This window comes from Rousettus aegyptiacus, unplaced genomic scaffold (genome assembly GCF_014176215.1).
Source record: "Rousettus aegyptiacus isolate mRouAeg1 unplaced genomic scaffold, mRouAeg1.p scaffold_m13_p_13, whole genome shotgun sequence".
NCBI classification, from domain to species: domain Eukaryota; kingdom Metazoa; phylum Chordata; class Mammalia; order Chiroptera; family Pteropodidae; genus Rousettus; species Rousettus aegyptiacus.
In genome coordinates, this window is record NW_023416288.1 from 30,379,119 (window position 1) to 30,523,297 (window position 144,179).

A 144,179-nucleotide genomic window follows, 5' to 3' on the forward strand; every position below is an offset into this window, starting at 1 on the left:
TGTGAAGGTGCGTTGGATATGATCTTAAAGTAATGGGATCTTGAAAGACAACAGGTCGAAATAAACTCTTTTGGATAGCCAGTAATAACAGACAGGGCATTTTTTATTCTTGCTTTTTATTTTCCTTTGCTTTGCTCTGGTTGTTTTCCTATAATTCCTATCTCTGTTCATGACACCACTGCTCTCCTCAGAGGAGCCCAAAAGCAGAGGAGTCATCTTGACTCTTCCTTCTGCTACTGTACTTAATATTTGTCTTTAAGGAGAATCAATAGTTTTTTAAACGTAAATGTGTTTAAAAGGAAATCTTCAGATTATTTATTAAAATGGAAAACCACTATCGGTTACTATAAAATAAATATATTTTTTAAAATTCAGTGACTATAAAGCAATATCATTTTAAAGCAATATCAAATTATAGCAGAAATCCATTCCCTTTTTGTTAAAAAGGCCAATTAACAGATATCATTTAAGACACAGATTAGTATCGATTTAAGACTTTTTCATCACATTAATTAGTGGGATTAAAAGATAATTACTTTTCCTTGTGTGGCTTACTTATGATTTAAAGCTGCATTCTTACCATCAAAATGTCATCTGTAGATGCATCCCACACTTTGAGAAGTGCTAGACTAAGGGATAATATCCAAACTCGACAGCCTGGTATGACCTAACTTCTGAATGCTTTTCAGTATCATTTCCTGCCATCCCACAAGCCACACATCCTGATTCTATGTGGCCCCTTTATTTCCCCATGATGTCTTTTAGGATAACTCTTATACCTCCCTCAAGAGGTTTCAGATGTCAAGTCTCGAGGGACTTCCCAGGTACACTTCTCCTTAGCACTGAAAATGATTCCTCTTTCACTAAATTCTAGTCAGGCTCTTCTGAGTCCTCTTCTCTACTAGGCTTCAGTGTTGACCAATAAAGTCATCAGTAAACACTAATACAGTTTCTAGAGGCTCCAGGATGCATCCGTAGGATGACCTTAACCCCCTTAAAATACCTGCTTGAGAAAACTCAAGGCTGCCAAAAGAATTTACCGTTTATTCTAGCCGACACCTGAAGATAAGGCCCGCCTCCCAGTTTCCTTGACAGGGGAGGAGCCTTTGATAAGCACCGGTCAGTAAACCCAGATGGATTTCACATGGACCAAATGCCCCTTTCCTGCTTTTTGTAATTTTTTTTTTAACTTCCTTGAAGAAATGGATTGTAGCCTCTCTGACTCCATTTCCTACTCCCTCATTCTCCCTTTAAAAGACCCAGTTACCTTTGTACAAATCACAGTTGAGTTCAATTCACACGGGATTCTTTTCCCTATTGCAAATTATTACTGATGAAAATGTATTTTCAACACTAGTGTTGACTAGTGTCTGCCTTTGTTCATCTTCAACAGCACTTCATATCTGCTCCTAATTCACCGCGCTGTAACTATTTAACTCTTATTTGCTATTCGGTTCTTATTTCTGTACTCCAAGTTTCTAGATCAATACCTATACAGTGTCTCCCATATTAGAAATAACAAATGTTTTTTACTCACGTTAATAAAATGAAATGATTAAACACTATCTTGTTATATTTTTGCATTAGGTGTGTATTATGTATAAAAAACTGAACTATATTTTTTCACATAGATATCTATCCACCGCTGAGGTGGTAAATTGCACACACAGAAAGAGGAAACTAAGTTATCTGACTACTGTGAACAGGGCCACGTAGAGAGGATCTAATTATAAATAATAAGAGGAAAATCACCCATTGCATTAAATTTTAGAGCTAAAAATATTTTAAAATCTTTATCAGCTTATTTTCTTTCTTGTTTAACATTGTCAGTATCATTTTTTAATTCCAGTGTTTCCTTTAACCTTGCATGTTCCTCTTTTGGATGTCTACTTCCTTTTAAAATAACAATTCTCTACTAATTTTCATATCTTTTGTTTTATATTAGTATGAGCATTTCTGTAACGGCAGCATGGGGAATTTATATGCAAGTTATGGGAGATGTTGGCTTTTATAGCTCAAAATTTGTTTTATTTGATTCTAATTTATAGGTGAAAAATGCTACTTTACGTGGAGGCCTGTTTTATTCCATAAAACTAACTGAACCATAACCCCAAAGTGCAGTGAGACACTCACAGCGTGACCACATTATTTCAGAGAGCTGGAGAGGTGCTGGTCCGTTGATCTCAGACTTCACGAACCACAATGCAGCTCCAACTGGTTTCCTGCAGTAGCTTCGAGCTTCTGTCAAACAGCCACTGCAGGACCCTGAAAAACACAAGGTAGGGAGATGGCACCTAGCCACATTTTTTAATAATGTTAGCTCTTTTACTTAAGTTTATTTTGTTACTTTTATTAAAGGGGTTGCTGTCACACTGTACGTTTTTCTTATGTAAAGGTAACATACAATAATTGTTAGGATAGCATACTATGGAAGATGCAGAACTAAAGGTAAGGCCTATGTGGGTGTCCTTACTTTGCCAAGAACTGCAAATGCCTCTTCCTGTATATAATTGTGCTAACATTAAACGATAAATGTAGAATTCTTAGTGTGGGTTGGACCTTTGGGATATCAAGTCCCTTTTTAGTTTTCAATAGCTACCTGTATCGGCATCACCCAGGTTGCCTAAAACCTTGTTGTTTCAGTCTCTGCTCTGCCTCCTCTCCGAGTCAACCCTAATGCAACCAGGCAATATCCAGTCATTAAACAGAGCCTAGAACTAACCACACATTCCTGGGCCCAAATCCAGAGTGTCTGTGCAGTGCCCCATGCATTCAGATACTGAGCAATGTGCAGCCACTCTCCCACCCAACAATTCTGTTTTCTAGTCCTCCTTGTTGTTGGATGCCTGTCCACTCCCGAGACTGCAGCTGGTGTCCTAAGCTGAATCACCAATGGTTTAACAGAAGCCCTGCCTTCTGCCTAGTACCTGGCCTGGCACCTCACACCCTGTCCCTAGACACTGACTGGTGCTCTGTTTCCAACTGAATGAGCTCTATCCTTCCCTAGCCTGGAGCTGAAACACTAGCACTGTCGGGAATTCCTATTGCCAGATCCTCCCTTTCCAGATTTCAATCCCTTATAAATCACTCAAGGCCCAGAAGCCCAGTCCTCATTCCCTCAGATATTGTGACTGGAAATGCTGGTCATTAACCCACCTTGGTCCCAGACCCCTTTTTTCTGCTTACTTCTTTTCCTAGACCTTAAGCCCGACACACCCCACAGTAGGTGTGGTGTGGGATGAGATAATCATTACATAAAGGAAATCTTGAAGGTATCTTTCTTTTTTTTATTTTTAATTTATTTTATTATTATTTTTAACATTTTATTTTTCCCCTCCCCACTTCTCCTTCTCTTCTGGTAACCACTAGTCCATTGTCCATGTCCATGAGTCTCTGTTTGTTTGTTTTGTTCATTTGTTGCTTTTAGGTTTATATCCCACATGTAAGTGATGATATCATATGATTTTCAACCTTTTCTGTCTGGCTTGTTTCGCTTAGTATGATTATTTCAAGGTCCATCCATGTTGTTGCAAACAGCAGTATTTCATTTCTTCTTATGGCTGAGTAATAATATTCCATTGTATATATGTACCACAGCTTCTTTAGCTAATCACCTATCGTAGGACACTTCGGTTGTTTCCATGTCCTGACCACTATGAATAATGCTGCTATGAACATCAGTGTACAAATATCTTTTGGGATATGAGTTTTCAATTTTTGGGGTAAATATCCAGCAGAGGGATTGCTGGATCATATAGTTGATCAATTCTTAGTTTGAAGGCCTCTTTTTTAATCGATGCAAATAATCACCACAATTAATATGCTTGGTGGTTTCTATTTTTTAATAATTATTTAAAAATAAAACTTTATCATTTTTTATTCTCGTGAGAAAGCTGTATAGTTTCCTTTGTTTTATTGTTCCAAAATTTGATAAGCCATAGGATTAAGTTACCCTTTTTAAGATGCTATGTTAGATATTAGAGAGCCCAGCTAGCTAGTGCTTGCATTAAGCAGTTAACTTTATTATGAGTTTGATTGTTTCTATAAAGCTTTCTGTGCTATCTATATTTTGTGCTACTTAGTTTCCATGGCAACATGTTTGTTCCCATGGAGAAACAAAGATGAACACCTAAACAGAGTTGAACTTGATATATAAAACTTCACTCAAAGGATAGTTTGCTCAGAGGCTATAAAGAGCAAACGAGACAGAAAAGCAGAAAATACATCTAGGTTTCAAGTTCCAGCTCAAAGCTAAGAAACTACTTCTGATTTCTTTTGACCTGATAAGTAACAAATCATTCTTGGTGTCTTAATAACAACTTTAAACAGAACATTCTTTCCCAAAAAGCAGTTTTCAAAACTTACTACCTAGGCAAAGGGTCTTTTTAATGGTGATTTGGTGGCTTGTTTTATTTTTAATAATCTGATTCTCACAGTTGCAATTTCTATTTAGATATTTTAAGAGTTATTGGAATTTTCATAAAACTATCTAAATTTAACTTGGTTTGAAGAAGAAAACCTATAAAGTAATGCGACTATGAGCGAATGAGCATTAGATTATTTTAAAATAAAAAGATTCTTTTTCTTATGTCCAGAATTTTCCTAGCCTAACTTTTACCAGTTTAGGCCATTTGAATAGAGCTTGCGAACTGCAAATGGATGGAATTTCAGCTGCTCTGGATGCATATGAAGGGAATTTGGTAGCCTTAGTTAAGGTTCACACTACAATGCCAAATTCCTAATACTATTACAGCAGGACTTCGGATAATACCAGTAAAAGAATTCGCACCCACTTGTGAGCTGCACCAAGTGGCATAAACTTCACTCGTAAAAGACAAAACAAAAATCATAGTGGCTCCAGTGGCTCTTTGCTCTTCAACCTCCCTCCCTCCTGCCTGCCTACTCCTCCCCGACCCCAATTTTGTAATCCAAACACTACTCTCCTTTCGTACCCCACTTCTTTGTCCGCTGTTCTCCAGCCTTCTTTGTGCTCTTTTTGCCCTTAAGCCTTGACCTCCTTCTCTCCATTCAGTTCTTCGTGTTCTTACTCTACATTTTCCTCACTTTTTTTTCTGGCTTCACTCTTGTTTTATACTCTCTTCCTTCTTCAACCTTTAGCATTTCTCGTACTATTCTTATTTCCATTGTCCTTCCCTGCCTTTATTTTCATTCTTGCCTCCTTTTCTTCCTCTCTTTACACCTCTTTGTCTCCTGGAAATTTGTGCATTTTGCCCTATCTTTAAAAAAAAAATTATGTGTTGTTTCTAGATGAATTCTGTTTCTCGGTCCTTCCATGTATTATTTTTCCTGATTGTTTGAATCTCATTCCCACTGACTTTGTGCAAAAAGATTATGATTGGAGCAATTTAAAATATTTCTTTAATATAATAAATGTGAGAAGAAAGATCAGCCTTAGAAAATAAAAATAACATCTTAAACTGTAGATTGCCTTTTTTAAAAAAAATCAGTCTCTTTGTCCCCTCCTGCGAGTTCACAGGGAGTAGAATTAATGAGATTTGTCATCTTCTGTATTTGTCTAGATCAGGCATTATTCATTCCAATCAAGTAGTGAAGAACAGGATTCTGAAATCGGCAAGTCCAATAGACTGAGTTCTTGCCATTTGAGATAAATTAAGTTTTGTACATTATGTGGTCAGCTGACAAACAGCAGGATAAATACGTGGCCCAGGATAAATACGTGGCCCAGGATTAACTGTAGTTTTTGATGCAACAGTTACAAGGAAACAGGATACAAAGGTTTCTCTCTTATTTTTGTATGGTGTTTGTGAAGGGGGGGGGGCATGTCCATCATTTTATATTGTTTATTCCATATGGCAGATAGAATAATGAAAATTTCTTGAATACAGAGCTTTTTTTTTTTTTTTTTTCCTGGTCCCCTGTCATCAAATAGACATACATTTTGAGTTACTTTTTTTCTCTTTTTATTTTTCTTTTTTTTTTTAGTTTAGGGAATTGAATGTTCATCTTGCTTTTACAGACATTCACATAATTTCCAAAAACATGCAATAATGGATTGCATGTAAAGATAAATGGTCCATTAAGGTTTAAATGCATTGGTTTGAAATACAAGCTATATATTCTAATTGCTGATTTATTCATGACCATATAGTTTTGCATATTATATGAGAGAGCTATATATAACTAAATACATTAGCATAGCGGCAGATTCTTTATTTATGCTTTGGCATACTTGAAATTAAACTTTAATGTAGATTACATTTATTAAGTGCCTAAAAGTCACATTTGTCCACTGATAAATTTTCAGTCTTTTAAATCCAAGAGAAAATACTGATGTCCCATAACATATACTAGTTTTATAGCACCCAAAGCCTTGGTCACTCATTTTCACTCATCATTTTGTTTTCCTCCGTTTTTCACCATTTTGTTTTTCTCCATTTATTGCTTTTGCATTTGACAGTTTTTATATTGCTTAAAGACCCTGGGATCTGAAAAAAGACCATGACTTGGAAACTAAACCACTATTATGTAAAATTTTTAGTACAAAGATATTTTCCCTATCTTCTCTTTACTTCTGATCTAATTATAGAGGCAACACACACAATCATGCAAGATGAGCATTGCACAATGCTGAGGGGTCGTTCTTGACCTATGAGTGCAGGCCCTGGATGGAGGTGGATTCCATTCATTTTGCAGTTCTTGCTGAAACTATGTCATGCTTTTTCTTATCAGATGAACAAAATTTTTACTTTGATAATGATGAATTATGTTTGCTTTATTCTCTAAAAATCCTGAAATGTAACATTTTAGTAAAGAGGAAACTTAGAGATCATCTGGTTCTTCTCTTTTATGTTACAGAGAAGGACGATGCTTCCAGAGAAACGATGTACACGCATACCTCATTTTATTGCGCTTTGCTTTGAGTGCTTCACAGACATTGCATTTTTACAAATTGAAGGTTTGTTGTCAGCCTCATGTCAAACGAGTTTATCGTTGCTATTTTTCCAACAGCGTTTGCTCATTTCATGTCTCTGTGTCATATTTTAGTAATTCTCACAATATTTCAAACTTTTCATTAGAATACTTTTATAGTGATCTAGGCTTTATAAACTGCCTCTTTTGGGAGCTCAGGATTGATTTCTTCTAGCCCTGTGTGGTAGAGAGTCAGTCACCGGCCGGCTAAGAAAGGCTCACAATTCATCTCAATTGGCTCCATGGGTCTTAGATTTGAGCAAACCACACTTAGATGCTACCACTGTAATTGTTTTGGGGCTCCATGAACCGCACCCATATAAGACAATGAACTTAATCAATAAATGTTGTGTATGTTCTGAATGCTCCACTGACCAGCCATTCCTCAGTCTCTCCCCCTCTCCTTGGGCCTCCCTATTCCCTGAGACACAATTATATTGAAATTAGGCCAATTAATAATGCTACAATGGCCTTTAAGTGTTCAAGTCAAAGAACGTCTCTCATTTTAGGTTAAAAGTGCTACCCCTGTGAACACAGGAATGATAAGAAAGCAAAACAGCCTTATTGCTGATATGAAGAAAGGTTTAGTGGTCTGGATATAGAAGCTCAAACCAGGCAGAACATTCCCTTAAGCCAAAACCTAATCCAGAGCAAAGCCCTAACTCTCTTCAATTCTATGAAGGCTGAAGGAGGAAGTTGCAGATGAAAAGTTTGTAGCTAGTAGAGGCTGGTTGATGAGGTTTAAGGAAAGAAGCCATCTCTGCAAACTGTAACATAAAAGTGCAAGGTGAAGCAACAAGTGCTGATGTAGAAGTTGCAGCAAGTTATCCAGAAGATCTAGCTAAGATAATTTATGAAGGTGGCTGTATTAAACAACACATTTTCTAAGTAAACAAAACAGTCTCATGCTAGAAGATGATGATGTCTAGGACTTTCATAGCTAAAGAGAAGTCGATGTCTGACTTCAAAGCTTCAAAGGACAGGCTGATTCTCTTGTTAGCAAATAAAGCAGCTGGCGATTTTAAGTTGAAGCCAATTCTCATTTACAATTCCAAAAATCTTAGGGTCCTTTAATTATAGTAAATCTTCCTTTCCTGTGCTCCATTAATGAAATTTAAAAAAAGCCTAGATGACAGCACTTTAGCTTACATGGTTTATTGAATATTTTAATCCCACTGTTGACACCTACTGCTCAGAAAAAAAGACCCCTTTCAAAATATTACTGCTTGTTGAAAATGTATCTGATCACTGGAGAGCTCTGACAGAACTGTAGAATGAGATTAATGTTGTTTTCATGCTGCTAACACAACATCCATTCTGCAGCCCATGGATCCAAGAGTAATTTTAACTTTCAAGTCTTATTATTTAAGAAATACATTTCATAAGGCTATAGCTGATATACATAGTGATTCCTCTAATGAATCTGGGCAAAGTAAATTAAAACCTTTTGGGAAGGATTCACCATTCTAGATGCCTTTAAGAACATTTTCAATTCGCAGGAAGAGGTCAAAATATCAACACTAACAGGAGTTTGGAAGAAGTTTATTCCAACCCTCATGGATGACTTTTGAGGATTTCAAGATTTTGGTGGAGGAAGTAATGGCAGATGTGGTGGAAAGAACAAGAAAACTAAAATTTGAAGCAGAGCCTAAAGATGTGACTGATTTGATGCAATCTCATGATAAAACTTTAACAGATGAGGAGTTGCTTCTTATGAATGAACAAAAGAAAGTGGTTTCTTGAGATAGAATCTACTCCTGGTGAAGCTGCTGTGAAGATTGTTGAAACAACTACAAAGGATTTAGAATATTACATAACCTTAGTTGAGAAAGCAACAGCAGATGTGAGAGGTCTGACTCCAATTTTGAAAGAAGTCCTACTGTGGGGAAATGCTATTAAAGAGCATCACAGGCTACAGAGAAATCATTCAGGAAGGGAAGAGTCAATCGGTATAACACCTTTCGCTGTTATCTTATTTTCAGAACCTGCCACAGCCACACTAACCTTCAGCAACAATCAGCCTGATCAGTGACCAGCCATCAAAACTGAGGGCAGACTCTCTGCCAGCAAAAATATTACAACTCGCTGAAGGCTCAGATGATGGTTTATCAATAAAGTATTTTTAAATTCAAATATATACATTTTAGACATGACTTTGCACACCTGATAGACTACAGTGTACTGTAAACATAATTTTCATACACGCTAGGAAAACAAAACCTTTGTATGACTTGCTTTATTGTGATATTCATTTTATTGAGGTGGTCTGGAACTGAACCCACAATATCATCAATATCCTGACCACAATTGTATCACCATACAGATCATCAAAGTCATAGTTAGAGTCAGGTCTCCTGATTTCTAGCCTCAGGAATATCATTTTGAAGACATTCATGACAACATAAAAAATACACATTTCTACCACATAAATTTCAGAGGTACAACTTTCTAGATTTTTAGCCTACCTTTACTCCTAGACAATTTTATATTGTAAACTGATAGAAAACTGAAGTACTTTCTGGCTAATTCTCCTTGTGCAGCTTGATATGTAATCCAGCAACATATAAAATGGGATTTTTTGAAAGAGAATCTCATCATCTTCATTGACTAACATGGTAGAGAATATTTAGAAAAGGAACTGTTGAATGTCACTGTTTCATCTATATACCACAGTATAATTTTGGAATATCAAAATTAAGTAATTAGAATGCAATTTCATAGGAATTAAGATGTTAACTTTCCCAAGAATGTATTGGGAAACCACCAGAATATTTATTTTCTATATGGAACTTTTCTTTATTAATATCAACCCACACTTTTCCTCATCTTCTTTTTTATTACTCAATAATAATGGGTGGTTTTTGCTATAGTATTTTATTTCTGTTCTCTTGTATCTAGGAAGCTTGTTAACTGCAAGTTTACCGAATTTGTCTTGTATTTGTTTCTCTTCTCCATGATCCTAGATGTGCATACATTTGAGGTTATAAGTGTGCTATATTTAAGTAGACAAGAATTAAACTAAAGAAACTTCATTAGAGAAGTCCTGATTAATTGGAAGCAAATACCCAAATTTAGTCTCTGTTGCAAAAAGGGTACATCATGAATCTAAATGTTAACAGAATTAATCATGAATTAAAAAAACTTTAAATGTAAATTACTATATAGCGATATCTAATAATATGTTTAAAATTGTTTACTCTTCTAGTAGACTAATGCATATTATTGAAAATAAGCAGGGAGGAAAAACGAGTACATACCATAATAAAAACATAATGCTTTTTTAAAAAATTCCATCTTTCCCCCTTTTTTTAGAAGTGAAAGAGGTATATGATGAATTTGATCATAAACTTTCATTTGAGAGAGCAATGCAAAAAGAGAAGAAAAACACATTAGTACTCCAAGAAGCCACAGCTTCTGGCAAATATTGCAAGAATGAGTTAGATCATTGACCTTTTTTTCTGGGGCCTTATGTCAACTTTGAGTGGAGTTTCCAATTGCACAATGAGCATCTGGACAGTTTTGACATCTTTATTACACTCTCTGAGTTCTTAAAATGCTACCATTTTATTTAAAGATAATTTCCTTCAAGATTAAAATGATTAACTGCCAAGAGTAATTAATCCCATGACTCAATACCAAACAATTATCTTGCCAGATCTGGTTTCCTAACTACTATTCATAATCAGAATACCTGTTATTTAATCAACATTAAGATTTGATTGATTGATGATAGTAACATTTACATTCATTTTTGTTGAGGCCTAATTCCGTTTTTGTATTCTGCTTTGTACCAAATTATTGTGGTTTAAATAGCCTGGTTAACATGGCTACTTTTAAACAAAATCATAAATTCTGATAAAAGCTGACTAAGGAATTCATAATCATAGCTCTTGGCCGCCACCTAAAGGTTTCTTTCTTGTTTTATTTTATATAACACCTACTGTACATCCCTTTTATAATAAAAGTGTTGTCTGTATCATCACATATTTCTATATAAGCATTTGGTAAAGAGATTTATTTCAGTATGTTTTTTCACTTTTGTATATTTACATTAGCAGCCTATATAATTATATTCACTTCCCAATTGATTCTGTATACAAAAGCAGTTTAAACTAGGTCCTCTAAGTGGTCTGAAAGCTTTCTATTCATTCCAGAAAAAGTGTGTCCTTATTACGTACCACTCCCACTTCTAGGCCCATCTTGGAAATACAAAAATGTTTAAGTCATGGTCTCTGGCTTCAAGAAGCATGCACCATTTACTAATGCGGCAAGAAACTGACTTCTCTCATCATAATATGTATTAGAATTATCATTAATTGGATGACTAGGAGTAAATCTGGAGAAGACTGAACAAAGAGAAATGTTTCCCTTTTCCAACTCTTCAAATTTCATAGAGAAAATTAATAACAGGTGTAATCTCTTTATTATGCTCGAGGGTAAATGAGATGGCAAAATTAATAATTCCCTGTTCCATATCTTATTCTCACCCCCTTTATTCTAATCGGAATAAACACTTGATTGAATCAAGCCAAATATTTCTAACCCCCTACTTGGATTCTGACAAAGTCATGTTTGGAGAATGAAATCAATGAATCTATGATTTCATAGCGTGAAGTTAGATATGGACCCTATGAACTTCTCATTTCAAAATCCATATAGATAGACCATCTATGAATCACCCAGAATTATTCTTAAACATGTAGACATGTGTTAGCACAAACACTTGCCAGTATAGATTCCATTTATTTAGCCCTTGATTTATTCATTGACTACTATTCACTATTCATTAAGTCAAAAAATATTTATTAGGCACTTACTTTGTGCCAAGCATTCACTTTGTCAGTGTTCAATAAAACAGACTAGTCTTTGCCTTCATGGGACTTATAAGGGAAACAGAAAAAGTAAAAAAATAAAACACATCATGATAACAAACTACAAAGAAACTTAACTCCTACTTTGAAGAGAAACAAAGCTACATTAGGTAAAGCGACCGAGAAAGGCCTCTTGAAGGAGGCAAAGTTAAAAACTGAAGAATAAGGACCCAGCTCTGCCAAGAATACAAAGAGGCAGAGGGCATTGTCTGCAAAGACAAAATACTAATGGAAAGCCAAGGGATCTAGAGTAGCTTAAGCAAAGGGGAGTTTCATGAGATGGAACTGGAGAAGTAAGAAAGAACCCAATTGTTCAGGGCTTTGAAAGCCAGGGTAAGAACTTCCGGTTTTATTTGCAATTAAATGGAAAGCCACCATAGCAGATTCATCACTTGAACTGGTGGCTGTATTGAGAAGGGATCGAAGCAGTCAAGAGAAGATGGAGACAGAAATCTAGTACAGAAATGCATATGGGAGAGCTCATGGTGACATGAACAAGGTGGTGGCAGGAGCTGCAAAGAGAAGTGAAAACGTTTCAGAGGAATTGTGAAGCTAGAGTCAGTGGGATTTGGTGGTAGGTCAGATGACCCCTTGGTTCTTCCATTCTTTCTCAGCTTATTAGCATTTGCTGATATAAATATAGCTTTAAAATGCTGATATGGTTTTCCATATTAGATTTAAATATTAGATTTTATGTCATACCTAAGCTTTTAAGAAAATATCTTAATAGAATGACTTATTTGTACATCAATAAACACACTATCTAGCATCTTCTGCAAATGAAACAATCTACAAAAAAAAATATGAATAATGGTAGTTAATTAAAAGCATCGAAGCTTATTTAAGTTTATCTCTTAGAAAGATTTTTTATATATAAAAAAAATTTCCTTAATCCCTTAAACAGAATATATTTTAAAGTAAGATAAACTTTTCAAAAACTCAGGTTCACCATGATGAAAAATAGGTGCTGCACCTCTGTAATATAGTGGTACCCCCAAAAACAGTGAGAAAAAGGGGTTTCCCTATTACAAAAAACTGAAAACTACTCTGCTTTGAAATAATTAAATTTTGTTGTTGTCCTTCAGTTGTTCCCAGTTCTCATTGTGCTAAACTGTAGCCATCCACTTCTGACCCATGCTGACATTATTTTTCCTTTCCTGTAAACTGGGAGCCCTGCTATCGGATGTTCATGCGAGTTAATAGTATGTAGGCTCCAAGTAAAGTATGAACTTTTGCATTCTGTTTTGATTACACGGAAGTTTCTTTTTACATGCTGTTTTCTCAAGAATATTTTAGGTCATTAAAGTTGCCTGGTCGGCAAAATCCAAGTCAGGGAGATGTCCCATGCTAGCATTTTATTTCCCACAGTTTTCATGATGCTCCTTGAAAATGGAATTTGCATTACCATATACATTATCATTTTAAGTTTCTACAAAGGACTTGCCTTTATGACACAAGATTATGTTGACTTTTCATTTGATGCCTGAAGTATAGTTTTCAAATGTAACATAAAAAAGTACACAAAATTTGATCATAAAACCAGACTAAAAAAAATCCCAAATTTCTTGACTTGTACTACATAATGTTATCCCTTTTCTTTTTCCCTTTTGACATGCTTGGAAACTAAAACAAATCAAATGTCCACAAAACTCCAATCAGCAACACTACTTTCAAAGAGCATTTTGATAAGTAACATGTGTATATTACACACCCAAAGGCATGTTCACAGCAGCCCTTCCAAATAGCTACATTCCTCAAAGCTCTCTCTGTATCACCACCTTGTTTCTCAGAATAAAATCTGTAAATATGTAATGGAAATGTATAAATGATGAAAGCATCTGTATAAACAAAGGATAGTCTTAATGCATATAAGAATTATTTTGAGGACTGCTTGAAAAACCAGATACCAGATGCTTTAAGCTAATCTGCCAAGTAAGAATTTTTAAGAGAGAAGTCCAGAAATTGGTATTTGAAACAAGTATTCTTCAGCTTATTGTGATAGGTGGTCCTTAGAACACTCTTTATATAACACTGCCCTAGACTCCAGGAAAGCAATCCTAAATGATCTGCCTTTTCAACTTTGTAGCAGCTTGTATTTTCCAAAGATGACTGTACCAATACTTACCATCCTATATGCTCTTCCTTTAAGGTGACATTGACATCTCTCTACTGAAAGAAGGGGTTTATGTCTACTTTCCTTGTATCTGGGCAGACTTTTAAATATAGTGGAAATGTTGTTAAATGACTTCCAAGACCAGTGAATAAAATGCAGTACAACTTCCACCTGGTTCTCTTGGGACACTTGCTGTTGGCATCTAGCCCCCATGCTGTGAGAAAGCCAAGCAGCCAGAAAGAAAGGCCGCTTGTAGGTCTTTCAGCTATAGTTCCTGCTGAAGCCCCCATCGACAGGCAGACGTCAACCACCAGACATATCCGTGAGCTTTTAGATGATTCCAGTCCCCAGCATTTGGGCAACCCCAATAAAGCAAAAACAAGCTCTCCCACCTAGTTATGGCCAAATTTCATATTTGTGAATAAAATGAATGTTTTCACTATTCTTAGCCACTAAGTTTGAAGTGATTTTTAACATAGGAATAGATAACTAGAACCAATTCCAAAACTTCTATGGCTTCTATGGATGGAATGTATACTCCAGATAAATCTTCATGCATTCCAGTTTGCATTTAAGGATTTCTAATTCATCCAGCCAGATCCACCTGAGACACACTTGCTTTATTTTATTGCCTGGATCTCAACCAGGAGTGCTTTTGCCTCCTTTGGGTTTTTGGCAATATCTGGAGACATTTAATGATTGTCACTACTGAAATGCAATTGATATCTAATATGCAGAAGCTAGGGGGATGCTGGTAAATACCCTGTAATGCACAGCACAGATCCGCGCACTCCACCCCAACAACAAAGAATTAAGAAACCTAAATAGTACGGAAGTTGAGAAATTTAGACCTATATCTAGTCAAGCAGTGGTCTCCATTCTTACCCACAATTCTCGTTGCCATCATATAGATCTAGCGTTCTTAACCAGGAGTCAAGGAAATGCTGTGTGTGTGTGTGAGGGGGTTGGGGGGGGGGGCTGAGGGGGTATAATATCAGTATTATCTGTGAAAAAATTTAACCTAAACAGGTAAGATGTGGAACTCAACCCTAGCTAAAAATTAGGATAATTTGTCAAATTTAAATATTTTCCAAAATTTTTGTTTATACCAAAATATTTTGGTGTTTTTAAAATACCAACCCTGTTTAAATGTCACCTCAATCCCCAATTGTAGAGATTTAGATTCAAAAAAATACTGGAGGCCAGGAGTTTTTAAAAGCACCTAGGTGATTCTAATGTGTAACTAAGCATGAGAACCAGAGATACTGGCCCCTTCGCTTGAAGACTGTGACTCCTAACCTGAGGAGAAGTGTTGGTGGAAGCTAGAGAGCAAGATTCAAAAATCTCAACAAGTGATTCTGTTGGCACCCCTGTCTCCCCTCCCCCATGAAGAACCTCTGGCCTACATGCTTTCCTGTACTTAGCCTGCCATATTCTGGCAAGAAAAGAACCTGTGCCAGACTCTTAATTCATTCTTCAGCACTTACTTGGAAGCAAATCCTAAGGTGTAGTTAACTTTTCTTAAGCCAGTAAACAGTACCATTTAGTAAATGCTGAACAGCCAATTCTTATATAATGAGCTCAGTCTGCTATATACCCTCCACCAATAAAATCAGCTCTATTTACTAGATTTTTCATTAATTGTTTAAGGTGAATATAAAAACATCAGTCAACATTCCTAGAATTTTACCACTGGAGTGTCAAGCTAAATCAAATAATTTATGTGATTTACATAGCTCAACATGTTGACAAAAGTTGTCAATAAGATGTTATACTGTTGAGGTTCACCTCTTTCTGAATAGACTTTGCCTTGTCTACCCCCCCCCCCCAAAAAAAAAACAGTGAGGCAAATGCATTGCCATCTGCCTCAGATACTAAGCAGATGAGTCTGCTCATTAAAAAAAATACTTGGGTGGAGAAGGAAAAAATTTGAAATAGCCTATTATTATAATAATTACCTTGGCAAAAATGTGTTATTTCATCATGACAATAAACTTTTTTGAACATATTATTACTACATTACATTTGTGATTTTAAAAAAGAAAAAGAAAACCCTACATTTTTCTTTTCGAAATATATTTATCAAAAAAACACCAATAAATTAAATTTCTCAATGATTATTGAGTTGTAGCTTTTCACTTTTCTGTTTTTAAATCGTTCCTATTAAAGCCCAAACCAGAAAGAATCTTTAACGTCATGATTATGTTTTCTATCTATAAAAGAGAAACCTGAATGTTTCTAATGGTCTTGAGTGCTAATTGTACAGTGTGTGTGACTATATCAGCTAAAGGATGGTTATGAACAAGACCATTAGCTCTTGAGTCTGATTGCCTAGGTCTAAATCGTAACTCCAGTGTGATCTTGGGTGTGTTATTTTATCTCTTGTTATTGAGTTTCCTCTTTTGCAAAATGTTAATAATGATAGTACTGAGGCCCTAATTGCCTTTGAAGATTAAAAGATGAAATAAATAGAAAGTGCTGAGCATAGTGCCTGGCACACTGATGTACTTAATGAATGAAAATCAAATCTAACTGTCAAATCTAACTGATGCTGACTCTGTCACTAATTAGTTGAGCAACTTTGATTAAGTCACTTTACCTCTCTGTTATTCCATTTTTCATTTGTATTAATAAAGCCTTAATTCTTAAAATTTAATTAGACAATTATCCATTGTAACGGATTTCTTCTAACTCTGAATTCCCAAGAATCTAGTCTCTAAGGCAGATTTGGACCTATTTTCCCATGTCAGAGAGTCTAATCTATGCAAAAACAATATATGTTTTATTTTATCTGTTAAAATAACTAAGGTAGTATAAAGTCAGTTTCCATAGATAGATTTTATTTCTAATGGCATCAACTTAAGTATGTTTTGAAACACAGGTGTTTCAATTTCCCTGTCAAGTGTTATATATATTACTTATTACCTCTTAGATTGAAATCTGAAATATCAATTCCTACCTACAGGTAATCTACTGACAAGTAGGCTGCCTCATCAACATGGTTTATGTTGTGATACCAAACAAAAGTTTCCAATCTGATCTTTAAAAAATATGAAGTATGGCAGCATATATAAAGATTCTTTGAGAAATGTAGAAGTCTCACTCTCTCAAGTGACTCTCTGACCTCTTTTGTGCCCTTCTCATCTCAAAAGATGTCTCTAATTTGTTCATGTACTGCAGTCTGGCTTCTGACACATCCTTGGTGGAGGATGCTCTCCCTAACAACAGCAGTGACCCGTGGGTTCCAGTCCAGGGGACCGGAAGTCCTTATGGTAGTTGACTTTTTTGTGGCATTTAACCTTCTTATCACTCCTTTTCAGAAATGTTTCAGCTCTCTTGGTTTCTATCAGTGAGTCTCTACTACCATTGTTCTCTTGCTTCATTGACCATCCTGTGTCAGCCATTAATTATTATGTTTCCCCAATACTTCTTCTTGGCTATAGTCTGTCATCTTTCTGTATACTACTCCATGGACTGCCTGTGACTTTCCGTACCATCTGGCATATTTTTTACTCCCAATTCTATAATAAAAGCTTATATTTTACATTTCAAACCTATATTTCCAACTGCCTTCTTGATATCTCCATTTTAAATTAACGTAGGCTGTTTTTAAATTATCTTCCCCAGTATACATTAGTTCTCTTCTTATATTCCTTAGCTAATCGATAAATATAGTCTGAATATCTCTTGAATCTATTATCTCCTCTCCATCACCAAATACCACTTTCTTGGCCCAGTTCATTTTCACCTCTCACCTGCTTCAATCTCAATCTCTCAAATTCATTCTCCACACTAACACCAGAGCGATGTAACCAAAATGCCAATCTAACAAAATCATCTGCCCCTTTAGAACTTCTTAAAGACTTCTTATCATTTACAGTAGAAAGTCTAAGTCTTTGGGCAACTGACAGGGTCCTCCATGATCTATTTTTACACAACTTTCTAGCCTCCCTTGGCTATTTCTTTCCACAGTCAAACTAGAATCCACTATAAAACTGAATATCTCTGGGCCCTTCCATGTTCTGTTCCCTTCTCTTCACTACCTCAGTATCCATTCCTTATTCATTCTTCAAATTCCCAGGCTGACCTCATATAAAGTTTTTCCTAATTCCCAGATGATGTGACTCTTGAACAAAGGTGACAGAGCTTGTTAGGTGATATCCACACAACCCAGTATGTCTAGCGTTCAATAATGCACCCTTCATTTGCCCATTGAGGCCTAAAGATAGTGGTGCATCTCCCCACTGTTATTAATTCAAACATACAGCACTACTGCTGACACTCTATCCCCATGTTTATAAATAGTCCCTTTACTCTCTTCAAATTACCCAGTTTGAGTATGCCATCTGTTTTATCTAGTGAAATTAAGGAGTGCATTTAAGTAAACTAAACAACAAATTCACTAGGAATAATACATAACATAGAAAAATATTTATGAAGAATGTATATTAACAACAAAAAATGGTAAATCTAGTATGAACAAAGCTACATAAAAATAAAGCAAATAAAACTATGAAAATGTAATATATGATTCAAATTTTCTATAATAACATTACTTTAATGAAAATTTTTTATTTAAATAATACTTAAAAGTGAAAAGACATTGTAGGTTACGCTTAGAAGAATTCTGAAATATTTCATAGACGTGGCATTTTAAATAATTCTTGACAATCAAGTAGGACAAATGAGAAGAAAAAGGCGGAAAAAATATGTCCTGCTGAAGATAAAGCTCGTGAAAAGAAAAGTGAAAGTATTTTTAGAAAATCAGGATTCTGCTCCATAGAGCATAGGGTAGATGGAGTTGGCAAGAGAGAAGGAAGATGTCATAGAAAATGGTACTGGGAATGTGATGTGGGACCAGTATATTTGAGATTTCATAGTTCATGCTAAAGATCTCTTCCATGGCCTGGAGAAAGGTTCATGGCATGAGATGAACCATAGAAGGATTTTTTTTAAAGGATAAGTTTAGATTTGTGTTTTCGAAAGAAAACTCTTAAAGCACCATGAGGATGAGATAGCTGGGCATTGAAGAGAAGGAAGAGAAAAGCCTGAACTAAGACAGCAGTAAAGGGATTAAATAGGAAGAAAAAGACTGAAGACACTTCACAAAGTGAGATTAACATAATTTGTTAACTAATGAAAGACAGGGGTTAGGTAGCATACATCTCTAAGAGAGAACAGTGATACCTAGGACACATTTAAAAACTTGATAATCTCTGAATTTAGTTTGAAAAGGATTTGAATGAAGGAAAATATTACATGCATTTTTTGTTCTGTGTATCAAACTGAAATGTGCATCTTTATAATTTTCTTGTATTTCTGAATCTTTAGAGGACTAACTTCCCAGACACGAGATTAGCATTTCAAATATTTTAGTTCCTATTTCAACCCCTGATTATTAGCATTAAGTATTGTCATTTCAAAGAGTCTTTATGTGTTTAATGGGTAAAAATGGCATCTTAGCTTTTTAATTAGTATTTTTTGATAACTGAGGAAGCTGAACTTTCTCCACATTTTAAGCATTTGTATTCCCTATTCTTGAATCATATGCCAATGCTCTTTGCACATTCATTAATTGTAGAATGAATGTTTTCTGATTTATTTGTATAAACCTATTCCGTGGTATGTATTTTACCAGTTTCTGAAATATTTATAAACACCTAAGTTTTTAAGAAATCATCGAATGTTTTGACTTATTCTTTTGTAATTAGATAAATTATTTTTACACTTAGAAAAAACTTTTATTACTAATACTAGAAAAAATGATATATGTAGTTTTGTAGTTTTACACTTAACCCTTTAATCTATTGTGAATGCATTTCGATAAAGTTTCTAAATTAATATTTTTTCCAAATAGCTAACAATTGTTCCAACACTCTTTATTATTTATTCCCTCTTTGATTTCAAAGCATTTTTAGTGCTATATTAAATTATTATTGATATTAGGATGTATTTCTGAGCTATTTTATTTAGCAACTCTGTCATCTTTCTTATTATTATTACATATTATTTCCAAATCATGTTATATCTTTGAGAAAAGAAGGATTTTACTGATGCTTGCATTTTCTATAGGATCTATCACTTTGCACATACAAAATGTTCAATAAATATTTACATATTTTTTGAATGAAGTTTAAGTTGAATATTCTGTGCCTAATTTACAAAGAATTTCCTCACTATGTTAAAAGGTCACATTCTTCAAGGTGAAACATGAAGAAATTTTGAAATTGGAGAAGGGGGCTGAGAATGGAAGCATTCCAAGTATAAAAATGCCATGCGAATTTGATTAGAATAATTTAAATTTTGTAGTGACTTCATTCTCCAGAGGCGATGTGATCATGAGAAAATGCTGAAAGGGAGAATTTTAGTCGTGGGCTCACTCTGAGTTACTGAAGTTCAGAAAGGCCTTTAGATGTGTAATAAAGTGCAAATCAATCCACATACCACTGTGGCTCCACAGACGACTATGTCAACAGTGAAATGTTGCCTTTGTAATGTCTGCTAATACCTTTATTTGTGAGAACCAGCCATGGACCCTTACCTAACATTGCTATACATTTAGAGCACTGAGCAATAAACCAATAATATTTAAAACCTACTACATATTCATTTACCTTCCTGACTATATATAAGTTTAAACATGTTAAATTTTAAATAAAAGGCAGTATTATGTATGCTGTCCCTGTCATAAACAAAAAAAAATGAAGCTTTCATATAGTTTTTATGTCAAGGATGACTTCAAGCTGAAAAAATTGTGGGACAATTATGATTAAGGAGACATAAAACTAGACTGTCATAAAGAATGCTAGGATTATAGGCTGCTATATAAAGACATGCTCACTACATCTATTACTGTGGGTAAAGAATTGTATAGTTACCAGAAAAGGAAAGTTATGTAGTCAGTAAAATCGAATACATTTGAAGTTATTTTTATGACAATATGCAAGTCGATATAAGTACTAATGTATTTTCAATGTTGTTTATATTATTAAATTAAAATAATCTAACTTACCATTGCAAAAATCTTTGGGATAATATAAGATGAATTCTAAAATGTTTCATTTGTGATCTCTCCTTTGAGTCTCACAATATCTTATTTGGTACTTGTGTGTGTGTGTGTGTGTGTTTGTGTGTGTGTTACAGACTTTATTTTTCAGAGTGGTTTTAGGTTTACAGCAAAATTAAATGGTAAGTACAGAGAGTTCCAATATGCCCACTACTCCTCCCTCTCCCAACGTAGCCTCCCCCACTGTCAACATCCCATATAAGCAGTAAACTTGTAACAATGGATGGACCGGTGCCGACACATCATTATAACTCAAAGGCCATAGTTTACAGTAGAGTTCACTCTTGGTGTTATGCATTCTATGGATTTTGACAAATGTACAATGGTATGTATCCACCATTGCAGTATTATAGAGTAGTTTCACTGCCCTAAAAATTCCCTGTGCTCCACTCATTTATCCTTCCCTCCCTCATTACCCTGGCAAGCATCTTTTTATTGTCTCCATATTTTTGCCTTTCTAGAATGTCATATAACTGGAATCATATAGTATGTGGCCTCTTTACATTAGGTTCTTTTCCTTAGCAATATGCATTTATGTTTCCTCCATGTCTTTTCATGGCTTGATAATTCATGGATAACTCATTATGAATAATATTCCATTGTCTGGATGCACTGCTTATTTAATCATTCACCTATGTAAGGACATTTTAGTGCTTCCAAGTTTCGACAGTTATGAATAAAGCTGCTACAAAATCCATGTGTACATTTTTGTATGGGTATAAGTTTTCCAATCCTTTGGGTAAACACCAGGAGAGTAACTGCTGGGTTGGATGGTAAGAGTGTTTAGTTTTATAAGACACCATCCAACTCTTCCAAAGAGGCTATATAATTTTGCATTTCCCCCATCAGTGAATGAAGGTTCCTGTTGTTCTACATGCTCGCCAGCATTTGGTATTGTCAGTATTTTGGATTTTGGTCATTCTAATAAAAGTTTAACAGTATTTTGTAGTTTAATTTTCAATTTTGGTAGCTATTTTAATTTCGTCATTGTATAAATAAACAAACTGAGGCTCAGGGTAGTCAAATAACTTGCCCATTATTCTATAGTTACTAAGCGGCAGATTCAAACTTAGCTTTTTCAGACTCCGAAGCCCTAGTGCTTTTTATTCTGTGGGATGCCTTCTACTTAGACAAGAATAAAATTCAAATTCACACATAGAGAGCACCAGAGAATAGTTTCCAGGCTCATTTATTACTTAGTTTAGATTCCTTCAGAAGAGGACCCTCTGAGACAAGAAGATACCAGGAGCAGTGGGGAAAGGAGGGAGAGAGGCAGCCAATGAAGGATATGTTTGAATATAGTTGTCACTGTGGGCGACTGCACTTACTCCTACAGGGAACCTGGGGCAAAAGTGCTCAACGTGGTGTGTGACAATACTGGTCCCTGAACTGTTTGAGACTGGTTCAGGATAAAGAATGTATAAAAAGCAAAAGTATTTAGAAACTTTTATAACAATTTGACACTTCTATGACATCTATAACTCATTTCATTTTTTAAGTACCCATCTGTGATGGCTAAAAACAAAAACAAAAACAAAAACAAAAACAAAAACTGATCCAAAAATAGTTTGGGAAGCACTGGTGTAGAAGACAAGGCCCAAAGTGATTCCATACAAGGAGCAAGAAAGCTAGGGTATTTATACCTCACTTCCCATTGGGTCAGTCCTTAGTTGAAAAGTGTTCACTCTGCAGCACTTCTGGCTCTGTGGAATGAACCAGTGCATATGGAGGGACACAGGAAAGTCAACAAAGCATCTAAATTTCATAATGCTAAGAAATTAATTCGAACACCACATTTCTATAGTCATTCTGATAGTGAGTTAATAGCTAAAGAAGCATTAGTTTGCCACATGCTATAGAAGTGTAACAGAAAGCTGAAATGGAACTATGTGCGGATAAAATGTTTCATTCGGAAGTACCCATGAAGATGACTAATACTGCAACCCAAAGCATAGGTGGCGAGGTAGCTAAATTAAAGCTGCAGCATTACCTGAAATCCAACTGTAATTAAAAGCAGTAGCCAGTGGAAGTCAGGATATGTGAGTAACAAGCATTTGCCACTTTTCAGGGCTCCCTTAATCAACCCAAGACAACTTTCAGTCATCTTTTTGGGAAAACGGTATTAGATTTTCTACTGAGAAAGCCAAAGGCAAGAGCTCCTCCTTCTTCCCTCTGTCCCCAGAAGGCCAGGGGACTGACATGTGACTGAAGTTGTGAAAATTAGACATTTCCAACTAGGATTCCAAATCTTGGGCAAGTGGTCCAAAGATGAAGGCATGATTAGAACACATTCTCATTTGCTGGCCACTTACTGCTTCTGCTTCTGCCTCCCATGGTTTCTGGCCTATTCAACCCTGGGCTCTCAGCCTCCTGCTGATTCTGTAAGCTCCCAATTTCCTTCCAATCACTGCCTTTTTTACTTACGGCAGTCAGGCAGTCACAGTCTGTAACTCTGTTATTTGAAACCAAAAGTCATCACTGATAAGAGATGGCAGAGCGGGATCAGAGCTCTGATTCATGCCTGCTCAGTAATTCTCCTACAGTGACGTTAGTCTCACTAACCTGGTTCTCAGTTTCCACATGTAAAATAGGATTAGTTCAGAGGTGTGCTTTACAGAAAATTAAGTCTGTGAGATGTTCCCTGAATAAAGGGTTATTCCTTTGGAAAATCCAATTGCATGCCGGCCTATTTGTTTCTGGAAAATCCTTCGGTAAAGGATTTAACTTAATTTTAATTTAGCGTTTCCCGAGATTAATTATGAAAGTCTTGTCTCTGAAAACATTAACATTTTATAGAGTTAAGCATCCACAGAATACCTCAGGAAGAGACACTGGCTCCAGTAGTTCATTTTTCTTTGACTTTGCAATTGATATGGAGTTTGTCAATCAGTATACAAGAGGCCTTTGCGGAATCTCTGTATTAATCCATTATGGTAGGGTTCTTAATCCTCATTGTATAAAGATCCATTTGAGAAACCTATAATAAAGTATATCTCTGGGCACCGCACGAGATCTACGAATTCAGAATCTCCTGGAATAAAGCTAAGGAATCACTTTATAGGTGATTCTGTTGGAGGCAGTCTTCTGTCCACGGTATAAGGAACCCTATCTTATGTAATATTTCAGCGAAAGTAACTTCCAGTGGCTTATGTTTTTTATTATCAGAAGAAGCTAGAAGTCATAGTCACAATAATTATCTAGGCCATTCATCATCTGTTAAAAGCTACAGATGAAGCGAGCTTATATACAACTGGAAAATATCTACCTATTGAATATCTCTAATACTGACTTCAGAAAGATATACAGACAGTCCCAAGTTACAATGATATGACTTACAATTTTTTTTTTTACTTTATGATGTTATAAATGAATATGAGCTCAGTAGAAAATGTACTTCAAATTTTGAATTTTGATCTTTTCCTTGGCGAGTGATATGCAATATGATACTCTCTCATGATGCTAGGCAGCTGTAGCTAGTGACAGCTCTTGATGAATCAATGACCTGATCGCAAGGGTAAACAACTGATACACTACAGTATATTCATTGCATTAGATGATTTTGCTTAACTGCAGGTTAATATAAATATTCTGAGCACTTTTAAAATAGGCTAAGTTATGATGTTCAGTAGGTTACGTGTGTGAAATGCATTTTCATCTTATGGTATTTTCAACTCATGATGATTTTATCGGGACATAACCTCATCATCTGTAATATGAAAAGGGGAATATGCTTTTAGCTGTAACTATGAGGTCAATAATTTGTACAAAATCTAGTTACAAGGCCGAATACACACTAAAAGGGGCACTCTCTCAGAAGTCTCTCTCATTTCTGTTATTTACCTATATAGCTTATTTATTTCTCGCCATAAACTGAGTTGGTGAGAAATCAATAATAAAGGAGTAGGAAAGAAACTTAATTCATCTAATTTTATGACATCAGCAACTAAAAGAATCTGTTGATAGGAAGGCTGGCATGAATTGCTAAAATGTTATTTTTAGACTATCTGTGAATTTCATTTGTTCTCATTACTATAAATGATGAAAAACTAGCTTTCAGAAATTTCAAAGCAAGAGAGCAGAACATGATAAAAACAGGAATTTTTAATCAAGTCAACATCTTCTGAAACAATTTTTCTGTTAGAATTTTTCAGGTAATATGCTGTACATTTTCTTACAAGAAAAAGAATGAGTTATGGTGACCAACTCATTTATTAGAAACTTTTTGTTCCTAGGCCACTCATTATATTTACTATAAGAAAACCCTACAAATGATTTGTAGAGTTCAAGAGAATTCACTTTTATCTTTATAGTTCAAAATGTACAGATAACTTGTTTGTAAATAACTTGCAAGGATCACAGTCTCACAGCTGGGATAGTCTATTTTATTTTATTTTGAGAACCAGAATTATAACCTCTTTGCAACTGGGAAACAGTGATAAATGGTGCTGTGTTTATTCCTTAACAACTCCATAAAACTGGCTTCCTGAAATATATTTGCCTGGGCTTCATTAAACAAACTATGGAAGTCTTTCTTTGTAATATAGAATGCACTTACATGCACATCTTTGTAGTACTAGGAATTGACTTTTTCCCTTTATCACTGCGCTGTCACAAGGGTGGCTGCATTCCATTGCACTGTGAAATCTTTGGAAAATACGTTGCCCACTACAAGTCGGTAATCTAAGCCTAAATATGTTCATTTTGTGTTCAAATTTCAAATCCTTATCCCCATCCAGCCACCTTTCAGGCCCTTCTGTGTTCTTAAGAGCACAGAAAGTAAAACTGTAGTTGTTCAAACTTGGAACTAGGAAAGAAAATAATGAAACTGAGCTGGATTTCATTCCACCTATTTAGAGTGCATTGCCCATAGTGGAATTGTGTTTATAAGTACCAGTTTTTCAGGTTTTGATCATTCATTTTGTCTCTCAAAAACAAAAACAAAAACAAAACCTGTTTTGCAGATCCAGGGCACTTGTAATTTTCCAACTGGGTTCCTGGTTTGCTTAGCTAATTCTGTGGGCTTCATAGTGCAGTCCACACCTGAAAAGGGGGAGTTTTTCAAGGTTGTGGTTAATTAATCAGGTACTTTCCATTCACTCAGTTAACAATTAGAAAACAGAAAGAAAAAAGAGAGAGAAAGCCTCCTACTTGTTTTTTTATTCCAAATATGGAGATGGAAACTATTAAACACGTAAGAAGGAGGGAAACTCCAGCATATTTCACCTTGACCTGGCTGGACTGGTCTAATGCCTGTAAAAGGAGGCTGCTTCATGAAAGAGGTCGAGCAGGGGACTAGTGGGAAAACGAGAGGTCAGATTTTTACCAGGGAGAACCACTCCTGCTCCTCGAGGAAAGAGAGAAGCATTGCCCTGTCTCAGATTGGAAACCGCCTCGCTTTCCATCCCAGGGACTAGCGTGGTAGTGACGGGACCCAAGGGGGCGCACAGCTTCCCTGACAGCAAAACACCCGCTCCCCGCCGGCACCTAAATTTCTGATCTACGAGCAGGTAGAAATACCCTCCCACCTCCTTTCCTAGTTTCTCTCTCCTGCTTCGCCGCCCTTCGAAACTTCTTTGTTCCGTTTATTGGAAAGGTGACGCTTAAAGTCAAAAGACTCATTATAACTAGCAAAATCCCAAAGCCACCACCAGACGCCGGAAAGAGCAGGGCTGTCCAGCTCCAGACTGAAGCTCGGAGTGGAGAAGGCGGCTACGAGAAACTTCAGCCCGTGGCCCGTAGCTCCGAATACAACCTCTGCAGACTGACCCACATTTCTAGGGGTTGGGGAGACGCCAGACAGTCTTGGGGTGGGGCGAAGGGTGAGCTCCTAACTCTGCAAACAAAGTGGGCAGTGCGCACCAGCGGAACAGAGGGTGTTGGGGGCGGGGAGAGGCCCGTGGACTCCACTTTTCAGCTGCCGAGCAGTATCTCCGAACAAAGGAGCGCGCAGCGCCGCAGCGAGAAGCTGGGGCTGCGCGCAGCTGCCACTCGTGCTGAGAGAGTCTCTACGCCCGCTACGCGAGCGTTGGGGTGCAGGAATTAGGGGCGGAAAGAAAGGAAAAGGGAACAGGGCGTGCAATTCCTGTTGTGGGGCTACGCATAAGGAGTTCTTGTGAACGACGGGAATGGTAACTATCAGAGCCAAGGGGGAGAGAAAGAGCTGGAGTGAGCAAAACAAAGAGCGAGTGTGGGCCCTGGTGTGACTTCATGCCTTACCAATGTCCCGCCCACGCTGCTGCTGCGAACCACCCCCTCGCCTGCGGGCGGGCGGCCGGGGCAAGGCGCTCGGCGTGGGGCGGTTTCCTAGCAACTGCAGCCCCCAGCGCACCCAGCTATCAGCACATCGCGAGCCCCCCCACACACCCAGGGCCGGGGCAGGACCACTCCTCCCCGTCTCCCACCAGCCTCGCCTCCCTTGCATCCTCGCGGAGTGCACTCCAGAGCGCGCCAGCAGTCCGGGCTCTGGACAGCCGGACGCCTGAGCCGCACACTGGGGCCAAAAGAACGAGGGCACGAAGCTCCCGCCCCACGAGGCCGGGCTCCTGCTCCCCCACGGAACCTCCCCTCCTGTGCTCGCGGCGGTGCGCTCCACTCCTGGCCGAGCAGGGAGCTGCGATGCCTAGTTCTGTGTCCGCCGGAGCCGGCGGGGGCTTCTAGGGCACTCCTGGAGCCCCCTCCCCCGGCTGCTGGCACTCCGAGCTTTCTTCCTCGCCAGCTAGGACGCTGCCGCTTTGACTCTGCCCGCTGTTCAGCTAATCAGGCTGCAAAGCTGCAACTAAGTGGAGTTGGCCTTCCTGCCCACCTGTGGAAGAAGCTCGCGCTGATTGATGCACCATCGACTTTTTCCCCCTCGGCCTCGCCGGCGTCCCCTCCCACAGATGAAGCATCACCCAGTGAATGTACATTAGGCTGGTTTTTCCCCCTAGCTTCGGGCTTTGTTTGGGTTTGATTGTGTTTGGCTCTACGCTAAGCTGATTTATGCAGCAGAATTCCCATCGGCTGGGGAGAAACAAAAGCTCTTTTCTTTGTCCCAGAGCGGGCTGCGGAGGCATCGCTCGCGTCGTCGCCCCAGGCCATTGGCCGTCGGAGAAGGTGCTTCTCGCGGAGATTTCGGGACCCGCCGTGCCGAACTGGGAGGGCCACGGGGGCCCTGAGATGCCGAGCGGTGTTCAGGCCAGCATACCTGCACCGGTTGCTCCGAGCGGCAGGGTCCGCCTGCCCGGCCTGCTGGAAACGTCCTAGCGACACTTGGTCCGCGGGCCCCGAGGTGCGCCCAGGAGGAGCGAGCGCGCATCCGAATAGCAGCCAGGCGGCGGGCACGGTACGGGCTGCTTTGCATTATGTGCCGCTCAGCCCTGGCATTTTTTACTGCCGTATTTGTCTGTCTGCAAAACTGCCGGCCTGGTCCTGCCCCATTCCTCCGGGCAGCCTGGGTATTTTCAGTTGTTTTTGGACTGGGCCAAAGTGGTAAGTTTTTTTTGTTTGTTTTCTTTTGTTTTCTCTTCCCCCAAAGGCTTTAGGCTGTTAAGAAGGTTAAGAAGAGCATCTTGGCCAGGTAAGGGGACCCGATATCAGCCTCCTTCCATCTCCCCTGAGGACTTCAGAGAGCGGTGTGTAGCAGCGTCCTCCATCGCATGTGGCCTGTGGGAGGCCAGGTGTCAAGCATTTCCGCCCCAGAGTGACAGCAATAACTAATTATAGGAGGGCATAGCTGTGTGTTGCTCCTGGATGCTGGGGAAGCAGTAATAGAATGGAAGTTCGAAAGGGTGGGCGGTCCTAATTACAGAAGCCGGTTTAGGGGTTCTGCTCCTTCCTTAAAGGTATCCTTAAAGATAGATACTCCTCATCTTTCTAGCATGTGGGTCTAACTACTAGCTTGCATTTGATTCAGGGCTGAGGATAAACTGGTATAATACGAGAGAGTCTTCTGTTTTTGAGTTCATGAGAGAAAAGAATGGCAGCATATGAGTTTCTTCTATTGGTGCTCAGCCTAAATGAAGTGAAAGGTGTAAAAGTGTTTTGGCACTTTTGAATTATATGTAAATGTAAGGTGGCACTACTAGCTTGTGAGCAAACAGTAAAACATAACAGTAATAATAATAATAACCATCAATTTAGGATGAGCTCTTATAGGTTTTATATATTTATTTTTGCCAATGCAATGATTATTAACATAGTCTTTTTATAAAATTACGTTATGTGTTTGGTCACCCAGCCCTTAAATTCTATTAGAGACTTTCACTGACCTCTCCTGTTGAAGGAGAGTTGTAATTGGTTTATAGACTAAAATTTTCTCTAATGCTTTGTACTGATATGCCAAGTTTTTGCCTGAAGCTAATTAAAATGGCGAGTCATAACCTTATAAATAAGGGTTTATAATAGAAACATCAGCTAGCTTCATTTACTTGTTATAGTTGTTTAACATTTGTTTCAAAAGGAGATCTACCCAGTTGTGTGAAATGAGAGCAATTAGAGTAAATTTTTATTTTGTGGTTATTTTGGCTTATGTGTTGATTTCAAAATAAGTGAAACTTAAGGCAAAGGAAAAAGTAACATTCATTACCAATTATCTCTTAAGTGGAACATGCATTTGTTGCAGATTTTTCCATTGAGCATAATTCCATCCTTTGTTAATAAGTGACAAAGTATTTTTCTAGATTTAGTAAACACATGCACACACGCACGCACACAATAGTAAAATAACCAAAACTGTCAACAGAGTATATTTTGTTCCCAATATATAGGCGAAGAAAAAAAGTCCTACTTGCCTCTATAATATGATAATAATAGTAATAATTTAAAAATATTTGTTGTGCTTGTAAAGGTTAGTCAAGTTCTCATGTACTCATTTGAAGTGAACATTATGAACGGGCTCCTTTGCACCTGCAGTTGTGAAAAGAGAATGCTTATCTGAAATCAGAACAAGGCATCCTTTTCCCAGTCTCTGTCAATATACAAAGGTTTCTGATGTATACTGGTTTGCACTGCAGTTAAAAACATGCAAAAAATTTAAATTATAGCCAGCACAACTCAGAAAATTAGAGATCAGCATAAACTGTTGTACTTTTGTGATATAGCTACAAGTCTCAAATTATATGTCTTCCCAGTGCAAATTAGATGCTTAAAGCAGAATAGAAATTTAGGTATCAGTTACAAAGGAAATCTTGTTCCCTTGCTCAGTAGTTTACACCAAGGAAATGCTGAGAGCAATAAAGCCATACAAAAGAAATCATAAACTGCGCAACAACACAACGTTGGGCTTAATTTTTAAAGTAGAATTTATGGGAGCCCAAATACGTAGTGACTTTTAATAATATTTAGTGAGCAAGAAGAATGTTAATAAAATCTGAACATTTTTCTGAACTAGAAGAAAATTATTGGAGTTTGTTTTTGACTTTCCCTGGTGGAAATTACCAACAATTAGAGCAATAACACTAAAAAAAAAAATGGTTAATGAGTAACTGGAAAACACTAAACAATACCTAGTAGTTAATATCTGAAGAGTTAATGTAGCAACACTGTTGTTTCTACATTTGCTAGTTTTGAAAGGTTAAAAATCTTTTTAACTAAATTTTTATATAGCAATACAAGTGACAAATTTCAAAAATTACCATTTCTTTTTAAAAAGTAACCATCATGCAATGAAATTTCACTTTTTGTGCACAATCAACTCTTTATTCTTTTAATAACAAGCAACTGGATTAGCATTTACATCAGAACATGTGCACCATAACTGTTTCATAACATAACTGTTCTCAGATTTCTTAATGCTTATTTAAAGCAAGAGGATATTTAAGAGAACCAAACCTTTATTTTAAAAATCCGGTCTTCCAAATTATTTACACAATAAGCACCCAAATTAATTCTATCCTAAAGCAACTGAGACACTTTCTGATAAAAAAAAAAAAAAAGTTTGTGCTCTATACGAAAGCAAAGTAACTGATAAGATTTGAAACATGGCAGAAAAATTTCTGTCATCCCAAATATTCACTTCATACCAAATTATCTGAAATTTCCCATTTAATGGATTTCTTTGGAATAAGCATGGTATTTACTCTATGTTTCTTTCCATTTTTAACTCTGTATTACGGAAATTTTCCTACACATACGGAAGAAGAGAGAATGGTAAAAGAATCGCCCAGCTTCACCAGCTATCAACTGAGGGCCAACTTCTTTCATCTCGCTTCCCACCTAGTTCATCTCTTTCCTGCAACTAGATTATTTTGAAGCAGATCTCTCATATCATTTACCCTAAATATTTCAGTAAATCGAAATACTATTGGAAGAGGAACACAGTCACTAATCCCATATCATTAATTTTTTTTTTAGCTAAAATTTAGGGCCACAAGAATGTTCACTATCTTTGTTGGAAAGAATAGGGAAGCAAGGGAGAAACGCAGAGACAGTTTTAGCCATTTCCTTTTCATTGGTTCTACTAAGGTTCCATTAAAAATATTTTTTCTAAAAATACGCATATGTAACAGCTTTTTAGTGTGCATGTAAACGAAGAAAAAAACATAGATCTACTTTCCCAGACAAATGTTACTTACTTTGTCCCAATGGAATCACACCAGGTATACCTTGTTTGAGTTTGTTGGAAGGATTGTTACCCTTGTCTCTCGAATTATCAGTTTTTCTCCTCTCTACTGGATCACTTATAGAATATGAATATCCACACATACTGTAATATCTCTTCTATTTCTCACTCTCCTTTATAGCCACAATCCTTGAGCGAGTTGCCCACACTTACTGTCTTGATAATTCTCCTCACCTGCTCTTTGAATCCAGGCAATTCTTTATCACCTCTGCAATTATATAACTCTGTTAAGATCGCCGTGACCTCCCTATTGCCAAATCTGATGGGCAATTCATAATCTTCATTCTGCTTTACCTATTACCTGTCAACAAGTTAACACTGTTGACCACTTTCTCCTTCAAAACACTTCTTTCCTTGGCTCCTGGACCCACATTTTCTTGGTTTAAGCTCTTTCTCCATCTTGGATGTCAGTTCTTCCGCATGTTCTAACCTCCAAGTGTAAAAGTTGCTCAGGACTCAGTCCTTGGACTTTCTCTTCTGTATATATCATATACTAAGTCCTCAGGTGGACTGATCCAGTCTTGGGTCTTAAGTACTATTTCTATGCCGACAACTCCAGCCCTGACCTCTTATCCAATTTCAATAGGGTATAACAAACTGCCTATGTCTAAAGGCAAAATTAACCCTAACAAATTTAGAAACAAACTTCCAATTTTCTCCCTCAAGCTTGCCTCTTTCATATGCTTCCTCATCTGAGTAAGTGGTCAGTCAGTCTCCGGTAACTCAGGGTAACACTTTGGCGGTATCCTTAATCGCTGTTTCTCTGATCCTCTCTAGAATTTGAACTTTAAGAAATATAGATTTCTTTAAAAGCAGGTTCCATTATAAAAGGTTTAACACCAGAAGACACTTATTTCTGCCTTCTTAGTCCACTGACCTTATAGGTAAATCTTTAGTAAAAATCAAAATAGAGATTTGCTTATTTTTAATCTACTTTTTACAAATTTCTTTTGTTTTCAAAATTTGTGATAATTATTTTTATTATTGATAATTAGGTATGAAAATTAATCCTGATTCTTTACCTAAATATACATTTTAAAACTGAATTCTATTTAGGCTATAAAAACTGAAATTTGTAGTTATTTTTAACCAAACTCTAAGGAAGGTAATAAAAAGCCAAACTATTCTAATCTATTTAACTATTCATTCAGATTTCCTTAAAGCATCTACATCCTTGTATCAGGCACTGTTCTGGGTTTTAGAGTTAAAAGAATAATGACAGTTAATATTTGTAAAGTATGTTATATGCCAGACATCCTCCTGCACATATGGAATGAAAATAATTCTTGTAATACTCAAAACCCTCTGAAGTATATACTCTAATTATTCCCATTTTATAGGTAAATAAGCTTAAAAGACGTTAAATAACTTCTTCAAGATCTCTTACCTAATAAGTAATGGAACCAGAATTCAGACTTGCATGGGTTTGACTCTGCACTCTCGATCACTATTAAAGACTATCTTTGGCGTGGGTAGAGGAGTCCCAACCCTGCTCTGGCCCTCCTCACAGGCAAGGAATCCATGGGGCATGCCTATCCAGGGTCTTCAGTCCTCTTCTAGATCATCTCCAGAATTCTCTGCCCAAACAGCCCCAAACAAATTTTAGGACCACCCTGCGGTATTACCAGGCTACCCATATGCCAAACCCTAGGAGAGAGGAAGTAAACAGAGGTTGGATATGCAGGCTGGCATGTCCATGCAGGTAAGTGATAGGCTACTTGCAATGCAGAATAAAGCAAAAAGTGAGAGAGAAGAGAGGCCGATCAAGGGCTGGAGGGGCAACCCTTTATACACTGCCAAGTTCCCAACCAGAAATCCAAAGAGTATGAAATTCTAAATTTGGACCTAGCCTTCTAGGGCATTATAAATGTATATTTGTCAAGTTAGGAAAATAGAACTGGTTTCTTAGTCTGGGTTGTAACTTAAATATTAATCTTGTTATGCCCACTGCCATTTGTACTCTTGCTTTTTCGGCCCTGAAAAAGTTAGTGGTAGACTTGCATATTCATTTAAATATTAATGGAAGGGGGTGACACACAATGCAAGCACCAGAGACCATTGTGTAAGGAGAACTATCTCATGACAAGCTGCTTTTATATGTTAGTAAGGAAATGCCCTTCGGTAAACTCTGACGTGTACAGATTACACTGAATTCTGTTTTCTTGCAAATAGTGTTACAGTGAGAGTCTAATATAGGCATATTATTCAGCTGGCAAATATTTAATACCTATAAGTAAATGAATATGTAGAAAAAACACTGCTATACTTTATGAACTAAAAGGAATATTTTTCAATTTAAAAACCAAACAATATGACCACCTTTCTGTTTTCAAAGTAAATTAGTATAATTTACATATCAAAGAAAAATGTAATGAAAGTCAAAATCATTTCCGCTGGGATTTCATAACTTAACTAAAATAACCTTAACTAACAACAAAACTACTTGGATCATTTCTGCTAGGAAACTACTAATATTAAACATATTAAAATTATCTTTCCTAAGTTATTAAAAAACATTTTCAACTAAAATTAGTTTAGGAAATAAGAATAAGGCCATTAAATTAAAATTGCAATGTTAAATTATGGTAGTCTTATTAGATATACATTCTTAAGATGTTTTTAAAAGATGCTTTTATTTTTAATGCTATTATTCAAAGTACTAAAAGTTCATATTTTAAGATAGCATATAACGTCTCAAAGAGGGACCTTTCATGCTGACCTTATCAATGAGCCAACCAGATATACATTCTTAAGATGTTTTTAAAAGATGCTTTTATTTTTAATGCTATTATTCAAAGTACTAAAAGTTCATATTTTAAGATAGCATATAACGTCTCAAAGAGGGACCTTTCATGCTGACCTTATCAATGAGCCAACCTAGTGGTTTTTGAGATATGTTATCTCTCTCAGGTATTTTTGTTGTTTTGTTTGTTTTGATCAACAAATACTGTTACATTTGCCAAAGACAAAGTCTGTGGCCACTCTAAATCAGTTTGATTATTCTAGAGAACTGTCCCCCACCTCACACCAAATCACAGTTCCCAAGGTAGCACAGAGTAAGGAACCAGAGTAGCTATCAACTAGTTCAAGCCAAAGTCCATGGAAGAGACCAAGTTTGGAAGTGGAGTGAAAGGCTAGTAATGAAGACAGAAGGATAAAAATTAGAAAGATGTCAGCCCTGAAGAAATGTGCCAAGTATGTCTTATCAAATATGTGGGGTGTGCAATAGCTTTTGGCCAGGGATGTTTTGATGTTTTTGCATGGTTTCGGGCCCAAGATATGCTGAAGGTAAAAAGCAGCCACAGTTGAGGTCCTGTTGTTCCACATGTACATGAGATACTAAGGTCCTGTCCTTGGAACTGAACCACATTTCCCAAGGTACGAGAATTTTTTCTGACTTCAATAAGGGCCACATATTTACTGTAATTCCCTAGTAACGTGTTACAGATACTGGGTAGGGGAAGGAACTGGGTAGAAAGCTTTATCCTCATGGAAGAGGTATTACCACTATGCCTCAAAGGAGCTTTAGAATATTATGAAGTCGAACAAAGAAAATAAGTTTTTAAAAAATTCAAATTTCTACAAGATTAGGTTGACAGGAAGTACTAAAGGAGTGCTAAACTGGAGAATATCTCCTAATTGCCTGCTTGAGTGGGGCTAGAAAGCAGGGCTGCCTACGCCTAGTGTTGTAAAGGTATTCATTAACTGCAGTAGAACAAAGAATGCAGTAAAGTTTTGGGGTGTACAGGAATTGCTGTAGAACTGGCTGTTCTAGTTGGAAACAAAGAACTCATTGTAGCAGAACTGTATTGGCAGAAAAGTGACCTAGCCTGTTTCTTTCTTAGTATAACGCATACCTCCCAAGGTATTGCTCTGTTGTCTTTTTGTGCATTTGGTTTGGATTTTTACGGTGAATTGAGGACAAGTGGATGGTAATTTGAAAAAGAAAACCCTCTAGAATTAATACATGGGGCTCAAGTTCCAAGAGAATTTATCTGAAAGATAGTAACACTGAAAAAGTTATTCAAGAAAGGAGTCAGTTTCAGGCATCCTGAATTTTGATTAAAAGGTCCCTTTGGGTGAGTGTTTCAACCACAACCACACAGAGGCAGTGCACACACTAAAGTGAGGACCAATGTATACGATCACAGTGCCTGACCTCTGAGATTGATGATGAAAATATAAGGATGAAATTAGCATCAGTCCTTAATTCAGTGTGTGTAGCCTATTTGGTGCCACTTAAAGAATCCAGGCCACACACTGCTCCTTAGTAGCACCTGATGGGACTAAGATGCAGCAGGAGAAGGGGAGGGAGTTCCTGAGCATGTAACTACCCTGCTACAGGCAACTCTAGAAGAGCTGGAGAATAAAGTCCTGTGCTCCCTGTTAGGTGCACATGGTGCTGATATGCATGTCCAGGGCTGACCCTTGGCTACTCAGAGGTCAGCAGAGCATTGAAGTCAGAGGTTACTGTTCTCTGAGAACACGGCTGCAGACTAGATTACCTGGTGATAGACTTGTTGGGGTAGAAGTTGATTTATGGACATTATGAAAATTCGGATATCAGGGCCTTCTGGACAAATTATGCCTCCCAGAGATATGCTTGAGTTTGAAGCTGAAAAAGACTAGTGCTACTTCTGACTGAATTACCTGGCAGTGCAGAAATGTTTGATCAGTTAGAACTATCACTGGATGTTACATGCCTCTTTCCTACAAGACAGACTTCTATAATCTTGCCCAAATGGTGTGGCTTTTTTGCTCCTACATTGAGTACTTACCAATTTCTTTGGGCTTATTTAAAAAAAAAAAAATCCCACACATGTAACCAGGCTTTTCTTGACCCTTTGATAAATTAGGTGCTTTAGCTCTATGTTAAAGAATTCACGGTCCAGAGTACTCGACTGAAATTGGGACTTCTAGTTCTGTAGAGCTGCCATATTGGCAGAAGACCTACTAATTGGTCAGTCTAGTTTAGGGTATTGTTAGGGGTCTTTATTGATAAACAGGGAACTAAACACCCACAAAATCCCAAGAAATATGGAATTACCTAAACTTTGGAAGCCCACCTCGCTGGTATAGTGGCACTCAAATAACTTTACCCTTAAGAGCACGAACTCACTTTTCTAGGGTTTTCATGATGCTGTACAATAAGTGGCTCAGGATGGTCCAAATGAGTTGGTTATACGAGGCAGGCTGTTGGATGGTGCCCAGATATAGTGACCCCTCTCCCCATCTTAAAGATCATAGGAGGTATCACATGAGCAATGGGAGACAGGGAATTGCAGAATCTTAGAAGACACTATCCATAACTTATATACCCATGGCATATTTGGAAAGAGTCCTTTCTTTCATCTTCTTTCTAACTTGTTGGTATGCAAAAGTGAAGTGTGGTGGAAATCTGGGTGTCTTGGGGTTGTCCAGGAGGTAAGGAATCAATGGCCAAAGGTACTCATGCTCATGTGAGAACAAAAACCTAGGAACAGACGTTGGAGTCTGGCTGTCATTTGTTTGGGAATAGAGCAGAGCCATCCAGGCCAGAAGGGGTAGATAAACTGCCCTATCTTGCATACTCAATGGATGTGTAACATGGGTCTGACAGGGTAGAGAGGTGCCCTATAGTCTCAGTCATGGGGAGGGAATGGCTCTTATTCAAATATCATCATACTTAATGGTATATTTTAAAAGGCAGCCTTGGGAGTCTAGCAGAAGTATAGAGGTTGCACCTGAAAAGGATAACTGAGTGTTGGAAGAGAAAAGAGATCTGAGGTACAAGGGGAAGCTGAGTAGAAAACAGAGTGATTCGAGTATCAAAAATTAGACCTGGGGTGTTGGATTCTGGGGATGATTTAATTTCTATGAATGGGTTGCTGCTGTTTGGCCAGCTTTTACCAATCCATCTGAATGAGCTGACTCTCAATAGCAACCTAACAATACTGTGTGACTTCCAACAGGCAGTATATATTTGGAGCCAGACAGAAGAGAGAGGCAATGATATAATAAAAGAACCTGGTGAATTCCTCAAGGAAGTTTTCACTGACCTTCCCTGTCTCCCCTTGAGGAGATTTATTCTAGTCATCTGCTGCCATAGCACTCTGTTGGTTCCTTTTCATAGCACATTGGTTAAGATTCTGTCATATGTCAGTTTTTGCTGTTACTCTATAAGCTTCACAAGATAGATATCCTATTTTTGAGACCCTGCATAATGCCATGGTCATAGCAAGTATTACATAATTCCCAGATGATAATGTCTTTTCCTCTTCTGACCAAATTATTGCTCATTTTCTTCCTCTTAATCAAGAAATCTTTTAATAATAGTAACAGAGCTGCCCATAAGCATGTGAAAAACGGTTATAGTAAAACCCAGGTTACCTAGAGTGCATGTGAAAGGTGGTATTGTCATTAATTAAATCCATGGTCACTCATATTTTAACTCTTTCTTTGAAAATCTTTTAAAGATGTAGTTGTAAAATTTCCTATCTCAGTAAGTACAGCATTCAGACTCTGAGATTTGAGGAAAGCCTCATAGTTATGAATAGGTATTGATATATATCAATAAATCAAAAGGTAATGCTTGAGCACCTACTCAGTACATTTTGCCTATTGCCATGGGAACAGAGGAGAAATAAGATACCATGCAAATGGGACAGCTGAGCTGTAGAACTGTGAGTACAGGACACAAGGGAGTGAGGTGAGGCTGAGGTGAGTGGTCTAGGTCATTAGTGCTGCAGGGCTTTAGACTTCGGAATCAGACAGGTTAGATGTGCCCTGACACCAAGACAGAACCTTGAGTCTCTTTATTAATACTTAGTTTTAATTTTTTTTCCTATGCTTTAGCAGAGAATTAAAGTGTAGGGCTTGAGTAACTGAAGGTTCCAACTACTTAGATTTTACTACACATGTGGTTCACCTTTTCAGGCACAGTATATTCCTAAAGACTGTCATACAATGCATCAACGTAAAGCAAAATTCAGACTGTATCCTGTATCCTAATGATACACATGATTACTTGCCCTGTTTTTACCTATTAGTACGAAGTATTAAATGAATGTGTAAAGATAGGAAGAGCAGAAGTATACATATTGATTTCTCACATAAGTAAAGTAGGGATATCAAAGTGGCAAAATTCACTTTGCAACTTTGAAAAAAGTTATGTTATATGTGAGTATTGGGGAGTAGTACAGAATGGCCAGAGTGAGTAACAGAAGCTTCCCAAGACTGACATAGAAATAAAGAGACAGAGACAGATAGAAAGAGAAGAGAGAACAAGAGAACACAGGACAAATTTGATCAACGCAGAGGAGACATGCATTCATTCTCTCATTCAACAAATAAGTGCTGAGTCTCTACAATGTGCTAGTAAATATTGCTGTTAAGCCCTAGGGTTAGGGCAGTGGACAAAACAAACAGATATATCTATCCTCATGGAGTTTATATTCTAATGGGAGAAGGCAGACCATAGACAAAATAAATAGAATGTATGGCAAGCTAGAAGGTGCTGTGTATCTGGCACCTTCTGTATAGAAAAAGCAAACTCAGATGGTGAGTAAGGAGTGCTAGAGAGGGAGGTGTAAATGTGAAGCAAATGAAAGGACTGGAAGTGGCAAATTGTTGGTGTCTGGATCCTAGAAAGAGTGAGTTAGATTGAAAGACAGATGGTGTTCAGAGAGGGTAATATGGGTTGCAGTTACTGTTAATTTCAAGGTCTAAAGCTATGACCATGGAGGCAAGTAGCTAAATCAGAGTGGAGGACAAATTAGAGAAGAGAACAAGGAAGTGAGGCACAGATGATCTGCATATATTACTAAAATTGCCAAGAACTGAAATAAGAATACCGTTGGAGAGTGTGATAATAAGCAAGGAGTCAAAATTGTCTAGAAATGAGAAGGCATCACCATGGGGTCAGTAAATGTCTGGGTTCAGAGTGGTATAACCTAAGTTCAGAGTATGAAAGCTAGAATGGGGTTAGGGATGAGGGAGGGAGAACGCTCTGTAATTGGCAATGAGAACTAAGGAGGGGAGCTATCTGCCTCTAGGCCCAGCATTGTGAAGGTTGTGGGAGACACATCAACCATTGTTCATGAGGACAGAAAGAGAAGCCAGTCCTCAGGGGAGGGCCAGGTTTTGTCAGAGCCAGAAAGAATGGACTATGAATTTTGGAGAGCAGAAGGAGAGGAATTCTGGAGTTGTAAAGGAGTGCAGATGGGGAAAGAAAAGAGATTGTATAGAGTCTATAGAGATGAGAGCACGCAGGGAAAATGAGGAGCATCTGCAAGTCTTAGACTCCTTAGAGGGTCGACATAGAGGAGGATACGTGAGATCGGTGTTTATGTACTCAAGGTAGATAGAGGCAGTGAGGCTCTGACTGGTGAGGGGAGAAGGTTCCCAGGCTTGCTCTTCATTCCTAGGAAAGGAAGGGAAGAGGTCTGAGGAAGCCTGAGGAAGTTCTGGTATGACGGAATTCACTTTACCTGATCTCCTGCCAAATGGGAGACAGACTTTCTTTGGATGCCCAGGGAGACCCTTGACCCCAGATTATGAAGCTGGTTGCCTGAAGGTGGCACAAACCAGCAATGTTTTGAAAGGGTTTAATGAAGTCTTTCCAAACAACCTAACATCATCTCCTCCCTGGGGAAATTTGCTTCTTGCCAAATATATTTTCATGAGTGTCACATGTAAATCATATACACACTTGCAAAATATACAACTGACTAAATAAAGCACAAATAACTAAATAGCATACATACAAGTAACTATAATTCAATGTAGAATGTAAGGATCACAATGCAAAGTTTTCAAAGGATTTGAAAGTGGAGAAATCAGCTACATCTGAAGAAAGCAGGGAAAAAAATGTTGTCAAAGATGTGTGAGATACGTGTCTAAACTGGATACTGAAGAACAGGAAGGGCTGCAACAGGGGGAAATGCCCAGGACACCTGCAGGCAGGGCGGAGAGGCACGCACATTGGTCATGATGTAGGGCACTGGGGAGAAGTGAGGGAGTGAGAGTTTGATATAGGCAGATTTGTTGAACTTTACTACTCAGGTGGCAAGAAAGAAACCATTGAAAGCTTTTTATTTGATTGTTTTGTAGGGTAGTAATGTGATATATTAAGAGCTGTGTATCAGGAGGTGAATCTCGCAGTGGTGTATATAAAGAATCTTAGTGGTAGATACCCAAGGTAAAAGACTGTGAAAAAGTTGTGAATAATCAATAATCAACAAAACAAATGATAAATAATGAGTCTAAAGAGGGTTGACGTGCACTAAGGGAAAGATGAATGCTATGGATACCTAGGTAAAAGCAAAAAAGTCTTGGTGACCGATGGGTTACAGGGATTATGGTAGAGGGAGGAGTCAAGGTCGACAACAAAGATTTAAAGGAGAATAACCAGGAAAATAATGTAATTAGCAGAAATAAGTCAGTCAGGTCAGGAAGAGCTACTGGTGGACAGGAAGATGATTTTTACTTAAAACTTGCAGACTTTGAGGTTGCAACAGGAGTCTAAGTGGGATACCCAACATATTGTTGAGAAGTCAAGACAGAAACTTGGGTGAGAGTTTGGAATTACAGATACTAATTTGGTGATCAGATGCAAGAAGATAAACTTAAAGTCATGTTAGTTCATGAAGCCAACAACGTGTAGTTTAGAGAGATGTAAAAAAAGCCAAACATATAAAAAGATAATTAGTTGTGAAAATGGAAGAAGGGACAGAGTGCCTACTCGCTGATAAAAGACAGGGGATATTTAAACATTGCTAAATACTAGTTGCTAAATGAAATTAGGAAATTATTGTTTGCCTTTGAGTGAGCAGTTTACTAGACAGAATAATCCTGGCAAGGAGGAAAACTCCTCCCTTTGAAAAGAGGACAAAGACAATTTTGAGTTAAAAAAAAAAGTAAATATATATAAATATATATAAATAAAAAGAAGTACCTAGTCAAATATCAGCCAATGAAATTAAACTGGGAAATTGTTAACTGAAATAGTTTAAGGTAATTAAAGCATTATAGAAGATTAAATTTCTATCCTATAAGGTAGATAAATGAAATTTTTTTTACTAGAATTAAGAATTTCCCTTGCCTGAGCCCACAAGTAAAATTTACAATGCTAAATTAAATCAAATATATTGATATAACTTACATCAATAAACTGCATCTATTTCAAGTGTTTATCAAGAGTTTCTGACAAATGTGTAGACCTGTGAAACTACAGCCACAATCGGCATACAGAACACTTCCTTCCCCAAAAACCTTGCTTATGCCTCTTTGCTGACAATGTTACAACATAAAACAGTGAATGATTCTGTATTACTGGGCAACTGATATACTTAATTGATAGGGTTTTGGATGGCCTTTTCAAATAAATCTATCATGTTATATAATACATTGCATCTTAAAATATTCTCATAAATTAACAGAATCGTATATGCTATAAAGCAAATGTTCTCCACCCATCATGTCATTTTAATTCATATTCTGCTTTTTAAAGTGTTTTTACAGCTCTTTGGATAAATACAGCACATAAAAAGAGGAGCATTATCCCTACTTCATCAGCAGGGAAGCAAAAAAACAACAAATTTAAATTATGAAGCCAAGGTCAGAGGATAGGCAGAGAATAGAACAAGTTGCCTGCTTCCCTATTCCTGGTTTGGCTTCCAGGACAGAATTGGAAATTCACAAATGGAAACGGCAACTACGAACACCATTTCAAGTGCTTCTGCCTAGTTAGCATGCAGCCCACAGCCATCCCCTGGCAAGAGGATGGGGAAACACGGTTGTAAAAGGCAAAGCACTCCCCCATGCTCAGAAAGTGCCAACCAATCTGATTCAGGCAGTTGGTGCAACGTTCAGGCTGGGGCTTTGGTGTGAAAACTCAGAGTTTCCTTGTGCATGGAAATAAGATGAATTTCGAAAAGGGCACTGGAGTATTTAGGGAAGTCTTTGGCGCTGAGAACAGAAAACAATCCTGTGGGAGGGAATCTAATATCTTCATCTCTCAAGTAGGACCGAGGATGGGAAAAGTAATGACACACTACTTGTATGAAAGAATTATCTTGACCAACACGGGAATTATTATTGAGTCATTACTTAAGGACTAATCATAGTACAATTAGCAAGTGTTTTAAATAATACTTTGGTATAACTGTCTTTGTCATATTCTCTACTGCATATAGGATGGTGTTTAAGAGAAAAGCCTCTGTAGTCAGCACTGGGTTCAAACTTGGTGTCTGTACTTACTAGCTTTGTGACTTTGGGATGAGACTTTACCTAAGGTTTAGTTCCCCATCTATAAAATAGACACAGTAATGCTTTCCTCATAGGAATAAAATTTCAACGAGATAATACATATAAGGTGCATGGTACAGGATTCAAAACAGAGGAATCACTTAATAAATACTTATTTTTTATTTTCTCTAATTTTATACTATTGTATATATAGACTTGATTTTTCAAGTGGCAGAATCAAATATAAATATCTTTCTACTCTTTAAAATGTAATTACAAGAAAATCAAATGCTAAATAACCTAAAATTCACTCTGGGTTTTATTTTATTTTATTTTTACGCAGTACAAAAGTCTTTACAATATAGGGTATCTCTTTGCTGCTCTAATCAAGTGCACACCTGCATTGTGACTTTAGGTTTAAAAAATCTAATGTAGAAAATGCATTCCTTCTATCCTAAGGCATTTTTTTTTTTTTACCTCCTTAACTATAGCATTTGAGGTTTTGACATGAATTGCAGTGTGATTTTTTTTTTTAGGGGGAGAAAGGAAATTCATACCTGCCAAGAATTGGAGAGGAAAATAGGAAGAGCCCCTGGAACTCCAGTGTGTTAGATTAAAAACATTATTTAGAGGAACAGAGTGGGAAACCGGTGAATATTTTGGCTTTTATAAAAAGGGAGTGTGCCTCATAAACAGGACAGTTGGAATGTATGGAAAAGTTCCAATTAAAACAAGACACAAAGCACATGACTAATATTGCTTTTCCAAGTTATACAAATGCAGCTTTAACCAGAATTTGCCTCAGAGGGGCCTCTGGAGCCCTCCTTGAATCTTAAGATTTTGATCCATTTTGAAGTTCCAAGTCTGAAGTAGGAAAGCTATTCTGAGAGATGCTGTGTTTTGACCCATTCTATCTTCCTGAGTTTTTCTTGCTTTCTCACAAATTCCCACCAGGTGAGTGAGTGAATATCAGAAGACAAACTGACGTGCTCAGGTAAAGGAGCAACAGCAAAACTAAATGTCATCCTCTTCAGGAATGATTCTTGCTGTAGGCTGAATAACTGCTTGCCCCACCTAGAGTAACTTCATTGTCTAGGAAATAAGAAGAACTGCCAAGTCATTTTCAAAGGCAAATTTCAAATATTCTTTATACTCTTTCATCTCTTTCCCACATCGAAGAATATATCAAGATGCAGATAGCACGTAACCCAAAAACAAATTTTTAACCAGCTTCTGCATGGTACCTATCCTTCAAAATCTGTCAGCCACCCCCTAATGCCACTATGCATTTGTGGCTTCAGTTTACCTGAAGAGATCCAGTTTATTTATACCTGTGGCACCAGTGTAACTAATAGCGCCCACCCCCTTTCAAGTTAAAAAGTGTTCTCATGTAGAGAATAATTTATACAATCATCTAACACATGCTCTAATCAGAAAATTTTCAAAACAAAGTTGACGAAAATGTGTGTAAATGAATAACAATGAAAGGCTGTGATATGACCCCACCAGACCAGACTTCTTGTGCTAGCCTGTTTCAACACAAATGAATGACATCAGTGGCTTCACGATGGTTCTTCTATAAATTCCGTCATGAACTGGAGCTTTGATTCATGCCCTCTCAGTCCATCTTTAGTTCTAACTCATGTCGGGAATGCCCCAAACAGGGCAGGGCAGACTCATGGAATGTGTAGCACTGCCCTAACATTTCTTAACCTGCCCAGCATTCAGAGAGGCTCCCTCCTCCACCTGCCACTTTGGTTCACCAAAATATTTATGCTAGATAAAACCCTGTTGCACTCACATAATTTTTTTGCTATGTAACAAAGGAGGTTGAAACTTGTCCCTGAAACATAAAGATTACACATAATAAAAGCCTTATAAACCTGCTTAATGAGAAGAAAAGATAAAGTGCTATATCTTAACATTGGTATTATAAGGAAGTTCCGCTAAGCAAGAAATTACTCAATATTATGTGTGTAGGGGTGAGGAAGAACATTCACTGAATTGAAATTTGATTTAGATCTGCGTAAAAAGAAAAAAAGTGAATTTGGTCGTTTTGCATCTGATAATGGTAGTATTAAAAAGTGCTAATTCAATTGAGTATCATTCCATCATACACTCAGAGTTCCTTAGAAAGAAACTAGAGTTGCTTTAAATCGAATCAGCAGAACTGTACAATATCAGAAAACCAAATGTAAAGAACTTTGTCACTGCAGGTATGTTTCTCTTCACACTAGGAAACCTCAAGATGAGTTCATACAGATGTGTATCATTAAGTAAATATAATTATAGCACCTTTTGCAATAAATAGGTTTTGGAAATGAAGATTATTTTAAAATAAAAAATCAAGAACTATCAAAACCTAAGAAATTATCCGCCAAATTGATCTCGACTTAGCAGATCGCACATTTATTGAGTGAGTTCCAGGCGCCAGGCTCAGATACTGGGAATAGAGAGAAAATATTTGATTAAGTACCTGTCCTCCAAGAAGTGATAGCCTAGTAGTCTTTTCCAAGAAAAAACAAAACATGAAAAACATCTCTTCGGAGTGGATGGTACTTCATGTAAAGTAATGCTACCCTTAACAATCCTAAAAAGTATTTACATTAATCCTGCTCAAGTCTTTCTCTTCTTAATTTATTCTTCAAAACTCAGGTGAATTTTCCCCTTACATTAAAACATGGGCAGCAGCTCCACGGTGATGTGAGGGGCCGGAGCCCCCGTTTCCTCTGCCGCCCTTAGCATTGGCTTCTATGAGAAAGGCTCCCTGGGGTCTGAACATGGCTGCTGTGGGTCTAGACATCCTCTTACAGGGCTGGTGCACCACCCCCAGCTGCTCTGAGTTCTGGCCATTAATGCCTCACAGCTGCCACCTCCTCAAAAGAACTACCCTTCACTAAAGCAAGCCAAATGGCTGAGATATTTGGGGGTTAATCCAGCCTAACCCCACAGCCTCCTCCAGTCTGCCCTCAGCCAATGATGGGAGGCTATAAAAGCCAGACCACCCCCTGCCTCGATATGGGACACCTTTGTGGTATCAATTGTGCATCTAGTTCTGGGTAGAATCAGGCTGAGGCCAGACTTCAACTGCAGTATCTTTGCTTAGCACCTTACTCTGTCCTGACCTTCCCTTACTTCCTTTCTCAATAAATCACTCGCCAAGAATCTCTATCTCAGGTTCTTTCTCTGGGGAGTTAGGACAATTAGTTTTTCTTATAATGTCCTCATTCCCTCACCCTATCTTCTGAGCCACTATGTAAGAATTAACATTATCATACCACCACCTTTTCCTCAAAATATACCTTTGGACTATCAAACCTAATCATTGGAATAGTTAAGGGAGAAGACAAGAAACAAATCTGAGCTGTTTTTCACTAAACAAAAATGAGTATGTTTTTTCAAGTACAAGTAGAGGCAAAATTATTTAGGAAAAAAATGGTTTTCCCCATATACTCATATTCATTTTCATGAGCTGAATGCTTATTTGCTACAAATTTGAAACTATGGTAGAGGCAGAGGAGAGAAATACTCTAGGTTGGGTATTGCTGCTAAAGAGTAGTATTTTCTGAATTTATACTTTCATAGCAAACTACAATGTTGAAATGAATTTTTCAACTAACTATATGTGAGTACAGCTGAACTATGCATTTGCTACACACAAAGATATTTTAGTGAGCTAAGTTTTGCCACAAATGTATTATTTTAATTATTATATCTGCTTCTTTGTCTATTTCAACAGTAAGTTATTTGTGTCATATATTCTAAATATGAAGTAAAAGAGCAAATGAAAAATGCTAATAAAGAAAGAATGCAATTTTGGATTGGGTTTATATTAAGTCCAAGGGGAAAAAAATCTAGGAGAAGGAGAAATGCAGGTGGTCGCACTATTTCCTGGCTCCCTCTATTTTGAGTTACTGCCTCAGCAACACCATCTCCAACTCCTCATTTCCCTACCCATATCCACCTTTTACAAAATGCTCCCCACGCTTCCACCTTTTCTCCTAGCAGCTTTACTTAATCCTTATTAAAATTTAACTGACTTTTTGCTTCCTGCCTGTGTCAGCTTTTCCGAGAAGTAGCTCCAACCACCTGTTTTCTCCCTACATTTTTTTGTAAGGGCTTTTAAGAAACAGTTCCTAAATCAAAACTTGGAATGACTAGGTAATAGCAAGTGATTAGAATAGTAATCTATTTCTTCATTTTAATTTTTATATCAAATGATAGCATATATTAAATTTCTGTGTAAGAGAGAGTTCTCAATAATCAGGTAATGTATTTTGAACATACCTGCAACATTACATAACCATGATACACATCTAGAACAAGGAAACCCCAAAGTTATTCCAAACTTTATTCTATGTGTGTTCAAATTACCTAGTTTTGACTGTTATCAAAGTAGAATATATACTTGTTATAACAGTGTTTACTTTGTTATTTTTTAAAAAGGAAGTGGCTTTTATAAGTATCCAAATTTAATTTGTATAGTAAATTCAATTAGGAAAAGGACACTGCTTGAAAAAAAATGCATTTCTGCATTTTTCACAAATCATTTTGTCTAGGAGAAACAGGAGCATCTAGAATGATTGCTACCAACTATTAAACCCTACAGTTTTTAAGTTTTAGTTATTCCTTCCTTTAGGTAACTATGGACATCCTTTAAAGTCTGTTGAAACTTTGTGGCATATACTTTAGAGTAGAAAAACATTAAAAATGTTTCCTGAAACTTTCAGTTGATCTGATTACTTGATTTACAGAAAGATCTCAGTCTAAACAATGAATCTTCTTCTGTAGGTTTTTATTTTTTTGAGGGGTCCATTTTCTTTCTCCTTTCACTTCTATAGATTAAACATTCTCAAAAGGATATGAATAAACACATTATCTAAAACAAAGAATACCTAAGTGAATGTCATGAATATGTAGTTTCCTGATTTCTGTGTACTCTATCCTGTTAATAATGGATATTTATTATACTTCATGACAGACAGTTATAGAGGTCAGTTCACATGCGTCATAAACATTTAATTCTGGGAAATAATTCAAAAGTTATTCAGATTAAGTCAGTGTTCACTTTGCAAAATATAAACAACATGAAGGTATTCTAAGAGATTTTCAGAAATCCAATTATAGTCATGCCAAAATTGTATTTGTCATAGATTGGACTGATGTGTGCATAATTGACTATATTAGCTTTTAAGAATCATTTTTAAATAGCTAAAATACAATAACTTTTAACTTGAGTTATTTTTACATATTAACTTTGCCTTTATGACCCAAGAGAGCTTCATTTTAAAGATAACAAATTACATTTACAACAAATTTAAAGACACATAATGGCTTCTTTTAAAAAAAAAAAAAAGCTGGAATTAAATACATATGTATATATGCATATATACATGTTTATATATACATATAACATAATATTAGTTATAACAACATTACAACAGTCCCTTTTCTGAGTGCTTACTTTATCCTAAGCACTATGCTCGTCATGCTTATACTTGCTTATTTCATCTCTTATCGGTATTTTGTTATATAAATATAGTTAACACTGTGTTACAGTAGAGAAAATGGAACCTAAGAGAATTTGGGTAACAAGTCTAAGGGCATATAGCTACCATGGAACAGTGCTATGAAAATTTAGAACTTTGTTCCCAGGAACTGTTTGCAATGTTACTTCATCAAGTCTGTTACCTCCAGTTGTAAGAAAATGAGAAAAAATAAGACTCTCAGCCCAGGATCATAGATCAAGGAATAGAATAGTTCATAATGTACACACTTATTGACATATGATGTGCAATCCTCTACTTATTTCAGTCATGGCAGCACATTTTTTTAATGACATGGCGCTTGTGAGGCAATAAGGACTAAAGAAATTGGTACAAAAGAGGGTTCTGAGGATATGTGGTTTTACAATATTATCATTCTGCTTCCATTGGCTTAAGGATTTCTATTAGGACCCACAAACACTATCCTTAATAAAAATGCAGTGCTAGAACATAAAGAACAAGGTGTTTAACGCTACATCACTGGACAAATAGCTAGAAAACAGCTACCACTATCATGGAAGAACCATTCGGGCACACCTGCTAATGAGGTGTCAGCACTAAGGGCTGCTAGGAAACCACCTCTGGAAAGCAGCCTTCCTGCAATGCTGCATCAGGGATGGGAATGAACAGAGTAGACCCAGAGGCTGATGACAAACTACCATTGTCTGTAAGCAGGAGTCATGCATTGATGTATATACAGTGTAGAGACTTCTATTTCCATATAAGTGTGTGTGTGAAAGACAGACAGACACACACACACACGCACACGCACACGCACATATTCCTAACACGGAGTGACAAGTAACCCCCATAGTAGCATGGCCATTTAAAGAACTGCTATCATTGGTGTGATATTTTCATGTTAGGTACTTACTTGCATGATTTAAAATTAAAAACCTTAAAATTCTGCTTACCAAAGTGTATCTGGCTTATCTTCTGTAAAGTCTATCCATGACATTCTCCAGCAATAATGTTTGACACTATTCCCATGGAGTTCAATTTACAGCCTTCCTCCAGTTCCAGAGAACCATAAGCCCACCTCCTCCATATGTATTTATGGGAACATTTTTCCTGTAGTTATGTAGACTCAGAAATGCCAGCCTTGGAACCTGGGCAGTACTGACAGAACCAAAGTTTCTATCCCTCTCCATCATCATCTTTAGGTGTCTGAAGCTTGAGAACAGGTTGGCAAGAGAACTTTTTAAATAAAACAATCAGAAAGTAGAATATAAAGAAAAAAGATTTTTACATGTAGATTCAGGATTTACTGCATGTACTATGGAAGTAGGAGCCTGACTTGAACTTGAATCTAGGTTAACTTAGGACAGAGTCAGAAAATCATTAGGAACAAAGACCAGAGTCATAGAATCGCCTCCTTTGCTTCCATGAGAATGCAATTTTAACTGCCAGAGCAAAAGTCCTACTTATTCAGTAAAAGGCTTGGTCAAGTCCTATCTGTAATAAGCTTAATTCCATGTTCCAGTTGGGTCAAGTTTAAGAGTCGGTAAAGGTCAAGTTTGGTCTGCAAATGTGCTTGACTTCTAGAACTAAATTGGTTTTCTTTCTGGGAACAAAACTGAAAAGGTCACTCTCTCTTCTGAATACTTTAGGAATAAGCACGTTTTACAGTTTTGCAGCCTAAGCAAGACGGAAGGTTTTTAGGCTATGGTGTCTTCCTGGTTAGATGACCGCATTAGTAGTAAAGGAAGCCCAAAACATTAGCTATTTTTAGTCCTTGGAATTCAAGCCAATGAAAAAATTCTAGGCCACTGCATCTAGATTAGCAAAGAAGTTACGAATAATGTATTTTAAAAGTTGATATAAAGCAAGGACAGAGGGGACAAGGGGACACAGAGAGATAACAGATAAGCAGGGTAGTATTAGGGAAGGATGCTTTCAGCTTAACTCACTGGTGTCTGGGGAAATACAGGGACAAGTGCTCACTACCACCTCACTTAGCACCTCTCTGCTATGATTAATCCCCTACAATTCCTCTCTTTTTTCCCACTGCCAAACCCCACCCCATACCACCTCTTCTAGATCAGAGCTGTTTTAACCCTGTGTCTAGAATGTTGGGGCAAGTTCAGATAGAAGAAAAAGAAAAACCAATTGAATGAGGACAGCTAGAGATTTTGTGGGCTGTATTTCATTTTAAACTACCATGTCCACGTGTGATTATGCACACACATGTTCTTCTTTCATGCCTATTATATTTTTAAAAAAAGATAAACAGAGGTCAGAAGAAACAAAATTAAATGGCAAAGAGCCATACTAGATTGACCGCCTCTAGGGAGCCATCTTTAAACACGCTCTCTTCCCCTCCTCCTCCCCTTCAAAGCATAATGAGAAGCTCCTCCTTACGATCTCATAGTTCCTTGGGGATAGCTCTCTTATTGTGCTTCATTATAACACTGTATTTTATTCTTTGCTTATATAGTTCTCTTCTCACCTGGACTGTGAACTACTTACAGCCAGACATCTATGTATATATGCTGTGTGCCTGTAAGCGAGCTGGATAGAATGCTGTGCTTTCCAGTGTCTTTGGGACATTTCATACTATATAATAAAGTATGGAAATTAGGAAGACTATAGAAAGCATGTGGTCGTCCCACTTAAAACTCATAATAAAATAATTTACGACGCACTGTTTACCTTATTTTATGTGTGTAAGTTTATAATGATGAACGTCTTTTTTAACAGTTAGAGGCTAGAGAAATAAAGGTAAAAAGTTTCCAGGCATAACTATGTTAAAATGTCACAGCCAAGTGTGGGTATCTATGGAAAAGTGAACTGGTCATGATCTTAAAGTGATCCAGCAGAGAAATAAAATTGGATTAACTAAAACAATTCATCCATTTTAACCACTTTATCTTTAAAATACTGAATCATACCATTCTATCTGGTTCTGATATTCTTCAAGACAAAATAGTCAGTATTAACACGGGTTAATTAGACTATATGTCCATCAAGATTATTTCTCAGAAAGTTCATTCACTATAACTCAACATAGATTTACATGTTGAGACTGAGGTCTGCATATGATTATTTTTACAGGAAAAATTCTAGATCCAAAAACACCTCATTGGCTCAGATAATATGAAATACAGTGAAACTTCAGCACACTAAAAAATTTGGAGGGTCCTCTACTACTGCAGCAGAATTCAATCCAAACCCCAAAACTTAACTAAAATCACATTTTTACCACCGTCATTTCCACAAACCTTTATAAATAACCAAACAATAACTATCCAGGAAATGTGGCATCTATTAATTGCAGTGAGCAGGTAAATTCTTCCCAAAGAAATTATATACTTTTTGATGTCATGTACTTAAAACCGTTGGTCAGTTTATTTCAGCTTTAAAATACATTTTAGGCTAGTAGTTTACATACTTCCAATAGGAGAATAAACCATAACACCTTATTTTATCCTTCATTGCAGAAAACAATAGATGTGCATCTTCAAATGCAGCATCCTGCACCAGGTGCCTTGCTCTGGGTCCAGAATGTGGATGGTGTGCTCAAGAGGTGTGTCTCTTTCTTTGTTTTTCTTTTCTTTTCTTTTTCTTTTTCTTTTATTTTTTATTTTTTATTTTTGCTCTTTTCTCTTTTTCTCATAGTTGACATGCTCTCTAGCATAATTTCATTGCCCTAATATTCTGTGCCTCGAAGGTACATCAGGAAAAAGAAAGATACTGATGAGCATCAGGGAAATTTTATCTGGTTTTATGCTTGGAAACAGCATATTTAGATGAATATAAAATGTAACATTTTTATTAGGAAAACTATGGTAATTTTGAAATGAAGTGCAAACCACTTTATGTTTTCCATCTGTTCTATAGAGAAAATTGGCAAACATGGATTCTAAATGTGCTAGGTCAGTAGGCTTTGTATGAAATTCTTGTTGCAGCTAGGGGCATTAGGTTATATAGCTAAGTTGGATCCTTGTCTTGTATTTACTTGCTTATTAAAGAAAAGCAAGCTAATTTATTGGTGTTTCATTCCTTTTTATTCAGAATACTTGGAGAAAAGTGATTTACTCCATTTCATAACACTGTACATCAATTCACTGGTTACTTATGGAAAACGGGGTGCTTTTCTTTTGACACGTGACCCTCTTCATGAGCTATGTATACATTTAAATTCTTTGGAATGGAGAATAATTCAGAAAATGTTTATTGTTGAAACAGTGTTTTTACATTCTAACAAGAGAAACATATCCCAATAATAAACTTTAGTAAAACAATTATGACACATTCCTTCTTTCTTGGCTCTAAAGTTGTTTTTTGAGTGTTGTTTTGGTGGTGGTAATCTTCGATCAGAACTACTTTATATAAGTTACAATGAAGAAACCATCTACTAATTTGGAGTTTCTTTTAGGAGACTATTTAGGTAATTTTATATTTATTTATGTAGTCCCTGAGAATTCGAACAAAAAGATCTTTAATGGCTTTTCGCCTGACGTAAAGAAACAACTCCAGCTTTTTGTTACTGCTTGCCCTTATGCATCCCCCAGGAGGAAAAAGAAAGCTGGAATATAGCAAAAGATGGTGAGCATGACTTTATTCTATGAAGAAAGTGAGTTAAAGACAGGGGAAAGGTTCACAAAACTGTAGCCAGGTCTCAAAGTAAGCATCCCTCCTACTGACAGTCTGAAGCCTCCATTAATGTACAATGGGCTTTTAGAGTAAGAAAATCAGACGTCACTCAAAACTAAGCAGTGCCTCGTGAGAACCCATAGAGTTAAGCGATGTTATAGAGAGGACAATTCCAGAGTTACTGGGACCAATCTCATCACTTCTACTTCCTATGAGCCAAATGACCAGACAGAATTCACTCAGTTCTTTGAGCCTCATCTCTATAACCTTGAGTTTGGAGTTTACTGCCAGATTTTTCTTTGTCAAGAATATTTCACAGCTTGATATTTTCTGACCCTTACCTAGTAATCCACTTAAGATTTTTCCTGCATCACTGAAGAAGATCCTTAGAGTTGTGAAGTTTGTGCCAACTTGATATCAGTTGCTAAGAATTTTAGCGAGTGTAGTTTAGAGAACTTTCAAAAGATGGTTCAGAAACTCGGTTGTCCACTCAATGCAATATGCCGGCCATATAGAATGTCAGGTTCCAAAGGGATCTCTTCTCCATCTCAAATCTCTGCTGGCACAGAAGGTCTGGAGAGTCACAGTTACAGGGGTCGCAACATTAGCCCTGCCATAGGAGGAAGGATTTTGAGTGTTCAGGGGAATGCCTGGTCAAACAGAAGGAAGTAAGCCAAGGAGGAAAGGTGGGGTAACTGCCATCTCAGCAAACTTGTCCTCCTTAGGGGATCTCAGAAAATATTCAGAAATGACTTGGATGTTCAAGTCCCAAGATATTCTGTGCAGTGCAAGGTGGTCTAATTTATGTGCTGAAAAAGCAGGCTCTGACATGAAATCAACTTGGATTCAAATCTCAGTTCAGTTTCTAACTGTATAAATATGGGCATGTTAACATAACCCATTCTGAACCTCAGTTTTCCCTAGATCTAAAATGGAAATAATAATTGTAACTATGACACTCTGTTGTGAAGATTAAGTGAAACAGTATATGGGAAGCAATTTGGACACAGACATTACTTAAGAAAATGGGAGCTGTTACTATAAGAACTTCCACAAAGCTAGAACAATTCATTCAGGCTTAGGAAACTCCGAAAATTGCCTGTTAAGAATATAACCTCAGGGGAAACAACCAGAGTTAGGGCCCAGTCACTAGCCTGTCACTCACAGAAAGAGCTGTCCACATCCTACAAGCTGATCTCACATCATTGAGAGGAAGATTATGGTTAATTTTGAAAGATTCCCCCACTACTTAGGCATATGTAACTAATGTCTTTAACTTCTCAACTAGCAAGGGTCACGGAAAGATGCAGTTTTCCTCTGTTCACAATTAGAGGAGATAAAGAGTAACTAATTATGTCTGGTTTATGTAATTTTCAAAGCTGGCCAAAAGTAAAAGGTTGTTAGAAAATTTATGCAAGGTATACTCAATTTTCCTACATTCTTGTAAAGCACGTTCATCTGTCGTTTTATATATTTTACCTTCTTTTTTCTCTCCATGCTACATAAAAGTAATTTAAAAATATTTAAGACAGACAGAATCTGTTGATATTACCTAGTTTCATGCCTCATGTCTCCTTTACCATGTGTGAAAAACTTGACAAGTTTCTCTTCCTCTCCTGTCTGATCTGTCAGGTACAGGTTGTGATCGCATAGCGAGAAGTTAGAGAGCAGTCTTGAAGCATAATACACTAAATAAAATATGATGCGAAGGGCATTCACTGTCAAAAGGAAGATGACAGAATTCTTTGATTTCCATGCAGATTGCCGAATTTGAAAGTCAGAAGGACTCAGAAACGAGTAGGAGAAAACATTTTTCTTATTTATCTCTCCAGGTTATTATATTAAGTAGGTAAAAGTAACAACTGACAGAAAGCCAACCACAGTAACTTCGACCTGGGCTATTCATTCTAAATAGGTTTTAGATGCAGGCGACTGAAGCATGAATTCGATTGAGTGTTTCTTGTAGGAAAAAAAATAAGGATTAGAAGAAATTAAAAGGACATCAAATTCCAAAGATTAAAAGGGTGTAGCATCAAATTCTTTTCTTTTATACCAAGCGGAAAGGAAGCCACAGTGGGTGGGGGCAGCATTCCATTCCTTGTTTTGATGCCATGGTCTTTTCTTCTCTTTTCAAATCGAATTGTCAAATTGGCAGTGTTTTTTCTTAGTTTTTTTTTTTTTTCAACAGAAGTTCACTACTTATTATTATTTCTGGCCTCTACACTTGCCGCCTTATTGTTCCCTGCCCAAGCGAGGCATACTTCTTTCTGCCTGGGGGCACTTACACAGTATGTTCCCTCTTTGCGTGATGTTTTTTCTCTCCAGAAGTTCCTGTAGTTCACTGTCTGAGCCTTCACAGTTTTGTTCAGATGTCATCTGACTATCTTATTTAAAAATGCAAACAACATCCCATCCCCTTTAAAAAATTTTTTTAAATTATAAAATTTGGCGTATTAGCTTCAGGTGTAGAACGCTGTGCTGATTCAGACATTACAAAGTAATTGAGACTACTGTGCCTATTTCGGCGAAATGATTTGACATTTAAAGGTCAAATGGCATAGCTTGATGTACAGTCACAGTGAATTTACCACAGTCCCTTCTTTTCTGTTTTATATATACAAATCACAAAATCCCTGACTGAAAAGAAAACTCAAAATTATTTGTACGTTATTGTCTTCCTGATTTGAAGGCTTGGGGTTTTTACATCTGTAAAACACATGTGGTCCTTGGTCTGTGTCCCGTCATGTGAGGCATGGATGAGCACACATGTACCAAGCGTTATGCACCCTCAATATTCCCCAGGCTCTGGGACAAGCGAGATTGTCCCCCCAACCTAGCCAGAGGCTTTCTGAAAGAAAGTAACACATATGATAGCAGTCTATGCCACCTTTCTCTGAAGACCTCCAAGTTGTTTATAAACCAAATCTCACATTCGATACCTTGACATTTTATCAATAGATATGATACATTTGGATATAAGAAATTAAAGATTTGGACGTTTCAAACTTTAGGCAAAATCTAGGTGTATGGTCAATAGCAAAGCAAATTGATTGTTTCTGTTTCCATGAAGTCGTCTGCCAAATGACACCTGGAAACCTTGACTGTAAAGAAAATATTCTCTTTGTCTTTTAATTATATTTATATTACAAGAATGCTGCACAATCAAAGTCAGGATCAGTACTGCGGAGTCACATAGTAAAATTGTTTTAAGTTTTGTGGGCCACATACTGTCTCTGTAGTACATTCATCATTTTTATTGTTTTACAGCATTAAAAAAAATTTTAGCGCTCAAGCCATAAAACAACAGACCATGGGTTGCATTTATTCCACTGTTCCAAGTTTTCCAACCCTTGTTCTAATTTGAGATAGGAATTAAATTAACATCCTTGAATGAATGTTTTTATATTGCCTCTCATTGTCCCATCTACTTACTCACCACTGCCAGGAATGTCCCTGTTCATAATTAGTGATCTCATATTCAACTAACATTTCACTTGATAATCTCCTTTCTCCACAACCCTCTGACATGCTGTATTTCCCCTAAATTAATGCCCATGATAATTACATTTACTTGCTTAATGGCTGAATTCACCACTGGTTTATTCACTCTTTGATAACAAGTACTTTTATCAGTCTTGTTCCATTTTGTACCCTCAGCACCTAACAAACTTCTGTCTTTGAGTAAGTATTCAATCAACATTCTTTGACTGAATGATTAATTAACTAGAAACACAATTCTCTGAATCAGCTGAACTAAAAGAAGAACGACTGATGCCAGATCAAAACAGCCACTGCCAGGATCACTGAAGTATCTAGCTAATGTGTAAGCAGATATTCCAAATAATTCAGGCCAACATTATATATAATAAAACATGCTCCAAACTTTTCAATACATTTCCTGTTCTTAGGGGAAAAAATGGTACATGAAGAATAAAAATATTACTTTTTTTCTCGAGATACATTTTAAGCTTGCTCCATTATTTCCAAGTTTATTGGATGGCTATTGGGTAGCCATCAACTAGCCAATGCTGAATGGTAATGAAAGTTCCAGATTCAGTTACAAAATCAGGAGAATCTGAGTTGCCGTCTTCTATCTCCCTGCCTCATTATGAGTAACTTCTTTGTTTTACTGAATTACTTACAGGCTGTTGTGTGTATAAGATACTGGAGGATTTTACAGTCTAAGAAATGTATGTTTCCAATTCATTCTTTTATGAATTTTCTGCACCTAATTAGGCATGTGACTTCTGAGGATTTGCTCTCATATTCCAAACATAATAGTATATAATAAACATACCAGTTGAATTCTTTGAGAACTAAGGGTTACTTTTGGAACCACTGATTGGTCTATTTTGGCTAAATTTTCTTTTGGAGCAGTCTTCCCAAAGTAAAATATTTAGAAAGAATTAAGTTGGTATAATTTTACAGTGATTAGTTAACAATATTTAAAGTACTCAGTTTAAGTCTCCTCTTTAATATTCATTTTCTTCTTTTTAAATAAGATTTAAAAATTAAAGTTTTATTTAATAAGACAAATTTGCCAGTATTCTTATTGGAAATATGAAGCTATTTTGAGTAGTTGCATAATTTGGGCAATATTAAAAGATGGCTCCTTTGCAATATTTGTTATATGGTTTTCTTTCGTTATAATTGAGGTGATATGCACTAAAAATGTCAGTGATTTTCCTTCTTTTAAACAGGATTTCATTTCAGGTGGATCAAGGAGTGAACGTTGTGATATTGTTTCCAATTTAATAAGTAAAGGCTGCTCGACAGATTCAATAGAATACCCATCAGTGCACGTAATACCAAGTGAAAATGAAATCAATACCCAAGTGACACCAGGAGAAGTGCTGATCCAGCTTCGTCCAGGTTTGGTGTTTTCCAAATAAATTTACGATGATTCTTAATTTCAAATTACATTTAGTTTTATTTCCTCATATTTAATATTTTGGGGCAGGCGGTATTGTTGTTGTAAAAGTAAAAGCGGGCTCAGAATCAAGAAATTGGAATTCTAGTCTTTATTGTGTCTATAGCTCGCTAGCTGTGTGGCCTCGGACACTCTACAAACCTGACCACACTATACAATAATAATGTGTTTCCAGACTCGATCACGCTGTAGTATAATTGTGTTCCTACTCTACTGCCAGCTTTGGAAGAAAGAAAACGTACTTTATTCCACTCTGTTTCTCCAATGCCTAGCAGAGTGCTGGCATGTAGTAAGCCTTCCACAAGTATTTGTTGAATTTAATGGTTGAATAATTAGTAAGGGATGTGAATTAAGCTAAGTCCTTAGAGCTTTTGTGATGAACCTCTAGACACAAAATTACAATTCATAATTGTCATAATTAACTTGAGCTGCTTTGTGATGGCTCCTGAGATTACCATACACTTTTCCTCCCATATTTCTTTTGTATTTGCCCTTCCATCACATTGTACTCCAGAGTTTGGCACATGTAGTAGGCCACTAGAAATTATTCATTTTCTCCAGTGCTAGAGAATCCCAGTGTACAAACTATATATGGCAAGATAAGTTTAGGTACACAGGTATGTATCACTCAATTACATGCATTTAGTTTTAAGTGATATGTAATTGTCTTCAAGCCTTCATTATTTTATCTGGTTGGTCTTGTCTTGTCATTCAATTTTTAAATAACCATTACTGACACATGACCTCCCTACCCCATAGCTGAACTGTTTCTTGGACAATCTTGGATTATCAGATAAACAAAGACCATTTCTTTCTTGGCCCAAGGCATATTCCCAGCTTCCAATTAAAATTGTGCTCTTTACCATATAAAACAACTGTCAAGCACAGTATGACATATACGAGGAACAGTTGGAAAGGGATACACAAAAAGGAAAGTAATTAGATTGGTAAGGTTATGGCACTTGCCACTTTCTGTTGTTGCCATAACAAAATGCCATACCCTAGGTAGCTTAAACAACAGAAATTTATTTTCTCACAGTCTGGAGATTAGTAAGTCCAGATCAAGGTGCTAGCCAATTCAGTTCCTGGGGAAGAAGAGAGAGTGACAGAGAGAAAGAAAGACAAAGACAGAGAAAAGGCTCTCAGTGTCTCCTTTCAATAAGGGCACTAACCCCATCCTGAAGGCCCCACCCTCATAACCTCATCTAAACCAAATCATCTCCCAAAGGCCCATATCCAAGCACTAACGTTGTGTGCCAGGGCTTCAAGATATAAACTGGGAAGGGAAGAGACATAATTAGTCCACAGCACTTGATATATAAAATAATATTTTCAAAGGGCCATGAAATATTTTCAGAAATTAATCCTATTTTAGACAAGAAAACTGAATTCTAAAAGGTAATACTGTTTTTATAGGTGGATATCTCTGAACATTGTGCAATAAACTTTTAAAACAACATGAGAAGATAAACAAATATTTAATAACAGAAACAAAGAAAAGCTCCTCCTAAATAAATTTTATCTCCAAGAATAAATCACAATTCTAGTGATTTATAAACAGACTATTTATTAACAAAAATAACAACATGCATCAAAATATATGGACGTGACTGAAGTTACTCAGGAAAATTCAAAACTTTAAATGTTTTTATTATTGAAGAAGAATGAAGAAAAATTAACTAAACATCCAAATAAAGACAGAGAAACAACAAAAACATAATTACCATAAGGAAAACAAGAGGAAGGAATTCATAAGTTAAGAAAAAAAATTAATGAAATGCAAAATAGGAATAAAAAGTAAAATGAATGCATAAATCCAAAAACTGGTTCTTTATAAAGCCCAATAAAATGATAAGTTGTTGACAAATCTAATTAAGAGGACAAAAAACAAATAACCTAAATATATAGACTATAACCAAAGAAACAAATATTGGGAAAAAAGACTTTAAGAAAATATTAAATTCAAGATTCTATGGTAAAATGTATAAATCTTGATACCATAGATAATTTATAGGACAATATATGACTAAAATTGACACAAGAAGAGGGAGGACCCTACAAAATGTAATAAAGATATAAGAAGTTAAGTACACATGAAGCTTATAATATTATTTGCCTCTAATAAACATGACAATAGTCTTTAAAACTGTCTTGCTCTTTTTTAAATATTTGAAGATTTAAAAATTACACAGTACAGTTTTTCCTACTGGTATTTATATGCTTAAAAGAATTTAGCTTGTTCCCTTTTGTAGATACACCGGTGGCTGAATCCTCCTGAGACTGTAACAGTTCAAAGGTTAAAAACGGTTTCAGTGCTGTTTCCACAATGATAGTAATGATAGTAATGACAGCAGTGGTAATGGGGCAGGAGAAAAATGGACAGACTTGGGAGATAATGGGGAAGCAGCATCCTCAGGGTTTGGTGACTGACGCGCGTGGGGACATGTGAGCTCTGGTTCGAGCAACTATGCGATGGGGAAGGCTGCCCTCTTAGGAAGGGGTGGTATTGAGTTCAAGCTGAGACTGCTTGAGCTGACTCATCTATAAGAGGCTAAAGTTCAGGGGGAAGACACAGGTTGGAGTTGGAGACCTGGGATGAGATCACAGGTAGTAGGAGAGTGAAAGGAGAAATGCTTAATGTCTGTGTCAGTCATTATGGGGCTTGATTTTATTCAATTTCCCACAACTATTTGAATTTCTGTATGCAAATTAGTATAATTGTCTAATATGTGTAAGTCATCTTTATGACACAGCTATGACAGACTATATCTTACACCCTGTATACATAGCAAATAGTTATTAAGTTAGATTTAATAAGTTCATCTAAGAAATGCATCATGGCATCAAAGACTTGCCAGCTCTGGGGCATAATATACAAAGTTATATTTTATCAACTCCAGATATATAGAAACGTCACTCCTTATAATGTAAAAGTCTTTTCCATCATGATACACATAAGAGTTTAGGGTTTGATATAATGCATACCTAAATGTAAAATGTGTTTATCCCCTAATACTGATTTTGATTTATTTGATTTAGTTATAATCACTTTATTCTTTTCTGATAAAAATTCATGACCTTCAAAGTAGGAGAATATTTTTTAATTTTCATAAATATTTCTATTACATCATATACTGACTAATAAAAGAATGTTAGTAGGACTACATAAAATATATAATCAAATATTTGAAATGAGATTTTAAAATGACATTTTCTTTTCATTTCTTAAACTATACTTTTTTGTTCTACTTTTACCTATCAATCTTATGGGAAAATAATAACAGAAACAGGTTATTGATCCTAGTTGATGTTCCAAAAGAACACTGAAATGAAATTTTTAGGAAGACAGGAGAGAGAAGGAAGTGATCCAATTCTGCTTCGGAACTATACAATGAATGTGATAAGGATTAGTATAATTTGCACTTAACTAATTCAAGAAAACATTTCAAGTTTGATTCATTTTAATGTTGTAAAGTCCTTTAATTTAGTGTAGCTTAATTTAAAATGTAAGACTTTTCAGGCAGTATGGATTTTTCCTAAATTCAATTTTAAAAAATCAAAATACAGAAATCATGCATTTTCCCCCACACCCCGGGTACATGTCCTCCATTTTATCCTCCATAAAACCTCAGAAATTTTTGTGCCTTGCTCTTCAAACCAGTCTCATATTTGGGTTTCCTACCCCACCAAAGTATAATTAATAACTGGCTACTCTTTCTTCCTGCCACATTTTTATACATTTTCAGTTTTATCTTTCTTCCTACTATACTTTTACAAAACTTTTTAAAATTATCTTTTCTTAATGTCCAGTCATGCTTTGTTGCAACCAGTTCTTCAGAGATGCTCACACCATTATTTGAGTGATTCAAAGTCATTCTAACAACTTTTAGTTCTTTAGGCTATTCAAACCAATACTGGCAATAGCTCTAAGTAGGTCTCAACTTTCCTCCAAGTCCTCTTTCTTATTCTATGTCACAGACTCACTTCTCCCCCTTTGAAGTTAATTGAAAGAAACAAGGATCCAAACCTTTAGAATCTCAAAAGGTATGCGGATGAAGCTTTCCTGGAAATAATATATATGTCACATAAACATTTTGGGCCCAGATGATACTCTTTTCCTCTTAAAGAGCGAAACTATTTAAGCTCTCCCAAATCTGTGGGAAAGAAGTCATAGATATTAGCTTCTTACTGTGATAAACATGCAAGCCCTCTGAAATGCTATATAAAAATGTGCTTTAAATATAGTCTAGTTAAAATTTATGAGTGGCTATGAATGTACCAAACCTAGAGGCTTCAGAGATGAATAAACAATTTTAATCCTGATGTTGCTTAGTAATTATTACCGTTATTATTATTAGATTCTAACATCTATATATTTAGCAAATAGTGTACCAAATACTGTGGTAAATATTTTACATAGATTACCTTGGTTAGTAGTTCTTAGCCACTTAAAAGACCCACCCCTGCATAGCTTCTTTGTTGGAGTAGCATTTAAGACATTATTAGTGCTTTCACTGATAACTTTACAATGGTTATGGCCCCAGATACTGTCTCACTCTTAGATGTGTTCCTTTCTCATCCAATATATTCTAAACCTCTTTAATGTCATCTGCCCTTTGAGCCCTGTGTTGGTGGCACTCCAGTATGAACTGAATGGGGATTTTATCTAGGGAAATAGTATTCATGTGTCCATGAAAAAAATATTTCTACTGCCTCCAAGACAGTTTCTCCCTCCTTTATAATTTTTCAATCCAAAGCCAACTTGACAGCATATTGTGGGGAGTGTCTAAGCTCTTGGGAAAAATATGGTAATCCAATCTTGCCCGTTCATGTTCCTCCTTAACAAAGCACAGTGGGGTTTGGGATCAACCTACCTAGGGCTGCCTACCTTGAGCTGATTACCTAAAGCTAGAACCTCACAGGAAACTCAGGTGCCTTGCAGTTTAAAAGAAGTGATTATTGTTCTCTCCAGCAATGACTAAAAGGCCAGTGTATGGAAAAATTCTCATTTTTCCTTTATTGAAAACTTGTCTTAACGAGGTGACAGCTCATGATGTGGTCTTCAACTGACCTAGGTACATGTACTAATGCCAGCATCTATGTAACCCAAAATCAAGCTGCAGCAGCCTACACTCTCCAACCCTGATCATTTGGCAAGGCGTCCTTATAGCCTTCTTTGCCGAATTCAGTGAGACCAGGATGTGCTTGCTAGGCTCTGACCAGCTGGTATGTGCTGAGGGCCCCTGTGTGGTTAGCATTTAGTTGGAACTTCCTGAATAGCTGAGGCCTCCAAGGACTGTGTTTTGGCTAATGCTTCACCGATTCTGCCTGTTGGCTGAAATAACCAACCAACAATATAACAACCTGCACAATATGCTTAACTGGTTCATTTTGCAATGACTCCGAAAACACACAGCCATCCATCTTTAGACAAAGCCACCATAAACTGCAATGATACATCAAGATGAAAATACCGTGTGGCCAGTGCCTAAGGCCTTCAGCCATATACCCAGTTCTCAATGATTAAAAAACTACACAATTTATAAAGAAAAAAAAGTTAAATACTGACCTACACACTGAAGCTCAGGCTCCTCCTCATGAACCACACTGTCCAGTTACATGCCATTTCTATTTTTCATCAATCCAGCCCTTCCTACCAGATTCTGTCATTCTCCTGAATTGTTTCTCTACCTAAATTGCAGGATACTTCCATGTGGGGAGGCTTTCCACCAGATACCCAGAAAGTAGAACATCTCTGGAGGCAACCCAGCTCCTAAAGGGAATGAGTGAGAACGCTTGGTAGGCCTGCTGACGCATGCCCAGTTTCTCCTTCCAAGCTCGTGGGCCAAAAACTGAGGAGTGTTACAGTAAAGGAGCTTCCTCTATACAAAGGCAAAGTGGGAATGAGAAAATAGCTCCTAAATAGCTCCTATCTCCCACAATTATTATTACATACCAGAAAAAGCTTACTATTTTTAATACATTCTGTAATCTAGCTAAAAAAACATCTAATTTGTCAAATAATTTTTAAGAAAATATTACTTATAAGCACATTAAGGTAAAACATGATTTGATAAATCAGAGGATTCCTTTAATTGGCAGATCAGGCTACCGATTAAGTATGCAAATCTGTGTTTTTTAAAAATTTTTACACTCCAAATAATTCTCCATGAATAAATAATTGATTTACAAAGCATTTGCTTTATTATTTAAAACAGTAAAATTCACAAATCTCCTGTATTTAAATTGATAACTCTTCGCCATCTACTTTTAAAAAATATAGAGCTACCAACTCTGCAAGATGCCATATCCTTTGTATACAGGGATACAGAACCTTGTATCAAATGCAAATGGACAGAGAACTAAATAGAAATTTATTACAGACAGTTGTCCTTGGAAGGCTCCCACAGTTCTCCTTGTGGTGACCTCCTCTTCTCCTGCAGGTCCTTTGCCTCTGTGATATCTCTTTGACATGTTTATTGAGAACCTAGCAAGGGTTGGAGAAATGCTATCCCCTACATTGCCTGGGTCCTCAATATGGCCCAGCTGGGTACCGTTCTTTTGACCACTGTCTTATTACTTCTCACAACTAACTACTGGGAAGAATCCCATCAAGTAATTCACGATGAGCTACTAATTATTTTGAATAGCATAATGAACTTCTCAGTAAGAGCTTTCACATCTCATATATAAATAAATATACCTTAACCCAAAAGAATGAATTTATACCTGCATCCAATAAGAAGTAATTTTTCTTAAGATACCTTTCTGGTTTTCTTCAAACTTAAAAGCCATCTTAACAAACACAGCCACCTACTCTCTCTTGAGATAAAATGCTGCTTGCTGTTTTGTGCTATGCTCTTCTAGATACTAGAAATACAGGTTCATATGGTGATAAATATATTCTCTACTACATTTAAATTGAGCTGTTCCTTTTCGTATTATCTCTGTCTGCCCTATAGAACCAAGGGAAATTCATTGTAGAAGTTGGAAACTAATAATTTTGTATGGTTTTCAAATTGCCTTGAAATTATTCTAATTCTAGAATTAGAATAATTCTAATTTCATTATGTACAAATTTATGATAATTGTTCTATATCTAAAATGCAACTGATTGATAGCTTATCCTAAGATGTTTAAAATTAATACTAATCTGTCTTTCTTTGAACTAGGAGCTGAAGCTAATTTTATGCTGAAAATTCATCCTCTGAAGAAGTATCCTGTGGATCTTTATTATCTGGTTGATGTCTCAGCATCGATGCACAATAATATTGAAAAGTTAAATTCTGTTGGAAATGATTTATCTAAAAAAATGTCATTTTTCTCCCGTGACTTCCGTCTTGGATTTGGCTCATACGTTGATAAAACAGTTTCACCATACATCAGCATCCACCCAGAGAGGATTCATAATCAATGCAGGTATCCAGTGTTGAAGGTGGACTTCATAATGTTAAATGAAAATTTTTTTCTTATAAAATTTCACTTCATTTTTATATAAAGGACTTACTAAATTTTATATTTTTGTTTTATTAAATGAGAACTGAAAATATTTGGAAAGTATGTTCCTGTCTGAAAACTCCTGAGTTTATCCATAGCTTAGATTTTTTATTTTCTATTTTTCAAATATTTTTCACTTAGTTTTTCTCCCAAAAAAAGCATAAATAATACTAATAATTTTGGACAAACCTCCAATAATCAAGCTACCATATATATAAACACTTCTTTGAAAATTCTGTTTTACCATTTTGATTGCTTTGAATTTGTTGAATTAATGTTTGTTGAATTTATAGTACTTATGTTGCCAGTACTGCGACTATATTTCCATTACTGTATTTGTGACTGCGTTTATAATTATGTTGCTTATGATGTGACTTCAAAAAAAGCTCAGTTAGCACATGGAGGATAGGTCCTAAGATGACAATTTGCCTGCTAGAAAGTGCCCTTTTTCTTGGGCTTTTTGGAAATCTGATTCTAAATGGCATATGCTCCGCTACAAAACAAGAACTGACCTTAAAATAAAAGTTCCTCCCACAGAATTCTAATTAGCCTGTTGAATTTTCAGAGAGATAGATTTATTTAGTTCTTCCTTAACAAAGTATTTCCTTTTAACATCTTCTTTCCTACTTCCATCAAAATTTGCCCACATCACTTTACAGTACACACTCTAATTTACCAAAACAATTCTGCTGTCAGTTATAGCAGAACGGGACCGATAAATCAGCTCAAGGAGTATCGTGTGCCTTTTCCTACATGGATGTACCCAAAGAAAGATTATCACTTTTGGGAACATCAGGAAGTTCTCAAAACGATTTTAATAAACACTGATTGTTCATCAGTAATTGCACACCAAATATCACTTAAAAAATTACCACAATGTTTTTAAATACTCTAACAACAGTATATTTTAATTAAATCTCTAAAAAAAAAGTTTCCCAAAAAGTGTTTTTCAACTGTTCCACGGTCAAATGTAAAAGGAATCACTATAAATTCTTATATCCTCTTTAAAAAATAACACTACATATTAACATAATAAAAACTCTTAGATGTCCTATGTTAAAAAAACATGTTTAATCTTCCTTGTTTTGAACACCAAACTGTTATATTTCTATTCCCTACTTGCAAAGATATATTCACCAATATTTAACTTTTCTCTAATTTTATAAAGTACAGATTTTCTCTTACAAAATTTCCTTGGCAAAAAACCACACAAATGTATTCCCTTCTCATACCAACCACATAATTTTACTATGAGTAATATTTTGGATCTTTTAAGGAAGCATAGCAAAATAAATTTGCATTTCTTCTTTACCCATACAGTGACTACAATTTAGACTGTATGCCTCCCCATGGATATATCCATGTGCTGTCTTTGACAGAGAACATCACTGAGTTTGAAAAGGCTGTTCACAGACAGAAGATCTCTGGAAATATAGACACACCAGAAGGAGGTTTCGATGCTATGCTTCAAGCAGCTGTCTGTGAGGTATGAAGTTTCACATTATTGAGTGTTTGCTCCAATGCAAAATTCCCCAAGAATTTCTATGTTCTCTTTAATTTATGGAGTAAAAACATAGCATAGAAGAACACATTCTTCTCTCTCTTATTTGTCACTAATGTTCTTCATTTGGTATATGTTCGGGACAGAGACGCTAAATTGGGAGAGGGTTATAAATAGGAAAAGACAGAAGGGAAAGAATAACTCATGCACTTGGAAAATCCTTTCTAAAAGGGCTGCTCGTTTCACTCACCACCATCCAAGAAAGAACCAGAAAGAGCCTGTTGTCCCACTCACATCATGTTGGATGCTCTGCACATTGTAAACCTGGCTTGTTCTTCTTCTAGGAGAACACTAGAAATCTGTAGCCAGGAGCTAGTGTGATTAAATGGCAGTGGTAAAACAGAGAATGTACAAATAAAAGTTAATTCTATCTATAAAAGAGCATTGTGTTGATGCACATCATTCTAGCCTGAGTTAACATTTGTGAACTTGAACGTTTACTTGAGATAAAGACCACAGTACAGGTCTGTTATTGTACAAGGTCTAATTACATGTTTATTTTAAGAGTCATATTGGATGGCGAAAAGAAGCTAAAAGATTGCTGCTGGTGATGACAGATCAGACATCTCATCTTGCTCTTGATAGCAAATTGGCAGGCATAGTGGTGCCAAATGACGGAAACTGCCATCTGAAAAACAACGTCTACGTCAGATCAACAAGCATGGTAATGCAGGAATAGCCTCTTAGTAGTTATGACTCTTTTGGTTAAAGTGTAAGTTTTAATTGGCAATTCAGCTATTCTTGTACCAAGAAATTAGCTCAAGGAGCATCATATATAGTCAGGATAAGCCATGAGAGAAAAGTTATGGGAAAATGCAATCTATATATGTTTATCAATAAAATATAAAGCTAAAATACTTTGACATCATCTAGTAGCTGATTCAGATGTGCACTAAAGCACTATATAAATTATGAAAATAAAAATGATAGAAGAGCTTACTTTTAATGCAACTGAAGGACCTTAAAAGAAAAATCCATCTGTCTATCCATCCATCCATCCATCCATCCATCCATCCATCCATCCATCCATCCATCTTTTTTGCTTTATATAAACAAAATAGTTCTACAAAGTTGGTATATAAAACATATTAAAAATTGGTAAGAAAGTGTATTTGACCTGAGGGATCCTCACAATATAATAGGTAGGGTATAAGTAGAGAAAAGGGAAAAAAATAAAAAGGTAAAAGAAGGCCAGCTTCCAGTATTCTATACCTCACACTTTCCCTTTGAAGCTTCTCTATATTTAGGGGCTCTTTTTTCTTTTTTTTTTTTTTTTAAATCAGTGAATATCATTGCTTCCTGAACATAAGTTTCAGCTCTGAATTGTATATTTGCATACAAATTCCCAGAACCATATCTTTCCCAGAATTAGCTATTCTACATATGGAAAAGCAACTGCACAAAATATCTTATTTCTGACAAGGACACATATTTATACATTCATGCAAATGTTAGAACAGAAACTTCCAAACTTTCTCAGATCTTCATACCCTAGTGTCTTAGTAATTCTTCCCCTGGTTCCCCTAGACAAAAAACAAACAAACAAAAGGCGGGGTGGGGTGGGGACTGACAGTTATTTTTTTTTAAGTTGTAGGTTCAAATAACTGTTTATGTCCTAAAAACTTAGCAGCCAGTTAAAAAAATAATATGCATTATGAATCACATATATATATATATATATATTTGTGTCATTCTTAGTAAACAAGTTACTAATGGGAATGACTTGGAATCAGATTGGATATTGTCACCCTCATTTCCTATTTCACACTTATTTTCATTCTGCCCAGCTTTGCAAAGACATAATGTCCTCTAATGCAGCAGTCCCTGACATTTTTGGTACCAGGGACTGGTACTCCTATGAGAATCTAATGCCTGATGATCTGAGGTGGAGCCAAGGCAGTGATGCTAGCGCTTGGGAGTGGCTGCAAATACAGATGAAGCTTCACTCCCTGGCCCACTGCTCACCTCCTGCTGTGTGGCCCGGTTCCTGACAGGCCATGGATTGGTACAGGTCAGTGGCCTGAGGGTTGAGGACCCTAGCTCTAAAGGAGCAGAGCCAAATATAATCTTAAAACTGTGAACTAACTCCATGTAGTAGTTCGTGGGTACCTGACTGAGTTTCCCTTGAAAATTTAAGACATTTCGAGGCGCCCTGGTGAAGTGCTGCACTGCTCCCAGCACCTGACACCCAGTTTGGGGTCCGCAATGTTAAAAGCATATAAATTATGCTGAAATTTGTGTGTTTCCCATGAGTAAAATTTAAATTGTTTAAATTTAGTTATCTAGAATATCCTACTGGATTCATTGAAAGTCTAGAGAAGCAATTATATTACCGCATAATTAGTTCTACCATTGGTTAGTTTAGTTGCTTGAGAGCAGCCTCAAATTTTAAAGAGTTTAAAAGGCTACTAGAGTCTGTAATTACAATTCAGAGTTTAGAGTTATTCCAGCAGTGTCTTTCCCTTTGTTAATTGTCTTCCACTCAGCTACGTTTCATTTTGGTAGATCCACCTCACTCTCCCCCACCTGCCTCACCCCCTCCACTTCAGTTTAGTCATTTCTTATCTTTCTTTCCTTCTAGTTAACCTCTTTTATATCTGAGATAGAGTTTTAATTTATTTACTGGGGAGTGGAGGAGGAGACAAGAAGAATTATTCTATTGTGAGACAAGGAGAAGCTTTCTTTTTAAAGAAAAGTAGTAATCACGTTATATTCAAATTGCATTGCATTATTCTTTTGAGGTTTTGCCAAGTCACTGAAGTCATCTCTCCATAACTGTATTTTAAAGGGTACTGTCGCTGTTGCTCATCTAGGAAGGATTCCTTAAGTAAAAAAAAAAACAAAAAACTGCTCTCATAATTTTAGACATATGCCATGCCATATAACCTTATGGAAATAAATTCTAATTCTGGTGGAATTTTACATAGTATTTGGGCTCTTATGACATCAGGAATTTGGATAGTCTATCACGAACTTCATTTGCCTTCTTCAGCATTGTTCCACCTACTGAAAAGAATGAGCCTACCACATGTCACTGATGTTTACTGAATAAACCAAGGAGCTGTGTGTTAATACCTTAGAAAAATACTTTTCTCTCATCCCAGGTCTATGTGTTAAGGTTCCTCTTTCTGAGAATTCTCATTCCCTTCATTTCTAGGGTCACTGCCCAAAAACAAAAGAAGCTGAAGCTTTTTGATTAATCCCTTGACTATGCATTTATATCTACAAGATGTCCAATTTCTCTGAAACTTTCTATATCCAAAGCTACCCTGAACCTGACTCTAAGCATACTTACCTTCTCATTTTAAAATGATCTCCATCCTCTCCTCTTTGGCCATTATAGAGGAACTATAAAAGGTGTAAGCTAGACAAGCAATTAAACACTTTGCTTCTTGGCTTTATCTCTAGCATCCAATATCAGTGATGTTGAATACTATCTGAGCTTCTTGGTCCAAACTCTGGCTCCTTTATTTATAAAAGGAAATAACTGATAAAAGACCTTTTATATGTCTAAATTACATGGGCAAGTTCTGCTTCTATGCATAGCTATTTCATGCGGGTCTATGTGAACTCCAGAATGATAACAACTATCATATTTTGAGTATTTAATACTTGAAACTACTATAGCAAACACTGCATACAGAATCAAAATCATCTTTATTAATGACTCTATAGAGCAGTCATAATTATCCCTCTTTTACAAACAGAAAAACTAAGCATAGAAGAAATAAAGCGACCAAGGACAGATGGCTAGAAAGTTAATAAGTAACAAAGCTGGAGCTCAGTCCAGTTCAATCTTGTTAAAATTCCTATTCTTAATTTGCCACAGTGTCACAAGAGAAAAGTAGAAGAAACAGAGCAATGAAGTTCCTGGTTTAATTTTTATTCTAACTTTCTGGTTACGGTCTCACTTATGGAAGAAATAAAGCAGATAATTTGACTTATATAAATTACAAAAGAAGATATAATTTAAAATAGTTTATATTTACACATTATTATAAATTTTTATGGTTATTGTATAATGATATTATACTATTGAATAAATCACATTTTCCACTGCTTTTTCTCCAAGTGCTGGAATGAAAAACTTGAGCAGTAATGTAGTGTTACAATTTATCCAGTAATAATGGTGATTTAAAATATGGCATTCTTTTGAAAATGGTAGATGTTACTATAAAAAATTTTAATGGTGTAGAAGACAGGTTATTAATACTAAGGGTCTGGAATTTCACCCTGTCTGCCCACCCAGCCCTTCCAGGGTAATTCCTTACCTCACTCACAGCCCTCACAACCATTCACCCACTCTTAGCAGAGGCCAAGAATAATACCAAGGTCTCCAGTAACAATGAAAGGGGTCCAAGGAACAAGTATTTGGAAGAGGCACACAGGTCATGCAATGAACCCTTGTTAATGAGATTTTCGAATGTCGTTATGACTTTCAGTCCTGGATGAAGAGATGCAAATAGGCAAAATCCTACCAATATTTCTAATTGTATTTAGTAGCTAAGGTGCAGTGTTTCTTTCTCTTGACTCAGTCTTCTTTTTTTATGTGCTTCATCATATTATGGTCAGCGATTCTTCGCCCCATCATATAACATCTCAGAATTCACTTACTGCTGGCTTCATTCCCTCTCCTGCAGCCTCATTTGGATGGACTAGCTGCTGAATTGATAACCATCTTAGAGGACTAAAGCTTAATTGCAGAAGGCATATTAGGCATTACTCAAGAGTTTTGCTTCCTTATGGTAAAAACAGTTAATATTCTGCCTCTGACTTCTCATGCAACTTTAACACGTTCTTAATTTATAATAAGACATTTAGGAAGCTTTCTTTTTACAATATATCTAAACTACTTGGAATTATATTCAATTTTTCCAGAACTCCAGATGAAGAAAGGGATCTTGAGAAGATACTTTACTAATTTAATCCATAACTTTGCTACCTGAGTTAACAAATTTTCAGAAAGTTATTACACCTCTTGGTGTTCTATTTTTTTCTGAAAATGCTATTTCAGACATTTTGCTATATTTGCTGATATCAGACAGCATTCCATGTAATGACACGACGTTATTCTTTTACTAAAGAGACAATTATTTTTTCTGCTCTGTTATTAAGAGATAGCCTCTTCAACTGCGGAAAGTATTAACTGTCTCAGACACATACTAATAAAAATGCTAATTCACTGAGTACTTACTTTGTGTTGGGCATCATGCCGAACATATTGCTTATGTTATCTCCTTCAGTCCTTACCACAACCCATTATAGTAGAGGAAACTGAAACTTAGAGATATCAGATTAATTTATGCAAGATCACAAAACTACCACAAATATGAGTCAAGACCCACACCTAAGCTATCTAAGGCCAGAATCCATTAATGTACTTCGACCTGATGCTGTGCCGACTGCCTCCATTTATTACTATTGACCCTGAACTAGGTGATCTGCCAGACTCTTCACATTCTTTAGCTCACTAAATCTCTGTATCAGCTCAGCATAGTAGGCATCATCATACCCATCCACAATAAATGAAGTGGAGAGGGAGAATAAATATGTTGTCCAGGGCATCTGATGCTCAGATCTCTAGCTTGCGCCCATGCCACAATCTCCTTTCTAACTTAGTACTGGCCGCCCTTCAGTAAACTAGTGAATGTAAGTAATTTTGATGACACTAAAAGAAACTGCATTAGGGTCATTCTTTAAAATATTTTAAAGCATATTTGACTCTGAAGCTTCTTTTTAAAATAATTATTCTAATGCTTCAAACACTTTAAAAAGATATACCTCCTAACCCAAGTTTACTCAATATTTCTAATTTTTGCACAATACCAAATACTATAGCTAATAAAAAAAAATCTAGAATAACCCCAAATCTTCTGCCTTTTATTACGGACGGAGGCTTAACAGCAAAACAACTGTTTACATTCAAATGAGAGGCCATTTAAACCAAAATTATTATTTTAAGAGAAAAAAGAAGTATTAATATTTATTTTATCTCATGGAAATTACTGATTTGTCATTATGAGAATAATGATAACAGTAATTCTAACAGACTAAATTAAAGTATATAATAAAAATTTTCACCTTATTTCATGTTTCTTTGTTTTTCTCTGCTTGACACTGCATAAAAATATAACTTTCTAAATTAATTAAAGAGATAAGATCAGTTTAGAGCGTCACCTAGGCAGACTACATCTAAAAAGTTTTAAGTCCATGTGCAATTTTTTTAAGTATTGGTACAACTTTTAACACTAACAAAATGCTTGATATCAGCTTGATACTCCTCTCTGAGCTATCTGTTTTAAATTTTAAATGCTATGAGAACAATAATAACTTCAATAACTTTAGAACCAATCTAATTTAAATGCTTCTCATACTAGCAGTAAAACAGCCAGGAAATGATCTCTGCAAACAAAATTTAATTTATTTTTGTCTTTTAAATTGAAAGCAAAAGTTGCACACAGAATCACCTGGGCCAGGCTCAGAATAGCCTAGCACTGCTTTTATAATGGCTCTGGTAATGAGAAAAAATAATGGTTTGCTAGTGGCACAATGAAAACAAAATTTTGATGAAAATATTTATGAAACAGAATGTTCCAATTCAGTTATATGTTTCGGTTCATTCATATTTAAGCACAAAACTTTTTATCCACTCATTGAAATGCTTACAAAAATTATTAGTACATGCCCTTCACTTTAGTAAAACTGGGATATCATGATTACAATTGATGGACAGGAGCCACAAACACTTTAGGGGCTGGGTACAAGGGGTAAATAAATGAGGAAAGTCAAACAAAGCATATCCAAGAGCCTAACATCTAGCCTTTAGTAATGGCCTCCAAATGTCTTTTATTAAGCAGTCTTTTATTGAAAGCTGTTTTTTATTAGGCATTCCTGTGCTATTTGTCCCTTACATCTATACACCACCACCCAGCATCCCAGTGAGGTATAGATATTGCTATTACCTCTATTTCACAAATGAGAAAATAGAGACACTAAAAGGATCAGGAACTTGAGTGTGGTCTCACAGCCCTATGTAATATTGTCTATGGTAAATTCTAAGCAGTGTTGACATCAGGACATGAGTCCCTACTCACCACTAATCTGGGCACACAAAATGGTAAACAAAAAGCCTTTACACATATTAGCACATTTAATCCCCACCATAACTCTGAGAGGTAGATAATAGTATTTATACCTATTTTATACATACAGAAACTGGATTAAAGAGAGGTTAAAACAGCTGGCCAGTGTTACATAGCTAGTAATTGCAGAGCCAGGAGTTGAGATCCCAGGTGGTCTCTTTCCAGAGCCCCTGCTCTTGGTATGGTTCTCAAATGGAGCAGTTTTGCCCCTCAGAGAGCAAGCATTTCAATGTCCAAAGACATTTTGGTTATTAAAACTGGGGGAAGAGGGAGATACTGGCATCTAGTAGATACAGGCCAGGGATGTTGCTAAATATCTTCCACTGAACAGGATAGCCCCTCACTAGCAACACAGAATACCTGGCCCAAAATGTCAACAGTGCCACTGATGGAAAACCCCAGTCTATGCGAAAATAGGCTATTGCAATAGACAGGGACTGACAATATGTAATTTAAAGTTTTCATCTCTAAATAAATCTCTGCAATGAGATTGCTTTCACGTTATTTGTCTCTTTCATCTAAAAAGTGAACTGTAAAAAAATAATCTAGGTAATTGAGTACTTTATTTACCAAGACATTGGGTTTTTTTCATATCTTGTTATAATATTCAATACTATGAATTCTATATTATCTACAAAAATTTATTCTGCATCTCACTTTTATGAAAAGAATCTTAAACACGTCTTTCTTTGCCACTTATATGCACATTATTAAAATTCTTTCATACATCTCCACACAGTTATCTCTTTAACCGAAGTTGCTTTCAATGAATCTTTCTCAACCTCCTCTTCCCTTCTGACATTTTTAAGTTATTTCCCATAAGTCACAGTGAAGGTGTTCGTGAAGAAGAAAAATGTGAAAGAAATCCCTTTGCCCTAAATTACTTGGCAGCTGTGCGGCACATTACTTTCCCTTCTCCCTGAAATGCCTGTTATCTCTGTCAATTATTTTCAGAGTTTAGAGAAACAATATATAATGGGTTAGACAAAGGGGGAGTTAGAGATGAGAAACAGTGACGTCAGTAGAGCAGCTGGCCGAGAGGGAGTGTTCCTGCTAGTGAAATACAAGACATAAAAGATAAAATGCTTAAAAGATAATGTGCCTCACAGAGGAAAGGGGAGGGGGCTTCAATAATGGCCATTCGTCCACAGCTCTCCTGGTTCATTTAAACATCTGTTACACATTTGTAATTTTGACAAATCTGTGTCAAGCTACTTGCTTTTCTTTTAAAACAGAGTTCTTCCTAAGGCTAAAAAAAAAAAAAAAAGAGAGAAAGAGAGAGAAATGTTCTCTTAAGGTTAAAAACCTAACTGACCTTTTTAATGAGCTTCTGACCAAACTAGAACTTTCTAGATTTAAATTTTGTGTATTTTTGGTCAATGTGACTTCCTGATTTGGAAAGAGGAAAGAGATTAAGGAGGCTCTGAAAGCTGCTTACATCTTGGACTGTTCTTTAGATATTGATTTTATATATGTGAAGTATAAGCCGGTTTAAAAAACATTTGGATTAAGTTTTCCTTAAATATGAATGGTTTTAAAAATTAAGGAGGAGGAATGCCTGGCAAACTGTGATTATTGTTTGTCTAAGCAAAAATATATGAAAAGTAGTTACTGCCTTTAAAAAATACCCATTTACCTTTCCTTTACTTGTTCTCTTTAATTTACTAGCATTATGCAAACTGTTATAAATCTGTTTTAAGAGTATACATAGTCTTGGAAACAGGAATAAGAATTTATCTGGTAGAATTTATATTTGGAGGTATGTTCATCTATTACTTTAAAATTATATTTTAAGAAATGCTCTGAGCAAGAACTTTTCTTATGGAAATCCATGTGGTAATACTTTTTAAACCTCTTCATAAATTGGTTTCATATCATATTTAAAAGCAGTTCATGAAAATTTGATTTACTTCTACCACTGCAATTATAGATTATATAAAAATAAAAGCATATTTGTTATGGCTATTATCTTAGTCCATTTGGGCTGCTATAACAAAAAAGCATAAACCGGGTGACTTATAAATAGAAATTTATTGCTCACAGTTCTGGAGGTTGGGAAGTCCAAGAAAAAGGCACTGGCAAATTCAAGGTCTGGTGAGAGCCTACTTTGTTTCGTAGATGATATTTTCTAGCTGTAACCTCACATGATAGAAGGAGCAAGGGAACTTTTTCCAATGCCTCTCTTTTACAAGGGCACTAATCCCCTTCATGAAGCTCCGCCTTCATGACCTGATCACCAACCAATACCATCACTTTGGGGGTTAAGATTTCAACATATGAATTTGGGGAGGGGGACACAAATATTCAGATCATAGCACTTATTCATGTTAGTGATAATATTTTTAAGCACAAGGCTATCTCTTATGTCTGTATTTGTAAGTTTAAAATGTGAGTCACAGAACTTAGGCCATAAGTGAAACTACTAAAATTAGCTCTTTTACTAAGATCGCATAGTTGCCAAAATACAGAAATGTTAACCAAGATGGTTTAATGAAATTTTCCCTTAAGGAAAAACAATTAGCAGTGGAGGGTGAAGCAGGGAGTATAAACTACAGAGTAATATGAACTGGAATCACACACTACTGATTAGGCTGAGTCACATGAGCCTTGGCTAACACAACTAGGCACCAATGAACAGGTGAGGACCACTAGAGGGGAAGATTGATATCACTTCTCTACGAGTTGTCTAGTATGAAGCTGTTATTTGAGATTATTACTTTATTTTTAGAAGAGAATTTATAGAAAGAAAAAATGTCAACTATAATGTCTAACTATATAACAAGATATAGCAATTTCCGTAGTTGTCAGACTTCTCATATTTACTAAATTTTATTCCCTTTCTACTTATCCCAACCTCTCTCACTACACAAAGAATATAACAGCTGGCTCTACAGAAATTTTCTTTATCAAAGTGCAACAGATTATACACACACACACACACGTACACACACATATGTATGTGTGTGTGTGTGTATATATATACATACATACATATATACATACATATGTACGTATATGTGTGTGTGTATATATATATGACAAAAAGTGAAATTAGAATGATAATAATTTGAGAGATCTGTAACCTACACCTTGTATAAGCTGTTGGAAATAAAAATCACGATAATTGCTTAGTTTTGAGTACCTACAATATGCAAGAATCTGCACTAGATAGTTCGCATACTATTGTTATCTTTTTCATCTTGCCAGCAATCGTGGAAACCAGATACCATTCAGATGTTACAAAGGATGGACCTGACATAGAATTTTTATCATACAGTGACAACTTGGGATTTGAGTACAGGGGTTTTCTGCTTTTAAAAAGAGTTTATACTGTATTATGTTATATATCAAATATGTACATGTATATATGTATATGCATATATTTGCATTTCTCACTTTTTACTGATGCCCTCTCATTATTGTCACTAATGTGTCTGTTTCTGAATATTAAATTATCTTTCAATTATATCAGTTTCAGTCCGGTATTAAACTAAAGAGGCGCTGAACACCCTTTTTACTACGTTGAATTCAGCCCTCTTCTTTTTTTCTGAGCTTTAGGTTTTTATGGAGCTTTTGTCTGTAAAATAACCTTAATATGTTGATGTTGATCTTATTTTTTAAAAGAATTTAAATACCTCAAGTAAAATCATAATCTTGCCAACAAAATATATTTTTAGTCAGTGATATGGTTTCCCTCATAAGGAATGTTTGGATATGTGTGGGATCGAGCTACTAAATTTCACTCCCTTCTTTATTTCATTATCTGTTAACAGGAACATCCCTCACTAGGCCAACTTTCAAAAAAGTTAATAGACAACAACATTAATGTCATCTTTGCAGTTCAAGGAAAACAGTTTCATTGGTATAAGGTACGTTCATTCCCAAATTTTAAAAATTAAGATGTTTGACTTGGTAGTTGAAATTAGAATACTTCTTAGAACCACAAGTAAGGATTCTGGAGTTATTGCACTTTGTACAATCTAATTTAATACTGTATTAACTAATGTGTACTACACAGTGTTTTAAGTAAGCAAGTACAAATTCTGTACTTGTAACACCTAGAATCAAGTGTGGGCACTGAAACTTGGTGTGATACTGACTGTGATAATAATGGAAAGGAATTTCATCAAGTGAAAAGTAATTCACATTCCAACTGCAATATCCATGTCTGGAGTGCTGCTTAGCCCATGAGCATATCCTAATAACGGATTATGTTGAGAGAATATCAGCTTAATTTTCCACAGCACCGGCATACCTAGATTTGGTCAGGGTCATCCAATAAGAGAACAAGAGGAGCCAGAGAAGTGGCTTGTACATAAGAATAACCTTGGTTTTGTCCAGAATCCTTCGGGCCGGTAAAACCCACCAGCAGAATAGACGTTTGGCAGCTGTGTCACTCTGGCAGCACCATGGGACCTCCTCACAGTACAGAACTGCTCTTGTGTGACCCTGTTACAGCTTCCTCTTTGCAGTCTTTTAGGTTTTTTCTTCCAGGAAAATCTCTTTTCTTCATTTCCATGATGCCATGATACTCGAATTTCACTGCACATGTCTTGTCAAGGTCTTCCTCATCTGTTCTATCATCTTTGCTTCTTCCTTCTACTCCCAGTGTCCTTTACTTAATTTTTAATACTGCAGAGAAACTACATTTTCATTTGTCTTCAACAAACACTTGAACTCATTTGCATTTACCACAAAGCAGATGTGCCCTCCATCAACTTCCAGAATACCCAACTACCATATTTATCATCTGATAGCACTATTTTAATTATTCTACCTCTTCCCCTAGAAATCTGTAGTGAAACTTTAAGGAATTCAACATTTTCCCAAATTTATATACCATGGAACCCCTTTTTAATGTGACAGCCATTAAAACCCACAGAAGAAGGCTCTGGGCCCCAATCCAATGCCCAAACTACTTTAGTAACAACGGTAACAGCTTCCACTTAATTGAGTACTTACTATTGTCAGTCACTGAGTTTATTAACTCATTCAATACTTATAATAATGAGGGCAGTATAACTAATATGCCTACTTTTGAAAGATGAGGAAACACATTTAGGGAGGTTATGTATATGCTCAAACTTTCCTAATGGCCTCCTAAATCCTATGCTCTTTAACCTCTAATCTTAATAGTTGAATTTCAAATTATTGTGCAGCTTTTTTTGGGAGAGAGGGGTTAATATATTTTTCAATTATAGTTGACATACAATATTACATTAGTTTCAGGTGTACAACATAGTGATTAGATATTTCTACACCTCACGAAGTGATCACCCCAATAACTCTAGTACCCATCTGGCACTATATATATTTATTACAATATTATTGACTATATTCCTTATGCTGTTTTCATTGCTTTTGCCTCCTTTCTCTGCTTTTTATTATTTCTGGATGGTGTTACTGGCTCTAACAGTTTCTCCACGCTCCATTAAAAAATAATTTCCACTGACTTATAAACCATAAAATCAGGCAGACTTATTATTATTGAATTGTGTGCAAAGTAAGAGTTGACAGGTTCTGAACACATGACAAGTTCTATTATGAGTCCTGTATATGCTCTTAGAGTTACCTACTTTGGCTGCCCTGAGACATTTTTATCAATCACCTTCGTCTGACTTGTAACAGCCTCTTAACACATCTCTCAGATCCATCATCCATCTGGCTATTTAAATCACAAGTGTGACCACAGTACTCCCTAGAATAAAATGTTCCTGTAGTTCCCTCTGAGTTAGAGGATCACGCCTTTAATGTGGCATAGGAGATTGTCTGGTCCCTGCTTGCCTCTCTGGTCTCATCACCTGCTATTCTCTGCCTCACACTTGCCCCTCCAGCCATCCTTCTAATTCTTTTGTGCACACCATTCACCAGGCTCTTTCACTCCTTTGTGCCAAGTTTCATACCAACTATGCCTTGAAGTCCTTCTCTCTCATGACTTGCCTAAATCTTACTCGTCGAAAGACACAGTTCCTCCAGGAAACAATTCCTGATAGCCTTCTTCAGCCCTCAGCCCTCAGATGCTTGCTCTCAGCGTTCTTTCTCTTGCTTCATGTGTATGTTGTGTCATTTATGTACCTGTGAGATCCTTAACGGTGGAAACTAGCAGCCTAGCAACTTAGCATCTCCAAAATGGTACACAACAGGTGCTCAACAAACATTAGATAAATGGATTTTTAAAATCTATAAGTGACACATTTTCCCCATTACCTGAGATACCTAGTTGTTAGTGTCTAAATTGTGGCTGACATACAGAAGGGACTTAATACTTCTGAATAATGAAATGAGTGTATAAGTGGATTTCAAGACTTTTCATAATCTGATTCTTTATAGTAAACATGCACCCTTCACTCCAGTCAGACTGGTTTCTTCTCTGTTCTTACTTTATCTAAAATTCAAGTAAACCTTTAAGCCTTTGCTAATTGTTTTTCTTACTAGGAGTACCTACCTAGGGTTTTCTCCATAATTATTCAGTACCATCCATCAAGAACACCTACTCCATGAAGCTTCCACTTGTGACTACAATTTTTTTCTCCAGTTTGGGCTAACAAGTAATGAAGTTCATTCCATGGAACAATTGTTCTGCAAAATGTTTATATGAGAAAAAAAGTTTACAATTAATTGTAGAGAATTGTAGGACTTCTCTAAACCTTTAATTGTAAGCATACATTTTGAGTCTCTAAGTTGAAGAAACTATATGCAGACTTCTCAAACTTACCTGCCTTTTCACATTTAAAATCTCTTGAGACTGTGTTTCTAGGAAGATACTTTGGGAAATGCTGGCCTGTACTTCGATTAAGTTTTTAAGTTAGCTTGTAACTTGTGAATGCGTGCACACTCTTGCACATACACATGCATACACTGCCATTTCAGGTGTATATGCTTTGGGTGCTCTAGTTTTCTTCTTCTTTTTTTTTTTCCTCATATTTTTTGATTCATGTAATGTCACCTTCATTGATAACTACAAGGCTTTTTAATATCTGTTGGTTGCCAAACCATTGCATATGACTGTCATTAAGTAAATGTTACTGGTATATTTTCTAGGACCTTCTACCCCTCTTGCCTGGCACCATTGCTGGCGAAATAGAATCCAAAGCTGCAAACCTCAATAATTTGGTAGTCGAAGCCTATCAGGTATGTATATATTAAACACAATTTTAAAAAATAAACTTGAACCCCCATTTCTGTGCCAAGGTACAAACTAGTACCCTATCATCTTGAAAGGAGTGGTGGAAAGAACATTACATTAGTGATGAAGAACCTAAGTTTAGCTCCAGCTCCACTAATAACTGGCCATCAAACCTTTGGAAAGTCCCTTCAGCTTTCTGTGCCTCACTGTGTCTCACTGACGGTAAACCCAGTTTAGACTACAGGTGATCTAAATTTCCTTCCAAACCGAATGTTCAGTGAGTTGCCAAACCACAGCTATAGAATGTACTTTATTACCTAGAAATTTCATAATTTCCTATGTCACATAGATAAAGTAAGAAATTCACATTGTTATTTAAAGCAGTAACCTGTCAGGAGAAATGAGCTATCTGGAATACAGAAATTACTAAGAAAACTCTGTTTGAGTCTCTTAGATCAATCACTTGATCAGTCAGTCAGTTATTTTAACAGTTTTATAAAGCTAGTTTGATTAAAAGAACACCTTAAGAGATATACTATTTTACTGAGTTCACAGTTGTCTGCTGTCCCCAGTCTGTGAAGAGTGGATGCCAATGCAAAGATTTAAAGAAACATCTGCTCTTTCAACCTAGTCGTTCCTGGAATGAATTCTCTCTTAAGGTGTTGTAATAATAGTGTTACTTTAATGACACGAAGAATCAGTTATTTTCCATACATGATCTCATTTAATCTATGCAACTGACCTTTAAAACATATGTTAATGTTCCCACTGTGTATTCACAGAACCTCAAAGAAGCTAAGCAAATTAACCAAAGGTCAAACAGCTAACAAGCAGAAGCAGCAAAAACAGAGCCTAGGTCTTCCTTAACTTTAGGCCCCATGAGCCTCCTTCAGTCTGATATCACCTGTTTGTTTTCTACATAGTATCCAAAGTTATGCTTTATTCTACCCTGAAGTCATGGACCGTTAATAGTCTCACTTCTCCAAATTTTCTGATTCCCTTCCTGACATAGTAGGGGTGAGTAGCAGAAATGGTAGCCCAAGCAGTGTGAGAAATCTCAGGTTTCTCTTATTTTCTCCATGCAGCAGCATCTGCCTTCAACTCAGATACAAAAGGGAAAGGCAGGAAATAAACACGAGATAGAAAATGAAGGACTCATTTAAATCTTTTTTTTTTTAAGTACTTTAAAATAAACTTGAGATTTTTTTTTTTTGCCAAGGAATTTCTCTATGTCTGAAAATTACATCGAATGAAATAAGGAAGAGCATATTTGATTGTATTTCTTTCTCATTGTTACAAAAGAACATTAGGACTGGGGTAGCTTCCTATCAAGGAAAATCAAATGTGTGTAAAATTCATTCTCATTCCTACTCTGTTCCCAAGAATAATAGAAATAAGGAAGGAGTTTACGGTGTCACAAGCTAACCTAGTTTTTACAGTATGGACCCATTTACTAAACAAGGAATATAATGTGATAGACTTGCTTGTGTGTCAGACTGCACCAATGGAAAGGCAAATGGCAGCATTTGGTTTTATGCTCTTTATTTGCCTAGGATCAGTATGTGATGCCTTAGCTAACTGCAGTTCTGATTAACCTTAAACAATGGAAAAATACTAGTAAATCCAACGAAAACTTACTCTAATCTTCTTAAGTTGAGATCCTGTTATTATTTTATATGTCTATATTTTCAAAATTCTTCTGAAATTTCATGTTGTCCTTACAGTCCAATAGAAACTATTCATAATTTATTGAAAAATTTTTTTTAATTCTAATTTTTCAATTTTTGCACTTCATTTTAAGAATCTTATAAAAGTATATACAAACTTAGTACATGGCAAGTGTGATTACATTTTTGGTTTTATCCTATATATCAGCATTACCATTAGAATTAAAATTATGTAAACATCATAACTCTAATAATAGTAATTTAGCTGAAATTAAGAAATGAAAATGAATGACATGATGAAAAAGGAACTGTATATCACAAAAAATAGATTCTGCCTCTGTACCTGTTAGATTTTAAAAGGGAAGCTTAAGAGCCCAAAATTGGACAAAATTTTAGATATTTGTCTTCATGCCCTGCTTGATAAAACGTTGTTATAATTAGCTCACAGTTTTAAGAGAAGCAGAATTTCAGGAGGGCAAATTTATTATAATAGGAACTTCCTTCTGATATGTTAACCCATCATCATAACAACACCATTTGTATATCAAAAGTTTCTATTGGTTTGCCAAAGTTGTTCAGTTAAGTGATTACAATGTATGAGCTCTTTGGGCAATAAAAAATATAGCTGACATGGTCTTGCCTGATCCAAACAGAATTTACTAATTTGAGGAAGTATCTTAATTTAAATATTTACTACCATAATTCCATGATCAATCATTAATTAGTCAGCGCACATCTCTTTATTGATTATACAGCTGAAGAAGAAAAATTACTCAAGTAAAGAATTAGGAGCCATTTGAAGTTTTCTTCTTCATACCCTACTACTGAACTCTCTTTCCTTAGGTACTTACTTCATCTTTTCCCTTACTTTGTATACAAGCATATCTTAAGGATCTTTCCATGTGGTAGACTCTGTATTTTATGAGATGAAATACCCGCAGATCTATAGCATATATTTAATGCAGCCAGAACTTTTGAAACCTAAAGATTATGATGGAAGGAATTAGTGTATGCTTGATACATGATGGGCATTACACAGATTTGTTTTAAATGATTGAATAAATGAATAGTTTTCTGCTCAGTAACGGCTCTATTTCAATAGTACGAATTAGAACAAGCTAGAATTGCTTGATTGGCACAGCAATTCTAAGCTATACTTGGAGAATATAACTGGCAGATAATTCTTATGCTTATAGGATAGAAATGGCCTCCCAAAAATTTACCTTTCAATTCTTTATCAATAATGCATTTTAGCTTTCATGATAGTCTACAGTGCTTGAAACCGAAATGTTTCTCTAATAGCTATAAATGTCAGACGCATGTTATAGATTTTAAACTGTCAAGATTGACCCTCTGTGGTGACATATGTATTTTCAACATTTTATTTAAATTTTTATCACAAAATATGAATATGATTGGATTAAAAATGACTGTTTTTATAACAGGACGAGTGAGATTTATCTTTGAAGTAAGTGATCAAAATGCACAGTCATGGAAATATGTGAAAAAATAGAGCAATTTAAATGAAGATAGTCTAATCTTTCCATATTTATTATGTATTTCAAATATAACTGGGTCATTATGTAGAAACAGTGTTTTTATTCATCTTTTATAGAGACTCTTTGATTTAGTTAAATCTAGAATGATTTAATAAGCATGACTGTTTAGCTGCTTACATTTGAAACTGCTATAGTATACAATTAAAAAATTGTCTCTGCAGAAACTAATATCAGAAGTGAAAGTTCAGGTGGAAAACCAGGTAAAAGGCATCTACTTAAACATCACCGCCATCTGTCCAAATGGGACCAGAAAGCTAGGCACAGATGGATGCGGAAACGTGACAAGCAATGATGAAGTACGTGGGTGTGCTTTTCCCCATTTAAAATAAACTAATTGTTTGGCATGCTTTCTCACAGAAAATGAAACTATCCTAAAAAACTTTACTTTCTACTGACTCCAAGGATCTTATTTATACTTTAAAGTAACTTTATTATCTCTTTGCAAAGTTCCTACTTGTTTTAACTTCATTGACTGTTCTTTCAAACTCTTGAGTTAAAATAAATAAATATATATTATAATAAATACTTTTTCAATGATAATAACTTTAAACTTAGGTGTCACAGCCATTATATATTAGGAAATCACATCTCCTCAAACAAGTACCTTTTGGTTTTAAATCTGAAAATGCTCAGAGTAATATGAAAATTAATAAGCCACAGAAAAGAAGGGGAATGATGGAGCAGCTGATAAAGACTAAGAATTCCATAATCTTTCACTTTGTGATTGTCCCAATATACTCATCATGATGATCTCATCATGAGGAGGCAGGGAAATTTGTTAAGATCAATAAAAAGGCAGTATCATCATGTAACTAAAAAGGAATGAAATGTGGAAGAGGCCCCAGTTATAGTAGTGTCAGGAAACAGAACAATGGGAGATACGGATTCATTCTCCCAGGACTGGCACAATAGAGGTAAAAACAAAGAAATATGCATTTAAAGGGAATTCTTGTTGGATGAAGTGATTTTCAGTGAGTCATTTACCTCTTGGAGCATCAGCTGCCCCGTTTTTAAATGAATAGCTTGGACTGGAAGACTTCTAATCCCTTTTCCTTCCATCTTTAAGAGTCTATGATATTGTTTTAATGTCATGCTACAGAGAAAAAGAAAGTTATTGAAACAGATAAAAAGTTCTAAGATTCTAAGATTGAATACAAGAGAATCTTACTTTCTCTTTAGTTTGAGGAGATTTTTCTATCTTGATAAGTTCAGAATCTTCAGGCCGTATAGTTGCTCTAACAAGATATATATTTGAAATTAATTATTGCTAGGTTCTAGTTTTGTAGGCTCCTCCAAATCATTCCTTGGATTTTGTTCAAAAGACATTATATTCCAGTTTACAAAATATATATTGATTTCTATTAAACATAGAAAAAACTTTGTTTTAACAAAAGGTAACACTGTTACTTTCTAAGAGTTACCTTCTTAGAAATAGTTCATTCTTTCAAAATCGGTTTTGACAGAATGTTTTTCCCTATTTCTTACTTTTTTTTCTTTTCTTTGTCTAAATTCTGTTATTCCTCTCACTTTCAACAAGCATTATAAACAGGTTAATTCTCAGGAAGAGTCATATGACTTCTTGATTATATAAAACCTGAGTTTTGCTCTATTATAAATAGTGGCAGTGTTCATATTATCCTACATGTCTGTTAATCCTTAACATCCTTAACATTTTTAAAATTCTTAAGATAAAAAACATTTCAAGTACAATGCCAATTGCATTGATTTTAATATTATGATACTAATTCTAATTTCTAATGCATATATAATATATAGCCTAAATATAGATCTTTCCTATCATTACACGTGTATGTACATATGTGTATATATGTGTATATATATATGCATATATGTGTGTATTTATGTATGTATATATGTATATACATACACATACAAATATAAATATATTTGTGCTAGGCTCTTTGGGATGGATATAGCCATATATATACATATATATTATATATCAATTCACATATATACCTATATATGTATGTATCAGAAATGGAATGGACATTTTAAATAGTCTTGAAACTGTCCATTTAATGATGCAATAAAGGCAAGTAGCAGTCATTGCATCTTTTAACTGTCCAGTTTATATTAGGAAATAAATGAAATTAAAAAGGGATATTACATCTACATATGAAAGAGTGTGTGTGTAATTTATAAATATTACTTTCTATAAGATGGCATATTATTGATTCAAAATAATCAAGACGTATAAATATATCTTCTTCCCCTCCCTTTGCCCCAAATTTAGGTTCTTTTCAATGTAACAGTTACAATGAGAAAATGTGATGTCACAGGAGGAAAAAGCTATGCAATAATCAAACCTATTGGTTTCAATGAAACCACTAAAATTCATATACACAGAAACTGCAGCTGTCAGTGTGATGACAGCAGAGGACCTAAAAGAAAGTGCATAGATGAAAATTTTCTCGATTCCAAGTGTTTCCAGTGCGATGAGAATAAATGTCATTTTGATGAAGATCAATTTCCTTCTGAAAGTTGCAAGTCACACAAGGATCAACCTGTTTGCAGCGGTCGAGGAGTTTGTATTTGCGGGAAATGTTTGTGTCACAAAATTAAGCTTGGAAAAGTATATGGAAAATACTGTGAAAAGGATGACTTTTCTTGTCCATATCACCATGGAAATCTGTGTGCTGGTGAGTATAAATATCTACATGCAGTTTTTACTAGATACTATTAAATTAGCATATATGTTAAAGTATCTTTAAATCACATCTTTATAATTACTAACCCTGAATCTGAATTTAATATTCAAAGTTTCAGTCTGTGAAATTTGGGCATGGCAACAGATTTATACTACATGATTCTGATATTTACATTTTAAATCATTTTGTACAGTAAATACTTAAAAATAAAAAATTGTTATTCTCAAGAATGCCTCAACCTTGTAAAGATATAATATACCAGAAAAAGAAATTACTGATGATGTCCAACAGGTTTTCTAAGATCAGGGTATTCTTCTAGAAGGATCTGATTCATTCTCATAAATGGTCACTTCCTCCAGCTTCCTCAGAGGATAGTGAGCTATAAAAATATTTTTTTCATTCACTAGAGAATTCTTAATGCATTATTACAGATGGCATTGTAAATTTGTAGTGATTTAAACTTTACCAGTTTATTTTTGGAAAATCAGCAACAGAATCGTCAAAGGACAACATTCTTAAAGAAAATGTTGGTTTATAAGTAATCTAGAAGATTATTCCCAGAGGCCACGCACAGATCAAATTTTAAAATGAAATCATTTGAAACAAAAATATCAAAAGTATTTTTTGGCTAATTCAATTTACTGCCACCTAGAGGTTAGGTTCCAGGAAATCTATATAGCATTTTAAAAATTAATACAAATTATTATTTTCAAAGGGATTGAGTTTTCTGTGACAGTGTGCTAAATCCACTTACTGTTAAACCAACTTTTTAGTGTTTGCATTTTGGTAAGCAAATGTTAATTAGATTATTGATGAACTGAAATAGTTCATCGTCATAAGCATACAGAAAGTAAGATATTTATACAAAATGAATTCTTGTGTAAGCTAAAAAATTGCCCTATATCATAAAAATATGTGATGGCAAATTGCCTTCTTATTCTATTATATATCAAAAATATTTTATATTCCAAACATTTATTCATCTCTACCTGGTATCATGGGTAGATTAGATTATAGATGACTTTAGAACAAACCATTAATTATCTGTTAATTTTTTAGAGCTAATCCTGTTTGGGACAAGAAGAGAAAGATTTCTGAGATCATTTCCCTTAGTTGTCAATCTCTCAAAGAATTTGAAATAAATTGAGATTCCCAGTCTCTGTTTATAGTAAAATATCAAAAATCAATGTACTGGGTCTTCTATATGACAATATTACTGATGCTGATGCATGGACAGTTGAGAATCTGCTTTAAATTATTTGTGTATAACTTGCAAGTGCAGACCATAGGCTGACAATCACTTTCTTCACTAGTCTCATTTGAGAATAAAAACACATGTTCACAAGTCAGTTGGCTGGGGTTAGTCATGAAGCTTATTTGTGGGGAACAGGGTCTGGCAGGTGTTTGTCTGGCCTGGACTTCATTAGTTTTACATTTAGCAAAATGAGCTGACCTAACAGTGGACTCTATGGAACAGTTACCCTATGAGGTGCTTTACAATAAAGGGAGAGAAGGAGGAAGCCAGAGAAGGAAGGGGAGGAGGGAAGGTAGGAGGGAAAAGTCTGTTGTTGAATAAGTTTGAGAAACACTATATAATCCTCTAAAATGTACTCCCTCTTGAAGATTTCTAGTTCACATTAGCATATTAAGTTTTAGATACTTCTGCAGTCTAAAATCCATTTAGCTATATATATAACCAGTGTTTTTCCTCAACTTATTTGTCTGCATAGATGTCCCCAACGCTGACACACACACATCTACTGCCTTGCTTTCTGTCTTGCTTTTTCCCCTTACTAATAATAGCCCACAGCATACTTTTGACATGCCCTGCCAATCTGCTAACTAATGTCCTGAAGATGTGAAAGGATTAGTTCAGCTTCCCTGGAGATCTTATATTTAAACATGGCACTAGCGGAACCGAAGCACTAGAAGGGTTGCCTCGTGGACCTTCAAAGTTATCCCAGGCCCTTGGCAATAACAAGAAACAAAGAGTATAAATTATGGAAGCTATTAATCAAATACTAGTTTTCTGAATATCAAGTCAGGCAATTAGCATTACTTCCACCTTTGTAGTTTCTTTATATTTGTGTTTTTAATTTAAACCAATGTACAGTGAGGTTCAAGTAGTTGGGCAGCCACTGAAGGAAGGACAGGCTTCACAACTGACAGCACAATACATTAGCATCAGGAGATTATCTACAATCGAACAGCTTTGCAAACAGACACTCCTATGTCCTGGCACTGTCAGACAAATAGAAAATGATGCTGTTTCCATTGCATTTGACCGGCAGTGTGTTTCCACGGAGATGGGAGGGGAATTCATGTTTGGAAACGCTTCACAAAGTCAGTGGCCCCAATAACTTAGGTCCTGGGGTGTCTTTATTGCAGGGCACGGAGAGTGTGAAGCAGGCAGATGCCAGTGCTTCAGTGGCTGGGAAGGCGATCGGTGCCAGTGCCCATCAACATCAGCCCAGCACTGTATCAATCCAAAGGGCCAGGTGTGTAGTGGAAGAGGCACATGTGTATGTGGCAGGTGTGAGTGCACCGATCCCAGGAGCATAGGCCGCTTCTGTGAACACTGCCCCACGTGTCACACAGCCTGCAATGAAAACTGGTATGTGTTCCCTGACTCCAAACATACATAAAGCAGACCTTCATTATAGCTATGTTTGTCCTTTTTTATTCTGCCTTTCTTAATCTTAGAAGTTGCTGGATCTTCTCCTCAGGTAAACTATTATCATCATGCTAAAAAATAAATGAATGGGGGATTTAGGAATTATAAGACTTAGATTCCAAACTTTGGCCACTAGATATCTGTGGAAGTATCTGAATTTATCTAAGCATTCACGGCCTTATCTTTTTTCAATTAGGTTTTTTTTTTTTTAAAGAATAATATTCAATGTTCAAAGTTTATTGGGCTTTTCCCAGCTTCTTGGAGATATAACTTCATGCAGTTTTATTATGTACAATGTGATGCTTTAGGGGCTGCCAGCTTCCCAGCTTACTACTAATTAAGTGTTCGATGTAGGGTGAGTTGTTGAAATTCTCTGTGCCTCGGTTTCCTGATACTAAAAGTGAGGATAATAATAGTGTCTTGCTATAGTTCTGTGAAAAAAATTAACTTAGATGATTCATGTAAAAAAAAAAACAAACTTTGTACTTGGTACACAGTAATCATAGAATAAATATTAGCTATTGTCATTGTTTTATTTTTATTAAGGATAAAGAATGATGGTGGTTATGAAGCACTGTAGAAATGATGGATAATAAATGAAAGGTAATATGTTAAATGAAGGTAGCATCATTGTTTTGTGCCAATAATTAATTTTCCAAAAATAGTCTGAGTCCTGTTCAAAGACCACTACTTTAAACACCGCTATGCATTCCAATTTGTTTTATTCAAACTCTTAAGACGTTCACTTTTTTGGATTGGTAGCTCAAGTAAAATTTTTTAAACTATGCATAGTAATTTATGTAACTATCTTGGAAATGCAGTACTTAAACATGATGGAGTTACTTCTAATGAACCCAACCAAAATTTGAACTGTGTATTCATTGCTAAACTTTTCCAGTAGTGTCTTGATATTCATCTTCTAAAACATCTATGCTAGTTGTATGTGTATAAGAGTATTTTATTCATTTCCTAGAGATTTTCTTCTCAAGATAAAGAAAATCATAATTTTTATTTTATACATTATTAAACTACTTTAAGTGGTTAGAAAGTAACTTTGCCATGGTACTAAATTCAGTCAAGATCATAATTAAGTGTCATAGCTTTCTTTCCCAGTTTTACAAGGCTGCTGTCCTAAAGCAATACTCTATTTCTTATAGAAAATACTACAGGCTACAATCTTATTAGAGTTATGTGTTTTCACTTCTGTTTCCCCTTACAGGAATTGTGTGCAATGCCTTCACCCTCACAATCTGTCTCAAGCTATACTTGATCGGTGCAAAACCTCATGTACTTTCATGGAACAGCATTATGCGGACCAAACATCAGGTAAACCAAAGTTTAATAATCAGAGCACTGAAAAAATATCTGTAGAGAATCATGTTTCCGCGAAGGGCCCATAATTGACATCCTAAAGAATGGACTAACTGCTTCAATGTTTTCAATTTCCCAGAGATAGTACTCCATAAAACCAGCTGAGTATGTTTGCTAGGCTTTGGCTGAATTGTTAGAGCTCCCATCTCAGCTAAATTCCTATGCTGTGCATCTCCATGGAAGTACAACAAACAGATTTTCTAGTGGCCTCAGTGAGCCAAGAATAGGAGTTTCCTATAGAGAGTCCATTTCACTTTTAGGAATAAGATCTATGGAACCATAATTACCATTCATAACACAAACCTGCTTCCAGTTATAACCTTCCTCATGTCAAACCAACTTTTACTTTCATGTTTCCGGCGAAGGCAAAATATTCTAAGTAAAAATGGTCTGCTTTTGCAAAATGCATAGCTTCAAAAGGCTGAAAGATTATAAAGCTGGCAAAATGGAAAGATGGCACAATGAAGAATTTGGCTTAAGACATGTTTCTTGACACTAGTAAATAAGAAATATCACCCCTCTTACCATATTTCCCTGAGCCTCAGTTTCCTCAACTGTAAAATGGAGACAATACCAATATCGGAGTTGTATAAAATAAATGAGACAGTGTATATGAAAGAAGTACGTAATTTTAAAGATACCATATAAATGAGACAACCATGTGAAAGCTGTGTTCAAAGATCATTTTTGAACAAAAGTTCATTAGAATCCAATAGCCAGCAACCTGCTTCACTCATGTGTAAGGTGTTAAGTCATACATGAATTAGAAATTAAATTTGAAATTGTCTTCAGCAAAAACATTCGTACTGCTATTATCTAGCCTCTCTTCCAACCTGTAAGAATAATTCCAGCTCTTAGAGAGAGTGCACAGAAAAATAAACTTTCTCCAGAGTTGTATTTCCTTCTTCTCTCACATCCACACTGATCTTAGTCCTTAATGAATTTGGCTCCAAAAACAGCCCATGTGCTGCCAGCTGGGGCTGCAGCAATCACTCCAGAAAGCCAAGTGCCTTTTCTAATAAATAGAGCCCTTACTGTCAACATGTCATTTATTATGTTAAGTAAACAAACCTACTGTGACCTAAGTGTTATTACAAAAAGTATTCCATTAAAGCTCCTTAGGAAAAGCCCCAGTTTGACCTAAACTATGAAGATGGTCATGGCCAGGGCTTAATGTTTGGCTATCCAAAATGACATTTAAAAATGCATGCAGATTTGAGCCCTGAAAATGGCCTCTATCCTAACCCATTAGAAATATTTGTAAAATATATCAGTAGCGAGGGGACTCCCCACCCCTTCGCAACTATTGTGCAAAAAGAGGAAAAGGGCATTTGTTAGCCACCTCTATTATCTGTCCACTCAATCACACTTAAAGGGTGTTCTTTGGTCTTTCTGGCTGAGCTTCTACTAGGCGAGAAGCCAGTAAGTGGGATCAAGCCATGTGCCCCTATAAGGATCTGCCTTAGCTGACTGAGTAGTTCTAAGTCAGCCAAGGGAAATAACAGTCTGTCAAGATGAAAAGCATGCATGTCACAAACCTAGGGTCAATGTGGAAGGCTCCAAGGACATCGCTTTGAATAGAGAATCTTGGAATCTCTGTGTGTGAGACCTGTAATGAGGGGAAATTTGTATTTATGTTTAGTGCTTCTATTCTAATTAGTATTCCTCCAGCCTCCCTTTAACCTTTATTTCAAGCAACCTTATCATTGACCAAAACAAAACTGGGCTTTAAGTCTTCTCCCTTGGAGAGGAGCTCTTGCCTTTATTTGTTCCTGAGTTCCTGGCTTATTCAAGAGCATGCTTGGTCATCCCTGGGAATTCAGACACAAATCACCCATAATTGGGTGAGTGCTTTTTTAAGCCTTGGCAAGTCCTCTCCCAAAGGGGGCCCTCAGGGAGACCTTCAGGCATTTAGGTGAAGTCTCCAAAATCTGGCGAACACATGCCTCTTTAGGCCAGGAGGTAATTTTGTGAGTCTGGGGCAGCTGGTGAGTTCTATGGAACAGTTGCATATTGTGCAATCATTTTCTTCTTGGATTTGGGTAATACCTCTGGCAGCCACAGCCTAGTGTGCCCCTCTTCTTAAGGCAGCATATCATTTCCAGCTAGCAATTATTTAATCTTGAAAAAATACACAGTGGAATTTTTAGAAACAAAATTGGATAATTTGGTTAACAGAGAAGTAAAAAGTAAATTAATAAAAATTGAGGAAAGAGATTTGTGTATTGTCATGAATTGGACATTCCCATTTCCTAGAGAAGATATGTGTAATGATCATGAAAAGTTACACTGCAGTTTCAAAGGAAATATGTATTCATCTATTACAGTTGCACTGAGTTTAGCTTCTGTGGATGTTTACTTTATTTTCCATTACTGATGTGCAGCAAATGAAGAGGAAACATAACAAGAGAAATATAAGCTAATGAGTAGAGCTGTTAAATAATTTTTTAAATCCTGTTTTCCACTAGTAATCAAGTGTACATACCACAAAAACTAACTCCCTCATTCTCCCTCCCGCCCTCCATCACGGATAAAATTATATTTGGTTAAGGGGTGTGGACATATTCCAGTTAATACGACTAACAAATCAAGCTGCAAAGAAATACATTTACTAAATACCTTAATTGTGGCTATTCTCCAAAGGAGAGTTTTAATGAAAATATTTTAATAATAAATGTGTAATAAAAATTAGAGTTTATTCTTTGAATCAACAGTAATGGCACTCTTCTGCTTTAAAACTATAGATATGCAAATATCTCTAGTCCTGTTAATTAAGATGGTAAATACTGTTTACTTTGAAATCCTTTGATTTACTCATTCTAGTTTTTAATCCATTTATTTATTTGCTTCATTACAGAATGTTTCTCTACCCCAAGCTACTTGAGGATATTTTTCATCATTTTCATAGTTACATTCTTGATTGGGTTGCTTAAAGTCCTTATCATTAGACAGGTGATATTACAATGGAATAGTAATAAAATAAAGTCCTCAGCTGATTACAGGGTGTCGGCCTCAAAAAAGGTCAGTGAATTCCTAAAAAGAATTACTATCAGTATGCCATTGTCTACTTCCAATATTTAGGTCCTTAATTAATGATGATATTTCTTCTCCATCAAGGACAAGTTGATTCTGCAAAGTGTTTGCACAAGAGCAGTAACCTACCGACGTGAGAAACCTGAAGAAATAAAAATGGATATCGGCAAATTAAATGCTCACGAAACTTTCAGGTGCAACTTCTAAAAAGATAAAAAGTACTTTACGAGAAACTGGATTTTTAATAATTGCTCCTAAAAATTATAATTTTAGAAGTCACAGGAGGAGACAGATTGTTCTAGATCATGCCAGTTGCTGGTTGTCCACTCGAATGAAGACTGACGAGCATCCTCATCATCATGTGACTCACATCGCTGCTGAATTTTTCAGAGAAAAATGTGTCTTACTACTGTTTGAGACTAGTGTCATTGTAGCACTTTACTGTAATATATAACTTATTTAGATCAGCATAGAATGTAGTTCATCTGAAGAGCACTGATTACACTTTACAGGTACCTGCCATTCCTATGCTTCCCAGAGAGACACAATGCTGTGAGATAGTTTTGGCATTGTGTCTCTACAGGGTACAGTAATCCCTGCATGAAACATGCAAAAGGAAAAAAACAATAAGGCAGTTCTACTAATGTTGACAAACACTTCAACAATTGGCAGTGAATTGTCAAGAACAGGCAGATGAATAAATGGGTAGTGTTTCACTCATTCAAGAGGTGGATGGATAAAATCTTAATCTTGAGGGATATTGCTTTTGAAACTGTAGTTTTATGCATGTGTTTGTTTTCTTTTTACAAGATGGATACTAATGCCAATATTCTCTCCACTTTGCCTTTATATTTTGGTTTTCTTTCTTACAGGATAAGTTTATATATGTCACAGATGACTGGATTAAATAAGTGCTAAGTTACTACTGCCATAAAAACCTAATAATACAATGTCACTTTATTAGAATTCTGGTTTTAAAAGCTGAATGTTTAATAAGGAACACTGTAAAGTAACATCGAAATTTGAATAACTTCATTGTTTGCAGATGTGGAGTTTTATATCTTCTTACCTGGTAAACTGGATGGACTATTTCACCATTTCATCTATCTAACCATCACATTAAAATTCACAAGATATTTAGAAACTCTGCCTCAAGCAAAGTACCACACCTTTGAATGCATTTTCTCATATTTAATCCAAGTAGATATTAGCATTTTTCAAATTGAAAGCTATACGAAGCTATATTATTTTTGCCCTTCAATGAAGCCTAAGGACATACATTCCCTACATCACCTCAACCCCACTCTCCAGAATTCTAAAAGTATGTAATTGGAGGATAGACAATACCTTGAAATAAGCTAATTCACCCATTGAGTTAGTCAAGGAACCACAGCTTAGAAAGTTCAAATAATTTCTCAGAAAACATCTCATGATTAAGTGGCAGCATTCAAAGAGAACTTCTGTCTTAATGACAGGCTAGTGTTCATTGCACGATATCATGCTACCTCTTGAGTTTTTAAAATATCCAATTGGCAAGTATTTTTAAATGTGATTTACTGAAGTCTTAAGTATATGGGCATGAGAAAATTTAAAGGCAAGGCAGAAAAGAGTAATTCAAACTGAACGGGCCATGAACGTCTTCCAATTTTTCCTGCTAATAGGGTCTAAGAGCTAACTACAGGGACATCCATTCATGCCTTAGCCTGCGTGAACAGCACCCCCCAGAATTTAGCAAGTACTCAGCCCAAGAGATTGATAGCTTTTATCTCCCTCAAGGGAAACTTCTTCACAATTACCATATCCCAACAGATTTACTCAGTCTGATTTTACTGGCTAGACGTCCAACAGTCCTCTGTGCAGTACAGAGCCTTGCCTATGACAACCACGTCTTTGCAGTCTTCCAGCACCTGAGTTAATCAAAGTGCTAGATGTGTGCATTTCAATGAAGACCAACCCTCACACCATATTCTACCCTAAAGAGCATTTAAAAACATATAATATGTTAATCTGGAGCCAACAAACACAGCACCTCTGTTAGCCATCCCCTAAAGCCAAGCAATTATGACCCTTAAGTTGAACTGTATTTCCTTCCCCAAATGAGACTGGGGACATTGACATAATTCAGTACTGTGACTCACTTATGTAAGATACCCTTGATCACCAAGGATAACGTGAAAATCATATTTTGCACCCTGCCTGTCTCACATAGCATACGTTTTAAAAGGAAAATAAATGGATACCTGAGAGCCCCCCAAAAAAGAAAAGTGGAAAAAATCCATTTACTAAAACACTGACAATTTAAAAAAATGAACATTATGATGTTCATCAACTAATTTTCACGTGGCATGAATTAACCAAAAGAGCATAATAAAATGAACCCCTTAAAAATCCAGGATTTATATTTTTCCACTCTCCCTAATTTGCACTAATTTATAACAGACCAGGGCTGTTATCATAGGAAGGAACGGACTTCCTGATAGGCACTTCAATGCTAGATGGTGACTCGTTATGTTTGTGATGTCTTGTGCTTTCTTTTTGTACTTAGAGATCTAATTCTTAAAGATTTTAGACCTTACGTTTTACTTGAATAATTGATATTTTCCTGTATAATGGTTTGTGAGAAGAGAATTAATATTTGACTAGTTAGAATTAATTAAAAGGTAAGGGAAAACAGGGTATTCTCAGATTAAATAATATTTGTAAATAGAGCTTATTTTCAACTAATATGACCACAAGAGCCTTTTGAGATTCACTAATATTAAACTCAAGTAATGAAATTTTAAATGGTTAACAAAGTTAAGAACTTGAACACTTTTGGTACGACAGCATTTCTGTGCCCTGAAGTATGTAATGATTTAGAAATGTGCCATATATACACTACAATATAACTTCTGCATGTTATTTCTCTTGGGACATACTTATACTGCAGTGTACATGGATTTATAAGCATTTGATATCTTGTTGAAAATTAATATTTATGAAGTTATAGATAGTCTCTGCAAGATTAAAAAATTCACTAAAAAATCGGATTATGCCGTAGCTTTGGTTAATAAAGATTTTTTTTAAATCTAAAGTTAGAATAGATTTCTCATAGGGAAATTTTCCAAAACTCAACATTAAAATTAGTGTATACATCAGATGTGATACTTCACTAAAGAATAAATTCCAAATATTTTTAATATATACTTAATCTCCATTGAAGATATTCTTATGTATGACAATAAGCATCCATGAGACATTGAAATATTTTTATGATGAACCATGAAAATTTTTGTCCAAAGAATTATATTCCTCCAGGTACCTGGTATAGCAAAGTAGACTCAATGGCTTTTACTTTCTTTACTTCTGTTTTTTACACTTTTTCCTAAGGGATTGCCCTAAAATGTCAAACTCAATAAGCCTAATTGTGAAAAATAATCTAACGTAATGCTACAATGAAGTTCTTCATTTCCAAACATCATTTAATGATTTTTAAAACTCATTTGAATCTATATACCTGAACATAGACCACTTAAAAACTAAGAATTCAAAATTTTCACAACTGTTAGAGATCCTTTCAGTTTTCAAAGATTTGAGATCTACACATTTTAATAAAAGTTTCAAGTGACATATAGCTATTTGGGAGGTCAAGCATAAGCATATTGTATTTTTATTTACTTTTAACATTTAATGTATGACTATCCTTATCGATATTGACTTTAAGAACTCCATTTCATGCAATGCAAAATGAAATATATTTTCAAATAAATATAGAACTAGCATGCCTTCAGATCACTTCTCTTTTCTAATTCCTCTATGGAAAAATTTATTATGGGTAACTGATTATACATTTTCATATTACCTTGATTTTTCAATATAACATCTCAAATTGAGATGTATCTTGCAATTGTTGGCATGTTAGATCCAGTGTTGAAAGTTGTGCTTGAATAAATATTACACTAATTCATTTTTAACTAAATATTTATGGGTATAGGGACATTCCTTCCTTACGTATATCTGAGAATTCATTTATGATAACATATGAGCCAGTTTTCAGTACAACTGAATCACATACAACTCACCACAGAGCCTGACTGTCTGATTATGAACTCAGATCCTGCAGACCTTTAGGTTATAAAAGCTTTTTCAGCCTTCTGTTTATACTTTATGCTCACTTAAAACCCTCATTTAAGTGACAAGAATGAGTAGGTTTCTCCCAGTTTTGTTAACAAATTTTTATTCTTCCTATTCCCTTGTAAAGAGTACATTTATGTCATCATCTCACTTTTAAACAGAATTAACTGGAAGAATATCACATGAAACCATCATAATTAGATTTTGCAGCATCTTGTATGTCTTATGTCAATGACAAGAGAAAGGTATGTTACAACCAATCAGTGCTGTAGGAAAAAACTTTCCCTTTGAGTCCTATTTTTTTATTCTTCTTTAACATTTCTGGTTCTTTTGATTTTTTATTTGGCTCTGATAAACTTACCTTCAAGCCTATGTAATGACTGTCATGAAACTGCATATTTAAATTATTTGATTTATATTAAACAATTGTTCAGCTATCTGGGCAGCTGTTAATGAAATACCTGAGAGTAACAACACTACTCTTTTATCTACCTGAAATACTTTCCTCCATAAAATTTATCTTCGTAAGCTAACTCTATTAATCATGTTTCTAACCTCTATAACCTACTTCAGTTAAAGTTATTTAACTCAACAAACAAGGCAAATCAAAAAACAAAAAAACACTGCAGTAACCAAGGATAGAAAATGTGATTTGTATGAAGAACCTTTACTAACTTTACACTGTACCACAGATAAATGTGATTTTGATAAGAATTCCAGACGTGACAAGTATGGTACGCAAATTTTACTAAGAATATGGAATATAAAATACTTTAATTCTAAATTATAAAAATATATAAATTTGCACATAATATAGAAATTCATTTTGTGTATATTTAACAGAACTGTAAAACTATTTTACATTTACCTGCTACTTCATTAAAGATTTTAAACCTCTGCAAAAAAGTTTAGAAATGTTTTTAAATTATCAGTGATATAACCTTATTTGTTTCATTTAACAAGTCTTGTCTTTGTAAAAAGAATTTTAACTTAGAGTGTATTTTTAAATTAAAATATTTAAATACAAAATAGCTCTAAAAAACAAATTCTCATTAAACAAGTTTTTTTTTATTATTTCTGGCTTTGAATTATACATAAAATTAAATTGTCTTAACACAGAAAATTGGGGAATATGATAATTTTACATAATATACTATGAAGCTGTTCATATAATTCTGATTGACTACTAACTTGTTTTATGTATTTATTAAAGAGCTGACACTGTAGTTGTGAGATGTCTATTTTTCTAACAGAGCTTGTAAAAGTTATGACAAGGCATTTAATTAATGCATCATTCTGTTTAAAAGTAGGTGTTAATCAATATAAAATTTTGTTTTAAAATAAAAACGTAAAGATCTAAGAATTCTCCTTTTATTTACCAGTGTGTACTACATGACCATCACAGCTGCCAGGCATCAGCTCTCTGTTATATGAGGAAATGTAATAACATCTATGTATTATCATTGGTAGAGGACATTATGTAATTCCAAAAACTATTACTTCTATACAATTGTAAGGCCAATGATAAAGAGGTTGGGGTCATTCTAATTGCTCTATTTCCCTTTTGATAGCTGCCCAATGATGGAAGCAGAAGGAATATCCTAATTACAAAGAACTGAAAAACTAGTTATAAGATAAATCAGGCTTTTTCTACCAGCCAGAGACTTCTACCAACACTTTGATACAAATATAACATGTTCATAAACTTCAATTGTACATTCTCAAGAGCCATATTTAAAATACTAAATTTATGAAATACCCCTGTGTTGTAATTTTTTTTCTATTTAACCTAGGGGAGAGAGTAGAGCAAATGAGGGGACATGCTACAGTTAAATAAGACATGTAGAGAGATTTCCTGTCCTTTAGTTTTAATAGTTTGAAGGAAAAGGTATGTGTAGCAAACCTGTAGATAGAAGGCTTACCCTGGAGAGACCAGAGGGAAGCAAGCTATCAGGAGGACTCGCAAGTCTTTTTTTTTTTTTTTTTTTTTTTTGGAGAATTCATGCCAGGTGTGGGCTACAGTCTTTCATGTTCAGAATCCCCATTTTGTTATGAGTATTTTTTGGCCCCTTTCTTCTCTTCTCCTTTAGTAATAGGATCTACCTACTGGAGTTTCAGTAGAGACTTAACTACCCAGAGTCCTTTGCAGCTACATGTGGTTACAAGACAAATGTCAACCAGTGGGATAGAAGAGGAAATAATATATGCAACCCCAGATCTCACTTCCTTTTTCCTTCTTTTTGCTCCTGGGACAACTGTCTTTGCAAAGGAATTATCAGAGCTTCCCCTTCAGCCATCAAATGCTCACCTCAAGACATCCCTTGAAGGGAAACAATCTTTTTTTAGCTAAACTACTGCACTCAATGTCATATCAGATAATCTGTAATGATGTATTCTTTATATAATTGTTTCATTGAATCCTTAGCAATACTAAATACCATTTTCCTCAACTTTTCAAATAAGGAAAACAAAGCACAGAGAGGTTAAAGCCCTTGTATAAATGCATGCAGCTAGTAAGTGGCCAAGGGGAAATTCATACTTAGTTCTGTTTTTATCTCCATAAATGAATGATCATGTGTGAGGATAGATTTTACTAGTTTAACTATGTCCCCATTTTCAAAAAACATGTGCTGTAAATAAAGTTAAGGAGCTAATAATATATGTGTACAAATACTACACAGGAAGAAGTAAATAGACCTTAAAAATGAAAAACAGCAGCAAGTTCATGGAGCATAGCATTTGACCCAGGCCTTGGAAGAGAGGTGAGTTTGTACATACAGAAAGGTGAGGTCAAGGAGAGCTAGGAACGGTGAAGCAAAAAACAGTGGGGATTCCATTCAAGAACACTGAAAGCATTAGATAATGAAATGCAATAACCTACAAGTCCTGGGTTATGGAGAGCTGGACTTCCAGACTAAGAACTTTCGTTACTAGGAAAAAGCAAGCCCTGAAGTTTTTGCACAGAAAACTTATATTACTGGATTTATATATGGTTTGGCATATATTTACATGATCTAAACATAACTTTTAATTAAACATTAATTTTATACACTCTATTACTAAATGTAAATACTATTTAATACTATTAAATATTTAATGTTATTAAATGCTACTTACTACTAAATTTAAATACTATTTAGTACTGGTATTTAAAAAATGAAAGTATACAAAAGCAGAAAAATATTTCAAAATCCCACTTCCTAATAACAATCACTTTTATATGTACACATATTTTTATTTTATTTTATCACAAAATTTATAACCTTTATTGGGCTGATAATGCATATTTATTGTAAAACATCCTAAATATTTATTACTCCAATCCAACCACTCAGAGTTGACGATTACCATAGATAGATAAATACACAGATATATAGATTCATAGATAGATACATAGATTGGTATATTTCTGTCTGTAATTAAGAAAGAAATATGCTATAAGTCTGGTATAAAGATACTTTTTTCTTCAAAAACATTTCAAACGTTTTGCATGTCAAGATTTAAACAACGACTGTAATAGGTGGATATACCCCTTCCATGAAATGTGCTACAATATAGCTTTTAAATTCATTGAGGAAAAGAATGAGCAGGATACGATACCAAATATAAAACAATGATTAACAACTTTAGTATTCAACAAGAGGAGATTGGTTAAATAATTTTTTTTGAATGGAAGGGATTTGTATTTTATAATGGCAGAGGACAAGGAGCCAAAGTAGAGAGAAATGTTTATATTGGGAAGGTTTGGATTGGTCTAAGGTACGATAGGGGAACGTTTCAAATTGTGACAGAGAAATCAGTTAAATGAACTTGGAGAATTTTCATGAGTAAGTAAAGATCTAGACAAAAGTAGAAGGGAGGGAATATGAGCTACTGGTGGAAGATTTGTGAGAACTTGGAGACTGGCTAGATATAGGCGGTAGAAAAGAAGTTGGTCAAAGAGAATTCTAATGCCGACTCCAAAAATCACTACAGACTTCTATCCAAATTGAAAAAACTCCCAATCTGATCTCACATACCACATTGTGTTTGCCAATCCATTACTTTTAGACTAAATTCTAAGTTCATCAAAATAGTTGGCCAGACAAAACTAAAGCTGTGAATTTTTAAACCATGTCAATGATCGTGCTTTCAATATTACCAAAACAAACCTATCTGCAAGATCTGCCATATCTCCTTTTTATCTAGTTCTTTATAAATGAATATTTGATCATAATTAGCAGCAGTGGTGGGCTGCATACAAAAACCAAATGGTACCCTGGCTTTTTCAACTTGGCCATCCTTTAGCATTTATTTGGTTTGGTGCATTATTTAGCCTGTAGGGCATGGCGTTGTTTGGATCTCTTCCAACGAATTGCTTTAAGGTCTAAAAAATTTGTAGACTATAGTGATGAGAAGGAAACTTTCTTTATTGGGCTTTGGCATTCTCTGTGTTGCTTTTCCATTGTTATGACTACAAAATACTTTCTAACCATCATTAAAGTCATGAGAAATAATTATCCACTTAAGAAAATCCAAATTTTCCATTAACAATAGTTTTTTCCCCTATAATTTCCCCTCTAAAATTCAGGATAATCTATAAATTCATGGTTCTCAAAGGGTAGTCTCAGACCAGAAGCATCGGTGTCACCCGAAAACTTGCTAGAAATGCAGGTTTTTGGTTTCTACTGTAAATCTTAATCAGAAACTCGGAATGGAGCCCAGGGTTCTGTGTTTTAGCAAGTTCTCTAATTCTGATGCCTGTCAAAGTTTGAGAACCAACTCCATCAAGAGTGAAAACCAGCATCGGGAGACCATAGTTATAGATTATCCTTACCAGTGCACCTAGGCCAGTACCCAATACTCAGTACTCAGTGCAGGTACTCAATCAAGTGTCGAGTGAGTCAGTGATGTTTTCTCTGAGACCCTCAGATATGTCCCTGAGAAATATTGTGCTCAAAATGTGTCATTTGTTACAGTTAAAATAATAAAATGATTGTCATATTGTTTAAAAAAAATAAGGTTGACTTCAATTACTTTTTATAACAAGCCTAACATCTCCAATGTATGTAGAGTCCTACATTAAAAAATTTACATTATCCACAGCCAGTTCTCAAGTTTTCTGTCATAGAAACCCTCTCTATTTTTCTCAAAAGCTAAATGCATGTAGATTTATGCATATTGATGATTTATGCATATTGAGGATCTCCACCATTGCCCCACATCATAGGGAAATTTCTAATGTAGTCTGTGGAGTTCTAGCTTAGTCAGAGAAATCTTCTCTTCATATTCTCATATTCACCAAAGTATACAACTTCTCTCCCTCTTCTCTGTTCAGAGATACTTACGAGTGTCCAGGTCTGTTAGCTGTCTCAGGGAATACACGCAGAACAGCCACACTAAGGTCAGCTGAGCACGGCATCCCTTCCATTCCACTCCTGGGCACTGGAGTAGAAAATCCTTCTGCTTTCTCTCATTTTAGGGAATCACATTTGTTTACTCTTTTTCTCTCAGGTCTAAAACACCTCTTTCTTTCTTGCCCTAGATCCAGTGTTATCCCATCTTGAAAAAAAAAAAAACAGTAGTTCTACAGGCATGTATCCAAATCTGTCTCCAGTCCACTAAATTTTGCATTTATTTTGGTAGTTATTATGCTTTAGCATGGCTTTGGAAAAGGGAGAAGGGAGAAAACCTTACAGTGCCAGTGAATAGCAAAAGGGAAAGGAAAAAATATATATACCATACACTTCTTAAGGGTTAGATAGACCCAAAGAATAAGAAATGGTACTGAGAACCTGTTCTGGGACTCTGGATCCCTCATGCCACAGAGGATATATAAACAGAGCAGAGTTGGAAAGGAAAGATTTTTTTTCTGTTTAATTTTTTTTGAGAGCTTCCAGCTTTAAATCTCTACTTCACCTCTCGTTGGGAATAAGGTGGGGAATATTCCCTCTAATCCCCAGCCTAGTGGAACTTCAAAGGAACCACTAGGAGTTTTGGAATTTATTCCCTGCATCTGAGAGACAGAGAAATCCGATGCCTGGCTCATGCTGGAAAAAGAGGCTTCATCACAGATCAGTGCTGATAACACATAAGGCTATGACCTGGGTGCTATCTCTTCCCAAGAAAACCAAAGAAGATAAATGGCTAGGACTAGGTATGTGTATCCTAATTCTAACTAAGTGTCTACTCTTACTCTGTGGGTTAGAGTATAATTTTAAACAGAATAGATAAATGCCATTTTCCTTTCAAATATCAAAACAATAATAACAGATTTCTCAAGAATGATTTTGGATATAAGAAGTCCCTCTCCCCTGACTAGAGAATCTGAAATGAACAAAATGCAGGTATTGAAAACATGTTCAATAACACTGTATATTATGTTCTTTAAATTAATTGGAGTTTACATTTTTGTGCATTTAAAGTTTGAAATTTCTTCACCTTAATCTACAGATTGATTCTGAAAACAGGTTACTTTTTACTTGGCAATTTCCTAGCTTCCTTTTGTTTGACTAAGGGCTTTTATTAAAAAAAAAAAAATACGGGATGGTTTTCAACATTTAAAATGACCAAATTAACATTTAAAAGGTGCTCTGCTTTGCTCTTGGATAAATTGTAAAAGACCAATTATTAAGTTTTAAGATTTCATTATCTTGTCCTCTGATGACATTGAGTCTACCTGGGTGAAAAAATATGTAGAACTCTTTTGAGTCAAAACTGGATAACTAAAATGGTTAACTATATATGTCATCTTTTAAACTGCCTTTATTAATAAAAGATAAATATGCAATTTAAGTTCCTTCTTAGCTCTTTAGTCATTTAGTAAGAATAAGCATACTTAACTCTCTATTGTAGTAATGGGTAGGTAATAGCCTAATTAGTCAGTAATCATTTGAAAACAAGAGCAGAACAGAAGAAGAACCCACACATACACACTTCCAAAGCATTGGGGAGAAAGTAATGCATTCTTAAAAATGCTGATGAGTTAATGTGCCAGTGAGTCTTTATAATGGGTGTGGGTGGTTCAAGAATAAAGGAGAGATAAATGGGTAAGAAAATGCCACAGCAGGAAAATATCTCATCAGTTACTTACCAGACTTTTGCCTCTCTTTCTCCCTCCAACCCCCAACTTCCCCCTACCCTTGCCCTCGCCCTCATTAGCTCTCTTTAGCACCACGCGAGCTCTCTCTCTCTCCTCTCTCTCTCTCTCTCCCCCCACCCCACCCCTCACCCCACCCACTCTCTACCTCCCGCTCCCTCTCTCTTTCTCTTTCTCATAAACATATACACAAACTCACATACATATACCTGTAAGAATCATCACATTAGTCATGACACAGCTGCCCAGGACTCCTTTAGAATTTTTCTTCTGTGTAATTTATTTACATACAGTATAATGCAGAGATCTTAAGTTTATAATTTGATAGATTTTGATAAATGTATACAGCAGAGGGAAGTAGGGAGAGGGGAAGTAGAAGCAAATGGGTCAAATATATGGTGACAGAAGGAAATCTAACTTTGGGTGGCGAACACACAATGTAATATATATATGACATATTATTGAATTGTATGCTTGAAACTTATATGATTTTATTAACCAATGTCACCCCAATAATTTTAATAAAAATAAATAAAATGTATACACCTATGTAACTACCATCCCAATTAAGATATAGAACATTTTTGTCACTTCAGAAAATCCTTTATGCCCCTTTCCTTCCAGTTAATCAATCCCCTCCTGTAACAGCTAATTGACTGAGACAGAGCTCCTAGATATTTGGCCACACACTATTCTAGATATTTCTGTGAGGGTGTTTTAGGGTGAGATTTACACTGAATCGGTGGACTTTGGGTAAAGCAGATTACCCTCCACAATGGGTCTCATCTAATCAGTTGAAGTTAAATCACTTCATTCCATTACTGAGTAGAACAAAAGGCTGACCTCCCTCGAGCAAGAAAGCATTCTCCAGCAGAATGCCTTTGCACTCAAATAGCAATTCTTTCCTGAGTCTCTCCTTCCCCCATTAGATTTTCTACTTATCAAGCCTCCACAATTACTTAAACCAATTCCTTAAATTAAATATCTTTAAATACACACACACAAACATACACATACATACACACCCTCTATTGGTTTTGTTCCTCTGGAGAACCTAATACACCTCCTCTTTAATGCAATACTGATTTCTCTTACCATAACCAAACACTTGGAATTTCTCTCAAAATTAACTCATTTGACATTTACCCAAATCTAATCTCATAGCAACAAAGTATGGAATTTAGCATAATTTTAAATAAATTATCTTAGCTTTTTTTTTAAAGTCAGGTTCATTGTAGCATAATTTACCCTATGAAAAAATATACTTTTCAGATGGATCTTGATAAATGTATACATATAACTATATAACCACAACTACAATTAAGATACAGAATATTTCTGTCATGCCCCAAAGTTTCCAATGCCCTGTTATAGTCAATTCTCTCTCTCTATCCTCAGACCCTAGCAACCAGTAAACTGATTTCTGTCTCTATAATCTCCTTTGTCTAGTGTCATAAAAATGTAATTATACCATATATAGTCTTTTGTATATGGCTTCTTTCACTTAACATAATGTTTTTAAGATTCAACCATGTTGGCATGTATAAGTAAGTCCTTTTTTTGCTGAATTGTAAGATTTCGCTGTGTGGATGAACCACAATTTGATATCCATTTAAATGGACTGTTTCCAGTTTGGAGTAATGATGAGTAAAACTGCTATAAGCACTCTCATAAAGGCCTTTGTGCAGACATATGTTTTTATTTCTCTTGAGTAGAATCATTAGGTCAGCTGTTAAGTATAAGGTTCACTTTATCAGAAATTACCAAACTGTTTTTGCAAAGTGGCTGTACCATTTTATATTCCCAGCCACAATATGAGTGTTCCAATTGCACTACATCCTTGTTAGGACTTTGTAGTGTTAGGTTTTTAAGAGACATTCTAATAGGTATGTACTGCTCTACTTTTGTGGTTTTAATTTGCACTTCCCTAATGACTAAAAATGTGAACCTTTTCATGTGCTTCATTGCTATCTGTGGTGGTCAGCATTCAAGATAGCCCCCTGAATGACCCCTAGATACTGGTATTCACACCTCTGTGTAGCTCTCTGTCAAATTTAATAGGTCTGTGTAACAAATAGGAAATTGTGAAGATGATGGTGTGTGACTTTTAAGGCTAAGTCATTAAAAATATTGTGGCTTCCTCCTTATTCTCTCTTGGCTCATCCACTTTGAGGCAATCCAGCTGCCATGTAATGAAGACATTTCAAAAGCCCCATGGAGAAAGACATGTGATAAAGAACTCAGGCTTCCTGACAATAGCCAGCCATGTTAGTGAGCTATTTAGAAGGCAGATTTTCAAGCCCTAGTAAAGGCTTCAAATCACTGCAACCCCAGCCAACATCTTGGCTACAATGTCAACAAGAACCAGAACCCCAGTTAGGCTGCTTCTGCTATCCTGACCTATAAAATCTGTAAGATAAATGATTACCATTATTTTAAGCCACCAAGTTACTTAGTAAATTGGTATGAATCACAGATAGCTAATACATAATTCCTATCTTTTCTTTGATAAAATTGTTCAACCCTTCACTCTATTCTTAAATATGGATTATTTGTCTTTTTGATATTGAATTAAAGAGTCCTTTATATACATTGGGTATAAGTCCTCTAGAAGGTAGGTGTTGTTTTGGATTGTTTTCATTCAACACATCTTTCAAGAGAAAAAAATTTATATTTTTATGAAGTCCATTTTGCCTACATTTTTTTATGCGGTACATGTTTTTGGTGTCATATCTAAAAAATTTTGGCCTAATGAAAGGTCAATTTTTTTCCCGAAGTTTTCTGTTCAGAAGTTGTATAAATTTAGGTTTTACTTTTAAATATGATACATTTTTGAATTTTTTTAAAAAAGAGTCTGCATTCATTTTTTGAAAGTCTAATTATTTCAGCATTTCTTAAACAGACTATTCTTTCTCCATTAATTAAACTTTCCATCTTTGTAAAAACAAAATCAATTAACTATATGTGTATGGTTCCATTTCTAGACTCTATTCTAGTCCACTGATTTATTTGTCCTTATACCAATATTTCACTGACTTTATTATTCTAGATTTAGAATACAAATCATGAAATCAGGTTATATGAATTCTCCAGCTATGTTTTTCTGTTAAAATTTCTTTTGCTATTTATGTACTTCGCTTTTCTATATAATTTTTAAATACATTTTTCAGTTTTCATGAAAACACCTGCCGAGGTTTTGATTAGGACTCTATTGAATACAGATCAATTTGGGGAGAATCAACATCTTAATAATTTTGACTTCACTGGTGCATGAACAAGATATATCCCCATTTAATTAGATGTTCTTTAATTTCTCTCATTAATGATTTATAGTTTTCATCATACAAATCTTACATATATATTGTTAGATTTATCTCTATGTATTTATTTTAATGAAATTTTAATAGTAATGTTTTATTTCAATTTTTAATTTTCCATTGTCAGTATACAGAAACTCAATTTTTGAGTATTGACCTTTTACCTTGTGACCGTGCTGAACTCACTTATTAGTTTTAGAATCTTTTTCAAAGACTTTTAGGGGATTTTATATTTACGAATCATGTCATCTGTAAATAAAAATATTGTTTCTTCCTTTCTGACCTGTACAGCTTTTATTTATTTATTTATTTATTTGTTTGTTTTTATCTTACCCTACTGCACTGGCTAGGATCTCCAGTACAATGTTGAAAAGGAATGATGAGAGCACTTTGTATTGCCTCCAGCTCTTGGGTAAAGGTATTCAGTCTTTCATCATGAAGTTATTAGTTGTAGGGTTTTATATTTATGCCCTCTATCAAGCTGAGGAAATTCTCTTCTGTTCCTCATTTTCTGAGAGTTAGTCCATGATAGATGTTGAATTTTTTCAAATGTATTGACATAATCACTTTTTTTCTTTTTTAGCTTGTTGATATGGTGATTTAAATTCACTAATTTTTTTTTTAAATGCTGGATTAACCCAGCAGCTTTTAAAGATCCTCCACCACACTTTGCACAAGGTGCAATCACAAACCCTAAGCTGTGGTGCCTCACTATCTTGCTTGACGTTTATTTTTTGACCTACAAAGCTCATTTCCTTCACCTATATGGAACCCTGTCTCTCTTCGAGGTCTAATTTAATTCTATCTCCTCCATGAAACTTTCTTCAGTTATCTAAATTCCCTCTTCCTGGGCCAATCATTTGGATATGAGCACTCTTCAAATTCACTTCTTATTAGCAAGATGCTATGTCAAGAATAGGGAGAAATTGCTGGAGATCAGTGAATGGAGATAAGAATCAATGGAGAAGCGTATGGGGAAGGCAGGGCAGCATAATATTTGAGTATCGCAATTGGTATTTTCCTCCTAGTACAGTAATACAGGGAATTTCTGTTCTAGTTCAGGGGAGATTCCAGTAATGTTATGCTCATAGATAATCCTTACTAGCTCTTGGAACAATTCTGGAAGACTGCTCTCTCTCTCTCTTTTTTTTTTTTTTTTTTTTGTGGAACTGCAAAGACAAAGAGAATCTCCTGTTTCTCTGAAAATCCCTTGTAAAAGTATGGATAAAAAAATAAGATAAATGTTACATGTATGCATTCAGTAAATGCTCAGCAGTACCTTGTATGAAACACTGTCTTAAGCTTTGTAGGGGATATAGATAGAAAGTCTATTTGGCATCTCTAAATTTAAATTACATGTAACATCCTGTATGTACTTATTCTTTCTTGTGTTGAAATACCTGTTCATTTGCCATTTGCCACCCCAGACACACACATTCAGCTGCCTTCCAACCATGGAAAAGTGCTATTCAATATACAAATACTAAAATACATGATTACATAAACGTAAAATTAACATTGATTTAGCACTATTTTGTATAGTTTTACAGAACCAGTTTAATTACCAAACGATTATGGAATATAACCCTTAATTTGTAAAAATCATTTTCTATATTCTCATTATCTTTGAATAGAAAACCCATTTAGCATATAGAAAACTGGTTTTCATTAAAAATTAAAAATGAAAGCACCTTGGTTAAAGCCAGTTTTTAGAATTAAAACCATATGGGATCTCTAAACAGTCCAGCTTTTGGCATTGTCAAGATTTCCTGTGATGAAACTGGCACCTGTCTTCACGGAAGTCTTCTGCCACCTATGCTTCTGTGTATTTCCAGTTCTGGCCTTAATAATGGTCTCCTGATGATTACTAAATTACCTGAGTAAGGAACTGAAAATCGTTAAACGCTCGTTTTGAAATTTGTTTTAGAGTGGCAGACATAGTACAGAAATTGCCATATGTTGGATTAGCACTTCCCCACCACCACCACCACACGCACACACATACTAGGTTCAGAATCTTAAAACACGACAGTGAAACTTTGGTGATTTCCATGATCCGAGATGAAAAACAAAGAAGTCTAATATTGTGAATGATAGTGGGGATTTTTCTCCCTTATATTAGAACCTAGCTAATTAAAGTTCAGCTTGAATTTACAGTACTCAATAGTTAAAATCAAATGTATGACTTGAAGTACAAATAAAAGTCCATTGCAATAGGAGTTATAGATAATCCCAGTTTTACATGTTACCCACAATCAAATTCTGAGTGCAAGTTTTAATTCTATCTTGAATAATTTAGAGCCAGCTGCCTAAAAAGTAAAAAGTGTGTATTCCCCTTTCTTATATTCTCTGATACTCCAATTTTTGGTATGTTTTTCTAGTTAAGCCTTGTCAGCTTAAAGTAAATAATTTATTAGTTCTAGTAAAGATGTGATGGTAGAAGGATAAACAGCATAAAAGTTTATAAAAGGAACATTTTTAGAAGTCTACAGCCATATGAAAAGTCTTCTTGAAGAAGCCTTCTATAAATCATCCATGAAAACCAGTATAGACCGTCCAGAGCATGTGAGCTGACAGGGAACACAGCAAGTGTCCAGAGAGAAGAGGAGTGCTGTACCTCGTTCACCCTGTGGCAGCTCCTGCAGAGGGCCATATCACACTGAGGAACTAATCACCAACACACAGAGGTCTACCCTCTTAAATCCCCTCATCCCTATCTGTCCCTCTTCGCATTCTCCCCTTTGTAAACTGTGTTTGCAAACTGAATATCTGAGAACATTCAGTTTCTCCTATAGAAGAAGAGCCAATGGAATCAATGAAACTCACAAGAAACATTAAATATAGAAACTCAAAACGTGGTAAGCATAGGCAGTAAGTTAGTAACCTATGAGGTACATTAGATATCAATAAAGTAAAAATAGCATAAGTGATAAACATAGTTGGGGATGGAAAAACCAAAGTCACCAAATATTCGTACAGTATATGAAACACCATGATCTACTAAATATATGAGGCAATAGATACCAAATATTTATGATACTCAATAGCCATGAGATTTTAATTTGCCCCCACCCACTAGTGACACCAATTTTGACTCATAAGCCCTCTGCCTGAGACATGCAGATAAAAACTATAACTGCTTACTCAGTAAGCTAATGGGCAAGCTACAGCTGTGGTCAGGCATACTTCCCCCTGTGTCTCTCTTACACCACAAGCATTTATTGATCCGAGCACCTTCCAATGGCTGAATGCCCTGCTCACTCTCTCAACTCTGGTCCTTGTAATCACACTGATGGTGGGAATGGCTAAGACACGGGAACAATATTGTGTCACATAAAATTCAGGTAGTATGATCTTTCTAACCCTCCACCCTTTCCTAAGTACCTTAACCTACCTCATAACTTTTCTCTTGCTTCTCACTCTTTGTTTCATGTTGATTCACTAACTGTAAGCTTTGATCATTTTAGTTTGGTTTGAGTCTTTTTGTTCTGTGACCTGTGGGAAAGCTTCTCTTGTATTACTTGCAGGCTTCCATTACATCAAGGTAACTTCCCATATGAAACCCCATTCCCACCATCTCCAATGTTGACTGTCAGCCTTGCAGTCCTTGCTGATGTAGAATAACGACAGTACTTAAGGATTCCAGAAGGCTCTAGATCATGCTGTTGAGCTCCCCAGACTCAGAACATCTTGCTGTCATTTATGCATAAACCGTAAAGTGCCTCCCAATGCTCGAAACTCTCTTTATAAGTAAATTAATTTTCCTTACATAATCTCCTATTTTTTCTGAACTTCAGGTTGCCAATTTTCTATGATATTAATTATGTCATACATAATTTTTCTATTTTAGACCATTAATGAAACTTTTTTAAAGTTATAGTCTTTCTCCCACTCCTGTCCCCAGTTACCCAGTTTTCTTGTCCATAAATACCAAATATTTTCATTTTTTTGAATAAGAGAAAGAAGATAAAATGACTCAAGTCATTCAACCAAATTTAATTTCCACACTATTCAAAAGTCTGGTGAGGATGAGAGGAAATAATTTAACAAGTTTCCATCAAGGAAACATTTAAAAATTTTTATTAAGAAGAAAGTAATGATAAAAAGTGAAAAGTTTTTTGGTACTCTGCATTATATAAAGGAATTTTTAAATTATATTTTTTAATAATCACTGAAACTCCTTGAGAAATAAATAATAATAGATGTGTGATCACAGGCAAGCTCTTTAACCTATCTGTACCTGTTTCCTCATCCCATTAAAATGAAAATAAAAATAGTACCTATCTTATGACTGTTTTAAGTATTAAAATAGCAAATGCACATAAAGTACTTGCAATAAATACCTAGCACATAATCATTTGAATCTCTCCTTTTGAAAATTGTTCATGTTCTTTTTTTTGATTTCTCTATGACATGTTCATTTTTGACAAATGTTTTAAGAATTCACTCTTTATAAAAACTGTAAACCAGTTATGAAGATAACAATATTTAGAATTAGACTTCATTGAACTCTTGCATGTTCTAGGCATTCTGCAAAGGTACAATATTCTTCTGAGAGAATAAGAACATATTTGCCACTTATCAGTCATTATTAACTTATCAGTGTGAATTCACTAATCAGGTACTTTTTAGAAAGATATTTAATTGAGATAATGTATTAACAGGGAAAGCAGAGAATGTGCTGGTGGGAAGAAAAGGCTGGCGGTTGTTTCTAGGTCTGTGGATGTATGATATGAACAAAGATATTAATCTTGGCTAGAGAAATGCCAAAGAAGACTGTGCTCTCTTCCACAGTGATGAATAGAGAAGGCCCCGATCTCCGGTGGCCTTACCACTTATCAACCTGGCCCTTTTCCAGGTCTCAATCTAGCTACTGCTTCCACCCTACTTGATGACAAGAAAGAATAGAGTGAGAAATGCTTTCACAAGGAGCTTGGCTCAAAACCCACACATTTTCTGAATTACCTAGGGCTGCATGCTTGGGATATGAATAGTAGAATATTCTGGATTTGATTATTATACAGATGCATTATGAGGCATGTTGCTAAGTTTCTGGAAGTTAAGTTAGCACACAAAAATAAAGAGTTTCATTACTTTTTATTCTAGAATCTTAAGACTGAGTATTATTTCAAAAAGTGCTGAAATTTAACATTGTAAGTAGACAATGTAAGTAGGATATTTACAGCCTTTTAAATAAATTTAAATGACTAGCAGGAAGAAAGTCTCTGTTCATAAATTCAAAACTCTCTAAGCATCATATGGTTGAAAATAAGAGTGAAAAGCAAGAAGGGAGGAAGGGAAGTAAAAAAAGTGGAAGAAAGTCTTACACAGCTAGTAATTTGAGTAATTTTTCTAATGAAAGAATCAGATCTAATTCTGTATTTTATTTTTCTTTAATCGGTATGTCTTTCTGCAAGCTATCTTCCAGAATATCTTTGAGGAAAAATTATTTTGGGATTCTCCAGATAAAACTACCTTTTTAAAAACTAGAAAAGCTTGATAAAATTACCTTTAAAAAATATAAAGTCTTTGGTGCGAAAAGACTCAAGTTCAAACTAAACTCATGGACCTTGGATTTAGAAAGGATCTGATGAGTTTGACATCAAAGGGAAGGGAAGTAAAAACAAAAATAAATGAATTGGACTATATCAAACTACAAAGCTTCTGTACAGCAAAAGAAACCATCAACAACACAAAGAGGGAACTGTCCAAATGGGAGAAGATATTTGCAAACAATGCCTCTGATAAGGGCCTAATATTAAAAATATATAAAGAATTCATACAAATCAATAGTAAAAAAACAAACAATCCAATTAAAAAATGGGCAGAGGACCTGAACAGACACTTCTCCCAAGAAGACATATGAATGGCCAACAGACACATGAAAAGATCCTCAACTTCACTAGATATTAGGGAAATGCCCATCAAAACCACAATGAGATACCATCTCTCACCCATTAAAATGGCTATCATCATCAATATGACAAGTAATAACAAGTGTTAGAGAGATTGTAGGCAAAAAAGAATCCTTATACATTGCTGGTGGGAATGTAAATTGGTACAACCACTACGGAAAAAAATATCAAGAACTGAATTACCACGTTATTTTGTAATCCTTCTTCTGGGCATTTACCTGCAAAGATATGTATGCATTGATGTTCACAGCAGCACTATTCATGGTGGCCAGGATATAGAAGCAACCAAAGTATCCTATAATAGATGACTGGATAAAGAAGATGTGGTACATATATAAAATAGAATATTACTCAGCCATAAGAAAAGATGAAATACTGCCATTTGCAACAACATGAATGGATCTTGAGATAATCATGCTGAGATAAGGCAAACAGAAAAGGTTGAAAACCATATGATTTCACTCACATGTGAGATATAAAACTGAAAGCAACAAATAAACATGACAAACAGAAATTCATAGACACAGATGGTGGATTAGTGGTTACCAAAGGGAAGGGGGTGAGGGAGGTAGATAGGGGTCAAAGGGGTTGAATATTTGGTAATGGGAAAAAATCTGGGTTCGGATGGTTAACACACAATGTAATATACATACAACATGCTGTTGAATTGTACATTTAAAACTTATTTGATTTTATTAATCAATGTTGTCCCAATAATTTTTAATTAAAAAAAAAAAAAACTTGTTTTCAGGCCCAATAAGGTAAGACTTTACAAAGTCTTAATAAAATTATAATCATAAGTATATTTCTTTCTCGCGTTCTGTGAGTCGTCTAGCAAACTGTTATACCTAAAGAGATAATGGGAACCCTTAAACTTGTAGCTAGCTGGTTAGAAGTGAGAGTGGCCTGGATAGTTCCCTTGCAGCTGATGTCTGAAATGAGGGTGCTCTTATGGAGAACTGTGCTCCTAATCTGTGAAAATAGATCTAGTTACTGTCAGAATCCATTACAGTCCTTTTGAAATTGAAATCACGCCACATTCAGATGACATTCTTCTAAGTCTTTCTTTTTTTGCTTTCCATCCTTTATTAGTGAGTCTACTTAGTGATTTTATACCCAAATTGTAAGACTGAGAAAAGTACAACTGGGTTAAGGAGGTCACAACTTTTGCTGTCACTTTTCCCTGTTATCTTTTTAGGAGATGGGGTGATGTTCTTATATTAGGATTAATTTCTCTAAGCCATGTTTCTGAAAACCTTAATCCTGCTATCTTAATCTCTCAAAGTCTGTTTTAAAATCCATATATAAAGGATGTAACTTTTATCTCTTGCGCACACACATGCGCGTGGTCTCTACACACACACACACACACACACACACACACACGCTCTCCCTCTCTCTTCTTAAAAGCCACATTCTTTAGGATGATTATCAGAATAAATCAATTTAAAAAACAGATTTTTTAAATGATTTTGCTAATTTACTAGATGAGCTCTATTGTGAAGAAGACTTCTAGGCAGAAATTCGTATTAAGGAAGTTTGCCAGGGACAACTTTTGGGATTAGCTCCTATAGGGGAGTGAGGGAAGTTCAATGGGCATAGAGAAGAGTTGGGCTATGAAGCCAACAAACTCTCCCCCATAGGGAGCACTGAAACTGGGGTGGCTCTACAGAGTTGCTCCACTTGGATAACACAAGCCTTTATACCTCTCACCCAACCTCCTGCCCCTAGACTGGACCGTCACTAACACAAGCTGTTTCTTAAAAGTGGAGCAATATTAGGCTAGGTGGCTCTCTTCAGCAAGGGAAATCAGCGGTGGCTGGGAAGGATTTTAGCTGTAAATCATCAGCTGTCAGTTCTTGCAGGGGCTTTTCGTGTGTGCTTCAACCCTCAAGATTGTGAATTTGGGCTGTACCCCTAACTGTTCACTTACAAAACAAAGAAAACAGATTACCCTTTCTAGGAAAGCAAAGTTATACCAAAACGAGATGAAAATGTATTTGTTTTCAATACCTGGTATATAGAAAACTAAATAACATGATGGAAAAAATTCTCATCAACAGCCCTGCAAGAAGCACAGTTAACAGAGTTCATGGGGCTATTTTCTGCAGTATTTTTAATAACATTAAAATCATGCTCCATGAAAATAATTCTGAAAGAGGCTAAATACTAAATGAGACTGAGTCTTCTGGTGGTCCAGCTTCATTCATCCATTCATTCATTCTTTTATTCGACAAATATTTATTGAGTCCCTACTGTGTGCCAGGCATTATGCTAAGCATAAGAAATATGATATGGCAAAGACCCCACAGAGATTGCAGATTTTAATCAAAAGAATCACACAAACAAATGTGAAATGACACCTGTGATAACTGCACACAATATCATTCTTCAGTGTTTTCAAAGCTTCTAATATTGGAAAATGACCTGGTTGTGGAGGTCAGATGCTTCCTTGAGGAAGTGATCATTTTTCCAAAGGCTGAAGAGGGTAAGATAGCCAACAGAAGCAGAAAGGGGCAACAAACCCAGTATTAGAAAGGACCACAGGAAGCCAAGAAGGCTGGTATGGCTACAGTGCAGACATGCTGAGGGAGAACCTGAAAGAAGAGGAGACCATAGATTTAGGAAAAGGCAGCCCAGACAGGAACTTAAACATTACATCAAGGAATGTGGTCTTCACCTTAAGAAAAACAGGAAAATCATTCAAATATTTAACATAAAAGCACTAAGCAAGGAGATACTGCTGATGAGGTTCACTGGGAGGATGTATTAGTTCTCCATGGCTGCTATAAAAAATTACCACGAACTTGGTAACTTAAACCATGAAAATATATTCTCATAAAGTTTTATCATTCTAAAGTTTATTATGGGTTTCACTGGGCTAAACCAAAACCGACAAGTGTGAATTTCTTTCTGGAGGCTCTAGGATGGAATGTTTCCTTAACTTTTCAAGCTTCTCGAGGCTCCTCACATTCTTTGGCTCATGCCCTCTTCCATCTTCAAAGCTAGCAAGGCTGGTCAAGTCTTTCTCACATCACATCCCTCTGCTATCGACTCTTGTGCCTCCCTCTTCCACATTTAAGGACCCTTTTGATTACACTAGGTCCACTCAACTCATCCAGAATAATCTTCCTCATCTCAAGGTCAGCTAAGTAGCAACCTTAATTCCATCTGCAGGCTTAATTCCTCTTTACCTTATAATCTAACACAGTCACAGATTCTAGAAATAAGTACATAGACATCTTTGCGATCTGCCCACTACAATAGGGACCAGAGTGGAGACAGGTAGGGAGGCTATTGGAGTTGGTAGTGGTCAAAATGGAGAGCTGTGGACAGATCCAAGAGTTATTTAGGAGTGAAAACTGTGAGGATTAGATCATGGTTGTACTAGAAGTGAGATTTATCCAAGGAACAATATAGGACACCTGAATGTATTCATTCATTCATTCATTCATTCATTTCTTTGTACTCACATACTTTATAAACAGATACTGTTCTAGTTTCTGGGAACAGAACACTGAGCAATTCATAAAAGCCCCTATCTTTATGGAGTTTACCTTCAAGATGAGCCACTTATGCCAAAATGATCATCTATAAATATCCTTTTTCTTAGGCAGACATTTGATGGATGTCAGATAGAGAGAAACTTGTCTGATATGGACATGACTAAAATCTTATCCTGTGTTCTCTGTTGATTACTGACACAGGCTACTTAAATTTTAATTATAGTTTTAATGTGAGCTTATACCTATATATTAAAACAGGAAATTATGCAGTTTAAGCAAATACTGTCCTCAATTTGCCCGAGTTGAACTCTTCATCCTTCCAAGACATGAAAATTTACCACAAATTTGCTTCATAATTTTGATTATCACATGGCATGTGAAAGTTTTACAAGAAAAAAAAGATATGTATTGATATACAGATTAAGGAGTACCACATTAGACAAGACTTCTCAGATTTTTTATTACTGAGGAAGTATTTTATACTTTGTGGAACTTGTTTATACTTTTATACAGGGTCTTTTTTAATAAGAAATTCCCTCATTTCGAGAGTAAAAAAAACAAATTATCTTTGGCTAGACAGTAGTTACCTGATTGAAAAGGGTGAAATAGCTCTAAACAGATTTTCTGTAGTACCGAATATCCTCTACGTTATGCAATGCTTATATTTTATGTTGCATGATTTAACCCCTAGCTATCGAAGCAGACATGGGATTAGTTTCATACATATCACTAATCCTTTTCCTTTTAACTAAATAATCCTGTTATAAATTAAGAAATACTTATGCTTATAACAGAAGGTTGCATAGTTGCATTTATCAAATTTTATAAACTGAAGATATCTAACTTCTAATTTATTTGGTATTATTTTTGCTTCTCTCCTTTTTGAAAAATATATTCATGGAAAAATATCAAAACTGAAATCAACTTCTGAAAACAAAAATGACTAGAGATGCAACTCCTACATCTTAAGAATTTACCCCTATGTGCAGCTTCAGAAAGCTGCCAAAACTTTCGAATAGTGGAATAGTGTTATTAGGACTAAAATTTTACAAAACCATTACCTCCTGAATGGGATTTGTAATTCTCTGGCAATATATTTCTAGGAATTAGTTTGTTAAGTATAAATGATATGGCACAACTATGATTTTTCTTCAGAAAATTATTTGTGGCAATTACTCTGAACAAAAAATGTGAAATTTGTTCATCAAATGCTTTAAACACATGCACACACACACACATCACCTTTAAGATGTTTTTGTTCAACATGCAATGTTGGAGAACTATTTGTGGCTAATAGTTCTTAATATCCGTCTTTCTTAGAAGACCATCCAGCTTAACCATTCACCTCACAATTTTCAATTGCTCATTTATTTCTATTTTTCAAAAGAAATTTGGTCCCTAAATTTGCAATGAGCTGGAAAAAAATAGAAACTGGCTTTTACATAGTTGTGGCAGTGTTCTTTTCTGGAATCATTTACAACTAGTTAGCTGCCCATAAGAACAAATATCAATGAATATGTCAAGAGCAATACAGATGATGTTCACATCCCGTACATGCCTCACCTTAAAAGTTATAAATGTACCATGAGCGCATAGTGGCATGAGTAGGATGGCATGGAAAGAACTAGTATTCTTATAAGAATGGGAGAAATTTATTCCTTGGAGGGAGAGAAGAAGGAGGAAAGCAACCCAAATGACCATCAACGGATAATTAGATAAACTAAATGTGGTATAAACATACAATGGAATAGTATTCAGCCTTAAAAGGGAAGGGAATCTGCCACATGCTACAACATCAATCTACCTTGAAGGTATTATGCTAAGAGAAAAAAGCCAGTCGCAAAAACACAAATATAGCATGATTCTACTTGTCTGAGGTATCTAGAGTAGTCGAATTTATAGATACAGACAGAAAGTAGAATGTTGGTTACCAGGGGCTGGGAGTAGGGAGAAATGGGGCATTGTTTAATGGGTACAGAGTTTCAGTTCTACAAGATGAAAAAGTTCTGGAGATTGGTATTTCACAGCAATGTGAATATACTTATCATTACTGAACTGTACACTTAGAAATTGTTAAAGTGGTAAATTTCATGGCATGTTGTTTTTTACCACAACTTTAAAAAAAGAAGGCTTCAGAGAGAAAGACCACTTGAATTGAACAGCAACATGGACAATTACAATAAGTTGACAGGAATGGGGAACGATTCTTGGGAATCTTAAACTAAGGGAATACCTTGGGAAAATGCAGAACTGGAAAGATGCAGAACAGTCACAGATCAGCAACTAGCTCAGGGTGGGTCATACTCCAATGACTCAAACAATGAGGCTAGAAATGTACATTTGAGCCCATAGTGGGCATATATTTGCCTGAACGATACCAGCTCCCAGATTTGAATGGCTTGGTCCCTCATTTTTCCAAGTAATCTTTCTCGACCCATATAGTTTGGGTAGAAATAATCCCAGATTTCAGTAATCAAAGTATCCCATCCCTCCAAACATATATAAATGTATATAAATAGGCCATTTAGTTTGCTCTCTAGGATTTTGTTGACACTATCAGAGAAAGAGACTCTCTCTTCCATTCATAGTTGATTTAAGGACCACGTAGACCTGGATATGCCCCTGTACATCTTCTCCTATGTGGAGAATTCTACTGAATACAGAGAAAACCAGAGTTGAAATAGAAAATTAAGAAACAGAATAGGGGGATAAAGGGAGAAACAGAGGGAGGGAGGAAGGAAAACTTGATAACTGATAATGTTGTCTGAACATTTGAATCCACCCATGCTTTGATCAGAACAACCTTGTCCTGTTTTATTAACCCCGAAATTTCCTTCTTTGGCATGAGCTGGTTTATTAATAGGGAGATTATAGGGAGCCCAGACTAAGGCAACTGAAAAATATTTTAGAAGTATTTACTTTGCTAGACACTGTGCTCAGTCCTTTAGATACTGCAGTGAACAAAATAACTTTGGTCCCTGCCCTCGTGGAGGTAATAATTTCTTAGGCCATGAATAGATAGATACCTGGCTGGGCCTCTTTCCTGGTTATAGGCATCTTTGTTTTTTTAACAAGCCCTATTGTGATAGTAAAGCACATCAATATTTGGTAACCACTGATAAAGAACAGTATATCCAAACTTTCCTAGTGGTAATTTGGATTTCTTGTTAAAAAAAAAAAAAAGCTTAGTCAACCCCCACCCTCGCCACACGCACGCGCGCGCGCGGGCACACACACACACACACCTAATTAGAATCTCTAAAGGTGGAACCTGAAAGCATTTTTAAACATTAACTGATCAAGTGATTCTTATTATCAGAGAAGCCTATGAAATGCTTATCATGCTTTTCAGTGCGGATTCCTTGGATCAGTGGCAGTGACATCACCTGGGAATTTGTTCAAAATGTAGCATCTCAACCCCCTCCCAGACCCAGTGAATCCAGATCTTCCTATAACATTTTAATATGAACAGCTTGTATTATAGGTAAATTTTTAATCTAACAATCAGAAGCAAGGAGAAAGAAATCTGAGAGAGCTCACTCAGAAGTGCTTTCCAACAAAATCCTTTTATTTCAAAGTCAAGATGACACCAACTAAAAATTAGATATTACCTACACTGGTTTTGTAAGACCATTGCCAGTGATGTCCCTCTTTGTGAACTGTATCAAAGGTTAATACCCTAAAATCGCACAATTCTAGAAGGGACCATTCCTGTTCTGTGCCTAGAAATGGCACCCTCAGGAATTGTATGAAGCAGCAGCTCTAGATTCAAGCACAACTAGAGATTCATTCAGAGTCAACTTCTGAAAACTGAAGTTGGTAAGGGCTTTGGAGGGATAAGAAGAACCACCTCCTTTTGTGATAACCAAAGTAATTGAAAGTGAAGATGCCCAAACATAAGGATGTCTTTTCTCTTTGAGAAAAGTTTCTTCTAGTCATTAAGAGAGATATTACAAAATAGCAAACATACAATAGCATAATGCAAACCATGAAGCAACAGAATAGTTCCTGTTTTTATCCCACCCACTTGTTTTTACATTTACTTTATCTTATAAAAATAGAAGACCTATGACTTGCTTTCTCAGGCTCTCATAGTAACAATTTATAAAATTCATACATTTGCAGATGAAGGAAGCATCATCACATGGCAACTCTTAGAAACCCCTCAGACTTCTTTTGCAGGACTGTCTATTGCATAGGGCAGTGGTAAATATTTGACCTCTCAAGGTACCTAATTTCAGCTGCTCTGAAATGATGGTCTTAAGGGCCTGGACACTAGAGCCCATTTACCAGGTTCACATCTCACTAGCTACTCCACTCTCACTAGCTACATAAACTCAAGAAAGTAACTTAACCTCTCTGTGTCTCTCTTCCCTCATCTATACAATGGGGATAATAATGGAATTTTGTCAAGACTGTAAAGAGTCTTAGATTCTATCTCATTTGCAAGCTCACAAATTCGCTTGCCACAGTTTCATGTCTACTAACAGAAAACACAAGACTCCTGGATTGGAGACAAAAGGCTATTACAGCAGAAGCAGGAGCCACAGTATCAGCATAGCTATGTCAGTTCTCTAAACCCAAAGTCCTAATGGCACTGCATGTTTGCCTAGATAAATGCCTGCACACACACAGTATTGTGTTAAAAAAGAATACTAGGCCTGAGAAACTGCTGCTTTATAACGGTCTGTAAGCAAGCCTACTCTTTGTCCCAGAGTGAAATACTACCTTGTCTCCACAAACACAACCCTTAAAACTGACCTGGGTAAAAAGTTGTCAGCCTCGTATTCTTAGCATTCCCAGCAAGCTAGATGGTAGTGCAAAAGACCCATGGAGGACTGTCTCTAACAGGTTGCTGGAAGGATTAAGTTAGTTAACATATGCGAGCTGCTAAGAAGAGTAATAACTCTGAATAAGAGTTATTATTAGTAGTAATAGCAGCAGTATTAGTAGTTGTAGTAGTATGTGGATGTTAGCTGCCTATTTCTCTAAAGTATCTCCTCAATAATGTATGTAAATATCTAAAAAAAATGCATATATATTAAATACTTAGTACATATATTAGGATAGACATATTAGATGTAATATACATATAACACATTAGAAAATTTACAAAATGCAAATAAACTATCAAGTATTGTCTACTATTTTGTTTTGTTTTTGATGCAATACATATTTTATTTTCTTAAACTGATACCCAAGTCCATTTACCATTTTTATATTTTCCACTTTTTATTTCATTATGAGAATTTTCCATTTAGTAAACAATCTAAAATGAATTAATTTTAATAATATGTCCTCATATGTATATATGATAAATTATTTACTCATTTCCTTACTGTTGGACATTGTGGCTATTTCTCATTTTCTGCAAGATGCTTAACTCCTACCACAAATAATTAACTACTTATAAGTGGAATTCCAATTAAAAACAACCCAAAACATAAAGTTATATAAAACTAATTCCTGGATTTTCAACTCTAAATTGTTCCTTACTTTGCAATAAGTTTGTTCTTTTTCCTTGAACCACATGAAACAACATCTAATTTAACCCAAGGTCCCTCATCTGAACTACACAATTTGTGCATACTTTTTGCATTAATAGAGGGTCACTGTGGCAGTGAGTTTTGGCCACAGCAGAGTAGTAATCTAGTGTTGTCATAGGGCTTCCACAGTTTAGGAAAACTTACTCTAAAATTTTTGTTATGATTCCATATAGAAATATATTCCCTATCTTTCACCCATTTACTAATTGAAAAAGTATACGACTAGAAAAAAAATAAGAAAAATAGATATCAAAAAAATCCATGGTAAAACATATATTTTACTTACACAAGAATCCTCAAGATCAACTACTATTACTCTACATCTAATTGTAAAAAACATCTCTCTTCAAAATTAACATTTACTGAATCCTTTAATGTACCAGGCACATTTTGTTAGACAAGTTACAAGTCTCATTTTAGTCTTTGCAAATTAGGAAACATTTATTAATATGGGAGAGAAAGCGAAGGAGAAAGAGATGATCTGTAAAAAGTAGACCTGCATTCCAAAAATGTAACCACCTTAGCCCATTTAGTGTAGTGGATACTCCACAGGAGCACCAACAAAGAAATTTAGATTCATAAATATTCCCTCAAGTTATGAAGAAAACATTTCACTGAAATTTAACAATATTTCTGCTAATGTACTTAAACAGTTTTCAACTTTTTGAAAAATATATTTATATGAAGCCAATTATTTTTTGACATCAAATATGTGAAACTTTTAGTCATTATTTTGCTCAATGGGCTACCTATGTCATTCCTTCTTTCCACTTTGCTTTAATTTCATCTGATGATTTTTCCTTCCCTGGAATTTTCACCATAATGGGAGACATAGCATTAGCTAATAAAATAAAATGTAAAGAATAACAAGGAAAAATGAAAACATAGATCACAAATGATAGAACAACCAGAGGATACAGAAATGGAAAAAGTGTGTGCTATGTGATGTGAACATGTATTTCCTTTGTTTATAAGCCAAACAGGATTAAGCTAGCCTTCCAGAATTTTTGGAAAGAAAATCAAAATAATGGAATTTTGTTTATCTGATTGGTGTTTTGTTTTTTTGGTGCTTTCTCCTCTGCCTCATCTCAGCTTGCGTTAGTGCTTTAGTTCTGCAGCAGTTCTGTTGGCATAGGTTCGCTGCCAATGTAAAAAGCCAGTTAATTTAACTTTATTGCCATTCGAATTTGTTAAGACAAAAGAAGCTTAACCTTGTTTGGGTTGTATTAAACTTCTGTTTATCTAGTTCTTCCTGTAAGAGGCAATTAAAATCAAAGGAGTTTGTACTGGAGATCAAAGCAGAACAGCAACTGTGAAGGGTGAGACACAGTGAGCAAACTGATGTAGAAGGTGAAGAGGCTTAGATGGGGTAATGAGAGTCTAAATTCCTCCCAAAGAGTAACTTTTCTATCCTAATGTACTAAAACCACACCAAGGTTTTAGAAAGAGGACAGACAATATGATGACTAGAGAATAAAGTCTCTACAAATACCACAGTTAAGAGAAGGAAGGCAGGAAAAGGACGTTGTTGAGGATGAATCAACCAAGGCTTTCCATGAGCAGGACCTACCTCCATGGTAGGTCTTGACAAACTAGAGCGATGAGCCAAGGACATGCTTAGAATGGCCTCTAAAACCACTTAAAATCTAAAATTCTGATGGATTTAAACAATATAATTTTTCTAGTTAAAAAAAAAATATTCATCATAAATACCAATTTGCAAGTAGAAGGTACAAATACCAAGACATATATATTCTTTTCTGTTCTAATATAAAGAACTCTCTATTGTGCAGTTACATACGAGAAAAAAGTCCTCAACTTTGATAAGAAACAGCTCACTGAACAGTAAGATCAGAGTAGCCTGACTCTACATACATTTCATTGTTGAGCCAGGAAAAAATAAGTACCCTGAGAATCCCTAGTTTGGTTTCACTGTATGACTTTCAATTTGTTTTTTTAAATACAATCATTCAACTATATCACTACAGATATCATTACAATGATGCAGAAATTGTAGACTTCTTAAGAAAAAAATAGGATATGTCTGAGCCCCTGTGTATTAGGCACTTTATAGAAGGTATGTCATTTGATTTTCGGAAAAAATCTGAAAAGTTGAGCAATTTACCCCTTGTCCAAGTTGATAGAACTTGTAGCAGGGAAAGCTAGGATCTGATTTTAACATGGTCTAGCTTCATAGTACATGCTTTATCCATTACACCATACTACCTTCTACCATTTCCTTATATAGGAAGGTGAAAGAATAAACCATATATTATCTCCCACATTGAGCCAAAAATGCACTGTCATGATACAGAAACATTAGGAAACACTTTAAAGGAAGTGAAAAAGGCCTTATCCACTGGAAAACTTTCTTGATATTCTAAATATTCCAAAATACTGGGGATTCCTCTACCAGTCAGCAGGGACTAGACACCAAAGAATTTTGTACATGTGACAAGGGATTCCCCAAACCATTACCTTTATTTTCCTCATTTCAGCACAAAGAAATATTACACCACAGAAGAAACACCCATCACATCCCCAATTACCTACCCTCAACATGTTTTTTAAAAATGTATATAGAGAATATTTAAGACATATGATATGTGTATAAAATAATACAACACACACCCAGATACTAACCTCCCAACTTAAGAAATAGCATATTAATCATGTCAGATTTTAAAACATAAATTAGGGGAAAAGAAAATTTCAAAGAAGAGTCTCCTTATAAGTTTTACTGCATATTGTGTGAGGAAAACCCATTAAAAGCCAAGATATATCTTTATCTTGAAACACATTAAAAATTTATATGAAATGCTTAACATATATATAAATATAAGTATGCATAATGGAAACGAACAGCAAAAGAATTAAGAGGGCTGCTTCTGTGTAGAACTCTGTGGCGTCAGAGATACAACTTTGAAACTCAGGGCTGTACAGACAGCAGGCACAATAACATGTTAAATTACCCACATGATGTACAGTGTAATGAACCTCCTTGTGTTGCTCATGCTTGGCATTAATCAAGAGCCACGAACAGATGCCCTTAGTTTCTCAGTGCTGCTCTGATAAACTGCAATTTCATTTAACTTCGAACAGCAACTTCAATAGCTTCCATGGGACAACTGTCGATACCTTCCTGGGTATACAGTGATTAAACTGCAACCCAAGATGCATGTCAGGAATTTTCTTCAATTGAAATTAGAATTTTTATTCTTAACAACTATTTGCATAAAATATACTGAGGACACTGAGATGTATAAAGATTTGCATTTATCCAGGCTAGCTTTACCATGCTGTTATAAAACATTAATATCATGTTAGTGAAAAAAAAAAAGGCTCATTAACAAAACTTTGGAAGCCTCTGATAACTGATCCCTAATCACATGCCCCTCACTCCCTGATGACATAACTATTCTGAATTTGATCCTTTTTTCATATATTTTTATACTTTTACTCTATTCGTATGCATTCTTAAACAATATATATCACAGTCTTTTCATGTTTCCAAAACTAAACGTAAATGGTTCATACAGTATAAACACTTCTGCTGTTTTTCCTTTTCTTTTTGATGATCACTATGTTTGTAAGATCTATCCATCTTGACATAGACGGATCTGTAATAACATTTCCACATCATGATTCAATCATATTAATAATTTTTCTATAGACAAATGGATACTGTTCTAAATGTTTTTATACCTGTGTTCATAAAAGAATTTCCCTAGGCTATACTTAAAACTGAAATTTCTGTATCAAAAGGGATGTGTATCTTCAACTAAACTAGATATTGAAAAATTGTTTTGAAAGGGGTTCTACAAATTCACAACCTCTCTCTCCTTTCAACTTTTTAACACATTACCAAACATAAATTTCAACTCCAACAATGCTTGATTCTAGATAGTTCCTCATTCCAGCAGATATTAAAAGAAGTTTGCTTTTTATCCACAATTATATTCCATCTCCTCAACCCAAGTAAGTAGCTAAGGTAATCAGGCCAGGGTCCAAGCTGACAGTCACTGATCAGATAAATGTAGCCTTTCTTATCTTTGGTGTGCTCGTTATGAAAAAGTTCTCACCTATTCTTGAGAATAATTTGGGAAAATCTATCAAAAGCCTTAAAAACTAACTAGTCTATGATTCCGAAGTAACTAGAAATTTACTCTAAGAACATATTCAGAAGTATACATAAAAATCTTTATATTAAGATATTTGCCTTAGTGTTAAATATAATGCCCACTGCAATATTGTTGGTGCAAAATGTAAAATATTAGGTAGGAACTAAATAAATGGTTGTACATTCACATAATTGCACACTAAGTGGATGAAAATGAACTGATATCATTTCAGTTTTAAATGCTACATAACAAACCATTCAAATACAAAGTAATTATTTATATTTTCTCAGGATGCTGTACATTAACTAGAGGTACTCTTTTGCTCTTTCTGGCACTGGCTGGGGCCACTTGTAATGCTTCATTCAGTTGGCAGTGAACTAGGACTGAAACATCCAAAAAGACTGCACTCAAACATCTGTCCTTTGGTGCTGCCATCTGGAACACTTACTTTAGTATCCTTCCATGAAGCATCCAGAAGTCTAGATCTGCTTCCTTAGAATATGGCAGCTAGGTTCTAAGAGGGAGTGATCCAAAAGGACAAGCTCCACTATGCGAGTTCTTACTAGGCCTCTGGGTTCTATCAAGTTTGCTCATGTCCCATTGGGCAAAAGCAAGGCACATGGGCAAGTCCAGACACAATGTGAAAAAGTAGTACTGAAGGGTGTGAATTCTAGGAAGCGTGATTCATTGGGAGTCATCAATGTAACAATCTACCACAATTATTATGTGAACAAATGAAAAAGCAGAAGAATATAATAGGATAACCACTGTTTGAAAAATGTTTGTCTAGACTATATCTGGAAGAATATATACCAAACAATGTATGAAACAGTGGAGTGAAATTTACATGAGATGCGGTAGTCAAGAAAAGACTTCTTAATGCATGTATGTGTGTTTGTGTTTGAATTTTTGATAATAATCATATTTTATAATTTTAAAACTACAAAAGTAAATGAATTTTCAGAATAATAATTACATAAGTGAACATTTGTAATGTCAGCTGAAAAAAACGGTGGTTATTTTAGGATAAAAGAATTGTGAGCAATTTATTTCTTCTTCATAATTTTCTATATCTTCTATAAGAAATATACACAGACTTTGAAATCAGAAAAAAAAATGAAGAAGAAACAGAATAAAGTCAAACCATTGGTCCAGTCTTTCTCATTCTTCACACAAGTATTTCTAAATTATTGTAGCATTATTTTATCTACTTTTTATATCACCAAAATGCTTGTACATCTTAGAGTAATAAAATTTTCCCAGTAGTAAAGACTTTATATGTGACTATTCTGCTTCAAGTTTTGCAATCTAATAAGATCATGAAGCAACTGCAACTGTTCCATGATGATGGGTTTTTCCAAATATGCATTTTGGATTTCCCAAACTCAAATCTCTATTTGCTAACTTATGAGACACTTTCTGATGAAGCACTTTCCCAATTGTTTACAGCTATCCTCATATCTTAGCCATGTTATTAGTAAAGAGTAAGAAAAAAAATGTATTTTTCTTTATTGTTTTTTGAGGATGGAATTTTTCCCCCTCGCATTCAATTGTTTTTAAATGTGCAAATATGATACTGTGTGTGATTTTATTTATTTTAGAAAATGAGCCTCCTGAATATGGTCTGGTCCCACTAAACTGAATGTACAGTACTCTATGTGATGGAAAAATCAACGACATTCTCCTATTCTTTTAATAAGAGACTTTTTAAAAATTAAATGTTATGCTTTAAAAATATATTAATAAAAATTCATGGAGATCTAGTTAAATTTAACTTTGTAAACTACTATATATATAAACTTTAAGACAAAACAAATTTAGACATTGTTTATGAATATATAACATACATAGTGAAAATAATAAACTGTATTCACATGTTTGACATAGTAGCTCTTGCTGGGACTGAGGAAATAGAAAAGGTTGGGGATAGAGGTTTCTTTAGCTGTATCTATAATTCTTTTCATAAAAAAAAGAGGACAAACTAAAATAAGTTTTAGATCTTGGTGATGAAAAAGTAATAATATGTTATATTATCTTCTGTATGTTGAAATGCTTTGTAATTAAAACATTTTAAATTAGAAAAATAAAAAGAAATTTAACTACAACTGGTGCCATCATCAGGATTGCTAAGATTGAACCATGCACAGCTAATGAGGTAACTCCTGAAATAAGCCAGGCCCAGAAAGAAATCAGATGCTCCACAACCCAGTCATGCCTGAGTTATTTTTAGGCCAAGAATTTGATCCAAGACCTGTATCCAACAGGACTGCACTTTCTTAATATGTTGTCTCCAGGGCAAAAAATAAGGCCTCAGTTCTGGCAATGTGTGCTTGCTTTTTAGGCGCTTGCTGGAGAATCAAACTCTCTCTCCTGCTTTTGGGACTAGAGCCTACGCAGAGGGAGCCTTAGAATCCAGACAAATCCCCACGCTTGACAAAGAGAAAGTATCAAGGGGTGGAATCTTTTCTTTCTGTGTCCAGAGGTGGTTTTTCCCAAAGATGGGGAAGAAATACCAACTGGAAAATCGAAGGAGAGATCTATAAGAGCTTACATTCTAGCAAATACAGGAATATGTAACTTACACAAAAATCACAACTTCTGGAATTCCTATGCTACATCACATGTAAGATTTTCCTACACTTTCAGTGAAAGGACACTTACCTCCACCACGGTCCTGGGGAAGAAAGCAAGGTTACATACTTGAGAAAGTTATGGTAATTATATCTGAATTATGTTTTATGGTGGGGATAGCATTACAATTATAGAGAGATGGGATCTCAAAGGAGCATTGGTTCACAGTGCCCCTACATATTATCGTAGAAAATATGGCCATCATCTTTCTAACAAGGTTCTCCAGATTCCCAATCTTAACTGATCTCCGATTAGTGTCCAAATTGGAAGATGACTGGGATTTCCAGTCACTTTTTAATATAACAGATTCCTTGCCTTTACATGCCTAATACTCCCTCCTTCTGAAAATTCAGCAGAATGGCTTTGTCATGTGTAGAGGTGGGGGGTGGGAGGGAAGAAGTCTGTGTGTGTGGTGTTGTGTGGTGTATGTGTGTGTGTCTGTGTGTGTGTAAGCCCCCAAGTGGTTCTGATGCATTCTGTCCTTGGACTTCGGACTAGAAAAATACTTTACTTAGACTAAATTATTTATTACTGACACGATTCATAGATTTACCCCACAGGCATTACTAATGTAGCAAGGCACCATTTTCTGTTGCTAGAGACAGTATCTGGACCTGAGGGAGCTGGGAAATTGCTATTAAGAAGATGGTAAGCAGTTTCTGAATTTTAGAGTAAAAACTGGTCCTGGTTCTTGGGCGAACTCTCTAAAAACTCTCTAACTAGAAAGAATTACTATGTTGAGCTTTCTAATCATAAAAATGTATGTTCTGTGAGTATAGGGACTGTAACTGCTATTTACCACCTTATCTCAAATACTTGGTTGAGTGTCTGGCACAAACAATATACTCAATAAATATTTGTTCAATTAACAAAGGAGACGGAAAACAGAGGAAAGCCTGTAGCAATGAAGTCTAAATACAAATTTTCAGACTAAATCCTTAATCCATGACATGAGAGAAAAGGCAGCCTTCATTTGAGGCTTAATGGCCCAAGCAAGAATAATTATGGGATTGTTTATTCTACTTTATTTGTTTGGCTATTTGTGTTGATGTTTTCCTTCCTTTGGACTAGGCTAAAGGCAGAAAGCTTTGGAGCTCTGCTGTGGCCCAAAGAAGGAGGAAAAGAAAGGGACATCTAAATGAGACTTTGGTTAGGGGAAGAGAAGCTGCCCCCGGCAACCTGCAGGGCCTCAGGAGAAGCACGCCCAGTAGGGGGCACTCTCTGAAGAAGTCTGACCTAGAGCAGTGACTACTGAGCCAGTGTTAAGTTCTCTGCATTGCATTTCCTGGGGTGTCCTTAAGATTTATTAAGGAAAGCTATGTTAAAACCATAATTCAATGTCAGTTGGACACTGAGAATTAAGATTGGAGAATGGGGAGCTGCAGTAGCATAGAGGGGCTATTAGGAGACAGCGAGATGCACAGAACAAAAGTGTCCAGAGCCATCATTGGAAACGGCCCTGGCAAGTACAAATCTCAGTGGATTTAGGAAACAAGTAAGTATTTCCTGAAGCACTTAAGAAACACTGGTAGAGAAAATGCAAAATTAGATAAGAGTTTTTAGCAAGAATTTGGAAAGGAGCCTTGAAATAAATATTTGGGCCTTAAAGGGAAAGACGTCTTCAACAAGCTGGAAAAATTAGAATTTGGAGTGAACCCAGTGATCGATATGAGGATCCACATCTATTCGGCTTCTTAGATTAAGATTCTGAATTAGTATTTTAGTATTCAATTATTCAATAAGCATTTAGGTGTATGCTAATAGCAAAGTACTATACTAGGCGAAAAAGGATAAGCACATTATATACATATGCACATATTCTAGACATGTACTAAATATATATATACACATATACATATATATAAATATATATAAAACACATAAAACGTATAAATACATACATAAAATCATAATAAACATTTTATAGCTCCAATTCACCATTATTAATGACTGTATATATCATAGTAATGTTTGCTTATTCATTCAGTCATTTAATGAATAATTACTGAATGCCTATCAATCAGTTAGAATTCATTCAGCTTCAAGTAATAGAAAATTTCCTAATGCAAGATCAAGGTAGCGCAAAAGTAACTGGGAGCTCACTCGAGACATGGCTTTCTCCATCTCATGAGCCTCTAGGAAGCTCTGTTCCCAGAAGACTTCTGTGACATCTGGCACCCCCAACGCTAAGCAGCTTGTATTCCACTAACATGTTGCCCTCAATGCTTATACTCTAAGAAAAGGAAGAGTGTAGACCCACATTGCCTGTTCCAGGCCCCTGAATGTTTCCTGTTATGATACAGGAAGACAGGAACTGGTCCTTCTCTTCTCTGCCAAGCTTGGGTGTGTGGAAGTGGCTGCTGGCATTGGTTCAGTCGCTAGGCTACATTAAGACCAATGTTTCTGCTATTTTCTTGGCCTTTTTCTCATCTTTATTGCCTTCTGGCCATAAGATATCTACTATTTGCTATCTTGATTAGTAATTTTTAAAATTTAGATACATGGTGCATGGTCCTCAAATTGTGCCCTTGTTGTGGAGCCTGCAAAGGTTAAAGGTGAGCCTGTTTGTCTCTGTCCCTCTACTGAAACAACTCATTAAGGCAACCAACGATTTCCACATTGCTGACCAGCAACATATGACATAGCTGATCTCTCCCTGCTTTCTAAGATACATTTTCACTTGGTCTTAGTATAAAATTCATCCTTGATTCTTCTCCTTCCTCACTGGCTACTTCTTCCCTATCTCCTTTGGGGGTTCCTCTTAATCTTCCCAGCTTCCAAATGTTGGAGAACCCAAAAACCCTAAGAGCTTTTCTCATTCTTTGAATGATCTCATTTAGTTTCATGGCTTGTTTCAGACATTTCTCCCTCCAGTCCTTGAACCCCAGGTTTATTGATTCACCTGCCTCTTGACTTACCACTTGATATTTTAATAACCATCTCAAACTTAATATGACTTAAACCAAATTCCTTATTCCTCAAACTTGTCCTTCAAAAGCCTGCACCTCCACAGACTTCCCCATCTCAGTGCAATATCCTTTGTTGAGTTTGGTACAATATACAATTCCGAGAAAGTTTCCATCATTCAAGAAATAGGTTATCATTATTGCTATTAATACTTCATGAATCCTTGCTTTCAATAAGAATTACTCAAGGCAGAAATCTATAGTTACCTTTGATTCCTCTCCTTTTTTACTCTCTCCCATTCAATCCATCAAGAGATCCTATTAGCCCTATCTTCAAAATAAACTCAGGATCTATTAGAACCTGAAATACCACCACCCTGGACTAAGGACCCATAATTTAATGCTTACCTGATTATTATTATAACTTCCTAACTATATTTCCTGCTTTAGTTCTTATTCCCTATAGTCTGTTCTCAACACAGTACCCAAAATTATTCTTTTAAAACATGTCAGATAATGAGTAAAAGGCAAAATCATCATAAAGACCTAAAATTCTTACATGGTTAAGCCTTCAATTCCTATCATGCGCTTATTCAGCCAGCCTCCTTACTGTTACCTCCCAAAACAGAAGATTTTAAAAGCCAGAAAATAACTATGAAGACAGTTTAATTTCAGTGGTTCCTAATATCTTGGTATATATTTCATGAATTGTAATGATTTGCCATGTACTGTTAATCGTATATATCAAATGCAGCTCTTCCGCCTATCCCATTCTGTTAATTTGCATTTGCAGAATTTTAATTTATCAGAACTTTGGCCAAGTTTACAATTCCAAAAAAGTTTCCTCCATTCAGGAGCTAGGTGATTATTATTGCTCTTAATACTTCATGAATCCCTGCTGCCAATAAAAATGAGGTTTATTTACTTTGTATACCAGCTAACTATATAGACATATATCTACATATAGCTATATGTACTGTTATATAATGGTATGTTAGTATATATAACAGCATATACAATATATAATAGATAACATTTTATATATTAAAATTTATGTAAGGAGTTCAAAATTGGGAATATAAACAGTTTGATCTATTAGTTATTCACTTAAAGGCCATAGAATTTATTCCTCCTAAATACTTAGAAGAGACATGTAAAAACATAGTGTGACCAAATTAAGGTAAAAATTTTTCTCCAACTGGAAGTATCACTGTCTTTTTAATTTTATGTGTACATTGTTAATTTCTTGGCCTTTCTACTGTTACTGCAATGCTAGAAGGTATAACTTTGATCTAAGAACTATAATTAATCAGTTATGTTCAAGTAGAATTATTCACAAATTTTTTATTAAAAGAAAAAAGTATAAAAATATCGCTGATGTCTTATATATACATTTACTAGGTATTTTATAAATAGCATCTCATTTAGTTCTTACACTAGTCTTAGAATAATTCAGTTCTGTGTTATCGTTCTCATTTTACAGAAGAGGAAATTGAGGTTCAAAGGGATTACATAACTGACATATGATCAGAACAAAATCTAGGTCTGTCTGACTCCAAAACTAGACTGTTTCTACTACGTCACACTATCTCCTAGTCTAAGTGATAAGTATACAGTAGCAAATTCCAGCATCTCCAGACAATTTTCTATCTAAAAATCCAACATTAAAATGCCTCATTAATGCTTTCTGCACCAAATGCTATTTATTTTTGTCTTTTCTCAATTGTTTATTTCATAAAGATGAAAGACATCAAGCCAAATCCCCCAAATTCCTATTTTATATGGGAAATTATGTCTTGCTTCTCTTTCCCACAGACCAAATGTTAATCCTAGTATTTATCTGTTCTTTATCACTTTTAAGTTCAAATTTTAAATTTTGCTGCTGATTTTCACCATATTTCCATGACTTTAAGTCAGGGGGTCTTGCCTTTGACTTACTAATTAAATAATACTAACCAACACTTCGTATAAAGTACCTAACTCTAATTCATAGTCACTCTTCTCTAGTACCGCCTAAGGAGCATGATTCCAGTGCTTTCCAGCTCAAAAAGACTCCCCTCATTGATCTACTAAGATGCCACAATTTAGAAATTCAACTCTTTATTTCTTTTTAATATAATCCCCATTAAAGTTCTCATATCCTAAGGAGAGGTTCCATTTTGAGCACTTATAAGCTAGCATGACAGTAGAGCAATCTTTCCAGATTCTTTCTAAACACTAGCCAGTAACTTTAGGGCTAAGGAAGAAGAAGCTGGCTTAAAGGGTCAGTGAGAGGGCACCAAAGACGAAGTTCCTTTACATCACAATTTTGCTTCACTTCCCCTTTAACTACAAATAGTCTTGGAAATAGACCTCAATGGTAGTGTCACGTTTACCCTCTACCATGGCTTTAGAACTTCTGGAAAAGAAAAACTTGCAACCAAATTTGGTTGCCCAACAGCATATGATTCTGAATCATTTTACCATCTCTGACACTGAAGTAATCTGCTTTTTCTCAAAACTTTGTAATCAAAAGTCATTTAACCACAGGGCATTTACTACCTACCAACCACACCCGAGGCCCATACCCTGAACAGCTTCAGGGGGGAACCTGGGGCTTCCCAAGAGGGGGCTGTGGAAGTGGGTGGCCACCACGGAGTAACAGAAAGATCACTGGCCTTGCAGTCAAAAAACCCTGAATTTGAATCACGGCTCTGCCATTTACCATCTCTCTGAACTTCAATTGCTTCATCTAAAGCCTGGACATAATATAATCCACCTCAAAGGACTTTTTCCAAGAATGACATGTGAGAACACTTAGCAGAAGGAACACTAACAAAAGGAAGGCGCTCCACAAGTGTGTTTATTTTTAGTTAGACACAGTCTGTTTTTCCTCTCTGGTCATGGGATAAAGAGTCTTGAACAATTTGGAGTAACTCCTGTACCCTAACAATCCCCCAGGATTCTGGGGCCTGAAGTACACAGATTTACGTGTACCCCGAGAGGTTATAGTAGTCAAACACAGAATGCTCAGCTTAAAGAGTACAAAACAATTTTTACCTCTCAGACCACCTATAATAACAACTCGAATTCTAAAAGTCTACAATTCGAAATCAATTATTTTGATGATATTTATTTACAGTAGAAATGCCCCTGATGGAAATAACACTTTAACCTTATCACTCATTCATCTCAGTAGAAATGAATTTAAAAGGTAATATTTTATGGGGCTAAATATGTCCAGCAGGAAAAGTCATGCAAATAAAGTGTCTGACTAGCTCCTACAAGAAAAGAAGCCAGGTAGGAAGGTAACTCGGAGGCTCTGAGACTCCATGATTTTGCATTTCACTTAACTCTATGTGAAGGGAGCAAAACTCCTAAGCAGGAACAGGGCCCTGAACTCAGAGATAACCTTTCAGGATGGACAGAGACTTCCTAGTCCTACACAGAAAATGGTTTTACACTAAGGTTGCCAGCTTTAATGAATAAAAACACAGGACACTTGGTGAAATTTGAATTTCAGATAACCAATATATTTTTTTTCTTTAAATGGAACATAATTGCACTTCTTAGTATATTTATTCATGATATACCCTGAGGCTTTTGTCATTTTGTTTTTCTGAAATTCAAATTCCTGTATTTTATCTGGCCACCCTAGTTGACACCTCAGATATTCCCATCTGCTAGACTGGCTATCTTACATGGCCATCTCAAGCAGTGTTCTGTAGGCCAAAAGCAGAAACTTCAAGTTCAGAAGTTATATAACATTTCAGCCAAGTGCCTTATTTTTCTTCATTCATAGCACTTAACATCACATGATGTGATGTGATGATGTACATTAGTAGATTTATTTCTGTCTCTCTCCCTAGAATGAAACTTTGTGAAAGCAGGGACTTTGTTTTTTACTTCCGTGTCCCCATCATCTACAACAGTGCCTGGCACAGAATAAAAACTCCAAGAATAATTGCTGAAAAAGATTAAGAATGTATCATCTTTCTTAGTCACATGATCCTGCCAATTTAGTATTCTAAGCAGCTAATTACCAAATTTCCACTAACTCTCACAGAAATACTGCAATGGCCTTCTAACTCATGTTTGTTGCTCAGGCTCTTTTCCCCACCTTCAATCTACCCCCCATGTAACTAACTCAGGGTTATTTCTGAAGAAGAGGTCTGTTCATGGCATTTTTTTCTGGTTCAGAACTTCAGTGGCTCCCTAACAACAGAATAAAGTCCAAGTCCTCACCATGGAATTCAGAGCCTTTACAACATGATCTGAGTCTCCTGTTCTCCCCTGTTCCTCACCAACTACTCCCACTCCCAACCCACAGATCTTGTTTCTCTTCACTGAGAGCTCCAGGCTCTTCGATCTTATTTACCTCTCACCTTTTCTGGCTGACAAACACCTTCTCTTCTTCAAGGTCCAACAATTTCATCAGCTCTTTAGAGGAAACTTTCCGAACATCTCATTTACTCTGGGCTTCCTCAGAATTCTGAACCTATCTAATAAATTGTTTTATTATATAATCATTTCCTTATACGGCTGCCCCTCCCCTTCAACAAATGGTTATATCTTTGTGGGTTTTTTTAAATTGCTACATTACGTTCTAGGCAGGAGTTGGCACAATGTGTTAAATAAATGTTGGTTGGATGAGTATTCCCAAATTTAAATTTGGGAGGTATCAATTTTAGAGTAGGATTAATGACCGTGAAGCTCACTACATCCTAAGATAATTCCAGACCAAGACCACACTGGCTAAGGCATTATGAAGAGAGACAGGTAGAAAGATAACATACCCTGAGGCTTTGATTATTTGGTTTAAACTTTAGGCTTCTTCTCTTCAGGCAGCCTCATCAGAAAGGTAGTTCACAATGCTAACTGCTAAAAATGTGATCTGCTATAAACGACACAGAGAAATCTGAGAGGCTGCTGCTCGTACTCACTTCATAGGACATAACAGGGTAATGAACTTGAATTCCTAAAGGTGGAAACCGTGGCCAATGAAAAATTGATCCGGCATCAACCTCACATTAAGTTGTTTCTAGAACTGTTGAAAACAAGAGACTCCAAGAGTAAATAAACAATTCTTCCTGAGAAATTTTTTTCCCTAGCCAAGAACAATCAAATCCCTGAAGCAATATATATGTATTTGCTCAATAAATAATACACTGACACTTTCTTCTTATACATTGATGAGGAGAACGTTTTCAGAAACATGAAAACTAGTACTGTTTTACTTGTTACCACACAATAACTTTCCTTATAACCCCCATCATGACAATTTTAGTAAAGAGTGAGTCATACATCCTGACCATCTATCCTAGGACATTTCCAGCACAGAGGCGGAAGCTTGCCTCATAATACGGTGCTTTAGCTGGTGCGCCTCAAGAAAGGCATTCCTGCTGGCAATGTTCTGTCATATCCCACATCTCCAGACCCAGCATCAGCAGGAAAGCTGAATACAGATCATTCTATCCTTGAATTTTTTTCCCTAGTCAAGGACAATCAGTTCCCAAGAGAGCAGTTTGTATATTTTTGTTCAATAAAATGTTGAAACTTTTTTCTCATACACTAATGTTGAGAACTTTTTTGGAAACATATCAATTAATACTGACCTTGTAAGTACTGAGTTCCTTTTTGGATCTGATTTCGTCTCTGGAATTATAAAAGAAGGAACATTCTTTCAATATTTCTTCAACAAGCATATCATTAAATGTGATAAGTTAAATTTAATTTGTTTTTCAAAATAAAATGTATTTAATCAGCATGTCTTTTGGCCTCTATTGATCATAGTCATGAACAATAAAATGTTCACAATAATTCTGAGTGATGATGACAAGGCCCTTTCTGCTCTAAAATTATACTACCTCTGCTTCTCCCGAGTTGACAATTCTAGTGACTAATAATACCATCATTATCTGGACACATGATACGGGTACATTGCTGATCTGTCCCCATTACTACTTTAGTCCTGATATGGCAAATATGAAGCTTGTGTACAGTTATCACTCCCTTTTGAATTTGCCTCATCATTACTGAAACCCAGATCAGACCAAAGAATCCTCTTCAACCAAATGTTTCCAGTACCCATAACCTAGTGAACAGATATAGCATGTGAGATTTTTAAAAACCTATTTAATATTTCTATCTCTCTCACACAGAGAAAACTCTCAACCCTAAAATAAAGATAGTTAAGCCAATGTTATATCAAGAATGAGATCAGATATATGCAGGAGCCATCTTTAAAGTAAAATATACTTTGGTCAAAACGAAACAAAACAATAAACAGTTTTAAAAGCAGGAGAGGGTAAGTCCCTTGACATTGGTCTTGGCAATAATTTTTTTTGTCTGATTTGACACCAAAAACAAAGGCAGCAAAAGCTAAAATAAACAAGTGAGACTATATTAAACTAAAAACCTTCTGCACAACAAAGTAAATTATCGATAAAATGAAGACAACTTATGGAATGGGAGAAAATATTTGTAAACCACATATCGCATAAGGATTTAATATCTAAAATATAAAAGGAACTCATATAGCTCAATAGCAAAAAAAAATAATCCAATTGAAAAATAGGAAAAGAGCCTGAATACACATTTTTGTTTTCCAAAAAAGGCATATAAATGGGCAGCACATACATGAAAACGTTCTCCACATCACTAATCATCAAGGACATGCAAATTAAAACCACAATGAGATACCACCTCACACCTTTTAGGATGTCAATTATCAAAAAAACAAAGGGTAAATATGCTGTCAAAAACGTGGAGAAAAGAAAACCCTTGTGCACCGTTGGTGGGAATACAAATTGGTATAGCCATTGCAGAAAACAATATGGAGATTTCTCAAAAAATAGAACTACTTTAGGATCTAGCAATCCCACTGTACTTCCAAATAAAATAAATCATATCTCAAAGAGACATCCATACTCCTATAATCATAAAAACAACCTAAGTCTCTGTCAACATACTAATGGATAAAGAAAATGTGAGATACACACACACAAGCACGAATATTATTCAGCCTTTAAAAAGGACATCATTTACAATATGAGTGAACCTGAACAGCATTCTACTAAGTGAAATATGCCAAACAAAGAAAAACTAATACTGCATGGTATCACTTATATGTGAAATCTTAAAAAAAAAAAGAGTCAATTCCTACAAACAGAGAATACCGGTTGGTGGGGTAGAGGATAGTCTAGAGGGGTGAGTAGAGAGAGGTTAGGAAGGTACAAAATTTCAGTTGTAAGAGAAATAAGGTCTGAGGATCTAATTGACTATAATCAATAACACTATTTATTGTATAACTGGAATTTGCTAAAAGAGCAGACCTTAACTGTTCTCAACCCCTCCCCAAAAAGTAAACATATTAAGTGATGGATGTGTTAATTAACTCAATAGTGGGAATCCTTTCACAATGCATACAAAGATCAAGGCATCATATCATACACATGAAATATATTACAATTTTATTTATTAATTATACCTCAATAAACTGAAAAAGAAAACACGAAAGCAGAAATAGCTTGAATGAAGCCTTATCAAAGGTATTAAAAAACTTGAGAAAACCTGTCTAAAAATGATGAGGCAAATTTAAGAGAAATATAAAAATTGGCAATGATTATTTACCATTTACCATGATATATCAGGAGAGGTGCTCAGTCTAGGATTACTACTCCCAGAGAAGCGATCTTTGCTTGGAAGCAAAGATAGTTCATTAAACTTTACCAAAATATGGATGAATCATTCCGCTAAATCACCCATTCCCTGTGACCTGATTTTACATCCACCAAGCAACTTTCTAAGTTTGGCTTCTCAGCTCTGATACCAGTAAGAGTGTTCCCTGGAAGCCAATATGAACAATTCAAAAACTAAAAACATATATTCCCCATTCTAAATATATAAGATGACAAAGGGAAAAAAAATTTTTATAGATGAATATTAGTATCTAACCTGACCCATCCTGAATTTTCTAACTAAATAAATTGGCAACTTGGTTTATACATCAGTCTCTTTTGAGTTTAGTCGTATAGCTGTTCTCCAAAGATTTCCAGTCCTCCACATTCCAGGCAGAGGGCAAGATTGCACATTCTGTCCCCTCTTGGTTGGCTGAGGCCATATGACAATGATGCATTTGTGAGTGGAAGCAATGTGTCACTTCTGGGCTAAAGCATCTAACTGCCAGAGAGAGACTCTCCAGAGCTCTTGTTTCCCTAGTGTTGGTGGCTCAGCAACATTTGAGATGTGGACTGCCCTGTCATCTGGGGTCCTAGAAAAAGGACTGTGTGGCGTACAAATCCCAAGAAAGTGGTATCAAGTGCCAAAGAGAAAAACAGACCAGGTAGCCCATTCCAGGGATGACTTACTCAATAATCATTTTGGTGTGTTTTTCTAACATGATTTATATATTGGCATAAAACCGTAAGTACAATATATTGGCTATAGCTTTATTTTTTCATAACAATCCAGTATCAGTCATCATTATGAGGATGAACTACTTTAGAAGCCACTGAGCTGTGAAAGGTATTGATGTATATACACAGAGGTATGCTTTAAGGCCTGGGAACAAAACAAAAGTTGACCAGGCATTTTACATAACTTATTTCATTTAATCTTTACAACCACTCTACAAATTAGATTATATCATTTTCATCTTACACATGATAAAACAGATGCTAAGATTTTAAATACCTTGCCTAGGGTTATAGAGCTAATCGACAAGCGGTAGATGGAGATGTTGTACACAGAACTGTTTGTCTCCAAAAGCCACATTCTTGCTACACCCCTAACTCCCTGCTGCTTGACATTAGATGATGTTTTTAAATTTACTTAAAATCTCTTCCTAAGTTGAAGGTCTATTTGTTGCTAACAATCTATTTGCATTTAGTAATTCCCCAAGTCTTCCTTTAATTTGCTGCTTCTAACAAGTAGTGAGTTAGGAAAAGCAAACAATTCTGTTAGATGTTTTCAAGAGGAAGTATGTTCTGGCCAAGGACCTGGTGTGCCTGCACAGAAAGTTTAACACATGGAATTTGTGAAGTCTCTTTTTGAAGAATAAGTATTTGCAAACCTCATGACTTTCAGACAAGTTCTAAAGGGTGAAGTTTACCAGAAAAGCAAATATAACTGAAATATTTCCATCTATATTTATATCTCTCTGTGTCTGCCTGGAATTTTCATGTTTGTTGCCATTATGATAATGGGCTTAAAAATACAACAGAATGGTTAAAAAAATACTTTTAAAGATATGCTGTGTAAATGTGCTGGCTTTAAATAGATCGTTCAATGATCTCATAAAATTGCTTTTATGTTATTTGAATTTTTCTCCCATTATGTGTTTCTTTGGTTAAATTAAAATTACTTTCTGATTGCTTTCTTTCTGTTTTATTCAGTAATTTTTCAAAAAATCCTCTACTGAGTAAGCTAAAAGAAAACATCGTTCACTACTTTTAGGGGGCATAAAATATAGAAATCTTATAGATTAGAAAGTAAAATAACCAAATACTTCAAGGACAATCATTCTACCATATTCTACCATATTGTATTCTGATCCTTTTGTAAATACTACAAAAATACAAAATCACTGGTCAATACCATAAACTACTGCTTTTATCAAAATGATGTGACTGTGCAGTTTACGATTTCCTTTTAGATCTTTTCCTTCCTCTTAGCTCTAAGTAATAGAGAATAATAAAGTTTCAAATGTGGCATTAAAGTAAGCAGAACAAAGTAGGCTATTTTTATCAATTTCAATTTTGTTCAAGCACTATGCCAGCCAGGCTATAAAGATTCAAAAATAAATTAAGAGATGGTTCTCCTTCTCCAGACAAAAGAAAATAAAGACAGGATAGTCTGATGGTTATGATGTAGAGCAATGAGGTCACACACATCTGACATGGGATTCTAACTAAGGCAGTTATGTCAGAGTGATTTTAGACAAAATACCCCTGAGTCTCAAATTATTCATTTGTGAAAAGAAAACAGAAAAATCAGAACAGTAACAGTACTTCTCTGATGGGAGTGGTGTTTCTATTGCCTGTGACACCTGAAATATGGTATAGAGGGGCAATATGTCTGCATGGGTAGGTATGTGGATGCTAGAACCTGACTGCAATGGTTCTCATCCTGGCTTTCCTACTCACTAGCCCTTGAAAGATTATCCTAAGATCCTTCATTTGCAAAGTAGAGATAATAATGGTATGTATATCATAAATTATTAGAAAATAACAAAAAAAATGTAAAATACTTCGAATAGTGCCTGTCTATATAAGTTTACTAGGGCTGCCAAAATAAAATTCCACAGACTAGGAGGCTTAAACAAGAGAAATTTGTTTTCTCACAGTTCTAGAGGCTGAACTCAAGGTGTTGGCAGGGCTGATTCCTTCTGAGTTCCCTCTCCTTGCCTTGTAGCCAGTTGCCTTTTCTTGGGTCTTCACATGGTATTCCCTCTGTGTCTGTATCATCTCCTCTTCATATATGGACACCAGTTATTAGATTAGGGCTCACCCCAATGATTTCATTTAACTTTAATGACCTCTTTAGAGACTCTCAAATACAGTGACATGCTGAGGTACTAGTTGTTAGAAGTTCAATATGAATTGTGGGTGGGGATAGTAGAAACAACTCAGCACATAAAACTCGCCTATAAAAGAACAATGTTAGCTATCATTGTTGCTGCTGCTGTTATTATAATTATTGTTGTTAATGAAATAATGTATTAATCTCAAAAGACATTAAGACACCAATCCTGATTTAACAGTGGGCTGTTTTCACATATTTTATTTCATAAATAGGAATATTTTAATCACTGGAGTGTTTAAATAGAGTTATCTGTCATAGCATGTGGTTCAAGAGAATTCTAAGTGT

At 35.7% G+C, this 144,179-nt stretch overlaps 1 protein-coding gene and 1 long non-coding RNA gene across 5 annotated transcripts; both read left to right on the forward strand.

The window, feature by feature from the left end:
* Positions 1 to 2,138: 2,138 nt before the first annotated feature.
* LOC118610705 lies at positions 2,139 to 10,935 on the forward strand. Of its 2 annotated transcripts, none has more exons than XR_004953923.1 (3): positions 2,139 to 2,279; positions 6,838 to 6,937; positions 8,451 to 10,935. It is a non-coding gene; the product is annotated as an uncharacterized LOC118610705 (long non-coding RNA). The 2 variants fall into 2 exon arrangements; XR_004953924.1 differs by having other exon boundaries at positions 8,934 to 10,935.
* A 16,733-nt stretch (positions 10,936 to 27,668) lies between these two features.
* ITGB8 (integrin subunit beta 8) lies at positions 27,669 to 98,839 on the forward strand. Of its 3 annotated transcripts, XM_016159566.2 has the most exons (14): positions 27,669 to 28,468; positions 51,811 to 51,896; positions 57,667 to 57,838; positions 65,069 to 65,315; positions 66,714 to 66,879; positions 67,460 to 67,618; positions 77,870 to 77,965; positions 81,138 to 81,227; positions 84,610 to 84,744; positions 86,706 to 87,111; positions 89,509 to 89,734; positions 91,014 to 91,120; positions 94,023 to 94,186; positions 94,283 to 98,839. In XM_016159566.2, exons 1-14 carry the CDS (start codon positions 28,342 to 28,344, stop codon positions 94,403 to 94,405), a joined length of 2,304 nt encoding a protein of 767 aa, XP_016015052.1. In that variant the 5' UTR covers positions 27,669 to 28,341; the 3' UTR covers positions 94,406 to 98,839. The 3 variants fall into 3 exon arrangements, with proteins under 3 accessions (XP_016015052.1, XP_016015055.1, XP_016015056.1); XM_016159569.2 differs by lacking the exon at positions 84,610 to 84,744 and having other exon boundaries at positions 28,304 to 28,468; XM_016159570.2 differs by lacking the exon at positions 27,669 to 28,468 and having other exon boundaries at positions 57,680 to 57,838.
* Positions 98,840 to 144,179: the final 45,340 nt, after the last annotated feature.

Bases quoted from the DNA above. Each gene is read 5' to 3' on its own strand.
- ITGB8 (XM_016159566.2), top strand. From the start codon at position 28,342: ATGTGCCGCTCAGCCCTGGCATTTTTTACTGCCGTATTTGTCTGTCTG. The intron at 81,228-84,609 runs GTATGTATATAT...TTGTCTCTGCAG, and splicing joins TGGTAGTCGAAGCCTATCAG to AAACTAATATCAGAAGTGAA. The intron at 94,187-94,282 runs GTCAGTGAATTC...TTCTCCATCAAG, and splicing joins GGGTGTCGGCCTCAAAAAAG to GACAAGTTGATTCTGCAAAG.